Source organism: Callorhinus ursinus, unplaced genomic scaffold, assembly GCF_003265705.2.
Source record: "Callorhinus ursinus isolate GAN/ISIS: 27379988/994484 unplaced genomic scaffold, GSC_fseal_2.0 scaffold20, whole genome shotgun sequence".
Lineage (NCBI taxonomy): Eukaryota > Metazoa > Chordata > Mammalia > Carnivora > Otariidae > Callorhinus > Callorhinus ursinus.
Genome location: NW_027397082.1, coordinates 26,528,836 through 26,661,966, shown reverse-complemented (window position 1 = coordinate 26,661,966; position 133,131 = coordinate 26,528,836). Strand labels below are relative to the sequence as shown.

Genomic DNA, 133,131 nt, shown 5'->3' with positions numbered 1-133,131 from the left:
AAATAAATAAATAAATAAATAAATAAATAAATAAATAAATAAATAAAATCTTTTAAAAAAACTTTGCTTGTTTGAATTTCATGAATAAACTACTCTATGCTTTCTTTTTAAAGCTTTATTATTTAACCATTTATATTTAAAAATCTAATGCATCTGCAGTTGTTTTTTTTGTGAGGTATGAGGCAAGGGCAAAACTCATTTTATTTTTGTTAACACCAACACCATTTATTAAAAAAGACCATCAAAAAAAAAAAAAAAAGACCATCATGGGGCACCTGGCTGGCTGAGTCGGTAGAGCATGTGACTTGATCTCAGGGTTATAAGTTCGAGCTCCACTTTGGGTGTAGAGATCACTTAAAAATAATAAAAAATCTTTTGGAGCACCTGGCTGGCTCCGTCGGAGGAGTGTGCAACTCTTGATCTTAGGGTCATGAGTTCAAGTCCCACATGGGGTGCAGCGATTACTTAAATAAAAAACCTTAAAAATAATAATAATGGGGTGCCTGAGTGGCTCAGATGGTTAAACATCCACCTTCAGCTCAGGTCATGATCCCAGGGGCCTGGGATGGAGCCACATGTCAGGCTCCCTGCTCAGCAGGAAGTCTGCTTCTCTCCTCCCTCTCCCTCTGTGTGTGCTCTCTCTCTGTAGCTCTCACTGTCTCTCAAATAAATAAATACAATCTTTAAATAATAATAATAAATCTTCTAAAAAATAAATTAAAAGACCATCATTTCACTATTGTACTGCAGTTTTTATCTTTGTCATAAATGAGGTAACTATATGTGGGTTTCTTTCTGGAATTTTTGTTCTCTTTCATTGGTCTATTTGTCTTTCCCTGGCTCTTCATTATTATAACAACATAACAAGTCTTGACAACTGGTATTTCAAATCACCAGCCTTGTTCTTCTTCAATTATAGGATTGACTATTCTTGGTCCTTTGCGTTTTCAGATAAAGTTTAGATTCAACTTATCAATTTCTATGGGGCAATAAAAACAACTGCTAGGATTGCTCTTAGAGTTGAATTAAATCAATAAGTTAATTTGGGAAAAATTGATACCTGTGGTAGCTTTATAATGTGTCGATTTAGGTTGGCAAAACTACATCTTCCAGAATTCCCTTCCCTGATGGTTTTTTGTTAGAGTGGGCCACAGGAGATGTTTTCTTTTGGCATGAGATTTGAAGGGCAGAAGTGATGCAGCAGTCATAATTTTTATGTTTAGAATTCCGGAGCAGGCACTGTTATAGCTCACGCACATTGTCACTTACCTCATGGCTCACCTTGTTGGTATGGTAACAGCAGTGGGGCCTGCAGTCGCTCCAACTTCCTGTGGGTGCTCTTTCAACTTCTCTGACTTCTATTAATTTGGTCATCTTTAATTTATCTCAATAATTATTTGTAGTCTTTTGGTGTGATGGTCTTGCCCACCTTTTTTATATTTATTGCTAGATATTTGATGTTTTTGATGCAGTTGTAGATTTTATCTTTTTAAATTTTATTTGCTATTGTTTGTGGCTGGTAGACAAAAATACAAATTGATTTTTACGTTTTCATCATGTATCCTACAACCTTGCTTTTAAATTTAGTGTTAATAGTTCATGAACACTTTTGGATTTTCTACATACACAATCGTATCATCTGAGATTAATCTGTTTCCTTCTTCCTTTTCTTGCCTTTTTTGGACTGTCTGGGACCTCCAGTACTGTTGAGTAGAAGTGATGATAAAAGGTAACCTGTGGGGGCGCCTGGGTGGCTTAGTTGGTTAAGCATCTGTCTTCAGCTCAGGTCATGATCTCAGGGTCCTGGAATCGAGCCCTGCATCACGCTCCCTGCTCAGCGGGGGTCTGCTTCTCCCTCTGCCCCTCCCTCTGCTTGGTAAACAAGGTAAACTTGTTTCATTGCCCATCTCAAGGGGGTGTTTTTAAATAATTTACTTTTACGTATTATGTTTTCTCCAGGTTTTTTGTAGATATTCCATATCAGATAAAAGAAATTCCTTCTAGGGACACCTGGGTGGCTCGCTCAGTCGCTTAAATATCTGCCTTCAGCCCGGGTCATGATCCCAGGATCCTGGGCTGGAGTCCCACATTGGGCTCCTTGCTCAGCAGGGAACCTGCTTCTCCCTCTGCCTGCTGCTCCCCCTGCTTGTGCTCTCTCTCTCTGACAAATAAATAAATAAACCTTAAAAAAAAAAAAGTTCCTTTTACTCTAAATTTGCTAGGAGTTTTTATCATCAATGGTTTTTGCATGATCAAATGCTTTTTCTGCATCTACTGAGATGATCATGCATTTCCTCTTTTTTCCATTAATATGGTGAGTTACACTGATTAATTTTCAAATGCCAAACCAACCTCAACAAAAGCCAGTTTGGTCATGATATATCATTCTCTTTATACATTGATGGATTTAATTTGCTAATATTTTGTTTAGGATTTCTGCATATCTTGTCTTGTAAGAGATTGTAATGAAAATCATTTCATTTCTTAATGTCCTTTTCAAGCTTTGATACCAGAGGCTATGCTAACCTCTTAAAATGAGTTGGAAGTGCTTCATATTTTTCTATTCTCTGGAGGAGCTGTATAAAAGTAATGTTATTTCTTCCTGAAATATTTGTAAGAATTCACCCATAAGGCCATGTGGGCCTGAAAACATCATTATGGGAAAGTTTTTAATTACAGAATCAACTTATTTAGTAGATATGGGACCATACAATCTATGTTGTATATATCATCTTTTTTTTTTTAATGTCTATATGATCTGTAGAAATGGCCTCTTTTTATTCCTGCTTTGGAATTTTGTGCTTTCTTTCTCTCTTTTCCTTGATTTACCTTGCCACAGGTCTCTCAAATTTACTAGTCTTTTCAAAGACCCAACTTTTGGTTCTGTTGGTTTTCTCTATTGTGCATTTGTTTTCTATTTAATTAATTTCTGCTCATATCTTTAATTACTTCTTCCTACTTTTATAGATGTATTTGGCTGTTGTTTTTCTAAACTTTCAAAGTGCCTATTTAGATACTTCATTTTCAGTCTTTCTTCTTTTCCAATATATGAATTTATTTTATTTTTTTATTATGTTCAGTTAGCCAGCATATCGTACATCATTGGTTTTTGATGTAGTGTTCAGTGATTCATTAGTTGCGTATAACACCCAGTGCTCATCACATCATGTGCCCTCCTTAATACCCATCACCTGGTTACCCCATCCCTCTACCCCTTTCCCTTCTGTAACCCTCAGTTTGTTTCCCAGAGTCCAGAGTCTCTCATGGTTTGTCTCCCTCTCTGATTTCTTCCCATTCAGTTTTCCCTCCCTTCCCTTGTGGTTGTCTGCACTATTCCTTATGTTCCACATATGAGTGAAACCATATGATAATTGTCTTTCTGTGCTTGACTTATTTCACTTACCATAATCCCCTCCGGTTCCATCCATGTCAACGCAAATGATAGGTATTCATCTTTTCTGATGGCTGAGTAATAGTCCATTGTATGTATGAACCACATCTTTATCCATTCTTTTGTTGAAGGACATCTTGGGTCCTTCCCCAGTATATGCATTTAAAGCTACAAATTTCCCTGTATCTTTTTGGAGGAACACAATTTAACCCACTACACAGCCTTAAATTAATTGTTATTTTTACTACTTCCCTGACAATGCTAGTATTTTAGAACACTTTAACTCCATTTACCACCTCCTGCCTTTTGTGTTATTGTTATTGTACATTAATTCTATATATTTTAAATTACAAAGAACATTACTCTTATTTTATATAGTCAAAATCAATTTATATTTACACATATATTTAGCTTTTTCATTGCCCTTCATTGGTTTTCTGAATTGTATTTTTCCATCTTGAAGCATTTGCTTTCCCTTTTGCTCTTAGTCTGCTGGGACTCAAATTACATGTATGTCAGACCTGTTCACTATGTCCCATTTGTCTCTGCTGAGATTCTCTTAATCTATTTTCTCCCTTTTTTCTATTTTCTTGACTATCCTCATCATAGTTATATTTTTAAAAATTGGCTGATATCTATAATTCTAAATCACCTGTCTGATTTTTCTCTTGTGTTCATGGTCATTTTTCTTATTTCTTGGTATGCCTGATATTTTTGATTGATAGTCAGGTATTGTATTGAAAAACCATAGAAGCTCTTGGTCATGAGGGAATTTCCAGGGAGGGTTCATCATTTCCTCTGCTAGATAGGTAGAGTTAAGGCAATCACCTTAATCTAATCAGGACTGACGACTTAAGGTTAGGCTGCAGTTTTACTATAGGCTTTTTCTACCTCTTCATTATTCCCACCCCAGAGTACAGCCTGCAGATTTCCAACCAACAACTTGGGCAGTTACCCACAGTTCCCCCTTCATGACCTACCTTGAACTCTAATCTTTAACTCCTTGGTAGACTTAGATCACCAAAAACTCCACTCTGCTTTTCAGAAACTTTCTCCCTAGCTTCTTGCCTCCTATACTTTGTTACTTCAGGATTCAGCAAAATGGCTTGGAATAAACCTAATCAATGGGCCTCAGTTTTCTGCCCCTCCAGCCTCTAGTTTGTGTCTGTTTAGATCCACAGGACTGCCAAAAGCTTTGATGGTTTCTCTGCCTTCCAGCAGCAACCCTTTCCCCCAAGACTCTTATGGGTTTCTAGCCACATTCCTTGAGCCCATATTTGTGAAATTCCTCATGGAAAAACATGACTGCAGAATGTTAGTTCAGCTCTCCATGGTTTTCCCCGGTTCAGAACCTTGACCTCTCAAGTTCTAAGTTGCCTTTACAGCGTCCCCATACCCAAGATTTTTTTTAATCCAACTTCTCTAGTTATTCTTTTTTTTTTAAAGATTTTATTTATTTATTTGACAGAGAGATAGAGCGCACAAGCAGGCAGAGGGAGAGGGAGAAGCAGGCTCTCCGCTGAGCAGGGAGCTGGATGCGGGGCTTGACCCCAGGACCCCAGGATCACGACCTGAGGCAAAGGCAGCCACTTAACTGACTGAGCCACCCCGGCGCCCCTCTAGTTATTCTTAAAGGGTGCATTTTCCTGCCATAAGTTACTCTATTGTGCTAAAAGTAGAAGTTCTAACCACAGAGTTTCAGAGTTTCCCCTTCAGTAAAGCTATTGATTATGATTTGGGAAGTTAGACTGCTGAACAAGAGAGTTTATCTTTTTTTTTTTTTAAATCAGGTATATGATGGTGTCTAAATCCCAACTGTAATTAGGTGTCCTATAACAAAATATATATTTAAATTATAGAACTTGTCACTGGATACTTCTGTCTGTAAATGAATTTAGAAGAATAAATATACAGGGGTGCCTGGGTGGCTCAGTCGTTAAGCGTCTGCCTTCGGCTCAGGTCATGATCCCAGGGTCCTGGGATCAAGCCCCACATCAGGCTCCCTGCTCCTCGGGAAGCCTGCTTCTCCCTCTCCCACTCCCCCTGCTTGTGTTCCCTCTCTCGCTGTGTCTCTCTCTGTCAAATAAATAAAATCTTTAAGAAAAAAAAGAAATATACAAAATAAAAAACAAATCTTTCTCACAGTTCTGGATGCTGGGGCCGGCAGACTCATGTCTGATGAGAACCCTCTTTTTGGCTTGCAGATGGCCACCTTCTGGGTGCATCTTCACATGGTGGAGAGATCAACTTTCTCTGTTTCTTCTGAAGGCACTAATCCCGTTATAAAGATTCCACCCTCATGGCCTGATTACCTCCCAAAGGCCCCACATCCAGAAATCATTACACTGGGGGTTGGGGCTTCAACATACGAATTTTGGTGGGGACACAAACATTCAGTCCATAGCAGCCATGAATTGTGGTATATGATTAAATCAATTTTCTGTAGCTATATGTGGTGGATGCTGCATTTGCCACCCAGATCCCTCTCCAGAAATGGAGGACTTATCCCCTCAGCCCCTGGAAGTGCTGCCCTCAGCTCTCAGCCTTCTTTGGGGATTGTTTTGCCTGAAGAAAACTGGCCCAAGATCCTACTTCCTTCCAAGGGTAGCTCATACCAGTGACTGATGAGTGCAGGAGATGTAAGCACCTGTTCCCCTGGCCCAAACTTGGGACAATTTTGAAGGGCTGTCCCAGATGCAGAGTTTGTCATCAGGTTGGTTGATTGAGACGGCATCTCAGTTCAACTTGCTCCCTCTACCCAATCCTGTTTCTTTGCCCCCCTTCCCAAGACCACTCGCTAATAAATGTCGGGCACACTAATCTCCATTTCAGAGTCAGCTTCCCAAAGAACCCAAGTTATGACACAAACATTAATACAGGTACATGGTGTTAACCTTTGTTAACATAATTTTCCCTTTTGCTGACCTCTATTTTCCAAATTTTCAACAACAAACATTTGGGGAAAAGAAAAAATATGAAAGGTTCTTTTTTTGTTTTTTTTTCTTTTTTTACAAAATAAGATGAGGATATATTTCTATCAGCTTTAGCAATAACAAAACATGCCAAATTTTTGTCTTGAACATAAAATAGCTGAAAATACCGTAGAAATTGAAAAGCCAAAATACCATCCCTATTTATCTGGAGAAATTCGAAGGAATACACAGATTAAAGTAAGTAGGCCAAATAAAAAATGCATTTTTATGAAGCCTGTGCATTTAGGTAGGTTTGAAGCTAGGGGGATTTTCTTTAGAATGCTCATTTGCATGTAAAGCATAAACCATGTTTCAGTTTAAATTCATGTCTTCCCTTTAATTTTTATGGGGAAGACAAGTGAGTCACAAACATTCTGTTGAAGGGAAATCTAGTCAATTGCTTGAAAGAGCACAGCCCAAATAAAACAAGGACTGACTAGGTTGTAAAGAAATGACCTTGTGATTTAAAAGAAGAATTGCTGCTTTGACAGTGCTTATTTAAAGAAAAATACTGTTGGAAAATTTCCAGTTTCTATGTTCACCATCTCTCATGAGATCTGACATATGTTGAAGTTATGTTTTGATTTGACACACAGCATGTTCAGTGATGGTTACTCACCTAGTATAAGACATGGAGAAGAAACCTTTGGACACAGAGCAGGTGACACCTCCTTCTGTTTTGTACTGTATTCTGGTGTCATTTTCTCTGAATGTGGTCAGGTAGACTTGTTTTTGTTGTTGGGCTTTCTTTTTTCTTTTCTTTTCTTTTTTTTTTTTTTTGTCTCTTTTGGTGGGGTGGAGGTGAGCTAAAGCCACAGGAAGAAAAATGTGACGTATGTGTCCAGTATGTACTATATTGTTTCTGTTTTGCAAGAAGAGTTGAACTATTTTTGGTAACAAGAGTAAATGGTGGAAAATGAAAAAAAAGAAAAGAAAAATAAGAGGCATATAATCAGTTCCCATTAGGTCGTAAGTTAAATACCAAGCCAAAGCTTCCTCACTAAATCATTTTGCAGTGGCTGTCTCATTCCCCAGCTCCTGCAACATCACACTTGAGCCAAGATCACTTAGTAACACTTTTTCGTTCCCTCACCACTTGTTCATTTGATCCATCTGCCCAGTCTACTATGATCTTGTGAGCTTTCAGTCCCACACATATCTGTGTTTGACAAGCATTTCTTTTTTTTTTAAGATTTTATTTTATTTATTTGAGAGAGAGAGAGACAGAGAGCACAAGAGGGGGTAAGGTCCGAGGGAGAAGCAGACTCCCCGCTGAGCAGGGAGCCAGATGCGGGACTCTGTCCCAGGACCCTGGGATCATGACCTGAGCCGAAGGCAGTCGCTTAACCAATTGAGCCACCCAGGCATCCGACAAGCGTTTCTTAACAACCATCAGTGGCTCAGTGTATTAATTTCCCAGGGCTGCGTACCACGAACTGGGTGGCTTATAATAACAGAAATTTATTCTCTTGTAATTCTGGAAATCAAGGTGTCGGCAGGGCCATGCTTTCTCTGAAACTCTCTATGGAAGATCCTCCCACACTTCTTCTAGCTATTGGTGATTACCAGCAATCCTCACATAACATTTTCCCTATGTGTCTGTATCTATGTGTCCTTTTCTTTCTTATAAGGACTCCAGTGGTTGTATTTAGGGTCCATCTTAATCCAATATAACCTCAACTCAAAGACCCTATTTCCAAATAAGGTCACATATTGAGGTTCAAATTAGACATGATTTTAGAGGAGATACCATTCAATTCAGTATAGTCTGCCCTCTGCCTCCCCCAAACCCACATCCATCGCATGTGCAAAACACATTTTACCCCATCTCAAAATCCCCCCAAATCTTAACCCATTACAGCATTAAATCTAAATATCATCAACAATCAATTTGCTATCTATATGAAAAAAATAAAAGATATTGAAAACCTATCTTATGCCATACTCCAAAATCAAGGGCAGAAGGATTAAGGATATAAGTGTAAAGAAGCAAAAAATTTTCACTTTTAGAAGAAAATAAAAAATGTTTTCCATCTTGGGGTCATCTTTTCATTGGGAAAGTAAACAAGCAAACCATAATTGGGAGAAGATAGTTTCAATACTGATGAAGGATTAGTATCCAGAATATATAAAGAATGCCCATAAGTCAATAGTAAAAGGTAAACAACCCAATAGAAAAAATGGGCTAAAGATATAAATAAGCCTTTTACTGCAAAGGAAATACAAATAGACCATAAACATGTGAAAAGATACTCAACTTTATTTGCACTTTATATCATCTTAACTGTTTTTAAGTGTATGGTTCAGTAGTGGTAACCACATTCACATTGTCCTATCACCATTTATTAAAACTCCTTCCTTTCAGATGAGAGTTGCAGTGCCACTTCAAGCTTCCATATATTCATGAGTCTATTTCTGGACTGTATTTCATTCCATTGATTGATTTAGATATTCCCCCTCCAATACATCTTAACACATCCTCTAGGACTATCATAGTACAACTTGGTAATAAGTTTTAATATCAGGTGGGGCAAATCTCACACCTAACTCTTCCTTGTTTTTTTTTTGAGATTTGTTCTCCCATATAAATTTTGGAATATGTCCCAAGTTCCTTTAAAACCCCATTGGGAATTTGATGAGACTTGCATTGAATTTATAGATCAATTTGGGAAGAATTGCTATGTTCAGGATATCGAGTCCTTCCATCCTTGGACGTGGCATATCTCTCTGTTTATTTAGATCTTATTTAATGAATTTCAATAAAATTTTGTTGTTTCCTTCATATAGGTCTTGCACATTCTAGTTTTATTGCAATCATAAGTGGGTTGTTTTTTTTAAGTATGGCTTATCAAACTACTGTAAAAAGGCATTTTTGAAGCACTTGTTGACTTTTTAAAGATTTTATTTATTTATTTGACAGAGAGAGACACAGTGAGAGAGAAAGAACACGAGCAGGGGGAGTGGGAGAGGGAGAAGCAGGCTTCCTGAGGAGCAGGGAGCCCGATGCGGGGCTTGATCCCAGGACCCTGGGATCATGACCTGAGCTGAAGGCAGATGCTTAACAACTGAGCCACCCAGGCACCCTGCACTTGTAGACATTTTAAATGGACTGGATATTAGATGATATTAAGGTATTGATGTTAATTTGGTTAGGTTAATATGTTCAAATGGTATTCATTATGGTAAAAAAACAAGATCCTTGATTATTAGAAACTTATACCTAAATATTTACTAGTAAAGTGACATGATACTTTGTTTAAAAGTTAATAAAAATCATTTTACATAGTTTATTTTATAAATAATGGAAGAGATAAAAGAAGAATGGCAACATCGTGACAACTGTTGAAGCTGGGTAATGGTTACAGGGGAGTTCATTATACTATTCTCCTTATTTTTGTGTATGTTTGAAATTGTCCATAATAGACTTTAAAATATATTTTCTACTTATTTTTTGTTAAGGTATAGAAATGCACATACCCACTCTGTGGTATTTTATTATGGCAGCCCTAACAAACTAATACACTTCATATAAGTGGAATCATACAGCATTTGTCCTTTTTGCAACCGGCTTATTTCACTTCGCATATTGTTCTCAAGCTTCATCCATATCATACCATATGACAGGAATTCCTTCCTTTTTTAAAAGTGGAATAATATTCTTTTTTTAAAGATTTTATTTATTTGAGAGAGAGAGCTCAAGCACAAGCTGGGGGGTAGGGGCAGAGGGAGAGGGAGAAGCAGGCTCCCTGCTCCTCAGGGAGCCTGACTCCTGACTTGGGGCTAGATCGAAGGACCCCAGGACCCCAGGATCATGATCTAAGCGGAAGGCAGAAACTTAACCAACTGAGCCACCCAGGCACCCCTAAAAGTGGAATAATATTCTATTGTATATGTATACCACATTTCATTTATCCATTCATCTGCTTGTGGACATTTGAGTTGTTTCTGGCTATTGTGAATAATGCTATGAACACGGCTGTGCAAATATCTCTTAGAGATCCTGCTTTCAGTTCTTCTGTATATGTGCAAGAGGGATTACTGGATCATATGCTAGTCTGATTTTAAATTTCTTGAGGAAATGCCATAATGTTTTCCATGGTAGTTGCACCATTTTGTAGTCCCACCAAAAGTGCGCAAGAATTCCAGAATTTCTCCACATCCTCCCCACCAGCACTTATTATTTTCTGTTCTTTTGATAGTAGTCATCGTAATGGATGTGCAGTAGTATCACACTGTGGTTTCAATTTGCGTTTTCCTAATGATCATTTGGTATGTATAAAAATGCAAACTAAGACCTTTTTGAAATACCATTTACATCCACTATATTTATTGGAAAAATTAACCTGACAATACCAAGAACTGACAAGGACAGAGACTTAAAAAAAAAAAAACACACTGCTGGTGGGCATGCACATCATTAACAATCTCTTCGAAAATCAATTTGGCATTACCTTGTTAAATGAACATTCATTTTCCCTAAGATTCAGCAATTCTGTTCCTAGGTAGTCCATTCCTGTGGTGCTTTTCAAAGAGTCAACACTCATTTGTGAGTTCTGTAATCCATTCACTGCGAATCACAAATAGCATTTTTTAAGTACTGGGGAAGTGAATATTTTATTATTTTCTTAAACTTTTGTTCTATATATGTGAGTATGTTTACTGGTTGAAGACACCAATTGCATTTGTCTCTCAAATAAATAAAATCTTTATAAAAAATAAAATGATCATAATAAAACTTGGAAGCAAACCAAGTGGCCAGTAAAATTGTAAATTTGTGGTGAATTCATACAAAGCAACTCTATAAAGCAATGAAAATGAATTCATGAGACTTACAAATATCTCCTTAAGTGAAAAAAGACCACAAAGACTGACATTTTTATAAAGCTCCAAAACAAAACTGAACAATATGTTGTTGAGGGATACACACATGGGAAAGGATTAACAAGGACAAATTAGTATACACAATAATAAAACTGGGAACACATTTGGCAAGTGGATGAAATGGGAAAGAAAAGGGTAGATGCAATAGTATTGATGCTCTAGTTCTTACATGCATTCATGGATATTCATTTTATTAATATGCAATATAATTTAAATTACTAAATATATTATTATGTATATATGGTTATATATAATTTATATATGTATAAAAATGTTCCTTCCTAAAAGTGTACATCCTCTATCTTCTTACACAGTAGTGAGTCAACATTCCCAAACAGAAACTGAATTTCCTGAAAAACAGGTTAAGAAGTTAAAGACAAGGGGAAAAATGCTTGTCAGCATGCCAAAGGTCAACATCTATCATTTCATGTGAGCATACCTTACTTTCAAGCAGTTTCCTGAAGCCAGGGCATGGAGTAGGGAATGAAAACAGCTAGATCACCTTAAGCGTGACAGTTAACTGTGCTTTCCTTCCTTTGATTGTCTATATATATATATATATATATATATATATATATATATAGCAAATCATTAAACTTTGTCAGTGATGCGTATACCCAGTGTATCCACACCCCAACCAAGTACAATGATGATATCCCTCCTTGCGGGCACATTAGTAACTTCTGAGCTAACGACTTGGGAGGAGTAATTAATCAGAGCCATCCCTCTGAATTATTAATTTAGAATTGGAACAAACTTTCATCGCTTTCCTAATTTTAAATGAACTTGGGGCAGCTCATCCAAACGTCCCATTAAGTGGAAAGAAATTCATTTGTTTTTGAGATGTGACTCACAAGAAACAACAGAATAGCAGTTGCAGGGGAAAGGAAGAGACAGTAAAGAAAACGGAAAAGAAATCCCTCAGGGATTGTGAAAGCTGAAAAATGGAAAATTTCCACACTAAGAATTCCAAAATAATATGCAAGATTGGGGGGGAACTTTCAAACGGCTCTTTTCAGTGTAATAACAATAAGGAAATTCATCTCAGGAAATCCATGCCTTAAAAAAACACAAACCAAAACCATTCGACTTTAGCAAAACCCACTGCAAAGATGGCGGTGGGACGAAGCCCCTCTCATCCCGCGGCCAGAGGTTTTCGCCTCGCATTTCCCACAAGCCCCTCCGCAAGGCCCCGCTTGCCGAAACCTGCCGGGCCGGTCTCCCCCCACTGCGCACGCGCCGCACCAACCACGTCACGTGCCCTCCCAGGGCTCAGCGGAGCTGGCAGGAGGGGTCTCGCTTGCTTCCGCCGCCGCGTCGCTTTGGGGCCGGAACGGCGGGTTCGCGCTGCCTCCGCCGCGGAGGGGCAGCCCGGGGTCGCGGGGCCGAGCGAGGGGCGCGCGGCGGCGCGGCCATGGGACTGCGCCGACCCCGGTGACAGCAGGGAGCCCAGCGGCCCGGGCCCTGAGCGCGTCTCCTCCGGGGGGCCTCGCCCTCTTGCTCGCAGGGCCGGGGCTCCTGCTGCCGTTGCTGGCGCTGCTGCTGGCGGCGGCGGCGGCCAGGATCATGTCGGGCCGCCGCTGCGCCGGCGGGGGCGCGGCCTGCGCGGGTGCGGCGGCCGAGGCCGTGGAGCCAGCCGCCCGCGAGCTGTTCGAGGCGTGCCGCAACGGGGACGTGGAGCGAGTCAAGAGGCTAGTGACCCCCGAGAAAGTGAACAGCCGCGACACGGCAGGCAGGAAATCCACCCCGCTCCACTTTGCCGCAGGTAAGTGGGACCGACGTCGCCTCGCCTCGCCCTACACCCCACCTGCCCACCCTGGCTCCCAGGCCTGAAACCAAACACTGTGCTCCTCTGCCCCCAGCTGTTCCCCCTAGGACTCCGGTGCTGGTCGTCTCGTTCTCATCGATTGGGGACCGAGGCGAGAACATGGGGCTAGGGGGCGAGCGTGCCCCACTCACTGGATTTTTTTTTTTTTTTTTGCTTTGTTTTGTATCAACAATACCTGTACCAACTTCCGGTCTTGCTACTCCAAGAGCCTTCCATACACAAGAAAGGGTAGGGGACGCAGTAGACCTTGTGGTTTGAAAGGCCAGTTATCTCCAAAATTTATCGTTCTTGCAAGTTCCACTATAACTTTATTAATGCTTTGGGTTAAGGTCTTAAAGGCCTTTGTAAAATACAAGGATGTAATTTAGGAGGAGTAGCTTAATTAGCCATTGACACATTAGTGTTAATGGGTTTATCAGGGGAGTCAGTCATTATTAGCAAGTTTCTGGAGAGGCTAGAACTGGAAATAGTCAAGTTTGGGTAAACTGAGATCTGACTTAGGGTGGGTGGGGGCGGGTCGTGGCTGCCACATACACACAAGTTGGGTGGAAAGTGGTAGGATGAGAGGAAAAGATGGTGGAGGTACTTCAGGTTGGATCTAGAATTGAAATTGGGACGAACCTCACCTCATTCTGAGAGATCGTTTGAATTACATTTCCTTTAATATTTACTAGGTTGACTTTATGATATAAAGGTATTTAGTTTAATTGAAGAATTTAAAAGAACTAGGGATGAAATACTCAGTTTATTTCCATAAAGCATTTATACCTTTCACTTGGAGAAAAGATCATGACTGTATTCTCAGGTGAGCTATGCATGATTGAAAATGGGAGTAGGTTCTCATACTTAATGATAATCATGGTTTTTTATTTTGTATTACATGATTGTTTAAAGTAATTTTTTGAAAAAGCAGAAGGATACGTTTTAAAACGTTCCCTCCTTTTGGAGTAGGCATGATGAGCAGAGAGTGTAAGAAAAATTTCCATGTTCACAGGCATTGCCTTTACTTGATTTGTTTGCTTTAACTTGTCCCTGTTTTAAAATCTAAATCCTACTAGAAGGTATGCTTTCTTTATCAGTTCCAACTTTGTTGGGTTCCTATTTGGGGAGCCTTTTTAAGAGGAAGGTTTGATGGGAGAACTAGAAACAGCCTGTGGGCAGCAGAAAGGGAAAGGAGAAAAACACTGAAGTCAGATCTCACCGGTTTGCCATTTTGCCTAAAATTTTAGTGATCAGTGCTATCTTTTGTCAGCTAATTTGGATTGTCCTGTTGGCCATGTAGTCAACATTTAAACGACCGATTTGACAAATTGTCATAACCAGCTGATAAGTAATCCAAAGGGTAATATTACTTAGATTCTGTTCACTTGATCTGTGGGATAAAAATAGCCAAGCAAGATCTTAGTTGCTACCTTTCAAGAATTTGGTGTATTAATGAGTTCATATCTGAAAATAGTAATATTTAGAGGTTATGGGATTAGCTTCTTCCTGACCTGTTCCTCCTCCACCATCCCACCCTCAGTTCTTTCCCAGCATTTCAGAGTAGTTTTTTACAACGATTTCATGTGGCTCTGACTGAAATGGAAAATTTGTCTTGGGAACCAACCTGTCTCACTGTTTATCCAAATTATCTGGTACAGGTTATACAACTAAGAATTTAAGGTGTAAAAGGAGAGTAAGAAAATAAAAGTTGCTAATGGTGTACATTAAACCAGAGCATTAATAGCCCTGCATTTAAACCCAGGCATATAAGAAACTTTTTAAAAAATTAGCTTTTTTAGATTAGATTTTAGATTTAGATTATTCAATTAGATTGAATAAATTCAATCTTATTAATTAATGAGAGAACCTATTTTAATTTTTAAATAAATGTATCCAGCTGCATTTTCTTTTATATGTGGAAAATACATTTTATAATCTCTTGTAGACAGCTGTCACTCATGTTGGTGTGCATATAAACATGCCATTGGAAGTTCAGTGTAGGTGTGGGGACTGGAACTGCTTGACGAAGCAGTTCCTGGTGTTTGTACATTGTAGGGTAAGCTGTGGAGGGAAATTCTTTTTTTTTTTTAACCAATTAAAGTTTGGCGGTTTTATGGGGAACTGGACACATTTTTGTTTTTCTGTTTTGATTTCCAAGGAATAGGAATGAGATCTGTGAAGACTAAGGAAATGAATCATGATAGAACAGTTTAGGAAAAATTTGGTTTGTCTTCTGATCTAAAATATTGAGTTAAATTAAAAGAAGGGGCACCTGGGTGGCTTAGTCGTTAAGTGTCTGCTAAGTGTCTGCCTTCGGCTCAGGTCATGATCCCAGGGTTCTGGGATCGAGCTTGCTGCTCAGCGGGAATCCTGCTTCTCCCTCTTACACTCCCCCTGCCTGTGTTCCCTCTCTCGCTGTCTCTCTCTCTCTGTCAAATAAATAAAATCTTTTAAAAAAAAAAGAAGAAGAACAGGCACTTGCTCCCAGTAGTTAACTCCCAAGGAGTTAAGTTTTTCTGTTAATGAAAAATAATCGACATTAATAGGAACTTTTTTTCTAGTGGGTGCGTTTTACTCTTAAACTAGATGGCATTTCTTCTAGATAAATATGATTTAAGAAGCCATTTGGTTTGGGGTTTTTTTTAAGATTTATTTATTTATTTTAGAGAGAGTGAGAGAGCTCAGGGTGGGGGGCGGCAGAGGGAGAGGGAGAGAAAGAATCTCAAGCAGACTCTTCCCTGAGCTTGGATCCCGATGTGGGGCTCAATCTCGTGATCCTGAGATCATGACCTGAGCCAAAATCAAGAGTTGGACACTTAACGGACTGAGCCACCCAGGCGCCCCTTCAGAAGCCATTTCTTATGAGAAAAATTGTTTCCTCTTCAGTCCCCCACCACACACAGGATATGAATGATTTTTTTTTTTGTAATGCATCACAAAACTTGTAGAGGCAAGTTGATGGATAGGGAGGCTGCAAGTCTAATTTTGCCAAAAGCAATAGCATCTGAAATTCTTGACAGTATAATCCCCTAGAAAACAGCAGATTTCAGTAAAGGAGATTGGTTCTCTGAATTTATTTCTGAAAAATAAAGAAAGAGAGACAAAAACTTTGGGAGAAAGTCATGTTGTCTGTCATAGCCAAAGAAAGAAATACATAGCGTTCTCTAGAATCTTAGAATGGGGTTGGGGGTGGTGATAGAATTCCATGACTTCGGTCTTTGGGGTGTGCAGAGAGGTATCATTCAGTGAGAAATATGTAAAACATTTATTAGGTTTAAGGAATTCACATGTAGAGATGATGGAAAGAGATGAGGTACATATTTATATGTTATTAGACGATGACGAGTTGAAAAGAGCTTGTATTGTAGAGTTCTGGCTAAACAAGGTAACACTTGTTTTGTATTTATATGCTACCCATATCTACGTTGGACTAAAACTGAATTTCAGCTATTATATTCAGTTTTGTGTGAATTGCATGTAAAAGGGTTTTGGGGGGGTTGGTGTCTTTTTTTGTTTTTGTTTTAAAGATTATTTGAGAGGGAGATGGAAAGCATGCTAGCAGAGGGAAGGGGCAGAGGGGGAGAGAGAGAGAATCTCAAGCAGACTCCCCACTGGGTGCAGGGCTTGATCTCATGACCCTGCACTGAAATGAAGAGTCCAGCCGCCCAACCAGCTGGGCCACCCAGGCGCCCCTGGTTTTGTTTTTTATTCAGAGGAGGGAAGTAGAATTAGAGCATCTGGAATGTATTATAAAAGGAACAGATAGAAAACTAGAGTCACTTTAGAGATGAAAGAAGACTACGATTAGACAATGCGACTGTCATAACGTGTGTAAAAGACAAGTAGAAAAGTGAAGTGGATATTGGATATGAGTTGTGTGGCTTGGGCAATCAAAACCAGCACCAGTAGGTGAAAGGTTACAAGGAGTCAGACTGCCTTTAATAATCTGTTCAACTGTGGAATTGGCTGGAAGTGTCCAAACAGTGGTTGGAACATTGGCATCTTTCGGAGATGTAGAAAGAGTGGGCAGTTGGACCAAATGGTCAGAATCTGGACTGGTATAAGTGGAATGTTTACCCCAGTTGAATGTTCTAGCAAGTCAGCTACTGAAGATATAATAGCCTTTGTGATTGCCATTCATATCCTTTCCCAAAATGGTGCTGTTGAAGACCTCCAAAAACATCTCAATAACATTTCCTACTTTTGGCTATAGGCCAAAGCCATAATTATAGGAGATGCACAAAATGGATGCATATTCCTTACCTAGGACTAGAATTATAGATTGTTTCCAGGATTTGTTTTTGTTGTGGGAAATGATTAAATCCCACATCAGTAAAAAAAAACCAATATCAAGTAAAGACCAAAGAATTCAGAATCTTTCTTGACTTGCCAGATCTCCCAGTATATTACCAAGACTTGAGCTATACCTCTTTCTTCAGATCTTGTTGGACTTAGAGATTGACTTCAGTAATAACTAGTTTGGAGTATCTGTTTCAGTACTCCCCCATTCAAATTGTCAGGATTTGAACAACCCAGAGGCTATGGCATTCTTTTCCAGGTTTCTCCTAGTCTGACCAGAGAGGTGGTGTATCCCAGGTTGAGCTGAGCAAAACCCTATTCCTTGTATTCCTCATTCTAAAGAAATATGTATGGAAAATACCTTTTCTGGATCTTGGTAAACTAAAGTTAATAGTAAGTGAGAGGTTTAAAATGGCATCCTTCAGAAAAATCTGGTAAGAGTCCTGGCTGTCTAAGTCAAAGCTGAAGGCTTCTTGATTATACATTCCCAACTTCCAGACCACAAGAGCCTTCTCTGTCTCATGGTGTTTGTTGACGTTTTCTGTTTCTGAGCTTTTCCTTCTGACAAAACCTTGTGTGACAGCCCAGCCTGGACATCACTATCATTTCATATTGGACGGGTTATATCAATAGCCCATCCCACATTTGGACTGTAAAAAAAGGGGAGGTGGTGGCCCTCGGTGAAACTTCCTAAGAGTCTAAATTGGTTTTTCTGTTGTGACTTCCACTGCTCTTTGGAAGCCATTCAGATTAAATCATGTTTTAGTATAGTAGCAAAATAAGATGTTGTTAACAATAGTCGTGGTTGGCAATAGTCCTAAAACTGATGACACCGAGATAGTAGTGAAATTTGACAAGAAAAAAATTGAATAGACTCCTTAATGATCACAAATCATCAACTGCATATTCTCTTGTGAGGGTCATTTGCTTACTCTTACAACAAAGTATTAGTGTACTAAACAAATGTTTATCAAGTCCTGCTATATGCCAGGTACTGGCCTTGGCCAGTGAACAGAAATGAATAGGACATAATACCTACCATTAAGTGACACAGTTTATTGATCAGCAAATTTACTTTCCAAATAAGCCTGTTTTGTTTTCCTGCCGGTGCTTTTTAGTGAATTCAAACTCAGTATATGATTTCATCAGTATTTTCAAATGTGGAGCAGTATTTGAAGATGGGTCCTGTTCCATAATTATAAAATAGAGTGTACCTGAGCAGTGTACCTGAGCAGCCATGACTACTAACTTTAGGCTTCTGATACCTTTGTAAAGAGATCCTTAGGATTTGGAGATTGGCATTAACTCTAAGGATATGCCTTCTCATGTTTTACCTGGCCATGATTGGAATATATCCTGCAAAGCTTTTTTTTTTTCCTTTCTTTTTTTTTTTTTAATTTTTTAGAGTACTTACCAGAAGACTGAGCTGTTCTTGAGCCCATAAGAATGAGGATTTCATCAAGGATTAGCCCTCAGAGCTTGAGAAGCATCTTAAATCTAAAGGTTTTGGGCGCGTGGGTGGCTCGGTTGGTTAAGTGTCTGCCTTCTGCTCAGGTCATGATCTCACGGTCCTGAGATCGAGCCTTGCATCGGGCTCCCTGCTTAGCAGGGAGTCTCCTTCTCCCTCTCTGTCTGTCCTGCTAGTGCTCTCTCACTCTCTCTCAAATAAATAAAATCTTTTAAAAAAAAATCTAAAGGTTTTGCCAAACTCCTAAAAATAAAAGATTTTAAAATTTGAAATAGCTACTTACTGATCCCCTCTAAATAATTTTTTTTCATGCCAAGAAGTGGCTTCAGACCTTCAAAAGCTCCAACTCTTCATTTACTCTTTCAGGATAGCAACATGACCTCCACTCACATATTGTAGTCCTTACAATGCAACTTTAAAAACGTGCTGATTTTGAGGGCACCTGGGTGGCTCAGTCTGTCTTTGCCTCAGATCATGATCTCGGGGTCCTGGAATCGGGCTCCCTGCTCAGCGGGGAGTCTGCTTCTCCCTCTCCCTCCACACCCCCCCATTCTCTCCCTCTCTCTCTCAAATCTTTAAAACAAATAAAAAATAATTTTTAAAAAATAAAAAGGTTCTGGTTTCTGCTGTCAGTCTCCAGACAGGTTTCAGTAATCTTAATGGCTAGGGAATCATGTTGATACAAAGCTATTGAATTAGTCATCTGTGTCTTGGGACTATTGGTAACTATGTAGCTATAATAACTTGACCCTTTCCACCCATATCTTCTCCCCAGCTAAAACTTCAGTTTTAGTATTCTTTCATACATGTCAGTATTGAGTCTCTTTAACTCTGGTTTTAAGCAACCCTCTTCTCTTCCCAAATGATATTTTAACAAAAGGCTACTTCTGGGCACCGGGGTGGCTCAGTCGATTAAGTGTCAGCCTTCGGCTCGGTCATGATCCCAGGGTCCTGCTTCTCTCTCTCTCTCTCTCTCAAATAAATAAAATCTTTAAAAAAAAAAAAAAAAAGGCTACTACTTGACCTGTCTTCAGCTAGATCACCAATCATTCAGAACAGGTATCTTCCTAATTGACACTATCTGTTGCAACAACCACATGTTCAACTAAAGTTATTTCTGTGCCCACCTCACCTTTTTTGAGAAGTTAGCCTGTGAGTCTCCATTTTAATTACTTCAGATGTGTTGATTACCACTGAAAAATAGTGATCCTTCTAAAGGTTCTTCAGCACATCGAGTAACTTTCCAAAAGAAGGGGTACTTTTACTAATTTTTCTTTATTCTGATTACTTTTCTCTTACTCTCCAGATCAAGAATTCTTTTCCAAAAGTATTTCTTCGTCCATGTGGGTACTGAATGGCTGGGGTAGCAGAACCATTAATTGGGGCAACTGTGGATGACTTACTTGGAGAGGACAGTAAGATCAATGATGACCAGGCAGAGATAAGGGAAGACTCAAGTCAGAGCATAGTGGCAAGAGATTGGGCTTTTTCCTCCTTAACCTTTTCCTTCTTGGCTTCTGCAGTGTCATTCTTTCTTAATTTTACTTCGCAGTCTCCTTTTCTCATATTATGTATTAACTCAGCAAATATCAATAAATTGCTGTGTGCCACACAGTATGAAGGACACTGGGACAGTAATGATAAATTAAGAGAGACTAGTTCCTGCCTTTTATGGAACTTAAGAGTCCAGGAGATAAGTAAATAGTAAATTCACATTTTAGTAAATACCAACACACATTGCTGTGAACAACAAAGACAAAAATCTCCATTTTTCTGCAGCTTGCATTCTAGTGGAGAAGAGGGGGAGACCAAGTAAACAGAACGTTAAGATAGGAAGTAATACAGGTGGGTAGAATGGACTGCTTGGAGGATGGTCAAGGATAGTCTCCTTAAAGTGGAGACATTTAAACGGATTAAACAATAAGTAGAAGGAATGAATAGTGAGGGTTGACTACAGTGAGTAGTGAGAAGTGCAGAGAAGAACGGAGGAACAGCCCAAGCAGAAGGGCAGTATGTACCAAGTCCCTGAAGTAATGTTGGCATACTTGATAAGCTGAAAGAAAGCTGAGTCACAGCTTGGAAACTGAAGAGTGGCATGAAATGAAGTTAGAGAAGTAGGTAAGAGCTAGTTCATGCAGCATGCCTTGTAAGACACAGTAGAGTGATTGAATTTTATTCTGTGAGCAGTACTGGGAAGCCAGGGAACTATTTTAAAGAAATATTATATCACTGGGGCGCCTGGGTGGCTCAGTCATTAAGCGTTTGCATTCAGCTCAGGTCATGATCCTGGGGTCCTGGGATCGAGCCCCTCATCGGGCTCCCTGCTCAGCGGGGAGCCTGCTTCTCCCTCTCCCACTTCCCCTGCTTATGTTCCCTCTCTTGCTCTCTCTTTGTGTCAAATAAAGAAAATCTTTAAAAAAAAATTATATCATTGATAATATATAATACTGGTACATATTGTATCATGGTTTAAATAATTTAAATAACTTAATAATGATTGTTTATTTGTTTTTTTGGTAGGGTGTTTTGTTTTTTTTTTTTGGTTTTTTGTTTTGTTTTTTGTTTTTTATGTAGGCTCCATTCCCAGCGTGGGGCCCAACCTGGGGCCTGAACTCACGACCCCGAGATCAAGACCCGAGCTGAGATCAAAAGTCGGAGTCTTAACTAACTGAGCCACCTGGGCACTCCATGATGATTGGTTTTTTTGTGGTTTTTTTTTTTAAGATTTTATTCATTTATTTGACAGAGAGAGAGCACAAGTAGGCAGAGAGCCAAGCAGAGGGAGACGGAGAAGCAGGCTCTCCACTGAGCAGGGAGCCCGACGTGGGGCTCGATGCCAGGGCTCTGGGATCATGACCTGAGCCGAAGGCAGCCGCTTAACCGACTGAACCAGCCAGGCGCCCTATCCATGATGATTGTTTTTTAAAGGTCACTGGGAACAGAAGTGGAGAGGCCCAATTAGACTATTGAAATAGTTCAGGCTGGAGACAATAGTGGTTGGGTCTGAGCAAGGGTCATTGGAAATGAAGAGAAGTTTGGGAATATGTTGAATTTGAGATGCCTTTGAAATATCCAGGTGGAGATATGTCCAGTAAACTGTCTGGAATTCAGGTGAAGAGTCTAGCTAGACTGGAGATTTAAATTTGGAGGTTGTGTATCTAAATGGTACTTAATGCTATAGGAGTAGATGAGATCATCTAAGAAGGGAAAAACGGATAGAGAACTGAGTCTGGAAGAATGCTGACATTTAGAAGTTGGGTGGAGGAGGCAAGATGGCCTCAGGGAGCTAGGACTGCCCAAGACTTGAACTCTTCCTCTTCTGCCACAAACCTATTTTGTCTTCAGCCTTCCCATATAAGTTGATGCCAGCTCCACCCTTTTATCTCTCAGTCGAAAAATTTCTGTGTCCTCCATTAAATGTCATCCATCTCTCACTCTCACCTTTTCACCCCTACTCTCACCGCACATCCAGTCCATGAGAAACTATGCTGGCTCTGCCTTCAGAGTATCCAGAATCTGCCCTGTTATCCTGACAGTTGCCACCAGATTCTTAGAGTGGTCCTCGAGCCTATATATCTGGCCCTCATTACTTCTGACCTCATCTCCTACTTTGCTGCTGCTTTCTCACTCAGCTCCAGTCACTCTGGCCATACTGTTGGCAATTAGGCTAACTCCCTGTCTTTCAAGTCTTTGATCAAATGTTACCATCTCAACAACGCCTATGGTGATCTCCCTATTCAACTTTATAACCCACCTCCATACACACACCCTGATCACTCTCCGTATTCTGCTCTTTTTCCTATAACATTCTAGCATATTTATTTTTTGCATTTATTGCTCATCTCCCCCCATCTCCACAGAACAGAAGTTCCTCAAAGGCAGGGATTTGGTCTCTTGTTCACTAGCATGTCCCAGGCACCAAGAAAAGTGCCAAATATTCCCTGACCATTTGTTAAATGAATGGATGAGACAGGAGGAAAACCAGGAGTGTGTGATGAAATGGAAATTTTTGGAGAGGCTGTTTCAGCAAGGAAGGGAGTACTTAGTTGCCAAATGTTGATGAGGGGTCTGGTCAAATGAAGACAAACATGTCCCTTGGATTTGGTAACAAGGAGGTTTTAAATGACCTTGATGAAAGCAGTTATAAGGAAGAAGCAGAAGCCAGACTGGATTTGGAAGAAGTGTGACTAGGAGATAGAATTGGTGACAGCCTTTAGAGATTTGATTATTCAGGGGAGCAGAGAAATGGAAATTTGAGTTTAGGGAAAATATTGTTCATAAAATGAAAGATGTAGAACATGTTTACATACTGTCAAGAATGATCTAGTAGAAAGAGAGAGGTTGTTGGGAGTGGGGAGAGAACAGAGACCTTGAGAAGATAAGAGACTAAGGTGCAAGATGAAAAATGATGGATATTTGATAGAAAGTACACCTCTTTCAACAAAACGGATAGAAAACTAGTGCTTTGTCGTCAGCCTCATTTATTTTCACGCATGGCTTCAAATGCCATCTTGATGGTCACAGCTCTAGCTCATACTGGTTTCCTGAGTTCAAGATCTGCAGAACTTTCTACTTGGTATTTGATCCACAAGCACCTTACAAAGCATTTGCAAAACCAAATCATCTTAACCCGCAGAACCTGTTTTGTTTCTCAGAGATCTGATTGTCACCCCCATTCCTTCTCTGTCCCCAAATTAAAGAAGTTACCAGATGGTGTCAGTTTTCTCTTCTCTTTTTAGTTACTTCTGGCAACATTGTCTACAGTAGCAAAAAATTAGTAACTGTCCATGAGAAAGGAACTGCAGATCTCCAATTGATGATGGTTTGACTTATGATTGTACAGTTTTACAGTGGTGCAAAAGTGGTATGCATTCAGTAGAATCCATACTTCAGATTTTGAATTTTGATCTTTTCCTGGGCTGGCACTCTGCAGTACAATACTCATGATGCTGGGAAGGGGCATTGACCTGCAGCTCCAGTCAGCCATGCAATCACAAGGGTAAACAACCAATTCACTTAAAGCAATTCTGTGCAACCATTATGTTACTCTTTCAGTAACAGTATCCAATTACAGGAATACCCAACACTGTTATAAAATAGGCTTTGTGTTAAATGATTTAGCCCAGTTGTAGGCTAATTTAATATAAGTGTTCTGAGCACATTTAAGGTGGGCTAGGCTAAGCTATGATTGATGTTCAGTGGGTTAGGTGTATTAAGTGCATTTTTTACTTGAGTATTTTCATTTTAATGGGTTTATCAGGGTATAACCCCATCAGAAGTTGAGGAAGATCTGTAGTTAAATTATGATACGTCCAACAAATAGGTACTGATAGAAGTTGATTTCTGGGATATTATTAGATTTTTTTTAAAGAAAGATGCAGAGCAGTGCTTTGTTTTTTGTTGTTTTTAAACACTACTAGATATTTGCTTGTTCTTCAGTAACCGCTTAAAATGTATAGCAGTATTTTTCATACTATTTCTAAGAGATGCCTCAGCAATACAGGGATAATTTTCTTTGGGTCTTTGTGAGGGCTTTTGAAGAAGGAGGATTCACCCTGAATTGTATCATTACACTGAATTCAGTTAATTTGCAGCCCTGTAAGTACCAGTTATGTACCAGGCATTGGGTATTTTTGCAGTGATCATGCCATATATTGGAATTTTATAAGATTTCATTAGGAATTGTTAGCTCAAAAAGATATATGCACGGGCGCCTGGGTGGCTCAGTTGGTTAAGTGACTGCCTTTGGCTCAGGTCATGATCCTGGAGTCCCAGGATCGAGTCCCGCATCGGGCTCCCTGCTCACCAGGGAGTCTGCTTCTCCCTCTGACCCTCCCCCCATCTCATGTGCTTTCTCTCTCATTCTCTCTCCTCAAATAAATAAATAAAATCTTAAAAAAAAAAAAAAGATATATGCACACCCCTGTTCATTGCAGTGTTGTTTACAATAGTCAAGACCTGAAGCAGCCTAAGTGTCAATTGATGGATGAATGAAGGAAATGTGGTATATGTATATATTTATAACGGAATATTATTTAAACCACAAGAGTGGAATACTACCATTTGTGACATGGATTGACCTTGAGCGCATTATGCTAACTAAAAGAAAGAAATACTGTATGATTTCACTTATATGTGGAATCTTATAAAACAAAACAAAAACCCAAACTCATAGATAGATTGGTGGTTGCCAGAAGTAGGGGATGGGGAGGGTGCATGAGTAAAGGTGGTCCAAAGATACAAGCTTCCAATTACAAAAATAAGTAAGTGCTGTGGATGTAATGTACAGTATGGTGACTATAGTTAATCACTATATATTTGAAAGTTGCTAAGGGATGAGAGATTAGATCTTAAAAGTTCTCATCATAAGAAAATTTGTAATTATGCGTGGTGATGGATGTTAACTAGACTTACTGTGATCATTTGACAACATATATAAATATTGAATTATTATATTGTATGCCTGAAACTAATATGTTTTATGTCAATTATATCTCAGATTTTAAGGACAGAAAATGATTCTGTTAAAATCTGCCTGAAAACAGTTTTAAAAAACACTATTCACTATTCCATAGACAAAATCCAGATGCTACCTTAGCATGACATATAAAAGGTTCTTCCTCATCTGGCATCTGCCTAATTGGCATTCTGTATCCTATTAGGAATAATTTGCTCTTTCATGCTTCCATGCTTGTGTACATTTTGTCTCTTCGGCTTGTGCTCTTCCCTTATTCCGATCCTTCCCCTCATTTTCCCTCTCCCCATTCTCCTAATGACCCCTTAATTCTTCTGTAAGCCTTCAGCTCAGATGTCATTGCTGGAATCTCCTTGGGTAGTCCTTCTTAGTCTCTGCTTTCCCCCAATTTGGGTATTCCCTTCTTTGGACTCTAGTAACGTTTTATATATACCTCTATTATGGCAGTCATATTGTATTGAAATTCTTGGCTCTTGTTTCTCCCTGTCTTAAATTGTGAACTCTTTGAGAATAAGGAGAATCAGAGATACAAAGATACTCATTTTTGTGACATGGAGCCTAGAAATATTAAAACATAGAATCCAGTTAATCTTTGCAGCCATCTAATTCTTTCATTTCTTCCATCGGCTGCAACTAGGCCAGCCCTGGGCATACACCTTAAAAACATTCTACCACTGCTTTCTCATTCAGCTCCCACTCTGGTCTTAGAAGAACTAGTATTCAGCCTTGGTGGTTTTAAGAATATTGGGGTAAAACTTTAGATGAGTAAGAAGGGTCCTCTCTCTCTCCCAGCACACACGTATACCTGCCCATCTGCTTTAACATATGCCTGAAATTCTTTTCATTTCATTTTTTTAGCTGTAAAAAGGTTTTAAGTGCTGTTATGTGAGAATCAGAATGGTAAGAGATTGAAATTCATTGGTACTAAATCCATAAACCATTATAAATGAGTTGTAGGACTTTTTCATTTTGTTTGATATGGGGGCAGTTACAGCAGAACTGTGGGACGTGGTCTTTTAAAGGAGGCCTCCTACCTAGAAAGAAGTTGCTTGTGTTGTGCATGTGACAAAGTAGGGGCTCCTTTGAAGACACCTGACATCACACCTTTGCCTAGGATCACTTTTATCTTCACTGCATAGACAAATATAAACTGTAAGCAGATTTCTTTTGTTGCTATCTCATAGTCCCTCAATTTAGTGGAACCATTTTATGAGATAGATGTGGGAAAGGGATTCTGTAGCAAGAGTTATATACTTAGCACATCTAAAAATATATGCACTCTAAATATGCAGAACTCCATATTTGCAATTAGAAATGCTATTCTAGAGTGGAAAACATTTGAATATTGGGCTTTCGGTCACCTATTTCATAACCATTCTCTGAAGCTAGTAGTACAGTTGACCCTTGAACAACGTGAGGGTTGGGGTGTTGACCCCCTGTGCAGTCAGAAATCTGCATATGACTTTCGACTCTCCCAAAATTTAACCACTAACAGCCTATTGTTGACCATAGAAGCCTTACTGATAATATAAACGGTCAAGTAATACATATTTTGTATATTATATTTACTGTATACTGTATTCTTACAGTAATAACGAAGAGAAAATACATTTACAGTGCTGTAAAAAATCTGCTTATAAGTGGACCCATGCATTTCAGACCCATGTTGTTCAAGGATCAGCTGTATTACCTAAACTGTTAGAGAGACCCTTGGCTTTCTCGTTAAGATTAGTGATATATTCCAGATCCTCTTTTCATCAGTTATTTTTTGAATTGTTGAATCTTTTGTTATTCTTCATCCAAAGACATTTTAGCATGGCTAGTACATAGCGACACTAATTAATATATTTTCTTTGGCGAACTAAATGTGGATAATTTGCTTTCTTCTAGGTTTTGGGCGGAAAGATGTAGTTGAATATTTGCTTCAGAATGGTGCAAATGTCCAAGCACGTGATGATGGGGGGCTTATTCCTCTTCACAATGCATGTTCTTTTGGTCACGCTGAAGTAGTTAGTCTCCTTTTGCGACATGGTGCAGACCCAAATGCTCGTGATAATTGGAATTATACCCCCCTCCATGAAGCTGCAATTAAAGGAAAGATTGATGTTTGCATCGGTAAGACTATTTACTCTCCTGAATTTTCCTGAAACAGTTTGTTACTATTCTAAGTCTAAATTGAATTCATTTGTGAATATGATCAAGTTCTGCCAGGCTGAATTTAAATACTAAAGAACACTTTGTGATTTAATCTAACCATTATTTACTGAGTGTCTGTTTTTATATGGTACTAAGCTTAAGTTCTTTAAAGAAGAGCATACAAAATTCCTGTTCACTAGAAATTTAGATTCTTCTGAGAGAGTAAGACACATGAAGAACCAGGTAAAGTCATGGTGGACGTGAACAGGAAGTATTAGAGGGAACTGATTACTGTGACTTGGTTGGAGTCAAGTTGCTTCTTCCTGGAGTCTTTACAGGAAGTAGTGGGAGAAAGATTGGAAAGTTAGGTAGACTTCTTTAAAAGAGCATTGAATTCCAGGTTAGGGAGCTTGATATTTTTATGGAGGTAGTAGGGAATCATTGAAGACTTCTAAGGAAACAGTCTGATGAGAGTAGCATGTTTTCAAAAGAATGATCTGATGGGGGCTAGGTTGAATAGATGGCACCAGAGAGACCAGCTAGGAAGCTGTAGAATAACCCAGATGAGAAATGATGAGGGCTTGAAGTAGGGTTGTTGTAGAAAAAAATGGCAGGATAAGTACAGAAACATTTGAAGGACAAATTATCAGTCATTTAGAATGCTTTAACAAATGATAGAGAATTTCCTGACAGGTTGATCACTGACAAAATTATCATTGAAAAGGTTGCTTATTTGAGAGTTTTCATTAATCTGGTATTGACTTTTCTGAGCCTACTAGTCAGGGATTTTGGACTCTGCTTACCTTAGCTCTATTTCCTGATGCAAAACAGGGGCAGTTGAAATCCTGGAGACAGATAGAAAACCAGCTCTTTGCATTAGGAAAAATCCAGGTACTCTAAGCTGGACTTAACTGTTCTCCCCTCATCCCAAAGCCCCAAATCACTATTTATACTGGTCAAGTTAGTTCAGGTTAGGTCATTTATAAAGATACAAAACACATTACCTAGTAACCTCTGCCCAATTCTCCTTTCCTGTGTGTTATCTAAGTTGCTACTCCCTCTGCTCATAGTTCTTTTCTAGTTCCTGAGTCTCAGGCATATAAATAATCAGCTTTAATAATGTAGGGTTTTCCAAATATAGTTATAGGTCTTCACTGTCCAGTATGGTAGCTGAGGACTTGTAATATGGCTAATTTGAATTGAGATGTACTTTTTACAAACCAGATTTCGTAGATTTACTTTGAAAAAAAAAAAGAATGCAAAAATCTCAATTTTATATTGATTACAATATAAAAATACTGAAATGGTGGTACTTTGGGTATATTGGGCTAAGTAAAATGTGTTTAGAATAACTTAACCTGTTACTTTTTATTTTTTTTAATGTGGCTACTAGAAAATTTTAAATTACATATATGGCTCACATTTTATTTCTATTGGCCAGCCCTATTACAGGTAGTAGTAGAGTGGAGTGAATATAACCCTGTCAAAGAACAGGAGGTAGGCTCCCCTTCCTGCATGTATTTGCCTGTCTTTCCCCAGCACCTTACTTATGTAGAGTGTGCTAGAATATCCTTATATAACAAATAACAATACAGAATATAGCACAAGTCTTTTTATGTGCTTTAGGATGTAATGTAACGGTTTGACTTGGGGTTTGTTAACCCTACAGAGAGTATTTTTTTCTTTTTTAAAGAATTTACCTGTGTGATTTTATTTTTCTTTTTTAATTCTATAGATCCCTATTCCTGGGCTATCCATAGCTTTAGAAGTTCCATTTTTTTTATGATAGGACAGTCTAACATAGACAGTCATTCATTTGGAATGAGAGAACAAGCTTTCAAGCAAACTAGCCTTTTATTTCCTTCTATACTTTTATCTCCTTAGTCACAAAGCAAAGGAAACCTGACATTGAGCTTAGGGGACATTTATTTAACGTGTCTTATACATTAAATAATGCAATATTTTATACAATCTTATCTTTAAAATATAACATTTAGCATGCTATCAGGATATGAAAGGTCTTTAAATAACTCAGACTTCTGGACCAGAATTTTTGAGATGATTTACTAAAATCAGATTGTCATGATTATCATTTTGAAAGGTAATGTTGCTATGTTGCAGTGCTCTTACAGCATGGAGCTGAGCCAACCATCCGGAATACAGACGGAAGGACAGCATTAGATTTAGCAGACCCGTCTGCCAAAGCAGTGCTGACCGGTAAGTCTATGTACTCATTGGGTATTCTAGGAAGAATATACAGAATTGGGGCACCTGGGTGGCTCAGTCGGTTGGGCGTCTGCCTTCAGCTCGGGTCATGATCCCAGGGTCCTGGGATCGAGCCCCGCATCGGGCTCCTGCTTGGTGGGAAGCCTGCTTCTTCCTCTCCCGCTCCCCCTGCTTGTGTTCCCTCTCTCACTGTCTCTCTCTGTCAAATAAATAAATAAAAACTTTAAAAAAATTAAAAAAAAAAAGAATATACAGAATTGAGCTTGCTAGGTAGATGGTCTGCTTCCTGTAGTTAATGACTTCAACTAGATTTTCAAAATACTATCAATTCAGTTGTTACTCTTTTCTACATCTGGACAATTGGCATTTGATTCTTGTCTGAGAAAAGTAAAACTTCTCTTTTTTCTTTTTAGATTGGTGTTTAAATTTGTGCTTCCTGCCTTATTTCGGTCAGGGGTAATAGATAATTGTGTGTTACTATCATATATTCAGGATGTTCTTTGAATGTCCCTGACTTTTCTAAGCAAAAATAAACAGTTGGAACTACATCAAAATAAAAAGCTTTTGCACAGAGAAGGAAACAGGCAACAAACTAAAAGGCACCCTACAGAATGGGAGAAGATATTTGTAAATGACATCTCTAATAAAGGATTAGTATCCAAAATATATAAAGAACTTAGAAAAATCAACATCCAAAAAACAAATAATCCAATTAAAAAATGGGCCGAAGACATGCACAGATATTTCCCAAAAGACATATAGATGGCCAACAGACACATGAAAAGATGCTCAACATTGGGGCACCTGGGTGGCTCAGTTAGCCTCCAACTCTTGATTTCGGCTCAGGTCAGGATCTCAGGGTCATGAGATTGAGCCCTGCATCAGACTCCATGCCCAGCATTGATTCTCTCTCTCTACCTTTCCTTCTGTCCCTCCCCACCCCACTGCCATGCACACGCGTGTTCTCTCTCTCTCTCTCTCTCAAAAAAAAAAAGATGCTCAACATCGTTTATCATGAGGGAAATGCAAATCAAAACTACAATGAGCTATCCCCTTACACCTGACAGAATAGCTAAAATCAACACGAGAAACAACAGATGTTGGTGGGGATGTAGAGAAAAAGGAACCCTTGTGCACTGTTGGTGGGAATGCAAACTGGTGCAGCCACTCTGGAAAACAGTATGGAGGTTCCTCAAAAAGTTGAAAATAGAGCTACCATACGATCCAGCAATTGCACTACTGGGTATTTACCCAAAGGATACAAAAACACTCTCATTCAAAGGGATACGTGCACTCTGATGTTTATAAAAGCATTATTTACAGTAGCCAAGATACAGAAGCAGCCCAAGTGTCCATAGATAAATGGGTAAAAAAGATGTATATATACACAATGGAATATTACTCAGCCATAAAACGATGAATTCTTGCCATTTGCAACAACATGGATAGAGCTAGAGAGTATATGCTAAGTGAAAGAAGTCAGAGAAAGACAAATGCCATATGATTTCACTCTTGTGAGGAATTTAAGAAACAACAACAACAAAAAAAAAACAAGCAAAGAGGGGAAAAAAGAGAAACCAAGAAATAGACTCAACTATAGAGAACAAAACTGATGGTTAGCAGAGGGGAGGTGGGTGGGAAGATGGGTGAAATAGGTGATGAGGATTAAGGAGTGCACTTGGGATGAGCACCTGGTGATTAAAATAAAAAGAAAGTAGCTTAAAATATTTGAAATCTCAGAAATTAATGTGACCAGTGAGTAGGTTTATGAAACATCTCCTTTTGAAATCAAAGAATTGATATTTCCAAGCCAGAACTGCCTAAAAATGCTACTTTTCTATGCATTGCAGTTCTGATAAAAATTTTTTGTAATGTGGGCACCTGGGTGGCTCAGTCGGTTAAGCGACTGCCTTCGGCTCAGGTCATGATCCTGGAGTCCCAGGATCGAGTCCCGCATCGGGCTCCCTGCTCAGCGGGGAGTCTGCTTCTCCCTCTGACCCTCTTCCCTCTCGTGCTCTCTATCTCTCATTCTCTCTTTCTCAAATAAATAAATAAAATCTTTTAAAAAAATTTTTTTGTAATGTATATGGTTTTATGATAAGGTTTTATATAGGCTGTCAGTTTTAAAAAGTAAAATATTTTAAAATCTAAAAAAATGATAATAAATGTCCCTGAGTTTTCCAGATAACATGTTTTACCCCTTTATATACTATTTTTTTAATGTATTTTAATCTTTTTTTTTTTTTAATGAAAACCTTTCAAAAAGCTCTAACCATTATCTTTTCTAAACAGTGGATTCTGGTCATACCAGTTTCATTACCTTGAAGCATGTCAGTTAATGTTCTCTCATAACATATTCATGTCTTTGGAACCTATTAACGTGTATAAGGCTTAGTCTCAGGTTCATTTTAGACTCTCAAGCTTTTTTGAATGGTAGTATCCCCTTCATATGTTTCTTCCTCATCAGAGTGTTTCCTCTTAAAAAGCTCTCTGCCATATTGTTTTCTGTATTCTTATCTGTGTGATCACCATTAGAATCATGTCTGATCTAATAGTCAAGAGCCTGAGGTGTTCTGCTATGAGCTCTTATGCTAGGGCTTTGTGATATTTCTTCTGGTATTACCAGGAAAATTTAGACCAGTCGCCAAAGAGGTTCTAGAAAAGCAAGCTGTTATTGAAACTATCACTTCAGTGTTCATTTCCCCCTTCACTATACCATTTCTTACAAATGTATTTTACATTTGTAAAATACAAATGTATTTTACAAATACAAATATATTTGTATTGTGGACAGCAGTTTGGATTTTATTTCAGCAAATCAATAAACACTGTCCATTACATTAAATTATGTTAATTTAAGTTGTTTTCATTTTAAAGTTTTGTTTGTATGCATTTGTAAATATGGAAGCTAAGCTATGGGCATAAAGAGTTTACATTTAATCCTGTTCTTATTTGTATATATTTAAAGTAGCAATAATATAATTTTAGTGTTGAAAAATCTTCTGCATTGATAAAAATATTAAGGATTATATCCAGTTGGTGATGCCATAAGATTATCTTTTGTTATCTCTGTAATGTTGACATATTGGATTTTGTTTTGTGTTACTTTTGAATGAAGTTGTGGGTGCATTTTGTCCGTTGCACAAATAACATTAGTTTTAGGAAATTTGAGGAGGAAAAAGAAAAGGAAAAGCTCACAGTAACCTACCACCTAAGACAAACTTTGTTGAAATTTTGGTATATTTTCTTCTTGGCTATCTTTTTTTGGTGCATACTGTTTTCAAATAGCTTCATTATGTAATACTGGATTTTTTTTTTTTACTTTCATAACAAATGTATTCCATGTTCTTCACATAAATATTTTTAAACTGCACAATATTGTGTTAATCATTTTGTATTTATTGGAAATTTATTTCCAGATTTATCTACTTTAAATATAGTTCATGAGGATCTTTATGCATTAAGTTATTACTTTTGTGATTAATTTTTTTTTAATTTTTTCCCCCTAATTCACAGGTGAATATAAGAAAGATGAACTTTTGGAAAGTGCCAGGTGTGTACTGGTGTTATAAATATGTATCGTGAATAACTTCATCATTAATTTTTTTAAATAATAAGCAAACTTTAAAAGAGAATGAATTTTTGTTTGCTCACATATATGTCTCCAGATAGGATCTGATGAAGAATACAAATTGCTAATACGTTTTTTTGTGTGCTAGGAGTGGCAATGAAGAGAAAATGATGGCTCTGCTGACACCCTTAAATGTCAACTGCCATGCAAGTGATGGCAGAAAGGTACTTCCTTTTACAGCTAAGCTTGTGCATCCTCCTGGGAACATGGAAATGCGTTTGTCTTACTAAAAATTAAAACATTTGATGAGAATGCTGATACTTTCTTTTAAGCAGTAATTTGAATTAATTCTTAAACTTAGTAAAATTTTATTGATAAACATTTAGTTGTTTGCTTCTGCCTTATAATAATGAACTTACAAACTTTTATACTATGCCTTTGGTAAATGTGTTGGATTTTGTAAAACCAAAATGATAACTATGAAGATGGTGAGTTTTTTTCTGGAATTCTGGTATTATATTTGGTTTTTTACCTTTTCACATTTTTTTAGCTATTACTGTAATTTCATTCATTTGATTAATATTTCAGTCAACTCCATTGCACTTGGCAGCAGGATACAACAGAGTAAAAATTGTACAGCTGTTACTGCAACACGGAGCTGATGTCCATGCTAAAGATAAAGGGTAAGTAAGCATTGGGAAAAAATGAGGATTACTTAAATGTTACTGTCTTTATAATAATCTCTGTAACCATATAAAAATCTTCTTGCTAAATAGTATAAGCATTGAGCTTTTACAATATGCAGATTGCTCTAAGGACACAGGAATTATAAAACCTTAAAGCCACCACTTAGAGGGCTTACGCTACACCTTAGGAAGCATGACTAGGTACCTAACAATATAAGTTCTCTACTAAGTGTGAGGTGATAATAGAGATAGTACGGTAGGAGTTCCCAGGAGGGAACTCTCAGTGATGGCTGTACTGGATAGAAAATCCTTCAGGAGGAGGTGATACTCAACCTGGACTCAGCTCAAGAAAGCAGAGAGTTTAGGGAACATCATTGTGCAAGAGAATTTGTGTGAGAGGATGTGCTAAAGCAGATATTACAGCATATTTAAGAAACAATGACTAGACCAGTGTGGCTGAAGCAGATGATTTACACAGGGGAGAAATGAAGGTTAGGGTTGGAGAAATAGGTAAGAACCAGGTTTTAGAGGACTTGGTATTCTAGTCTAAGGAATTCACGCTGTGAGCCTTAAGATCTTCTTAAGAAAGATCTTAAGCAAGGGGAAAGATTTTTTCTAAAAGAGGAGTTTTAAGGAACACATTCTGGCTGCAATGTGTAAGGTAGTTCGGAGAGAAGGACCAGAGGTCAAAGAGCAGTGAGAGTAATCATTATAAGGGTTCAGGCATAATGAGGATCTATAATAATGTTGCAGAGGAATGGAAATAAAGACACAGGTGCAAGAGATACTATAGTGTAAGAATGGGTAAGATTTGTTGACTGGATGTGAGGAGAGAGAAAGGAATAAAAAGATAACTACATTTCAAATTCTGAAGCTGAGTGACTGATACCCAGTGATACACATACTAAAATCCAGGAGGGAAAATTATTTTGGAAGAATTATTTTGGAACCAGAACTCTTGGTTTCATGAGATGATGAAGGAAACTCAAGTAGAGGTAGCCAGTAGATAGTTGGGGAATGAAATTGGTGCTCGGGTTAGAAATCATACAATAAAAAATGGTGAGGGGTGCCTGGGTGGCTCAGTCGGTTGAGTATCTGACTCTTGATTTCCACTGAGGTCATGATCTTGGGCTTGTGAGATTGAACCCCGCATTGGGCTCCACACTCAGTGGGGAGCATGCTTGAGTGCTCTCTCTCTCTCTCTCTAAAATAAATAAATCTGGGACGCCTAGGTGGCTCAGGCGGTTAAGCGTTTGCCTTCGGCTCAGGTCATGATCCCGGGGTCCTGGGACTCGATCCAATACCAGAAATCCAGAAACCACATTGCGTTCCTTGCCCAGCGGGGAGCCTGCTTCTCCCTCTGCCTGTTGTTCCCCCTGCTTGTGCTCACTCTCTCTCTCTTTTATAAATAAATAAAATATTAAAAGAATAAAAAATAAATTTAAAAAAGGTGAGGAAAGCCATAAACCTTTAAAGAGAGGACAGATAGAATTAATGACTACATTGTCAGTGGCCATTACTCACCAGAGGCCATCATAGCAGTATCTGTGGTAATTAGTGAGTGATTCCCCAAGTAAGCAGCTTAAAGATACAAGTCAGGATTTTAAGGTTCCGCTGTACCTTCCTGTATAGAAAGTTCTTTCTCCATTACCGTCATGAAGGAATTGTGTTTAGTTTATTAATTTACTCTATAGAATCTGAAAAAAAGTTTCAAAGAAGAGCCAGTGTTTGAGCTCTGAGTTTGGGAAGGATTATAGGAGTAAGCCAAGAGGGAGGAAATCTGTTCTACACCAAGGGGACAATGTGCCCAGAGGCATGTGGGGAACTACATGTGGTTCAGCATACCATCACTAAAGGGTAAGGCTCCAGAGGGTCAGACCATTGCATGCCAGCCTAAGCAGTTGGAACCAGTTTTCAAAAGCAAGGAAGAACCAATGAAGGACATTAAAACAAGAAGTAACTAACTACATCGGGGCGCCTGGGTGGCTCAGTCGGTTAAGTGTCCGACTCCTGATTTGGCTCACAGTCGTGGGATCAAGCCCCACATGGTGCTCCACATTGGGCATGGAACCTGCTTGAGATTCTTTTCTGCCCCCCCACCCTCTGTCTCTGTCTCCCCCCTTAAAAAAAAAAAAAAAAGGAGTAGCTACATCAGATTTACTTTTAGAAAACTCTGGCTACAATTTGAAGGAGAAATTGAAATAGGGGCTGTTTGAGTAGTACAGGAAGAAATACTAAAGGCGTGGTGGTAGCCTTGGAGAAAAAAAAGATGGATGTGAAGGAGACTTGGAAGTTAGAATTGTTGGAACTTAGTGTTCAGATGGATGTTAAATTTTGTGCATTTCTATTAAAGATCACAAAAGCCGTTTGCTATTTAAATCTTTAAGTGTGAATTTAATTTAAATTAACTAACTGTAATAACACAAGCTTCTTTTCATCCCCCCGTCCTTATATTGTAGTGATCTGGTTCCCTTACACAATGCCTGTTCTTATGGTCATTATGAAGTAACTGAGCTTCTGGTCAAGGTTAGTTCTCTTCTGTTTTTCTTAGAATTATATAAAATCACTTGAAATACATCATATACCTGTTTACTTTTTGTTTTTAGTGCTTGGTGGATATAGAAGGAATACATATAATCATTCTAAGATGTAGATGATTGATAGGTCAACATTTGACTGCTTTGAGATTTTTTAAATACCTTAAGATTTTAAATATAAAGTAGCACTGTCATCTTGTGAAGAGCACCTTAAATGATTCTATAATTTGTGGCTAACGGTGAAGTTTCAAAATCCTTGAAAATACCAGAAAGCAATTTTTAGTGATTCATATATTATGAAAACCACCAGTTACATTTGCAAGATCTTCCCAGTTATACTTTGGGTTGCAGCAGGCTTATTTGGTAAGCTGCACTTCTTCCAATATTCTGGGTGGCTCTTTTTTAACAAGCAGCTTCCCAGGACCAAAAACAAACTTATTTTGCTCCTTGTTGGATGAAAATAGAAGATACATATTCTCCTTCAGAGTAGGCAGAAGGATGTTACCCACATCTATTTCCTTTTGTCCCCCAGTCTCTGCACATATATTTGACCACATTCTTTAGGCTTCTCTTACTCTGCACCATTCTGCCCCTTTTAATATTTTCCTCATTCTAGCAGCAGCCGTCATGGCAAAGATAATCTGTTCTCAATGCCTCCATGCTTTCTTTTCGGCATGTGCTACAACAGGATATTTTCCCACAGAAACAACTTCAATGATTAGATACTCTCTGAGTAACCCCTAAGCCTTTTTAAATGTTTAAGGCGGTGGCTGTAACATTATACATTTGTAGCAGTAATGCTTTTCTTATTGTAAAACTGAGTCCTGAATTCAGAACATTTGGAATATTATTACGGATAAAAGTGAAACATGAGACAGACTGCATTGGGACTTGCAGACAACTGAACTGTGTTTTCCTAAGACCTGATGTTCAATAAATAAGAATGGCAGGGCGCGTGGGTGGCTCAGTTGGTTAAGTGACTGCCTTCGGCTCGGGTCATGATCCCGGAGTCCCAGGATCGAGTCCCACATCGGGCTCCCTGCTCAGCAGGGAGTCTGCTTCTCCCTCTGACCCTCTCCCTTCTCATGCTCTCTGTCTCTCATTCTCTCTCTCAAATAAATAAATAAATAAAATCTTAAAAAAAAAAATAAGAATGGCAGGCTGACGAGAGGTCATATGTATAGAGGAGGTTAGCTGAGGTGAGGGTGCAGTTACCAGAGCACTCAAGCTCAGGAGTGTCTGGATTCGGCAAGTAGATACAGACAAGGGAATACAGGCAGAAGGTGTAGGCAACACTGAGTCAGTTGGCAACTCTTGCTAAACAGTTGGCTAGCAGAAGCTGGCATTTAACTGCAAACATTCACTTAACTGCTTTTCATGACCTGGACACTGTAGAAATTGTGATGTGATGTGATTGCTTAAGAAGCTAACATGATTTTATGCCAGTAGTAGAAGGATAGTGTCAAAAGCAAATGTAGCAATAGATTCAATGTACTTTTTCTCAGTCAGACCACATTGAGACTCTGTTGTTATTCTAGGCACTCAATAATTTCTTTAATGGGGGTGCCTGGGTGGCTCAGTTGGTTAAGCGACTGCCTTCGGCTCAGGTCATGATCTCAGGGTCCTGGGATCGAACCCCGCATCGGGCTCCCTGCTCAGCAGGAAGCCTGCTTCTCCCACTCCCCCTGCTTGTGTTCCCTCTCTCGCTGTCTCTATCTCTGTCAAATAAATAAAATCTTTAAAAAATAATAATAATAATTTCTTTAATGGAGCTTTTAAACTGAAGTCTATTTAGCCGAGGGCCATGAGGGTGAAAGGAAATCTAGAAACCATCTGATAAGAAAGATGAATGAAGGAGCTGAAGGTGTTTAAACTCAAAAACGTAAGAGTTGCTCTCATATTGCCAAGAATATGTATCTTTTGCTCCAAAGAAAACCAGTAGATCAAAGTTTAAAATACATATTTAACTTAATGTAGAAGAGAACTTCTAATAAGATGAGTTATCTGGTAATTATGAAGAGTCATATTAGTTGAGAATTAGTTTCCCATCATTGAAAGTACTAAAAGAGTGAGTAGCTCATTTGCCATCTGCAGGAATGGTGTAGAAGGGATTGTGAGAGATGAGAGATTGAACTAGAATGACTTCTGTGGTTTATCCAACTCCAGTACTTGGAAATGGCTGAAAATAAAAAGACTAACAATACCAAGTATTAACAAGGTTGGGGGAACACTAGAACTCAAATATTGCTGATGGCAATGCAGAAATAATACAGCCACTTTAGAAGACTGTTTGTCAGTTTCTAATAAAAGTATACCTGTATCTACTATATCATCCATCCAGCAATTCCGTTCCTAGGGACATAGCACGTGTCCATAAAGAGACTTAAAGATGAATGTTCATAACACCTTATTCAAAATAGTCAAAAACTAGAAATAGTCCAAATGCCCATCAACAGGATGATGGATAAGTAAATTATGGTCTGTCAGTACAATGGAATGCTACTCAGCAATGAAAACTATTGATACAACAACATGAATGAATCTCAGAAACATTGTGTGTGAAGGAAGGTAGACACAAAAGTACATATCGTGTTATTCTGTTTTTATGAAGTTCAAGAACATATAAATCTAATATATGGTGCCAACAGTCAGAATGGGGGCATGAATTATCTATAAAAGCATGAGGGAACATTCTGGGGTAATGTATAAGTGTCCTGTATCTTGAATTGGGTGATGGTATCATGGATATACACACACACACATATTTGTCACAATTCCTCAGACTATTCACTTAGGAACTGTGTTTTACTCTATGTAAATTATACCTCAAAAAAGGGGAAAACTTAGAGAAGATGCAAGTTAAATCTAAAGCTTCATTCTTTTTTTTATGTTAATCACCATTCATTACCTCATTAGTTTTTGATGTAGTGTTCCATGATTCATTGTTTGCATATAACAGCCAGTGCTCCATTCAATACTTGCCCTCTTTAATACCCATCACCAGGCTAACCCATCCCCCCACCCCTCTCCCCTCTAGAACCCTCAATTTGTTTCTCAGAGTCCATAGTCTCTCATGGTTCATCTCCCCCTCCAATTCCCCCCCCTTCATTTTTCCCTTCCTGCTATCTTCTTTTTTTTTTTTTTTTAACGTATAGTGTATTAATTTGCTTCAGAGGTACAGGTCTGTGATTCAGCAGTCTTACACAATTCACAGCACCCACCATAGCACATACCCTCCCCAATGTCTATCACCCAGCCACCCCATCCCTCCCACCCCACCCCCACTCCAGCAACCCTCAGTTTGTTTCCTGACATTAAGAATTCCTCATATCAGTGAGATCATTTGATACGTATCTTTCTCTGATTGACTTCTTTCGCTCAGCATAATACCCTCCAGTTCCATCCACAGCGTTGCAAATGGCAAGATTTCATTCTTTTTGATGGCTGCATAATATTCGTGTGTGTGTGTGTGTGTGTGTGTATGTGTGTACACACACCACATCTTCTTTGTCCATTCATCTGTTGATGGACATCTTAGCTCTTTCCACAGTTTGGCTATTGTGGACTGGACATTGCTGCTATAAACATCGGGATGCATGTACCCCTTTGGATCCCTACATTTGTATCTTAGGGGTAAATACCCAGTAGTGAAATTTAAAGCTTCATTCTTAACTGTTTTTAACTATAAAAGAGTTAAGTAAGGCTCCTTGTGCATACGCCTAGCAACTGGCTACTTGGTTTTCCATGGGGAAAAAATGTATTTCTGAAATAACAGGTTTAAAAAGTGAACTTTGAGGGTATAACCTGTTTAAGCTTGCATGATGTTAAATTATATAGTACTAATAATTCTAAAATCTCTTAAAAAATTGAACACTAAATATATGCTTTACTCTCCCCACCCCCCCCATCCGTCAGCATGGTGCCTGTGTAAATGCAATGGACTTGTGGCAATTCACTCCTCTTCATGAGGCAGCTTCAAAGAACAGGGTTGAAGTATGTTCTCTTCTCCTAAGTTATGGTGCAGATCCAACACTGCTGAATTGTCATAATAAAAGTGCTATAGACTTGGCTCCCACACCACAGTTAAAAGAAAGATTATCATGTGAGTATAAAATGATGAATGTTCAATGAGGATATTAAGATGCCAACAAACTAAAAATTTGTTCTTTCTCATTTGTTTTTAGAAATTTTTAAATAATGGAAAATTTTCCTTGCCATGGGTATCTATTGTTCATACTAGCATATTTAGTCATCTGGAGGTTTCTACTCATTTTACTCTTAAGATGCTATGAAAAGAAAATATACTTGTATTTTTTTTCTCAAGTCAAGTTAAATGAGATGGTAATGGTTTTGAAAAGAATTATTTGTTCCTATCTTTGGTGGGAGTGTCTTATTAATCTGCCATGTCATTTGTAGGATTTCTGTCTTGTAAACATGGTCCCCAGATCCTAACCATCTAATATTTTTGGTATCTGGCAGTTGTGTGGTTTTCTGTCTGTAACTGAAGTAAATGTAGTGAGAAACAGCCACCTAGTTCAGATATAGTATTGCTATACATAAACAGGAAACTCATATTAAATATGTATTATTCTGGAACAATAAAGGATAATGGGTGGTTTCACAAACCTGATGAATAAAAGAGGAATCTTGAGAAAATACTCTTTGATTTGTTCATCAGTAGGTGGCTCTTGGAAATATTCAATTTTCTGGTCATCAGTTCTCTGATGTTTGAGCAAAAAAATCATCTCCTACCGCCATGATGTTAGTGTACAAACCATGATCACTCTGTTTTATTTCTTTACTGAGAAAAGTTCTCTGCTTTAGGAAATGCTTAGTTAGAACTCTCTGGTCTGGTAATGTATTGCAGTACTCCAGATTCCTACAGACCAAAATAGACCCTGAGTTGGCCATGGGCTAAATCCGTGTGTACATTTAGGGATGAATTATGTCATAACTGAGGGAAACTGGTATAGCACTGTCTCTCTTTTGGGGGGTTATATTTGGAGAATATCTTTAGAGCTTCTATCTGACTATTTTGGTAGATAATTTTGAAAATAATTTCAAGAAAAATACTGAGTATCTTTTACTAGGTAAGTCCCATCAATTTGATAATTCTCATGCAGATTTACATGTTTTTCTCTTCATCTAGATGAGTTTAAAGGCCACTCACTGCTGCAGGCTGCACGGGAAGCTGATGTAACACGAATTAAAAAACATCTCTCTCTGGAAATGGTGAATTTTAAGCATCCTCAAACACATGAAACGGCATTGGTAATGTTTCACAAGTTTTTAAGATGCAGTAACCAAAAACATGGTGAACTGATCATAACGTCCTACTTCTTTTGATGATACAGAGTAACATAACGTCCTACTTCTAGTAAAAGAATTGTTTTCAAAAATCTGTGTTTTTTAAAAATTAATGCCTGAACATATATAAAGAAAAAATGTCAAACAGTACAGAAAAATAGACAACCCACCCCAAAAGGCAATACTATTATTCATTTGAGTATCCTTCCAGAAAAAAACTTTATTCATATACTGGCATATGTATGTAGCTTTTTTATTATTATTTTTTTTTTTAAAGATTTTATTTATTTATTTGAGAGAGAGAGAATGAGAGAGAGAGAACACGAGAGGGAAGAGGGTCAGAGGGAGAAGCAGACTCCCTGCCGAGCAGGGAGCCCGATGCGGGACTCGATCCCGGGACTCCAGGATCATGACCTGAGCCGAAGGCAGTCGCTTAACCAACTGAGCCACCCAGGCGCCCTGTAGCTTTTTTATTATTGTAATTGTAATAGTACATATCGTTTCCTTTTCTTATAAAAATTATAAATGCTTGTGATTGAGCATCTTAAACCCACTGAAAGTAATGAAAAAGAAAATAATTCTGTCATCCATAGAAAACCCACTTGGTTTTCCTTCCAGTATTACAATTTTTTTCAAAGTTAGATCTGAAGTCTGTGTATATCCCCTCTATACTATGTAAGTAAAGTGTCTGTGAGAATAGAGGCTACTTCCCTGGTAAAGGTAATAACACGTCTATGGAGCTGTAACAGTAGATGAAAATCGGACAGCCTGTGAAAAAGCAGTCAGAAGAGAATGAGAGCTAGTAGAGATAAAGTGGAAGATAGGAAGGCAGTGGTGTAATCAGAGACTACCTTAGAAATACCAATTTTTTTGGAAGATTTTTATTTATTTATGAGAGAGAGAGCGTGCATGAGCATGGGGAGGGGCAGAGGGGAGGAAGAGGCAGGCTCCCCACTGAGCAGGGAGCCCGATGCGGGGCTTGATCCAGGGCTCCATCCCAGGACCTCGGGATTGTGACCTGAGCCAAAGGCAGCACTTAACTGATTGAGCCACCCACATGCCCCAAATAACAATTTAGAAGGAACAAAACCAGTCCTGCTGTATGAATTGCAGAATGTGGTTTGGGGGAAGGAAGAGGACCCTAAATAAACCAATGTGTTTCAGGGCAAATTTAACGCATACTCTCACTTACCTAATATTTTGTAGGTAATTAATTTTCTTGGTTATTGGTTAATTTTCTTCCTTATGCCATGATGTACACTATGTGAAGGTTATGTAGAAACCTATCTATAAAACATATGAAGCCTTTTTGCTAACATAAGTTGTAAAAAAATCCAAGTAAAAAAATAACAAAGCTGCAGATTAATAAATGCTAGTGCAAATTTAAAATCATAATATTATCAAGATGGTGCAGAGAAATTTAGAAAAACTAACGGGAAAATTTTCTGATCTGAAAAGCTAATACTACCTATTATCTCCCCCTAAATATTCTGCTATTAAGCAACTTATTTTTGCTATTAACCTTAAAACATACTAGGAGTTAAGTATTGATGGACAGTTGCGGTGCAGGGGCAGTGTCTTCCAGGTTTCCAGAGGTTATAGGCACTGGCTCAGGATGGGCCAGAGGAGTAGGAGTGCTGTTTTGAAATGGACATGGTCAAGAATTCTTGGAAATAAACCGTTTCCATTCTGTGTGCTGTCCTGATAGCCTGGGATGATTACTCATAACATACCAAAGTAGCTATGTTTGCCAGTTAGAAATGGTTTTATTGAGGGCAAAGGAGTGATTTTGATAACAGCAACCACGACAAAGAATGAATCTGAAGCAAAGTCATGAAGATCAGATAAGCTTTATAATTACCAACAGGTTAAAATAAGAGAACAAATTTCACATGTACTGTGTATTTAGATGTATAGAACAACTTAGCAGTTATCCAGAACTTTTATTCCATGAATTCTCAAGCTTCAGTTTAACTTCATATTTTTACATTGATGTAGTCATTCATGCATCCAGACATTTATTGAACGCCTGTTGTAAATGAATATCATCCTCAGTATTGGGGATGCAAAGATTTGGGACATTGACCATGAGATACATTCTAGGTTTATAACTAGCAAATCCCTACCACCCATCTCCTTTCCTCTTTTTTTTTTTTTTTTTTAAGATTTTATTTATTTATTTGACAGAGGGAGACACAGCGAGAGAGGGAACACAAGCAGGGGGAGTGGGAGAGGGAGAAGCAGGCTTCCCGCGGAGCAGGGAGCCCGATGCGGGGCTCGATCCCAGGGCCCTGGGATCATGACCTGAGCTGAAGGCAGACACTTAACGACTGAGCCACCAGGGCACCCCTCCTTTCCTCTTTGATATATCATAGATATAGATGCTACAGACTCCAGTTTAGTGTATCATCTACACCTTGATTTTGACAAACAGGTAGTCCAAGCTCCTTATTCTGTTTGAGCAACTAATTGAGAAAGATGTAATCTTGTCAGCTGTTTGATCTGTGCTGTTACCAGGCAGCATCCAGAGCTGATGAGTGTCTTTTATTACTTGATGTAAAGAAACTCCAACCTTTGGAGTGTTTTCATTAATTAAACTTTAAAAAATAACATAGACACCATGCTATGTGGGAATAGCTTTAAAAGAAGTGTTGGTGACATTAATTTAAATTTCCATCACATCAGTAGTGGCTTTTTCAAAGATATAGGGCAACTATAAAACTTGATCAGAATATTTAGTAACATATCTGATAAATAGGATTTGCAGCCCTGGCCAGAATTTGGTAATTGTTATACATTCTTTCCAGTAGAAAGCCTTTGAGTAGCAAAGTCAGGTCAAAAATAAAGAAGTTAAATAACTTCTTAGTTGTTCTTGATTGTAAACACAAATGTTCTTAAGTAAAAATTAGTTCTGTATAGTCCTTGATTAATGCTGCAATTTAAATTATCTAGCATTGTGCTGCAGCATCTCCGTACCCCAAAAGAAAGCAAATATGTGAACTGTTGCTAAGGAAAGGAGCGAACATCAATGAAAAGACAAAAGAGTAAGTCTACTTTTAGTAATTAAAAATTACTGACATTTTTTTTTTGAAAATACATTGATTGTTGGCTGACTTTTTCTTTTTAAGATTCTTGACTCCTCTCCACGTGGCATCTGAGAAAGCTCATAATGACGTTGTCGAAGTAGTGGTGAAACATGAAGCAAAGGTATACTTCCTTTTTGGTAACCTTTGGTAATCGACTGAGTTATTTTCTGTTTAGCAGATGAAACTCCTGGCTTCCTAAACTGTTTACTCTCTCATAAGTATTACTTTTTTCCTCTTAATCTATACTTAAAAATAGTCCAGCAGATACTTTTCTTTATCTGATTTTTTTCTAGAAAGCCTAAGGATTTACTCAAAAATACATGCTTCCTAAATATCCTTCCTTCTCCATTCCTTTTACCCACACCGCACTGGTCAAATTATCCTTAAGGTCTTTTTTTTTTTTTCTTAAAGATTTTATTTATTTATTTGACAGAGAGAGACACAGCAAGAGAGGGAACACAAACAAGGGGAGTGGGAGAGGGAGAAGAGCAGGCTTCCCACTGAGCAGGGAGTCCGGTGCAGGGCTCGATCCCAGGACCCTGGGATCATGACCTGAGCTGAAGGCAGATGCTTAACGACTGAGCCATCCAGGCGCCCCTTTTAAGGTCTTTTTCTAACAGAATACTCTTCAGAATATCCTCAGCTAGAGACACACTGATTATGACCAATCATCTTCAGTCTTCTCTCACACGTATCTTCTGTTCCTTGGCTACCATGATAACTCTTGTTGTTTACACCAGCCACAGTCTTTCTTACTCTGTTATTTCTGTGACTAAACCAAAGGACTTGGAACAGAAAGAAATAAATTATTTAAATAATTTGACTGAAAACAGTTCCCCATATTGTGAAGTCAGTGTTCTTTAGTTGGCATTTGTATACAGAGCATTTTATTCTTGGAATAATTATGTTTTCATCAGGCTAGAAATCATCATTTCTTACCCAGGAATTTTAAAAAATACTACTCAGTAAAAGATACACTTGGCATCCCAGATTGGAAGAGATGACAGTTACCTAATTCAACAGTTTTCACAGTTTTTAACCACGGATCCTTGCCTTTTCCAAACAAAATCCTTAGTAGAAATTCACTATGTAACAAAGAATTGTGCTGCTCTGAATGAAGGGAAAAGAAAGGAGTAGAGACCCTTAGCCCTTGGGTGACCCCAAGGCTCTTCCCTAAATGTGCTTTGCAAAATAGTTTTCTGATCTGTCCTTTCTTGGGTTCCCACTGGAGAAACCACTTAGAATTCTTTCAAAAACTTCTTGTTTGTGTTTCCTTTCAGTGTCCTAATTTCTCTTTGATTTGGGGGAATTCTTGATAATGTATAATCTCAATCTTTCCTATTGTAAATTATTGAATAAAATAAAGTTTATTCTGCTTGACTGCTTGGCATAGCTCTTCTGTCTGTTCTATAATTTTTCATTGATTGCTTTTTTCATACATGTGGTACATTACTAGAATATCTGGATACATACTAAATGTGAGTTGTGAAACTCAGTGAACAGTCCTGACTAGTGGGGCCAACCATCCAGGTTTGTCCGGGAACTGAGGGATTTCCAGAAATACAGGACTGTCAGTACTAAAACCAGGGAGGTCCCAGGCAAACCAGAACAAGTTCGTCACCCTGATCTTAACACAAAGTGGTACCCAACTAAAGTTTTCAAGTGGATGTATTTCACATTTCAGGAGTTTTGGTATGTGAATAAGTAGATTAATTGCCCTGAGCATTTTAAATCAATTTTCAAGTTCCATAAGCATGGAGACTAGCAATTTATAATCCAGTTTTTTTGGTTTCATTGAGAAAGTCTTACTATATTCCTGTTCAAATATTCTCCAGCTCCATGGATATGAATTGGACTGTGTGTCAGATCACACTTGTGGCCACAGGGTTGATTACTTAGGAACTTAATTTCTCACTTGTGTTTTAAAAAATTATTTACCTGTTGGGTAAATAGTGCAGGTGCAGATGAGATGGGGGAATTAATGTTTTACTATATTGTCTTATTACATATCCATCAGTTTCTCCCTTTATCCATAAATGTATATATACATATTACACATTTCAAAGTAATTTGCAAATTGCTATGCACTTCTCCCAAAATATTTCCATGTAGGCATCATCTAGAGGTCAGTATTTATTTACAGGTTTTTTGGGGGTGCAAAATTTACATGCAGTGAAATGCACAAATCTTACATGAACATTTGCTGAATTTTCACTAATGTATACACCTGTGTTACCAAAACTCATCAAGGTACAGAACGTTATTTCATGGCCGAGGCAGGGCCCCATCCAAGGCAATCTCCACCCCTAGATGCAACAACCATTTCATTTATTTCCTGTGTAGATTAGATTTGCCTGTTCTAGGCCTTCATGTCTATGGAATTGTACAATGCACACTCTTCTCTAGGCTTTCTCCTCTGTATATTTTGGAGATTCATCCATGTACCGATCCTTTGTTCCTTTTATTGCTTGAAAGTATTCTGTTATGTGAATAGACTGTAATGTATTTATCTATACAGATTATATTTTACATGATAAAAAAGGTAGAAGATTAAGCCAGTAGGAATAAATATTTTAATGCTAATTTAGTCTCTGGCTTTGTTACTGTTGTCTATCTTGGGGTTAGTCTCCACATTTCTGGACCTCAGAGATCCATAAAAACATATGGATTAAACTTTGTTAGGCAATGTCTACCTCTAAGTGCAGTAAATATACTAACACTTTTTAATGGCAAACACGAATGTTATTCAACATTTCCTGCTTTTACCCCAAAACAGTCTTTTCTGATATCAGCCTTCATGAACTGGTGAATTTATGCTCTAAATTTGAGCAAAAACATCTGTTTTGGCCCTGGATAATAGGCTTCATGAGAGAATAATTGGGATTTTTAAATTAGTAATAAGCGTTAAACACGTGATTGGATGGTTTTAAATTTTGAGTTACAGGCTAATTTTAGCACTTTCTGCATTGTTAAGGTTAATGCTCTGGATAATCTTGGTCAGACTTCTCTGCATAGAGCTGCACACTGTGGTCATCTGCAAACCTGCCGCCTACTCCTGAGCTATGGGTGTGATCCGAACATCATATCCCTTCAGGGCTTTACTGCCTTACAGATGGGAAATGAAAACGTGCAGCAACTTCTTCAAGGTATTAAATGCTTTCATGAAATCAACTTTTTAAAATTAACCTTTAAATTTTTTCACATAGGGACGCCTGGCTGACTCATTCAGAAGAGCATGCAACTCTTGATTTCAGGGTCGTGAGTTTGAGCCCCACTTTGGGTGTAGAGATTACTTAAATAAATAAAACTTAAAAGTAAAAATAAAGTTTTTCACATACTATGTAGAAGTTGGTAATAAAAAGAAAATGTAGAATATTTGACTGTTAATTCAGTATACTCAAGGTTCCAAATGTCATTAAGTCTTACCATGATTTTGTTCCAGAAGCATCTGCTCAATTCTCTAATAGCTGGCTCTTAAGTTTTTATCTAGAAAGTATTTAAGGTGTAATAGTTGCTATTTTTTTAAAGACAGGCAAACATAAAAAAGTAAGTGTCTCTCAGTTGAGCATCCATAATGACAAATAATACTCTAAAAACTGGCCCTGCCTCTTCACTTTTTTTAGGTCTTTTATATATAAAGCATGTAGAATTTTTGTACAAGGTAACCAACTATTTGACTTATTAAAACATATTTAACTATTGAATACTTGTATATTCATTATATTTTTAAATATTTAGATCAAATATCTATACATTTTACATAGGTTATACATTTCACCCTAGAAGTCTGGTCCAGTAAATTTTAAAGTGACTTTGATGTCTGAAAGCTCAGTTGAGAAGAAATACAACAGATCAAGCCTCTTGTATCTTTAACAGTCATCTTCGATGATCTTTATGCCTGTGATCTGGAAACCACCTTTTGAGAAAAACACTGAATAGATGAAGGCAGGTTGACAAAACAACCTGGAAACTGCCCAAACTGAACTAACTATGAGACTCTTTCAGGATTCCCTTTAGTTCCTCATATAACACACATTTGTTTCAGTGTCAGTTTGGGGGTTATAACACCAGTCCTATTCAGTTGCCTTGTGATGGACATTTACAGTCTTACTAGTTTTGTGCTAAGTGCGATTTCTTACCTTTCCAGCTAGTTTTTTTTTTTTTTTTTTAAGATTTTCTTTATCTATTTAACAGAGCACAAGCAGGGGGAGCAGCAGAGGAAGAGGGAAAAGCAGGCTCCCCACTGAGCAGGGAGCCTGGTGCAGGACTTGATCTCAGGACCCTGGGATCATGACCTTAGCTGAAGGCAGACGCTTAACCAACTGAACTACCCAGGCGCCCCTCCAGCTAGTTACAAGTAAATTGTCAAGGTAGAGTTTTCAGGTCAAAGGATAATATGTAATTGTTAAATCATCTTCTAGAACAGTTGTTAAGTACTATATTATACTCCTAACAGCATATGACAGGACCTGTTTGTCAGCACTGGGTATTATGATTCTTAACCTTTTCATTTGGTGGACGTGTGTGTATGAACTTAAGAAGTAATAGATGCTTTTTTTTTTTAATACAAAGTATAGAAATATTGTCAGTGTAGTTCCCCCATTTCCCCTTTGCCCACTAATGGTTAAAAAAGAAAAACCCAGGATCTCTCATTTTAATTTGCATTTTTAAGATATATGTTGCAATATATTTTCCATTTTTTATTTGCCTTATAACTTTGTTTAATGTTATCAACATTGGTTCTGCCTTTAGTGTACTACTCTAAGATGCTTTTTTACTCCAAGTATAAAAATATTCACTTATATTTTCTTTTAGTATTTTTAAGGTTTAATTTTTTTATCTTAAGGTCTTTAATCCATTGGAGTTTATTTTGTTCTAAGATACAAAGGTACATGTTTTCTTCCTTTCCTGTGAGATTTTAAATGAGCTATAAAACAATTTCAGATCTGAAAGTGACTTTAGTTATCTTCTAGTCCATGTTTTCTCTTTTTAGAACTGAAAAAATCTGAGGCCCCTTGCCCCAGTTTAGATAGCTAGTTAAGGGCAGAACCATGGTTAGGTCTCTGGCCATTGGTCTCCTAATTTAAAGTTTTTCCACCATCCAGTGGCCTTGGTTATAGAACATGCCATCTTTCATCTGTTTTATATTCCATTACATTGTTTAAATCACATTTATTATTCATATTTACACACATTTTGCTTATTTATATGTATATACATGAAATGTTTCCCACAAAAAACTTTTTTTGTCTCACAAAAAAAATTTTTTTTTAAGATTTTATTTATTTGACAGAAAGAGACACAGCAAGAGAGGGAACACAAGCAGGGGGAGTGGGAGAGGGAGAAGCAGGCTTCCCGCAGAGCAGGGAGCCCAATGTGGGGCTCGATCCCAGGACCCTGGGGTCATGACCTGAGCCAAAGGCAGACGCTTAACGACTGAGCCACCCAGGCGCCCCTTGTCTCACAAAAATTATTAACAAAGTCGTTCTGGTTTTCCTCTGCTACCATGGAGATTTATTATATAATCTGCCAAACTGTAAAAGAACTTTACTTTGAGATAAGCTGCCTCTCTTAAAGCTTGGTCCTGCCTTTTCCATGGGAGTTAATCACTCTTTCTTTCTCTTTTCAGAGGGTATCCCGTTAGGTAATTCAGAGGCAGACAGACAATTGCTGGAAGCTGCAAAGGCTGGTGATGTAGAAACTGTAAAAGTAAGATATGATCTTATGTTTTTGTTAACTTTGGGTTTTTATTTTCCGTATTTAATGAATCTGTACTGTTGTAATGAAGAGCCTAGTTATTTATATGTGCCTTGTTTTAAAATATAAATAATGATAATCTAGTTCTCTGCAAGTAAGAATCATTGTTCAGTGTAAGAAACTTTTTAGTTTCACATGCATCTCAGTAAATACCTCACAATCACAAATTTAAATAAAGTGCATGTTACGACGTGGATAGAACTGGAGGGTGTTAGGCTGAGCGAAATAAGTCAATCAGAGAAAGACATGTATCATATGACCTCACTGATAAGAGGAATTCTTAATCTCAGGAAACAAACTGAGGGTTGCTGGAGTGGGGGTGGGGTGGGAGGGATGGGGTGGCTGGGTGATAGACATTGGGGAGGGTATGTGCTATGATGAGTGCTGTGAATTGTGCAAGACTGTTGAATCACAGATCTGTACCTCTGAAACAAATAATGCAATATATGTTAAGAAAAAAAAAAGAAGATGATGGCAGGAGGGGAAGAATGAAGGGGGGGAAACTGGAAGGGGAGATGAACCATGAGAGATGACGGACTCTGAAAAACAAACTGAGGGTTCTAGAGGGGAGGGGGTGGGGGATGGGTTAGCCTGGTGATGGGTATTAAAGAGGGCACGTTCTGCATGGAGCAATAGGTGTTATGCACAAACAATGAATCATGGAACACTACAACAAAAACTAAGGATGTAATGTATGGTGATTAACATAACAATAAAAAATTTAAAGAAAGAAAGTGCATGTTTATGGAAATAAATTTCATTTAAAGAGCCTATTCATTTGTCCCTTTATAAAAGAATAAGATATCAAATTATTGTCTATTGTTCACATTCGACACAACAGGAAAGGGATAAAGAGCTAAACAGTGTGTCACTGTGTTGATATATTTCTTCTGGTTTCATTTCTTTGCCCTCTCTACCACTGTTGCCACTGTCTCCTAATAATCTTCAGTTTATCGAGCCAGCTTCTGAAGCTCTTACATGGCCCATCTCCAGTGGTTGTCCTCTGTAGAATAACCCTTCCTCAGATTTTCCTTTACTTTTTACCATAGAGTCATATATAATGTCTTAATAAAACATATTTCTATTACCTACAGAAGTTGTATATCCCAGTAAATAACTCAGAAGCCTAACATTCTGAAAGAGCAAGACTACGTTTCCATTCAACTAATATGGATTAAAATTAACTCATGTTTTATGAATGAAATAATTCTTCAGTGATGGGATGGAGTTTTGGGATTTTTTTCCACTTTATTCTAATGTTATTTTAATTCCCAAAGCTAGCAGGGAGATAAAAGCTTTGTTATATTCACCCATCCCTACCCTCATTGCCCCTAGACTTTTTCAGAAATAGTGCTGGTCCCATTTGAGGGAACAATGACATGTAATAAGTTTTATGAAAATCTAAATTTATTGATTTGTGACGGAAGTAGCTATATGAAGCAATTCACTGTATTTCTGTTTGGTGTCCTCAATCCTGAACAGATCCACCACACAAAGTCAATTTTAGATTTTCTGAGAATGAAATATGTTGTCCCATCTGAACTTGAGCTCTGAGGAAACTTATTCACTGTCCTTTTAAGTACAGAGATTTCGGGAAGTTGATTTAAAAGTCCATGTTATCAAAAAAAAAAAAAAAGTCCATGTTCTCTTTTCCTACTGCTTTATCTGTGTAGATAGTACAATCATCTCCAAGTAACAAGATTTTATTTTTTAAATAATTTCATTTTTCAAAGAAAAAACACTGTTAAAATGGAATGTTACTCTTTGACATGTTTTATATTTACATTTTCATTCCCTTAGGTGGGAGGTTAATAAGATATTAGGAGGATTTGGTTTCTATTACTAAATACTGCTGACTTGTGGAAAAACAAGTCACTTGAGTTAAAAGTAGTAAGCTGATTTTTTTTTTTTTCTGGAAAATTGATTTAAAAATTAAAGGCAGGGCCGCCTGGGTGGCTCAGTCATTAAGCGTCTGCCTTCGGCTCAGGTCATGATCCCAGGGTCCTGGGATCGAGCTCTGCATCGGGCTCCCTGCTCCGCGGGAAGCCTGCTTCTCCCTCTGCCACTCCCCCTGCTTGTGTTCCCTCTCGCTGTCTCTCTCTCTGTCAAATAAATAAATAAAATCTTTTTAAAGAAAAAAAAAAGAAAACTTGTCTCAGAGTACACAAAACTAAACTGAGAAGTAGGGAGTAAAGTGGCTGGTAAAAACTACCCAACCTAGCAGCACTTGGCACATTTATTAAAAATACTCATTCCTAGAGCCCAACTTCAAAGCCATGAAATACTCTTTCAAATGGGACCCTGAATCTGTATATCTAACAGACTCTTCTTTGGGAAGCATAAAAAAGCTTTATCAGTCAGTAATTAAACCTCTTGAGGTTAAACCCACAGATAGCTACCTCCATTGAGTTATTAGCTTAGGTTATCCCTAAGGGATAGGGTAGAATAGTAAAAAGTAAGACTTTTTACTAATATTGATAGTCTTTAAACTTTTTTTGAGCACCACGATTTATTATTTATGTTGCTTTTCTTCCCTAAACATTTGTACTTTTCATACAAGCATGAATAAAAGTGTTATTCTTAAAGCTTTTCTCAGCCAGGATCTAAACCCAAGAACACAAAAAAGTACTTGAGTATTTTCTTAATTTTCCCAAGGATCATAAGTATAGTTCTTTGACTATAAGCATCACCTAGGAACTTGTTAGAAATGCAAGTTCTCAAAAAAAGAAAAAGAAATGCAAGTTCTTAGGCCCCACCCCAGATACACTAAATTAGAAAATCTGGAGGCAGGACCCAGTGCACATGAAAATTTGAGAACTGCTGGTGTAGAGCAGAACTTTTTAAACTTTAATGTGCTTACAGATCATCTATGGGTCTTGTTAAAATGCAGATTCTGACTCAGTAGATGAGGGTCTGAGATTCTGCATTCTTAACAAACCCCAGGATCCAGCGTACCTCTACTTATATTTGTCACAAAATGGAAGTTAGGATTGCTAATAATTGGTACTTTAGATTACATTTATGTTACTATTTGTAGTAGTGATAATGATAAAATTTACCCACTAGCTTCAGCAAAAGATGCTACAGACATAGATGAGAGGACCACAGGGATTCCCAGTAAATGACAAGGTGAAATAAGAATAAGTAGTTTCTGAGAATACTGGTTTAATGAGATAAGGAATTAAAATATGTCATGTTATGTGTATACTGTGTTTCATCCTGCAGAAACTGTGTACTGTTCAGAGTGTCAACTGCAGAGACATCGAAGGGCGTCAGTCGACGCCACTCCATTTTGCAGCTGGCTATAATAGGGTGTCTGTGGTGGAGTATCTGCTGCAACACGGAGCTGATGTGCATGCTAAAGATAAAGGGCGAGTACCAACAATTGCCATGGCCTCTTTTCCTTTATCTGACCTTTTTAGGAAAATCTGGAAAAACATTTTTTTAATAATTGTATGATAATTGGTAGCTCTTTTGTTTTCAGGGAAGTCTGTTACCTAATCCTGGCTTAAATGTAGCTTCTTAATTTTGGTTAAGATTTTATGATGATTAGCATTTATATATGTAAAGACGTATTTGCATAATGCCTTATAATCTTAGAATGACTAAGGAGATTAGTGTGATTGATTTTTAATATGGTAAATTTTTCAGTTTGCATTGAGGATATTTGAATTCTTCCAATTTATCTTAAAATTATATTTTTTAAATATACAATTCTTGGGGTGCCTGGGTGGCTTAGTTGGTTAAGGGTCTGACTCTTGGTTTCAGCTCAGGTCATGATCTTGGGGTTGGGGAATCAAGCCCCACTTGGAGTCTGCTTGAGATTTTCTGTCTCTCTCCCTGCCCCCTGCCAGTGTGTGCGCTCTCTAAATAAATAAATAAATAAATAAGTAAAATCTTTAAAATACACATACACATCTCAATTCTAGATTGAGTCTATAGGTGTTTGTTATATTCTCTACAATTTAATATATTTTTAGGGCAACCCTCTCGCATCCCCTCCCTCTTTCGGAGCTTTGTACTATCACTTTACTATTGCTCCCACCAAAAAGGAAAAATATATATATTTTTAAAATTTCCTCCCCACACCCTCCAAAAATAATTCCATTTCTGCTTTCAGTAAATTTAGGTTCTATAAAATATAAGCAGTGTGATCCCTTATGCAGTTCAAGAAATTTATCAGCTATATGCAATTATCTAAAACATATCTTTGTGTTGCATTGCTTATGTAATCTTTCATTTCAGAGGCCTTGTACCTTTGCACAATGCATGTTCATATGGACATTATGAAGTTGCAGAACTTCTTGTTAAGCATGGAGCAGTAGTTAATGTAGCTGATTTATGGAAATTTACACCTTTACATGAAGCTGCAGCAAAAGGAAAATACGAAATTTGCAAACTCCTGCTCCAGGTATATTTAAGTACTTACTGTGGACCTGGTTTATTACATAGATGTTTATATTTCTAATAACTTTCAGCATAAACTTAAACTGGTAAAGGGGTATGAAGCAAAGCTATCTAATTCTCTACCTAGGTTTCAGAATAAATGTCATGAACACTGTATTTTAACCTGCGAGGATGTTTACCACACACAGATTTATTATTGTATAAAGTCAGCTATCATCAAGTAACAGTTCTCTGATTATTATCCTGATTTTTCCTGTATAGTACTTTAACCTCAAAATATTTGATGGATTATGTAATTCATAAGCCAGATTTATTTGGCACTAATAAAATTGATAGTACTGGTTTAATACAGGTACCCATGTAGATATTTTACAGTAAAAGCACAAGTTAGGGCACTTGGCTGGCTTGGTAAGTAGGTCATGTAACTCTTCATCTTGGGGTTGTGAGTTCAAGCTGCATTTTGGGTGTAGCGCTTACTTAATAAATACCTTAAATTAAAAAAACGTTAAATTTATACTTTATTTCAGGGTTTGTGGAAACTAAAAATAACATACATGAAAATAAGTTATTTATGAAATTCTGCCCTATTTTGAATGTAGTTTAAAATTTTTACTAAATTACGTTATAGGGGCTCCTAGCTGGCTCAGTCAGTAGAACATGTGACTCCTGATCTCAGGGTCATGACTGAGTTCAAGCCCCATGATGGGAATGGAGCCTACTTGAAGAAACAATAATAATAAGTTGAATTATAAAAGCCCAATAATAGTTAACTGTCCCTGTATTCTTTTTATTATAATTTTCTGTGTACTGTATTAAATATAACAAACGTTAACCTTTAAGGTAGAGTCTCTCAGTATAGAATAGTTTTTTTTGCTATAGTTCCACTGACTATTTTCTCATAGACTAAGGGCAAACTTAAGCCAGTTCCTCTTTATCTGTCTTTCACATGCCCAGCATGGTGCAGACCCTACAAAGAAAAACAGGGATGGAAATACCCCTTTGGATCTTGTTAAAGATGGAGATACAGATATCCAAGATCTACTTCGGGGAGATGCAGCTTTGTTAGATGCTGCCAAGAAGGGTTGTTTAGCCAGAGTAAAGAAGTTGTCTTCTCCTGATAATGTAAATTGTCGTGATACCCAAGGCCGACATTCAACCCCATTACATTTAGCAGGTAAGTGAATGAAGTTTCACAGATTTAAGCTGGTGACATCTAAGGTTCATTTTACCAGAGTAAAATATTTCCTGAAAGTAAACTGAAAAGATGCAGCTCAAATATCTCCTAATGCCACCATTACACCTGAGTGTGTTTGTGCAGGCCAACTGTGTTTCGCATTCACTTTAGTACTGGTGCATTACCTGCAGTAAGAACAATGGAAGGAGACTCTGCCAGTCAGTATAGCGCTTTGGAATCTCTATTCCAGTCACCATAGTTTTAAATTGTCTTTGGTGAGTGAGTTTTGGCTATAGAAACTTGAAAAATCAGCCTGCTTAAACAGCCTTCCTCATGGGAAGTTAAAGCTTTCCATTCTTTTGAGGACAGCCGTTAAGCACAAGCAGAAAAAAATCTTAAGGCTTTCAAAAGTTATATAAACCTATTACCAAAGTTGTTATATTAATTCATTAGGCCTGCTGTCACAAGGTACCACAGACTGGGTGACTTAACAGAAATTTCTTTTCTCACAGTTGTGGAGATCAAGGCATTGGCAGCATTGGTTTCTCCTGATGCCTCTCTCCTCGGCCTGCAGGTGGCCACCTTCTCACTGTGTCGTCACTTGGCCTTTTGTCTGTTGTGTGCACATGCCTGGTGTCTCTCACTACCTGTCCTAATCTCCTTTTATAAGGACACCAGTCAGATGGGATTAGGGCCTTCCCTAACAGCCTCATTTTAACTTTTACTACCTCTTTAAAGACCTTACCTTCTAATACAGTCACATGCTAAGGCACAGATGGTTAGAGCCATTACAAGAATTTGGGAGACAGTTGAATACATAACATTTTTGTAAGTTTCACTCATGAAATTGAAACAGTCCACCTTTGTTTTTAGTGCAGGTGCACAACATTTCGGTTCAGCTTCTTTAGCTGCATTGAAAATGCTAAGGAGGGCGCCTGGGTGGCTCAGTTGGTTAAGCAACTGCCTTCGGCTCAGGTCATGATCCTGGAGTCCCGGGATCAAGCCCCACATCGGGCTCCCTGCTCAGCAGGGAGTCTGCTTCTCCCTCTGACCCTCTTCCCTCTTGTGCTCTCTGGCTCTCATTCTCTCTCTCTCAAATAAATAAATAAAATCTTTAAAAAAAAATATTAAGGAATGGGCCATTAAAATCACTGAGCTTACAGCTGATACTTCAGTGGTGTTACGTTGTAGGCATAATTTGACTCAGACAAGTTTATCTAAATATAGTTTAAAAAGAAAAAAGTAAATAGAGAAAAAAGTAATGTAGGTGTTTCTGCCACTTTGTGTAATATGGGAGATGGAAGTCTACCCTTCTCTTTTTTTTCCTCTGTTTATTTTAGTCTCATAGTGTGAATAACTGAGTGTGTTCCTAGTATTTAAAAGATAATTTTGCTTATATATGATTTTTACCTTTAAATTTTCACCCTCTGTAAGTTGGGACCCCACTGTCCAAGGAAAAGAATTATTCTATCTATATGTCTTTTAGAGAATTTTGGAAGTGATAAGCACAAATGCTAACATGGTGAGAAAAGGCTTTTATACTTCCACTGGCAATCAGAAGTTTCTCGTCCATGCAAGACAGGATGTGACCTGTGTGTATCTGAATTATGCTGTGTATATTTATTTAGATTAGCTTTTCTATATCTTTATGGTAGCTTATCTAGAACATTTAATAGTTACTATTTAAACCCATGTTGTTGGGTGCCTGGGTGGCTCAGTTGGTTAAGCATCTATCTTTAGCCCAGGTCATGATCCCAGGGTCCTGGAATTGAGCCCCATGTCGGACTCCCTGCTCAGTGTGGAGCCTGCTTCTCCCTCTCCTTCTGCTCTTCCCCTCTGCTCCCTCTCTCTCCTGCTCACTCTCTTTCTCTCTCTCTCAGATAAATAAAAATCTTTAAAAAAAATAAAAATAAACCTATGCTGTCTTTGTAAGTGGTAAATAGGTTGTATATACAAAACATTTTTGTCCACTTGTGCAGTACTATACCTTGAGACCTGGAAGGACTTTGGATTCATTGTAATACTTAGCTTATGGTAGTTCTGTGGTTGTGTTTTTCCCTCCTTGATCTTATTAAATTTTTTGGCTTTACATCCTTCAGCAAAAGAATAAAAACTACAAGAAAATAAATGTGAAAAATATTTTGACTGTTTTAAAGTTTCAGGTGATAGCTGGTTTTATGTTGGCAAAGTTAAGTTCCAGATTTGCTCTCGATCTATGATACTAAGATAGCTGACAGTTCCCAAGATGACAGCTAAGAGGTTATGGTATATTTATAAAATGCTAAGTTTTATTTCATGGCTTTAGCAACACTAGATTTTGCTGCCAGACTTGCAGAGATATATATCCCAAAGATCTCTCTCTACAAAATGTCTCTGTGTCCTTCTGGGAAAATAGGGTCCTGAGACCCATGCTGGTGTGCTGTCTCCTACTCTGCTGGCCTCTTGTGTTCCTAACTTGGCTTTTATATGCTTGAATGCCTCTTACTTGTAGCCCTTGAGACCATGTACCTGAGTTTAGGAAGTTGCATATAACAACCATAAAGGCAAGGACTTTGGTAGAAGATTTTAAAAGGAAAGATACAAGCAAATCCATCAGTATAACTTTTGAGAGTCTCTGAAATGAATGAGTGTCATCACTGAAAGCTTCCAACTTGAGACCAGTGGGCAGTTTTTTCCATAAGATAAACTTTTAATAGACTGCAATGGGGAATATCAGATTTCTATAAAATCGCTTTATTTTTTAAAGAATGTTTATACAGATATATACAGATACATAGATGTAATTAATTTTTATATTAACAAGTGAAAGTAATTTTACTTTTTTTCTAAATTAGCTGGTTATAATAATTTAGAAGTTGCAGAGTATTTGTTACAACATGGAGCTGATGTGAATGCCCAGGACAAAGGAGGACTTATTCCTTTACATAATGCGGCATCTTATGGGGTAAGTTCTTTCATATTACCTTTAAAAATCTCTGAAATTTTCTAAGTGAAAATCAGTATTGCAGTTCAAAGGGCATTTAGTTTGACTTTCTCATTTTATAGAGGAGTAAATATGAGAACTAAAGAGATTTAAATAATGTCCAGGTCTCAATTCTGAATCTGTTTTAAGTGAGCTCTGTGACATGCAGCACATTTGTCATTCATTGTATTACCTTTCTTAGCACCTCTTATTTTCAGTGGGATATTGATGGTTTTGTTTATTTGTTGGTGCCAGGAAACCCTCTAGGACTCCTAGGAATCTGTAGAGATTCAGATGCATTGTTCCTGAATTTATAACAACCCTAAATGTTATAATCAGTATTGACCATCTTCAGTAGTATAGTTGCAATAAGTGAAAAAGTTTGCTGGTTTATAAATTGATGTTCAGCAGTTATAACACTTGAATAAATGAGAAATTGTTTAAGTTATATTCATTTATTTAGTTCCCATCCTGTGTAGAATTCTTAAATATTTTCTAATTTCTCAAGTTATTAAAACATCTGTAATTTTTAATCAACTACCCATAAATTACGATGTTGGGGAGAAACATAATTTTTCATTTCCAGAGTAGGTTTGAAAATATGGAAAAATAGGTATATAGCTAGTTTCTTTTTAGGAACTAAAATGTGATAATATTTCAGAGTGTAACAGGAGTATTTTCTTTTACAGCATGTGGATGTTGCAGCTTTACTAATAAAGTATAATGCATGTGTCAATGCCACAGACAAATGGGCTTTCACACCTTTGCATGAAGCAGCCCAAAAGGGACGAACACAGCTTTGTGCTTTATTGTTGGCCCATGGAGCTGACCCTACTCTTAAAAATCAGGAAGGACAAACGCCTTTAGATTTAGTTTCAGTAAGTGATGGACTCTTTGAAAAATCTCAGTGCTTTTCTGACTTTTTAAAGTTCACTTGGTGTATATAAAATGTCTTCGTGGTGAATGTGGCAAAATTATTTTTTAGCCCAATTTAAACATACGACTTCTTTGGTGTTATAATATGTAAATAATAGGATTATCAGGCAGTTAACTATTGTATCCTGAGTGCTTTTGGAAATAGGAAAAGGAAGTACATGGTATAGCTGCTTACATTATTAGTTGGGAAACAAAACAGGTGCATGCCCTCAGTGAAGGCTGTTAACAGTGCATACTGTGCAAAGTCATACAGGACATACGGGTCTTGATGAACTTGCCCAGCCAGGGACATTGCCCTCAAGGTACAGCCACAGAGCCTGCTTCTAGTAGGGATTCCCTTCCCTCCCCACCACCTCTTCCCAAAGTTCCTCTTGCTTACCTGACCAGTAGTGTTCATGAAACAAGCTTGTTCCTCCAGTTTTCTATGATATTTTTGGTTTGGTTTTTTTTTTCCTTCTTCTCCCAAGGGAACTCGTGCAGGCATCTCCATTGTAGCCTTTACCTCTGCTTTGTCTGCTGTGACACTGGTGTCTCTCTGGCCTCGACCACTGAGGAAATTGACCAGCGTGGTGGAGGGAAAGGGAGAAGAAATTCTTGTTGCGATGGGATGGACGGGAAGTCTCCTCTGCAGATTGCTTTCTACTGAGAGAGAGTCCACTGTTACAAGTTACACTGAGAAGCTGATTGAATTCAGCTGCACTGGGGGTTAAATAGATTTTTCTCAGCAGGCTGACAACCCAACTTATCTGCAATATTTCTTCAGGGAAATGTCTTTCTGGTTCCAAACTACCTGGGAAGTGCACTTTTCTAATTCATTCCACGCATTTGTTAGTCGACCAGACATAAGTGATGTGAAACAAAGTGCTCTAGAGGACAGGTATGGGCTTTAGAGTCCAACAGACCTGCCGTAGAATTCCAGCTCTACCACTTGGAGTTGTACAGTCTTTCACCTTGCCTAATCTCTAAGCGTCTGTCACATCATCTCTAAATGGGGTTTAAATATGTCTGGTTAAGGGGCACCTGGCTGGCTCAGAAGAGCATGCTGCTCTTGATCTTGGGCTTGTGAGTTTGGGCTCCACGTGGGGTATAGAGATTACTTAAAAATAAAATCTTTAGGGGCGCCTGGGTGGCCCAGTCGTTAAGCATCTGCCTTCGGCTCAGGTCGTGATCCCCGGGTCCTGGGATCGAGCCCCGCATCGGGCTCCCTGCTCAACAGGGAGTCGGGTTCTCCCTCTGCCCCTCCCCCCTGCTTGTGCTCTCTCTCTCTCTCTCTCAAATAAATAAAATCTTTAAAATAAATAAAATTGATACTATTGTAACTCATTTCAGTGTTTTTCAGAAAATCATAGTATCGAAGTTAGATTTTTTTTATGCTTTGCTACATTTAGCAGGTTTTTTTTATTTTCTGTGTCTTGAAACTGTTCTGAATTGTTTTATATTTAATAACAGTTTGATGATATCACTTGTTCTACTTTTTAAAATAATTATTTTTATATAATATGCAGTTCTAGTGCAAATCTGCTGAATCTTTGTCATATTTTTAAATGCATTCTGTTGGGTATAAGAGAATTTTAAAACTTGCTTATCACAGATTTAATCTCTCTCTTACACGCACACTAGGCAGATGATGTTAGTGCTCTCCTCACGGCAGCCATGCCCCCTTCTGCTCTGCCTTCGTGTTATAAACCTCAAGTGCTCAATGGTGTGAGAAGCGCAGGAGCTACCGGAGATGCTCTGTCTTCAGGTCCATCCAGCCCATCAAGTCTTTCTGCAGCCAGCAGTCTCGACAACTTATCTGGGAGTTTTTCTGAACTGTCTTCGGTAGTTAGTTCAAGTGGAACAGAGGGTGCCTCTAGTTTGGAGAAAAAGGAGGGTGAGACATTCTGCAAAAATAACTTTGTCTTGTAGCCACATATTTGTCATTTAGAATGCTAACAAGTCATTTTTTAACCTTAAATACAACTGTTAGTATCAGATTAATTAGCATAGTCTTCAAGTTTTAGTCTTTTATTGTTTTCTTCATGTTAGTAGAATTCCTAATGAAACTTTCTCCTTCTGAGTTGAGAGTTAATGAGTCTTATGCCACTAACCTACTACTTAGATGTAAATATGCTTTTTGAAAGGTTTAGAAGTCTTGTGGTTGAATAGGTCTGCTTTTATTTACCTCTTCCAGTGCATTGTTACAGTTATGAAATACCTTTACTCCATGTCAGATACCCAATTGTGAAGATATTTTTTTTAAGAGAAAGAAAAAGACACACATAGTTACAGTCTGTAAAACTGTTCTCTTTACCTTTTACCTGTCAAAATTTATCTCACCTTATGCAGCATTGTGGAACTTGTTTGCATAAACTTTTTTGTGAAGTAGCTTACATTCTCAAAGATAAGGAATTTTTTTTTTTGAGCAGAAATAAAATTGACTTATTAGTTTCAGTATGGACACTTATTTTAAAGATACAGTTAAAAGTAAAAATTTTTTTAATGAAAAGATTTTTTTTTTTAACCTGAGAGTGCCCCATTGGCTCTTTCTTCTAATGATGTTGAAATTTTGTAGCTTTCTCTTTTTGCAATTTTTGATGCTATGTTCAGATATTCAGTATTATATCCCAAATGCCAATTAGTAATTTGCTTCATCTTTACATTCTTCATGTGTATAATAATACCACAAAACTTTGATGTTGTAATGTTGATATATGTTACTCTGTTCATTCCGGATTTTTATTTTCCAGTTCCAGCAGTAGATTTTAGCATAACTCAATTTGTAAGGAATCTTGGACTTGAGCACCTGATGGATATATTTGAGAGAGAACAGGTGAGTAGATGAATTATTTTGCTTGGTTTGGTTTTCTATGGGACCTCAAGGAAAAATCAAGACATACTTGAAATGCCATGGACCATTCAGCCTGTTTGTGGGGAGAGGAGAATAGTTTTTTAAGACTGGAAATCAGTCACTCTTCTAATTTGGCTATCTTGGAATTACTGTTTAGTTTTTTAGCACATAAAGGTGGACTCTCATGAAATTAAAAAAAAATACATGGAAACAAATGAAAGTACACATTTCTTTCAAGTGCACATGAGACATTCTTCAGAATAGATCACATTATTAAGTCACAAATCAGGCCTGAACAAATACAAAAAGATGAGGAGATCATAGCATGTGTATTTTCTGACCACAATGCTATGAAACTTGAAGTCTACCACAGGAAAAAGTTTGGAAAGACCATAAATATGTGGAGGTTATACAGCTTTGCTATTAAACAATGAATGGGTCAACAGGAAATCAAAGGAGAAATTTAAAAATGCATGGAACAATGGACTCTCATGTAGTAATAGTAAAATAGCTTTCTCCAGTGGAAAGCTTAGCTTATTTAGCCCTTAAAGTAGGTTATCTTTGAGCTCTTGTTTGTTCAGTTCAGTTGTGTCAGTCACTACCTGCTCTGACACTTTGCTGGCCACTATGGGAAGGCACATAGATACGCTAGGTATATATCTGGGCTTTTCTGGAACAGCCCCAGTTTAAAGTACACTGTCAGAATATACTTACTGATTTTTTTTGGTTCAGAGAATATGGTTAATGTAGACTTGTACCCCTAAGGAACTTTTGATCTACTTATGGAGCTCTAACAATATATGAAGAAATAACTTTGAGGCATGGATTTTAGAAATCCCAAGGAAAAAAAGGTTACTGCTTGCTGGATTATTCGGGGAAAGCTTCAGGATTTCTGAATGTCTTCAGTTTCATAGAGTGAGAATAATATATTTGAGGGAAAAGGAATAGTTTGAACCTTGAGGCAGAAGTACTAGTTAGCGTAGTCCGGAGGCTGGAGGAAGCAGTGAAGGCATTGTATAAATAGGTTGGTTGTAGAGTGATGGTAGATAAGTGCATTTTTATTTTGCAGTTTAAGTCAGCTCAGGTTCTTATGCTGAATGAAAATAATGATATTTTTGGTAGTTCATACCTGTAATTTAATTAGCTGCAACTTTTCAGCTTCAGTTTAATAACTGGTTTGCTTTCATTTCTAAGCTGTTCACAAAAATCCGAATATATAAATCTAATACATTATAAGAACACCAGTATATGAATGTCTACCAAATGTAAGCCTTCTGAACAGTTTCATCCTCTTTTATCAGATCACTTTGGATGTATTAGTTGAGATGGGGCACAAGGAGCTGAAGGAGATTGGAATCAATGCTTATGGACATAGACACAAACTAATTAAAGGAGTTGAGAGACTTATCTCTGGACAACAAGGTATTTCATTTTAAATTAATGCTATCGTCAGTTTAACAGTTGGCATAAAGACAACCCTCAACTTACTAAATGATAATATATAAATCTGTGAGAGCAAGTCCATTTAATAGGAAGAACACTAGGATTCGGGAAACCTGGAATCAAGTTGTAACGCTGCTATTGTTAAGTTTCCTGAGCTTCTGCTGGTAATTTTGTGAACCTAAGTAAAATTTCTGGGCCATTCAGAAGTTTGGGAATTGCTTTCGCTCTTAAGTTACTCTAGCTCTAAAATTTTATGATTCTAAAAGATCAGAAACTTGAATATCTCCTATCTTATGGTAATAGGCAATGCCTAGGCATTCAGGCTGCCTATAAAATGTTGTAAATCTTTCTTTTGTTGTAAATGGCTAAATTCTAAACACTTGTAGGGGAAGTACTGGGAAACAATGTTGTAACTGAGGAAATTTGGCAGAACAGCATTGAATAATATCTTTATTTCTTCTGAATGTTGGTACTTTAAAAAAATGCAAATTGCATTTGTTCAACAGATGTTAACATTTCCTATATACCAAGTCCTGGGTATGAAAAGGTGAATTGTTCTAAGTATCAAGACCACATTGTTAAACTGAGGGCATGATTTACCATGCCTGGGGTCAGACAGTTCCTGTCATTGAGGTCCTGGCTATACACCTGGAGTTCAAAAAAAACCTAGACTAGCAAAAATGAAGACATTTTCAGGGAAGGATGTATGATAGGATAGGGTCCATCTCTTGAAAAAGAAAAAATACCTCTAAAAATTAGGTGATTGAAGCTAAGGAATACTTCAAACTGGAGTTCTGGAATAGGATCAATTCAAGGTGGATGTACTTTACTTGCCTGGTAGGGTCTAAGGCAAAAATGTTTAAAATGTGAGGTAGTCTGGAATATGTCTTATAATGACAAAATTGTGTAAGATAAAAAGGAGGGGAACACCCATGGCTCCCTGGAATGTTAGAATACAATATAAAAAACATCAAAAATGAAGAGAAACCAGAACCCTCAGTTGTGGATGGCCATCATGACTCTACTAGAATAATAGTAGGTAGATCTGGTTAGGATAGAAATTACAGTGGAGTACTGGAATAAGAGGGATCATTTAGGATAAAGGGGCAGGTTAAAAAAGAAATTAGGCAGTGTTCATTAAACATACAGTGTCTAGGATACAGTTATTAAGACTGCATTGAAAGGCTCAGGAAACAATGGCAGAAACAAGATATACTGCCTCCAAGTGGCAGAGATATGTAACTCAACGCCACTTCTGGTCTGTAGTCATTCTGTTACATCCAGCTGCAATTGCAAAGGAACGTTCATTCCTACATGAAGAATTGTCGTGACACAGAATGACTCTTTCTGCTCTAGCATATCAAGGTCACTTGCCTGCATAAAGTTACCACCTTTCTTGTCTTCATTTGAAGCCAGGATTCTATACATTTGTTATACCTAATTTGCAAAGTGGAACCAGTGGTAGTCTTCTGACAGTGTCATTTTGCTGGCTTAGCCCTAGCTATCATTCAGTGCATCAAGTCAGTAGATTACTTGTCCTCATCTTTGAGCACTGATAAAAGATCTTGGGATGGTACACAGATGCTTTAGTCAAGCATGTGTTGTAGTCTTTATTCTGTTAAGTCTTTATTCTCTGAAATATTCCCCTTTATAAGTCCCCACACTTCTTGTAGATATTGTAATTCAGCTATAAGTCTTTATCAGAGTTTAGCATGTTGCTGGTAGTCTTGTTATTCAGACCAGTACTCAGAACTAGAATAGTGCTCTAACTCTCCAGGGCAAACTGCTGGGCGCTGATCTAGCAGTAATGGATTTGATCCCTACCTGGGAAAACAGCAGAGCTTTAGAGATCTTGTTGTGAGGACTGAAGGAGAGGTGTGTTACAAATATACCAAAGAAATTAGAAAATTCTTTTTAAGATTCCACTTAAACTTTTGTGAGAGTAAAGGTTCAAAATATATAGTTATCTTGACCATTGATGTTCAGAAAACACAACATTCATTGCTGAATTAAAAACTGTTATGGGTTAGAATAAGCATTCAGTAGTTAGTAAACTTTATGGAGTTATTCTGAGATGATTCAGAATTATCTGAGGCTATACAAGTTTCTGTCATAATTCATCCTCATATTTACAAAAATTAAAGACTAAACGCTGAAAGGGCTGTATAGTTAGTGAAGGAAATAATCCGAAGAAAAAAATGTGTGACAAGCTCCTTAAGAATAAGAGATAAAGAATAAAAAGATTTTCTGAACTATTCTCAGAAAACCCTTACAGCTTGTCGAGTCAAAATTAGTAGTCTAAATGCAGTGTGGTGTTTTGATTTGGATCCTAGAACAGAAAAAGGACATTAGTGGGAAAAACTGGTGAAATCCAAATAAAGTCTATAATTTACTTACTGAGTGTGACAGATGCACTGTGGCTATATAAAATGGTAACATTGGGGGAGCATTAATGTCCTTAATGGTAACATTAGGAAGTTGAGTGAAAGGTACACAGGAATTCTCTGTATGATCTCAGCCTTCCTGAAAGTCTAAATTCATCCAAAATTAAAAGTTTTTAAAAATCAGTAGTAAGCATCAGATAAATGAAGTGGCTGTTTTTGGTTGATGTTAATTGGGGTGGGTTTTTTTTTTTTTTTGGCAAATATTTTTTTACCTTCAAATTTCATTTGCTAGGTCTTAACCCATACTTAACTCTGAACACCTCTGGAAGTGGAACAGTTCTCATAGATCTGTCTCCTGATGATAAAGAGTTTCAGTCTGTGGAGGAAGAGGTATGTTCATATACCTTAAATGAATCTTGGTTCAGTAGCTAAACTTCCTAGAGGTTTCCAGATCTTAAAAACGTAGGGTTTTTTAATTGTCCCTAACTCTTTACCACCTGGAAAACATTCACAATCAGCATTTAAGATACACTCCCTCAATAAACGTTAATTCCAGTAATTTGGTTCAGTACTACAATTAATACTAACCCACAATTCTGTTGGAGAAGAGTTTACTGTCATTTGAAAAAAAAAAAAATGCCAATATTCCCTCCCTTCATGAAGGCAATTATAAAGCCCAGTATCTCAGACAAAACCCAGAGTATGTGGATGCTACTTATCTGGGAAATTTTTCTTCCAGCTTTCTTTCCACAAAACTCTTGGATCCACTGAAATCTCTGAATAGTGCCTTACACTTTGAAGAACATATGTGGGAGGAACACAGATAAAAAGTTGAGTAGGACTGAGTTCTAAAATTCAGGAAACTCCAATTCTCAATGAAGTACAAATTGTGCTTTATTATAAGGGCAACATGAATGGAAACAGATAAATAATTGTTTTTTAGCATGTCAGGTGGTTAGCTTTGTATGTTTAACTCACCTGTGCATCTGTTTCTTTTTTCTTTAGTTTGCATTATATAATTTTCAGCTGTAGTTCTCAGATTAACTAGCTAATTAGCTAATAGCTATCTCTAGAAAATAATACTTGTGAACTTATAGAATTCATTCCTTAACAAAAATATTAAAATCTCATTTTGTATTCTCAAAAATAGAATCATAGGAGTCAAGAACCATGTTCCCCATATCAGAAAAAACAAAAGTTAATACACATATATTTGACATTTTTCCATCAGATGCAAAGTACAGTCCGAGAACACAGAGATGGAGGTCATGCAGGTGGGATCTTCAACAGATACAATATTCTCAAGGTAAGAAGTTAGTGAAAATAAAGTTTTCTGAGACCATAGTTTTTCAAAGCCTGAAACGATAATTAACTTTCATAAGAATATAATGGTCTTTCAAGTGGGATTTATCCCTGGGCTGCAAGGTTGGTTCAACATCCACAAATCAATCAACGTGATACAATACATTAACAAAAGAAAGAACAAGAATCATATGTTCCTCTCAGTAGATGCAGAAAAAGCATTTGACAAAGTACAGCAATCCTTTCTTGATCAAAACTCTTCAGAGTATAGGGATAGAGGGTACATACCTCAATATCCTAAAAGCCATCTATGAAAAACCTACAGCGAATATCATTCTCAGTGGGGAAAAGCTGAGAGCTTTTCCCCTAAGGTCAGGAACGCGGCAGGGATGTCCACTCTCACCACTGCTATTCAACATAGTATTAGAAGTCCTAAGCACAGCAATCAGACAACAAAAAGAAATCAAAGGCATCCAAATCGGCAAAGAGGAAGTCCAACTCTCACTCTTTGCAGATGATATGATACTGTATGTGGAAAACCCAAAAGACTCCACCCCAAAACTGCTAGAACTCATACAGGAATTCAGTCAAGAGGCAGGATATAAAATCAATGCACAGAAATCAGTGGCATTCCTATACACCAACAAGACAGAAGAGAGACAAATCAAGGAGTCTCTCCCATTTACAATTGCACCCAAAACCATAAGATACCTGGGAATAAATTTAACCAAAGAGGCAAAGGATCTGTACTCAGAAAACTATAAAATACTCATGAAAGAAATTGAAGAAGACACAAAGAAATGGAAAAACGTTCCATGCTCATGGATTGGGAGAACCAACATTGTGAAGATGTCCATGCTACCTGGAGCAATCTACACATTCAATGCAATCCCCATCAAAATACCATCCACTTTTTTCAAAGAAATGGAACAAATCATCCTAAAATTTGTATGGAACCAGAAGAGACCCCGAATAGCCAGAGGAATATTGAAAAAGAAAAGCAAACCTGGCGGCATCACAATTCCGGACTTCCAGCTCTATTACAAAGCTGTCATCATCAAGACAGTATGGTACTGGCACAAAAACAGACACATAGATCAATGGAACAGAACACAGAGCCCAGAAATGGACCCTCAACACTATGGTCAACTCATCTTTGACAAAGCAGGAAAGAATGTCCAATGGAAAAAAGACAGTCTCTTCAACAAATGGTGTTGGGAAAATTGGACAGCCGCATGCAGAAGAATCAAACTGGACCATTTCCTTACACCACACACAAAAATAGACTCCAAATGGTTGAAAGACCTAAACGTGAGACAGGAGTCCATCCAAATCCTAAAGGAGAACACAGGTAGCAACCTCTTCGACCTCAGCCGCAGCAACTTCTTCCTAGAAACATTGCCAAAGGCAAGGGAAGCCAGGGCAAAAATGAACTCTTGGGATTTCATCAAGATAAAAAGCTTTTGCACAGCAAAAGAAACAGTCCACAAAACCAAAAGACAACCGACAGAATGGGAGAAAATATTTGCAAATGACATATCAGATAAAGGGCTAGTATCCAAAATCTATAAAGAACTTATCAAACTCAACACCCAAAGAACAAATAATCCAATCAAGAAATGGGCAGAAGACATGAACAGACATTTTTCCAAAGAAGACATCCAAATGGCCAACAGACACATGAAAAAGTGCTCAACATCGCTCGGCATCAGGGACATCCAAATCAAAACCTCAATGAGATACCACCTCACACCAGTCAGAATGGCTAAAATTAACAAGTCGGGAAACGACAGATGTTGGCGGGGATGCGGAGAAAGGGGAATCCTCCTACACTGTTTGGTGGGAATACAAGCTGGTGCAGCCACTCTGGAAAACAGTATGGAGGTTCCTCAAACAGTTGAAAATAGAGCTCCCATACGATCCAGCAATTGCACTACTGGGTATTTACCACAAAGATACAAATGTAGGGATCCGAAGGGGTACGTGCACCCCAATGTTTATAGCAGCAATGTCCACGATAGCCAAACTGTGGAAAGAGCCAAGATGTCCATCGACAGATGAATGGATAAAGAAGATGTGGTATATATACACAATGGAATATTATGCAGCCATCAAAAGGAATGAGATCTTGCCATTTGCAACGACGTGGATGGAACTGGAGGGTGTTATGCTGAGTGAAATAAGTCAATCAGAGAAAGACATGTATCATATGACCTCACTGATATGAGGAATTCTTAATCTCAGGAAACTGAGTGTTGCTGGAGTGGGGGGGGGTGGGGGGGGGGGGGTGGCTGGGTGATAGACATTGGGTAGGGTATGTGCTATGGTGAGCTCTGTGAATTGTGCAAGACTTGAATTACAGATCTGTACTTGTGAAACAAATAATGCAACATGTTAAGAAAAAAGAAAAGAAGATAGCATGAGGGGAAGAATGAAGGAGTAAGTTGGAGGGGGAGATGAACCATGAGAGACGATGGACTCTGAAAAACAAACTGAGGGTTCTGGGGTGGGGGGGATGGGTTAGCCTGGTGATGGGTATTAAAGGGGGCACATTCTGCGTGGAGCACTGGGTGTTATGCACAAACAATGAATCATGGAACACTACATCAAAAACTAATGATGTAATATGTGGTGATTAACATAACAATAAATTTTTTAAAAAGAATATAATGGTCTTTCTAGCTTACTAAGTCTTTGACATAGCATTAGGGGCTATTTTAGGAAAGATTATATCCTTGGAAGGTTAAGATTCTCAAAATCCCTATACTATTTTCTTTTTTTTTTTATACTGTTTTCTTTTTGGTGTTGTTTTCATAATGAATAATTCAGCCCCTGCTGAACATACTCAGGTGTAGAGGATATGCTTTATCTTGGAATAATGATAAATCCTGTAGGTTTAGGACTTTAAATATATAAACTATTAAGGTACTCTGTTATAACAAAGCTGAATTTTTTTGTGGCTCAGGAAAGGCCTCCATCTTTATACCATGCTTCCTTTTATTTGTCTTGTGACTACTCTAGGTTTCTTTTTTTTTTTTACTCCAGGTTTCTGTGAGTCCCCAAACATACCACTTTTCTATAATTTTAATAGTACTCCCTCTATATCTACATCTTTTCCAAAAACAGTCTTTAAAAAATGTTTTAAGTCATTCAAATGAGAGTCCTTTTTCTTGACAGGACCTTCTCAGGTATTCTTCTCAGGGCCTTTTCCAGCTTTGCTATGTTTTTCTTGAACTCTACAGCAAGCAAAAATGCACACTCTACTTGAGATGCATAAGTATTTTTGTTAATTATGTTGATATATTTAATAATTCTAAAATAAGACAATTAAAATGTGGCAAGTGTCTTTATAATACCTAAATTTTTTTTTTAAAGATTTTATTTATTTATTCATGAGAGACAGAGAGAGAGAGAGGCAGAGGGAGAAGCAGGCTCCCAAGGAGCAGGGAGCCCGATGTAGGACTCGATCCCAGGACCCTGGGATCATGACCTGAGCCGAAGGCAGACGCTTAACCATCTGAGCCACCCAGGCGCCCTATAATACCTAAATTTTAAACTCAAAAGTAAATAGTATCAAATCTTTCATCTGTTTTATATTACTGTTTCAGAATAATAAACTATTATGAGTATAATATTAGATATCATATTTTAGAGTTAGTGAATACTAAAACTGTTTATTGAAATTGCTATGTTCATACTATTAGATGATTTAAAACAAAAGCACACATTATTCAGGTAAAGGAATCCTACTTCTGGAAGCTCCTTTTTATTTATATCATAGTATGACAAGAATAACGTCTTGAGATTTCCATTCATGAACATACATAATAATTTTTAATAAAACAGTTATGTCTATTACAGGCAGGTTTCAGTCAAGGCTGCATTATCTGCAAGCAGTAACAAAATGTATAGAGATTTGTTAAGGGTGAGGGCAGGAGAGAGAATATGTTTTTGATTTTCAAAATAGTTAAAAGTCGAGAAAAGATACACTGTTTTCTTCCTCTGTAAAGATATTTTAATGCAATATTTAATGAATTTTTCAGTGATAAAACTTATTTTCCTTTTTTTAACATGAATGAGATCTTTCAGTTGTGTTCGTTGATTACATCTGTAGCAGTATTTTGAGTGTTTTTTTTTTTTTAAGATTTTTATTTATTTATTTGACAGAGGAGAGACACAGTGAGAGAGGGAACACAAGCAGGGGGAGTGGGAGAGGGAGAAGCAGGCTTCCCGCGGAGCAAGGAGCCCGATGCGGGGCTCGATGCGGGGCTCGATCCCAGGACCCTGGGATTATGACCTGAGCCGAAGGCGGACGCTTAACAACTGAGCCACCCAGGCGCCCCTATTTTGAGTGTTTTTGAGCCAAGACTAAAACCACCATCTCCCAGATGTGCTCTAGGACCAGTAGGGGGTGTAACACCTTTAAACACAGCCAAGAAATAGCTCTAGGATTGTGAATTTTGATCCTAGAAATACTCCAAATGAGACCAGCATCCATCCATCTTTAACTCTTCTCCAAACAAAAATTTTAGGAATTGGAGGGATAGGGAAGATAGAGGGTGTGTCTCTGTGTCTGTGTACATATTTTTAAAATGGTGTTTGAGGGCGCCTGGGTGGCTCGGTTGGTTGGGCAACTGCCTTCGGCTCGGGTCATGATCCCAGAGTTCTGGGATCGAGTCCCACATCGGGTCCCGGCTCGGCGGGGAGCCTACTTCTCCCTCTGACCCTCTCCTCTCTCATGCTGTTTCTCTCTCTCTCTCTCTCTCTCAAATAAATAAATAAAATCTTCAAAAAAAAAATGGTGTTTGGGGCGCTTGGGTGGCTCAGTCGTTAAGCGTCTGCCTTCGGCTCAGGTCATGCAGAGTCCTGGGATCGAGCCCCTCATTGGGCTCCCTGCTCCACAGGAAGCCGGCTTCTCCCTCTCCCACTCCCCCTGCTTCTGTTCCGTCTCTCGCTGTGTCTCTCTCTGTCAAATAAATAAAATCTTTAAAATAAATAAATGGTATTTGGTGTGGCTATTCCAAATATTTTTAATTAATAACAGATAAAGGTCTTTATGTATGAGACCAAGTATTTTTAGTTGACTAAAATAAAACATAGTTTACATTTCAGAAAAAACTTTTGCCTCTCTACTGGCTATGTGGCCCATTTTGGTTAAGATGAACAAGTAGGTAAGTATGACCTAAAGATTTTGATTTTTCCGATTTCTTTTTTATAGATTCAGAAAGTTTGTAACAAGAAACTATGGGAAAGATACACTCACAGGAGAAAAGAAGTTTCTGAAGAAAACCACAACCATGCAAATGAAAGAATGCTATTTCATGGTAAGAGTCCTCTTCCCCGAGATGCCTGGCTGGCTCAGTAGGGAGAACATGCAACTCTTCATCTCAGGGTTGTCAGTTCAAACCTTACTTAAAAAAAGATTCTTCTTCTGCTACCCTGCCACCATCCTCTTCTACATTAGTTTTTTTGGTCACATAGGAAATAATGAGTCTATTTTTCTCATGCCACTTTTTAAAAATAAACATTATTTCTGTAAATACTACATTTATATTTGTATTTCCAACCTCTTTTGAGTTTGTATATTTTATAATGGATTGTTTATAAATAGGACTGCCATAAGGACAAAATATAGAAATGGAAATGTTAACTATTCATATTTTCCTATTCTCTTTATATTGATACTGCATATTATCACTCTGAGAAATGGTGTATTTTCCTTTTAACTAGTTGATTGAATTAAATTAAAATTAAAATAAGGTCTGAGGGGTGCCTGGGTGGCTCAGTCAGTTAAGCATCTGACTCTTGATTTTGGTTCATGTCATGATCTCAGGAGGTCGAGCCCCGAGTTGGGCTCTGTCTGCACTGAGTGTGGAGTCTGCTTAAGATTCTCTCTTTCCCTCTCCCTCCCCCACGCCCACCTCACACAAGCTCGCTCGCTGTCTTTCTCTCTCTCAAAAAAATAAAAATAAAATGAAATAAGATCTGAAAAGCGCCTCATAAGACCGTACACATCTATTCTGCCTTTGATTCTAAGTGTCAAAACTACATTTAACTTCATTGTGTTAGAAGAGCCATTGTCAGGGGTGCCTGGCTAGCTCAGTTGATAGAACATGCCACTCTTAATCTTGGTTTCCTGAGTTCAAGCCCCATTTTAGGGATGGAGATTACTTAAAAAAAATAAATAAAATCTAAAAAAAAAAAAAGCCATTGTCATTGAATTTAGGAAATTTTCTGAGAACTTCCGTAGAATTGAGAGCACCTTTATTCTTGAAATTTCTTGGGTTTTTTTATGTTGCAAACTAACAGATGTTCATTGGTCTTTCTTTTTTTTTTTTCTAAGCAGCGTGGAGCCCAACATGGGGCCTGAACCCACAACCCTGAGACCAAGACCTGAGCTGAGATGAAAGGTCAGACGTCCAACTTACTGAGCCACCCAGGCGCCCCTGGTCTTTCAAATTTATAGCAAAGATGAGTATAGATAGTAATGTAGTGTTTATCAAGTCTTCAAGCCCATAGTAGCTCCCATCTGTTTTTTCATTTGGCCTTAATCGCAGAAAATTTATTAGAGACCTATAAAGTTCTATAAAACACAGCATTTAAATTTCACAATCCCCTGGAAGAATGGCTATAGCAGACTGAATTGGTGCATAATATCTAAATAGTATTTCTCATTCTGAAACCCTAAAAATCATTATGATAATGATTTGGCACAGAATATAATATTTATGTACTGACTTGATTATAATGAATGATTTTTCTATTTTATAGTATAAATGATTTTGGTTTTTCCAATTCAAATAAGTGATTCTATTCTTCAGTGTATTTGTAAAGTGGAATTCAGCATATTTTCCTGTCCCTTTATGAACAGGGACACTAATCTTGATGAATCAGTTAACTGTTATATTGGCTTTTCCCAACGCCCACCCCTCACCCTACTCTACAGCCTGGTTGCCATGGCTACCTCCTTCCCTTTGGCTAAGTTCTCCTTGGCACACATGCAAGGAAGGGAGAGAAAGTAGTATGCAGAGAATGAAGGAACACACCACATATGCAGATAGAATCTGGTGTAACAGGATGAAAAGCAGAGAAGTGGAAGGATGTGAGAGAAGAGGTATAAAGAAGAGAATGAGTTAAGTGTCCAACTCTGGTGTTTGGCTCAGGTCATGATCTCAGGGTCGTGAGATCGAGCCCCATGTAGGGCTCCACGCAGTCTGCTTAACACTCTCTCTTTACCTTGCCCCTCCCTCATGCCCCCCCCACACACACATACACATGCATGCGTGCTCATGCTCACTTCCTCTCTCTCTCTCCCTGTCAAATAAATAAATCTTTGAAAAAAAAACATGAACATGAGAAGACCACTTTGGGGATGGCTGGGTGGCTCAGTTGGTTATCTCCCCCTTTGGCTCAGGTCATCATCCCAGGGTCCTGGGATCGAGCCCCACATTGGGCTCCCTGCTCAGCGGGGAGCCTGCTTCTCCCTCTGCCTTTGGAGCTCCTCCTGCTTGTGCTCATGCGTGCTCTCTGTCAAATAAATAAAATCTTCTAAAAAAAAAAAAAAAGACCACTTTGGCCACTTTTGATACCTAGAAAATGTACACAGATGTGAGTGTCAGTGTGAGACCTAATTGCATTCAGCGTTGCTGTATGAGGTGAATTATAAAACTCTTTGTTCTGGATTTGTATGGATTTGGGGTCTAGAATTTGATAACTTTAGCACTGGTATTTCAAGTAATCTTTTTTCTACTTGAATCTATGTGTGTCTTTTTTTTTTTTTTTGACAACTCATCCACCACCTTATTAGGAACATCGAAACATCAATCAATGTTAGCAATTCTTCTAAAGTAGTTATTTATTTTGGGCGCCTGGGTGGCTTAGTTGGTTAAGCGACTGCCTTCGGCTCAGGTCATGATCCTGGAGTCCCGGGATCGAGTCCCGCATCGGGCTCCCTGCTCAGTGGGGAGTCTGCTTCTCCCTCTGACCCTCTCCCCTCTCATGCTCTCTCTCTATCTCATTCTCTCTCTCAAATAAATAAAATCTTTTAAAAAAAAAAAAGTAGTTATTTATTCTAAAGGCCTAAAGTAGCTGACAGTTAACTTGTTATCCTTGTTTTTTTATATTCTTTATTGTGGTGTTCATGTATGTATGTTTAAGAATTTAACTCCAAAGAGGATTTCATTTTATTTTTCTTCTAAGATAATTTTAAATTGTTACCCATCTACATGTATTTTAGGATCTCCCTTTGTGAATGCAATTATCCATAAAGGCTTCGATGAAAGGCACGCCTACATAGGTGGCATGTTTGGAGCTGGGATTTATTTTGCTGAAAACTCTTCCAAAAGCAATCAGTATGTCTATGGAATTGGAGGAGGTACTGGGTGTCCAGTTCACAAAGACAGATCTTGTTATGTTTGCCACAGGTAAGAGGTTACTTGTTCTCTTTTTTTTCTTTAAATTCAGTTAACATATGTTTTATTTGTTTCAGGGGTACAGGTCTGTGATTCATCAGTCTTATATAATACCTAGTCAGTGCTCATTACAACACATACCCTCCCCAGTGTCCATCACCCAGTTACCCCATCCCTCCACCCCCACTCCCCACCAGCAACCCTTAGTTTATTTCCTATGACTAAGAGTCTCTTCTGGTTTGTCTCCTTGTCTGGTTTCATCTTGTTTCTTTTTTTCCTCTCTTCCCGTATGATCTCAGTCTTATTTCTTAAATTCTCATTTATTTTGATAAGAATTTGATAAGAACTGGTTTCATATTTGAGAAATTTGGGGAGAAGGGCATCATCTTGGACAAGTTTAGGAATCCAGGCTAGGCATGTTTCAGGTTGCTTTTGGCCCTCTCACCAGTTGTAATAATAGCTAGTATTTATTAAATGATCTGTATAGGACAAGCATAGTTCTGAGCACTTGACCTATTTAACAAATTTAATCATTGGAACACCGAGTGTTTTAAAGAATATGGAGTAGGAAATACCTTTGGACTTGAGAGATTTTACTGTGTCCCTTAAATATTATAGGACTATAGATTTTTTTAAAATAGAGTATTCAGGGCGCCTGGGTGGCTCAGTTGTTAAGCGTCTGCCTTTGGCTCAGGTCATGGTCCCAGGGTCCTGGGATCGAGCCCCGCATCGGGCTCCCTGCTCCACAGGAAGCCTGCTTCTCCCTCTCCCACTCTCCCTGCTTGTGTTCCCTCTCTCACTGTGTCTCTCTCTGTCAAATAAATAAATAAAATCTTTTAAAAAAATAATTAAAAAAATATGTAGTATTCAAGGGGCGCCTGGATGGCTCAGTTATGCGTCTCACTCTTGATTTTGGCTCAAGTCATGATCTCAGGGTTGTGAAATCAAGCCCTATGTCAGGCTCCATTGCTGGGTGTGGAGCTGCATAAGATTCTCTCCCTCTCCCTCTGCCCCTCCCATCCCCCCTATTTAAAGTTTATGGAGGGTTTTTTTGGTTTTTTTGTTGGTTGTTTTGTTTTGTTTTTTTAATTTGAGAGAGAGTCAGAGTGAGAGAGATCACAAAGGGAGAGAGAGAAGCAGACCTGCGGCCTATCAGGGAGCCCTATGTGGGGCTCGATCCCAGGACTCCGAGCCAAAGGCAGACGCTTAACCAACCAAGCCACCCGGGCATCCGCCCCCAGCACCTCCTATTTTAAAAAAATATATATATGTATGTATATATAGTATTCGTGTGTGCATATATATATATATATATATATATATATATATATATATATATAGTATTCGCATGCTAAAATGGCATTACTTGCCAAGCCTAATTATTCCATAGAAATGCATGAGGGAGTGAGGGAGTCTGTCTTCCACTGAGATAGGATCCTAATTCTCTATTTATGATATTACTACTTGAAAAGTTATAGTGAAACATATCAATCCCTTTTAAAAAGCACATTATCATCAAATAACTACTTCGTACTTTCTCCACTTTTAGTTACCCTGGTCTAATAACTCAGTTGTTAAAATCGTTCAGATAACTTGCCCCTATTAAACTCCTCATAGGTAAGTATAAATTATCTTTTGCCATTTGAAAAATTGAGTAAAATTAATTGCTGAGATTTATTCTGTAGTTAGGACACTGCTTATAAAAATCTAGAACAATCTTCATCAAACATTAGCAAATAGGAGAATCATTTAGAGGGCTTGCTAAAACACAGGTTCCTAAGCGCTGCCTACTCAGTTACTGATTTAGTAGGTCTCAGATGAGGCGCAAGAACTTGAATTTCTACCAAGTTCCCAGGTGATGCTGATGTTTACTGATCACTAATCTAGAAGAAGGTCCATGAGCAGTAGTTCTCAGCCTTGGTGACACACTGGAATCACCTGGGGAGCTTTAAAAACTGATGCTGATATCTTTTCCGCCCCACCCTGCCAAGAGATTCTCTTAGAATTGATCTGGGCATTAGGAATTTTTGAAGTCTTCCCAGCTGATTTTTGAAAGGTTGCCAAGGTAACTGTAGTCCTGGAGGAAAACAAGGTCTGTTTTTATATTACTCTTGTTGGTTTCCCCTTAAATTTAGACTTGTGTAGGTGCCTAAAGTCAGCCCTTCTGGGCATGAACTCCCATCCACTTCTGCTTTAGATCATAAATTAATTGGACAGGTTAAAAGGCATATAATTTCTTGAGATTCTATAAATTGAACTCTGCTGTCTTATTATCTGGAGGTAAAAGTTCTGAGCATTTAACCTATTTGACTTACATTTAAATAGTTCTGATTATAATAAGCAGTGTTTTAGTACCTCTTGTAAACTGTCTTTTGAATGGAATGGTTGGTTCTCTGCAAATAAGTTTATTAACTTAAGACTTCTGTATTTGGATTATCACAGGGCTGATTTAACTGTAATAGAAATCTATTAGAAATGCTAAGGTTTACAGCAGTCATATTTAGAATAAAAAGTATAGATAGCCTCTCTTCTTTGGAGAACAGAATCAACTAGTTCACCAAAATCTTTTCTCCTCTGAAAAACAAGAGAAACCAAAACAAGAGAAACCATGAAGTAATTAAAAAAAAAAAAGTTCATTGGAAATAAGGAAGGTCAATTATATGCCTGAGGGGATTGGGAGAGAATCTACTTAAACTTCTGGTAAGGGAAGACTATTTGAAGAACTAACATTTTAGCTGAAACCTAAAAAAATGAGTGTTAGCCAGTTGAAGAGTGGCAGAGTAGATACCATTTTTTGTGCTGGAGGAAACAGTGTGTATGATGGCTGTGGGGTTAAGAAAGTTGGCCTGTGTGAAGAAAGAAAATTAATGTTCCTGGTGCACAATGAACACAAAGCAAGATTTGAGAATCTGGAGCCATTGTAAGGAATTTGGATTTTCTTCAAGTACACTGAGTAGCCTCTACAAAGTTTTAAGCAGAAAAGTGATGTAATTTATTAATGTTTTATGTGTTGGGTTGTTTTTTTCTAAATAACTGGTTGCTTGGATGGAAAATAGTTTAGCTAGGAATTAGAGGAGAAATAGGAAGAGAAGTTCAGAGGCCATTGTTCCCAGTCCAAGTAAAAATTTTGGTGATTGGAACTTAACAGTAGCCATAGAATTAAGAGCATGAATTTCAAATACATTTTTTTTAAAGATTTTATTTATTTTTTTGAGAGAGAGAGAGAGAGAAACAGCATGAGAGGGGAGAAGGTCAGAGGGAGAAGCAGACTCGCTGCTGAGCAGAGAGCCCGATGCAGGACTCGATCCCGGGACTCCGGGATCATGACCTGAGCCGAAGGCAGTTGTTTAACCAACTGAGCCACCCAGGCGCCCTCAAATACATTTTGAAGGTGGAATCAATTAGACTTAGTTAAATGTCTTAGATAAATGTCCAACTTTGCAAGCTACTTCATGGGAGCCCCTTAAATCCTTCTCACTTGGGCTATGGTTTGTGCTTTTGATCTGGGTACAAGATAGAGCCTCCATCTCTATAAGGTCGTTACATTTTCAGTTTATATAGTTAAGAATTAAAGTGGCAAATTCATTAATGAGAGTAGTAGGAGACATTCTTACAAAGTTCTTTTTAAGGATGAAATGACAAAAACAACTCTGTTTATGTCTGAGTACGTTAAAAAACTTAGGTAGCATACAGAAATGAAACTGCCCTGTACTTCCTTGTTGTCACGGAGATCTTTTCCTTTTCCTGTTATAGGCAGCTGCTCTTTTGTCGGGTAACCTTGGGAAAGTCTTTCCTGCAGTTCAGCGCAATGAAAATGGCACATTCTCCTCCAGGACATCACTCAGTCACTGGTCGACCCAGCGTAAATGGTCTAGCATTAGCTGAATATGTTATTTACAGAGGAGAACAGGTAAATTCAGTTTTATTTGTTCATCTTCAGAAATGATTTAGAGCCATACTTCTTACTAGTCTCTTAAATTGACAAGGCATAATTGCCTTAAGAACTGGGTTGGGGTTTTTTTTTAACCTTTATTTGGAAATAATTTTAGATTCATGGAAAAGTAGCAAAAATAATAGAGAATTCCCGTATACCCTTTACCCAGATTTTCCCAATGTTAACATTTTATTCTCCCACGTACATGCAAATACAGATTTTTTTTTTTTCCCTGAACTGCTGGAGAGGAAGTTGTAGGCTTGCTGTGTAACTTAAAATGCTTCAGTGTGTATTTCCCCAAAACAAGGACATTCTCTTTTAAAATTATCAACATTGGGAAAATACCATTGATAGATTTTATAGACTTTATTCAGATTTTGCCAATTCTGGTGGATCTTTTTCTCTTTTTTTTTTTAACCTTCTGTAAAATATAATTAATCAGAATCCTGTATTTAGTAGTTAACCTGTCTGTAGCAAGGAAGCATACAATTCCTTCTTGCTGTTAGTGACACAGATCCAGTCAAAAGCATCTCTAGAGCAGTGTTCTGAACTAAGGATATGTAGCAGGATCACCTCAGTTACTAAAAACAAACACATGCTTAGGATTCATCCTGCTTATTCGGAACCTAAGTGGGACTGAAATCAAAGTAAGGATGTTTTTAAGAAAATGTCCTTAGATGATTCAGATCCACACACTAACTTAGAACCTCTTCTCTAAAGATTAGGAATCCTTATGGTAAAATCGCCTTTCAAAAAAATTTGTTGGGCGCCTGGGTGGCTCAGATGGTTGGGCGTCTGCCTTCGGCTCAGGTCATGAGCCCAGGGTTCTGGGATCGAGTCCTGCATCGGGCTCCTTGCTCGGTGGAGAGTCTGCTTCTCCCTCTCCCTCTGCCTCTCCCCCTGCTTGTTCTCTCTCTGTCTGTCTCGCAAGTGAATAAATAAAATCTTAAAAAAAAAAAAAAAAAATTTGTTTACCAACATTTAAATTAATCTTTCTCTTCCAGGCTTATCCTGAATATTTAATTACTTACCAGATTATGAGGCCTGAAGGTATGGTTGATGGATAAATAGTCGCTTTAGGAATCTAAATCCACTGAACCTAAAATCATCTAAGCAGCTGGTGGCCTCTTAAATTTTACTCCTTTGCTGAGAAATACCATCTTGTCCACAAGCCTGTGGCAAAAGAATAAAAAATGTGAAAGAAGTTTAACATTCTGACTTGATAAAGCTTTAATAATGTACAGTGTTTTCTAAATATTTCCTGTTTTTCAGCACTTTAACAGATGCCATTCCAGGTTAAACTGGGTTTGTCTGTACTAAATTATAAACAAAGTTAACTTGAATCTTTTATATGTTATGCATTGATTCTAACAAACTGTAATCCCCTCAACAGAACTCATTTTACTAATACAGTACTGTGTTCTTGAAAACACAGCATTTACACTGAATACAATTTCATTTGTAAAACTGTAAATAAGAGCTTTTGTACTAGCCCAATATTTATTTACATTGCTTTGTAATATAAATCTGTTTTAGAACTGCAGCGGTTTACACATTTTTTTCATATGTACTGCACATCTGTACTTCATCTTGCATCATCATGATTGAGTGAACTTTACATTTGATTCCAGAGGCTATGTTAAGCTGTTAGCAAAGACTTTGTCAGTTGGGAAAGATTGATTTATCAGATTTAATTTGCTGATGGAAGCATTTATCTCTCATTAGGAATCTTTCCCATTGAAGAACTTATTTCATGAATACTCTGGGGATTTAATTTGTGATAACTTTGTATGTATAAGACACATTCCAAAGAGCTCTATGAACCTCCTGATTATTAAAGACACTTCTTTTCTGGGTTTCACATGGGAAAATTTTCTCATTTCATTTTGTGAAAATTAGAGCAAGTGCTTCTTTGTTTTAGAGGCTAAATCCTGCCACTGAGCAATTATGTATTCTTTTTGTGGAGTGTAAATAGGAAGTTACATTTCAGAGGTAGGAAAGGTAATCCTGAATAATTTTCCAATCTGTTCTAATTACCCTAAATCTAAAGAGGGGGAAAAAAGCAAATGGGAGTGGGTCATTTTTTTTGTCCTAAGTATTTTTTTCTTCTTCTTCTTCCTTGGCCTCACTGTTACAGCCAATCTGTACACCATAAGAAGGCTGAACCCAGAATCATGAAATAAATGTGGGTGTCCCAGTTCTGTCCAGGTCATCTACATGGGCAGGTGCTGTGACACGGTGCTTCCTGGTCCTGGGTAGCCTCACTGTGACATTCACAGTCACTTAGAAATACGCTTTGTGCACTACATGGTGACAGGCTTGTTGGCAGCTGTAGAGGGGAATGCTGTCCCATAAAATGTCATTCCTGTTTTCTAATGGAAAACTATCTTTTCCATGAAATAGGCTTAAAGCTTCTTGGCACAGAGACATGAATTATATATAGCTTGGCAGTCTGTTGACTCTAGCTGCCTCAGGAGGCAAGGCAGGTTTTTACTGACTTAAGTCTCTGTAAGTGAGAATGTTCCCCTTCGCTCTATGTACCAGTTCACTTTTGTTTTATATTTTATTCCATCTCTAAATTATCTGGCTCTTTGCAGTAAATTGTACATAAAGTGCTAGAAAATCATGTTTCTTGTCCTAAGTAAGAGTTAATCAGAGTAAATGCATATCTGGAGTTGTTTCTATAATGTAAATTGTGATCAATATCTGAGAGGTCGATTCTTGACCTTGAAAGTGCTTTTATACAGTTCTCTAATAATTGCAGTTATGATCCTAAAGTAATTTCTTGGAACCCAAGTGGAGTCTGCCGAATTTTGTATAATTTTTCCAGATTCTGGAAGCTTCCAGATTTTATAATTAGAAGATAATGAGATGAGTTAATGGAGTTCATATTTACATATCTCTCAACAGTGAGCCCATACCACTCCCCCATAAGTGAATCTGGAATTGCTTATCACATAAAGTCATCAAGGTCTCTGAGGTTATATACTGCAGCCTGTGTTGTTTCATCTAATCCATTGCTTAATTACTGTGTTGTTTTCCTATGAATGATTACATTGTGGTTAATATGTTAGCATGGCAATATTTTCAGATAGCTTTTTGTTTGTTGGCAGTTTGGGGGTGGCTTAGGGGGTGGTTGGGAGGATTTTTTTGGAGTGTTTGCATGAAATATCTTACTTTATAATGATGGAATTGCTTTTTCTTTTGTCTTGTGATTTTGTTTTTTTTGAAATGAGATTTAACTTTGTGTGTGAGTAGTACTATTATATCCATCTTGTACTGTATCACATTCCATACCCTCATTTAATTCTTAATAAAGTGTTCATTTGTTTTTCTGGGTAGCATGGTAATTACTGGAATAGTATAAATATGTTGAATGGTCTTTGAGAATATGGATTAAGATTACAATAAACCACAATTGCAGGAAAACAATGTAGTTCTGAGTCTAACAGTGATAGAGTGCAGTTTAAAGTTTGAAATTTTGAATGTTGTGACCATAACTTATTCAGATGCTTTAAGATGGAAGTAACTATAAGATGCTTTCAGACATTTAATTGCTCCCCTTGAAGCTTATTCCTGGGAAATCTGTCTTCTAAAGAGGAATGAATTTTTTGTGTTTTTGTGTGTGTGTGTGTATGTGTGTTTTTTTTTTTAAGTAAGCTCTTGACCCAATGTGGGGCTTGAACTCATGACCCCGAGATCAAGAGTTGCTGTTCTACTGACTGAGCCACAGCCACACCTAAAAAAAAAACTTTATCAATTTTAAAATCTTAAAGTTAGTGGTATTTATTACTCTTAAAAGATAGTGATGTCTCTATTTTAGATTTCAGTATAAGTGTTTTTGTGTATGTGATCAGTTCTCTGCTTTCCATGATAAAATAATGGTGCAGATAACCCATGAGTCGTTTTGCTTTGAAAGATTTTTCAGCAGCTTTATCTTACTGCTTCAGTTAGGATAATATTAAAGTGTTTGCTTGCTAGTTCCTAAGCATGCTAGTGTCTGATATGATCCAGTTTTTGCTGGGTGGTGAGGAAAGAAAACATGTAAATTTCCATAAGCTTTTGTAATTAGTATTCCTGACTGGCCCTTTACCTGCTGTCCTACCCTGTTAGAGAACTAGAGTGACAGAGGAAGCAAGTAGTAGTAGCCAATCTTCACCAGGAAGATGGTCAGGTTTGGTTTTTTTTTTTTAAGATTTTTTATTTATTGGGCGCCTGGGTGGCTCAGATGGTTAAGCGTCTGCCTTCGGCTCAGGTCGTGATCCTGGAGTCCTGGGATCGAGTCCCGCATCGGGCTCCCTGCTCCTTGGGAGCCTGCTTCTCCCTCTGCCTCTCTCTCTCTCATGAATAAATAAATAAAATCTTTAAAAAAAAAAAAAAAAAAGATTTTTTATTTATTTATTTGACAGAGATACAGCGAGAGAAGGAACACAAGCAGGGAAAGTGGGTAAGGGAGAAGCAGGCTTCCCGCGGAGCAGGGAGCCCGATGCGGGGCTCGATCCCAGGACCCCGGGATCATGACCTGAGCCGAAGGCAGACGCTTAACAACTGAGCCACCCAGGCGCCCCATGGTCAGATTTTTATAAAGTTAGACCATAATGTGGCCTTTTCACTATCTGCTCAATCTACACCCCCCACCCTGCCACCTCCTTTTCATGCATACTCCTTAGGAGGACTGTGACCTAAAATACTTAATTATACCCCCCTTTTTTTTTTCAAATTTTTATTTAAATTCTAGTTAGTTAACATATAGTACAGTATTGGTTTCAATTATATGCTTTTAGAAGGTTTTTGCTCCCCACAGAGAAGCCACCATTGTCCGAAGTATCTTTCTAAAAAAAAATTAAGATAAATTAAAAAAAAAAAAAGTATCTTTCTACTTCATCATCCACCCACAGTTGTCATCCTCAGAAACCCCCCGCCAGGTGGTCTTCCAGTAGACCGGTGCCGCAGAGAAGTTCCCGCAGCGGGAGTTGGTCTGCACACTGTTTGGTACCAGCCCATGGAGAGATGAAAACAAAATTGAGAGGAATTTTTTTTTTAAGATTTTATTTATTTGTCAGAGAGAGAGGGAGAGCACAAGCAGCGGGGAGCATCAGGCAGAGGGAGAAGCAGGTTCCCCACTGAGCAGGAAGCCCGATGCGGGACTCTATCCCAGGACACAGATCATGACCTGAACAGAAGGGAGATGCTTAACCATCTGAGCCACCCACATGTCCTGAGGGGAAATTTTTATAGCAATTGCAATTTGACATTGCTACAATGTTTTTAATTTCTTTAACAAAAACATTGGTCTGCAACAAATTGGAAGTTAAGAGGAAATAAAAATTGGCCCCTCACATCATTTGAAATAGGAAAAATACCTTTTGTTAACCTCATACCACTTCGCACATCTTGGCACATAGTAGTTCCTCGGTAGGGGCGCCTAGGTGGCTGAGTCATTAGGCGTCTGCCTTCGGCTCAGGTCATGATCCCAGGGTCCTGGGATCGAGCCCCGCATTGGGCTCCCTGCTCGGCGGGAAGCCTGCTTCTCCCTCTCCCACTCCCCCTGCTTGTGTTCCCTCTCTCGCTGTCTGTCAAATAAATAAAAAAAATCTTAAAAAAAAAAAATGGTTCCTCGGTAAATTTTGTTGCGTGAATAAATTAATAGTGATTAAGTGGTTGGGTTAGTGATTGGGTTCTAGTGTCAGATAGGTCTAGATTTGAATTTTGCCCTGTCCCTCACCAACTGTGCAACCTTAAATTATATAACCTTTATAGTACTCATCTCCTAGGGTTGTTGAGAGAATTGAATGATGTTCTGTATGTGCCACTAAGTAGTTGGCAATAACTGGTTATTGTAACTAATATTACTGTTTACTAGAATGCTCCAGGGCTAGTGGTTGAGTGTTCTCAGTTGTCATGGAAACATAGAACATAGAATTTTAAAACAGCAAGAATTATTAGCCACTGATCCCTTCAGTGTTCAAATGAAATCTTTAAAAGCTCAAAATGTAAAGTATATAAATCTTTAGATGCCTGAGAATCTTAGTTTGAAAACTGCTGATAAAAGCACATAGACCTTCTGGCAACCTGGTTGGAGAACCCACAGCCCAAGCTGCATCGTATTCCTACAGTACAGAAAAAACAAGTGGACTCATCAAAAACCATTGTGAGCACAAGTCAGCAGACATAATCTTGGAGGATTAGCACCCCCACAAACTTAAAATAGAGGGCGCCTGGGTGACTCAGTTGGTTAAGTGACTGCCTTCGGCTCAGGTCATGATCCTGGAGTCCCGGGATTTGAGTCCCCACATCGGGCTCCCTGCTCAGCAGGGAGTCTGCCTCTCCCTCCGACCCTCCCCCTCTCATGCTCTCTGTCTCATTCATTCTCTCTCACATAAATAAATAAAATATTTTTTTCAAAAAACTTAGTAGAAAAACTGTGAAATAAAAATGGTTGTAATGATTGGAGCAAGGGAAGAAAGCATAAAAATATTAGAAAAGACACTATGAAAAAGGTAAAACAGGTACAGAAAGCTGAGTCTCTTGGAAATTCTCTGGAGGGAATTGGTGAACTAGAAGATAAGTCAGGAAAAGTCAGGAAAATACCTATATTGTAACAGAGGAAGAAATGGGAAATAGAAGAGGGCTAAGAGACAGGGAGTATAGAAGATCCAACTTAAAAAGAAGAGGGGAGGGGGCGCCTGGGTGGCTCAGTTGGTTAAACCGCTGCTTTCAGCTCAGGTCATGATCCCAGGGTCCTGGGATCGAGCCCCACATCGGGCTCCCTGCTCATGCAGGAAGCCTGCTTCTCCCTCTGCCTGCCGCTCCCCCTGCTTGTGCTCTCTCCCTCTCTCTCTCTCTCGCTCTCTCTGTGTGTCAAATAAATAAATAAAATCTTAAAAAAAAAAGAGGGGAGGGAAGACATTTGAGGGTTTTTCCACAATATTAAGGACATGAAATTGAAAAAAAAACATAACAAATATCTAGGAGGGCAAATGAAAACAAGTCTACTTCTAGCAGGTAGTAGAATTGCAAAAGCCAAGAGAAAAATCTAAAAGCAACCAAAGAAAAAAGACATCACCTGCAAAGGAAAAATTACACTAACAGCAGGCTTTCCAGTGGCAGCAGTGCAGGCCTGGAGATGTAAAATAAGTGCTGAGGTTGTTGGCTATGAACTCTACATACAGATAAATTAGTATTTAAAAGGGAGGTTGGGGGACACCTGGGTGGCTCAGTCAGTTAAGCGTCTGCCTTCAGCCCAGGTCATGATCCCAGGGTCCTGGGATTGAGCCCCACGTTGGGCTCCTTGCTCATCAGGGAGCCTGCTTCTCCCTCTGCCTGCCGCTCTCCCTGCATGTTCTCTCTAAATAAATAATAAATAAAAATCTTTTTTAAGAAAGAAAAGGAAGGATGGAAAAAACATTTTCAGATTTTGCTGAAAGAACATAGGGTTGTTCTTTAGGAAAGAAGGCAGTTGAGTCCAGAAAGAAGGAGATGCAAGCAGGATGAATGAAGACATTGGTAAACAAATGCTTCTGTAAAAAACAGAATAAGTGTTTTACTAACTGGTAGGGAATAATCTTCAAGACATAACATGAAAAAGGCATGAAAAGAAAAAAAGAGGTTAACCAATACCTATGATTGGCTACTATTCTATAAAAGGAAAAAGTAAAATATGCATTTGCTTCTTTATTCATAAAATACCTCCAGGATACATATGAACTGTTGGACACCTGAGGTACCAGGGGGACAGAGGTGTTAAAGACTTTTCACTGTATATCCTTTTTTTTTTTAAGATTTTGAGAGCGAGAGCAAGCATTAGGTTGGGAGGGGCAGAGGGAGAGGGAGACTCCCCACTGAGCAGGGAGCCTGACATGGGGCTCAGTCCCAGGACCCTGTGATCATGACCTGAGCCAAAGGCAGATGCTTAACAGACTGAGCCACCCAGGTGCCCCTTAAGGCACTGTATATCCTTTTATTCTTTTTGATTTGTGTATCAGGGCTATTTTATCTATTTAAATGAAACACTGTAATAAGTATCTATAAAAATACTGTAGAAGTAAAAAATAGATTTGATGTTTTAAAGACAAGGTGGAATGTACTACTTGACAATAATATAGAAGATGGGAGGAACTTTAAAATGTCAAACTTCAGAGTTTGTTAAGTGTGCATATTAAATTTTTAAGGATAAGTGGAAATAGAATTGTAAAAGTAAAAAAGGGTTAAAAAATGGGGCGCCTGGGTGGCTCAGTCGTTAAGCGTCTGCCTTCAGCTCAGGTTGTGATCCCAGGGTCCTGGGATCGAGCCCCGCATCGGGCTCCCTGCTCCACGGGAAGCCTGCTTCTCCCTCTCCCACTCCCCCTGCTTGTGTTCCCTCTCTCGCTGTCTCTCTCTGTCAAATAAATAAAATCTTTAAAAAAAAAAAAAAAGAGGTTAAAAAAATGAATACTCACATAGAAATGGAAATAACAGACAAGTCCTGCACTTTTTTCCCATAAAAGAACCTAGGGTAAGTGGGAAATACCTGTAAAGGGCTAAGAATAGGCTAGACACATTCCAGGGGAGAAAGGGGGTGGAGATTAAGAATAGAATTAATGCTTTAGCAACTAAGTGTAATATTGGTGCAGGAATAAGCTCATTTAACCATTTGAGCAGAGTATATATGGGATTTTATATACACCAGAGATAGCATTACAGATAATGTGGAAAGGAGGACCTTATGGAACAACTGGTTATCCACATGAAAAAATCTATTTGGATACATTACACAAAAATTGTAAATGTATTTTATGTAGTACTTATATATGAAAAGCAAAGTATGTTAAATGTTTAGGAGAAACTATGGAAGACTTTCTGATTTGGAGAGACGGGAACTTTTAACTGAGCTTTAAAGAATGCTAGCCCTAAAAGAAAAGACTGATAAATTTAACCATATTAAAATTAAGAACATCTGTTCATCTAATAACCTCTAGTTATTAGTAGAGAAAGTAAAGGGGCAAGTCGCAAAGTAGGAGAAAATATTTGCAACACGTATAAAGGGCAAAGGACTCAGGCTATATTAAAAACTGCATATAATGTGTGTATTTAAATCAATTTTATGTATAAGCCAAAAGCCAGCCTCCTGCTTATGGGAGAAACGTAAGAACCGGATGAAGGCTGTCCATTATCACTACTTAGCAGCCTTCTAGAGGAGCTAGCTGATACTATTAGTCAAGAGAGGGAAGACGTTAAAAATGATAAAGGAGACAGTAAAACTGTTTACTTACAGTTGGTAGTATATGAAAAACGCAAGAAAACTGAAAAACTGTTATAGTAAGAAAATTCAACAAGATGAGTAGGTACAAAATAAGCAGAAAGTAGTAGACTTCCTATTTATGCATAAAAAGCAGTTGTGAGATGAAATGGAAGGAAAGATCCCATTTATAATAACAAAATATATATAATACCTAAAAACTATGTAATGCTAGAGACAAAATAAGACAGGACAAATAGAAAACCATATATGCTATTCCTAGAAAGATTCAGTATGATAAAGATTTTGTTTCTCCCTAGATTAATATATAAATTTGCCATGACCTAATAACATATTGAGCCTTTTCTTTTTTAATTGAAATACAGTTGACACACAATGTTAACATTGGTTTCAGGTGTACAACACAGTGATTCCACAAATCTGCTTACACCTGCTCACCACATGCGTAGCTCCCATGGGTCGCCTCCAACACCGTCACAGTACCATTGACTACGTTCCCCATGCCGCACCTTTTATCCTGGTGCCCTGCTCATTCCATCACCAGAGCCAGTGTCTCCCACTCCCCTTCACCCATTTGGCCCATCCCCCCACCTCCTGCAACCATCAGTTTGTGCTCTATTTATGGATCTGTTTCTGCTTTTTATTTGTTTATTCACTTGTTTTTTAGATTCCCTGTGTAAGTGAAATCATACAGTATTTGTCTACATGCCAACATTTTTGATGGAAGGAGTGGAAAACCAAACTGATTCTAAAGCTCCCATGGAAAAATGAATATACAAGGACTCTTACTAAAAATTCCCTAAGGGGTACCTGGGTGGCTCAGTGGGTTGAGCGTCTGACTCCTAAATTTGGCTCAGGTCATGATTTCAAGGTCCTGAGATCGAGTCCCGAGTCGGGCTCCATGTGGAATCTGCTTCCTTCTCTCTCTCTCTCTCCCTGTGCCCCCCTCAAATAAATTTTAAAAATCTTTTTTAAAAAATCTTAAGAAGGGGCGTCTGGGTGGCTCAGTTGGTTAAGCGACTGCCTTCGGCTCAGGTCATGATCCTGGAGTCCCGGGATCGAGTTCCGCAGCGGGCTCCCTGCTCGGCAGGGAGTCTGCTTCTCCCTCTGACCCTCCCCTCTCTCATGTGCTCTCTCTCTCTCTCATTCTTTCTCTCAAATAAATAAATAAAATCTTAAAAAAAAAATCTTAAGAAAAAAGTACTGAAGGACTATTAGTCATATCATATGTTAAAAATAGTTTTAAACTATTATTAAAACAGTAATCCTGATACATGAGCTAATCAGTGGAATGGAAGAGGGAGCCCAAAAGTGTGTGATAAGGGAGCCCAGTATGTGATAAAGGTGTAGTATATTACGAAATTGTGGGAAACATAATGGTCTTGCAACAACTGAGCGTTCATCTGGACCCAAGCCTTATTCCTTACATCAGAATATTGCAGGTGAGTCAAATGTGTAATGATAGGAAATGAAAAAACAAAATTATAAGAAAAAAGGCAGAACAATGTTACTCATCTAGGCATAGTGAGGATCTTTCTGATGTAACACAAAACCCAGAAGCTATGAATGAAAGGATCTATAAATCCAACTTAAGAAAAATGTTACATCTGCAAACAAAAAGGTAAATGGCAGATTGACAAATATTTGCAACACAGACAAGGAATTGATTCTCTTTAACAAAAAGCTCCTGAAAAATCAAGAAGTAAAACAACCCAAAAAAAAATGAATATACAGAAAAGGAAATTGTTATTTAAATGGCATTTAAAAAAGAGAAAGGCAACTTAACCCCATGTACTGCAATACCATTTTCCACCTCTATTAGCAAAGATCAAAGAATGGTATTCAAAATATTTAACACCCTGGCCCTGGTCAATCAGAACAGACTCTGAAGACTCCTTCTTCAGCCTGTTGTCAATCCTTCAATTGGTGGATTGTGGGAAGGGTGTTGGAACTAGAGCAGAGATACCCCAGTGGAGCACTCAGGGGCTTGGGGCAGCAGCTTGTTGCTGGTGGGTATGGAAGTATGCTGATATTTAACTACCAGTACAGTCCCACCAGTACAATACCAGTGCGGTATAGTTACCTACCACACCTGGTGGAGGAGAGTACCGGTCTTGCACTGTTGACAAACAGCCTCGAAAAGGAAAACAGTATTATTTGCCCAAATTTTAAATGAGTCCTTTGAGTGAAAGGACCCATGATTAGAAAATACATCACAGCCTTATTTGAAAAGACAAAGTGGTACGTAGCACATCTATCAATAGGAAACTGGTTAAATAAATTATAGCACATTCATACACCGGAAAGTGTGGAGTTATGAAAAGAATGAGCCAGTCCTGTGTGTACTCATCAAGACAGATTATTGGAGAAGGGAGTGGGGAGCAAGACTCTTGATCTCAGGGTTCTAAATTCGAGCCCCACGTTGGGTGTAGAGATTACTTAAAATATTTAAAAAACAAAAAATATATATTCTGTTTTCGTTTTGTTTTAAGATGAGATTAAGTTAGGGAATGTCTAAGGGGTTCTCTTAAGCTCTAAGTCTGCAAAAGGGTAACTGAAACTGAACTGAGAAGATCCCCAAACCTGCTCTATCTTCAGTCTTCCTCTTCCTGGTTCCTGGCCTCTCCGTTCTTCCGGTTGTTGAAAACAGAAACCTTGGAGTCTTCATCATCTTTCCCTTATGGCCCACGTTCACCCTTGTCCACCACTGCCCCCCATTCCCAGATCCCATAGTTTTGGGGTTTTTTTATTTTTTAATTAAACTCTAGTCTACTTTCAATTCAGGAACCAGAGTAATCCTGTTGAAGCATAAGTCAAACTATGTCCTGCCTCTCGCTCAGAATTCTGCAGTGACTCCCCACTTCGCTTAAAAAGATGAAGTCCTTCAAATGCACAGCTTGACATGCATGACCTGCCTGTGCCACCCTTCTGTCACTACTGCCCCACTCGACCCCTGGCCACTTCAGCCTTCGGAACAGGCAGGCATCTTCCCCCCAGTATTCCCCATCACTTACCCCCCCCCCACTTCCTTATTGTTCAAATGTCACCTTCTCTGGGAAGCCACCTTGTTTTAAATTTCATTGCATCCTCCCTCTCCCCCAGCTCACTCCAATCCTCCTTAACCTGCTCTATTTGTCCTACTACACTAAACAGGTTCTAAATTCAATATAGTGGGCGCCTGGGTGGCTCAGATGGTTAAGCATCTGCCTTCGGCTCAGGTCATGATCCCAGGGTCCTGGGATCGAGTCCCGCATCGGGCTCCCTGCTCCTTGGGAGCCTGCTTCTTCCTCTGCTTCTCCCTCTCCCTCTCTCTCTCTCTCTCCTCCTCTGTCTCTCATGAATAAATAAATAAAAATCTTTGAAATAAATTCAATATAGTGTATTGATTATATTTATTGCCCATCTCCCCCCACTGAAAGATAAAACTTCACAAGGACGGATTATGGTGATGTAGCCCGGTGCCTGGAACAGTGCCTGGCACATAGATGACACTCAATAAATACTTGGTGAGGGAGTGGGCTTATATTTTCTTCATTCAGTTCCTGTAAAGTCTACTTAACCATTCTATGGAGAGAGTAATAGCTAATAGTGGCATTACCAGTAGTAACAATCATAAAGACAGTCATTTATCTAATTCACTGCCAGCAATAATGTACTGTCAATACTTAATAGTTATTTTTAAAGTTCACCCCCTGTAACTATAATAGCAGCAATCCCCGTCACCATGTATTAAATCCTTACACCAGGAACCAGATAATCCCACATTGATTATCTTTCAGATAAGGGAACTAGAGCCAAGAGTTAATGCCCATGGCCAAGGCTGATAAATCTTTTCAGATTCCCTTTCTTCTGTGTTCCTCAACCTTGTAAGTGCTCTTGGCAAGCTATAGTCTTTTCTCGAGACTGTGGGGATGCCATTTGTTGCCTGAACCACACAGAGATGCAGGATGGGTCAGTCTGAGGTTTCTGTTACTTCCCAGTTTCAAATCATGCGCCATGATCGCTGTGTTTCTCTCCTGGAGCCAGCACTTCTCCCCACCTCAGTCAGCTCGCAGATGCCGTCAGAGGAGCTTTATGTCTCTAAAGCAGAAAACTAGTCCACCGTGCCTGCAGTGCCTCCCCTCTTCAAACATGTTGGGAAGGATGTTTTTACTTAGGATCTCTAATCAACGGAATTTTAAACTGACCAATTGGAAGAACAGATGGATTCTGGATGAAGCTGTAATCCGGAGGTTGAAACTGATTTCTGTTGGCAGTTTCAACCCTATTTGTCAGGAGGGGAGAGTGGGAACTCTTCTGGGGGAGTGTTCTGTCCCAGAAAGAAAAGAATGTTTTCTGTTCTGACCACTGAATAAAGGGAGAATGAATCTAGGCAGAAATGACCTGGCTGAAGTTTAATAGATTTTAATATAAAAAGGCTAGCAGATTCCAGTGGAAGCGAATATAGTCAATTTGTATTTATAGACAGGGATTAAATAAACTAATCCGACAGGAGTCTTTGCAGGCAATTGTTTGGGAGCAAGATAGATCCATCTGCGTGCAAAGAATCGTGAATGAATGAGGATCCATGGCTCAGTGGGCAGGCGGAGCCTGGAGGAGACCACCAGTCCAGATAATCAGACATTCACATTTCCCACTGTTTTGTTCTATTGTATCCAAATGTGAGAAGCTGCTTTCCAGTCCCCCGCATACAAAGCTCTTTATTGGACTTTACTGAGGCATGAACCCCACTGCTTTACTGAAGCTGCCAGCCTCAGAAGGAGTTTTGCTTGATGGCGTCTGGCAGCTTGGCTGTGCCCCCAAGTAGATTTATGAGCTGTGAAAGATGGTCAAATTCACACCCTAAGCATTCCTGATAGGATTAGAGGGTCCGAGACATGCCTGCATTTGCATACCGCCCCGATACAGGGCACAGCTTTGTGCCTTCCCAGCCCTTCTGGATGGGGTGCGGAGAGGGGCGCAGGAGGTGACACCACGCTCCCCTCTTGCAGCTGGCAACACAAAGGGTCACCAGGAGACTCCAGATGATGTTATTTGGCATTTAACATCTTCGAATGGCAGCATCTCCCAATGAAAAGGACTGAACTGAAGTGGTAAATGCATCCCCTTTCAGGGCTAGCTACCCATCCAGGACTCCCCATGGAGAGAAAGATCATCTCTTCTCTGGGGGTGGGATTGACTCTTCCAACCACCCAGACAAGCCCTGAGGGTGGGCCTTAAAAACATCCATTTACATCATACTCATTACCGATTGTTCTGATGGTAACAGTAAAGCATAGTGATTGTAGAAAATCTGGAAAAGGCTGAAAAATACAGCAAAGTGAAAATCACCCATTATCCCATTTCTTAGAAATAGCTAACCATTACCATTTTGGTTATATTTATTTACAGTCTGCTTTCTAGGCACATAGGCAAGTAATTGGTGGTTTTTGTTTTAACAAAGCCGGATCTTATTGTTTAACAATCTTTTAATATTCTATCTGAAGCATTTTCCCATGCTATTAAGTAAGAGAAAAGCTTATTTTTAGTGACTGCATAGTGTTCTATCATAAAGAATAAAATGTCTCAGCTTAGGCTGCATTAGCCCAAGTAATGTGTTTACTTCAGGGGACAACGTGCATGAACAACATGTTGTTGTGTGCCACACAAACAAGATGAAGTATTAAGACTCTCCCCCTGAGTTTAGCCTGACACTAAAAGGCTATAGGAAATTATATTAGGCTAAAAGATATTCTAAGTCTATAATAATTAATTAAAATATGGGCTATCAGTGCAAGAAGAGACTGAAAACTATTAAAACAATAGAAATTTCAAATCAATGAGGGAAGAATGAATTATATAATGGTTCTAATACAAGTGATTAGGGGAAAATTTAAATTAAATGCTTACTTCAGGGGCTCCTGGGTGGCTCAGTCAGTTAAGCATCTGCCTTCGGCTCAGGTCATGATCTCAGGTTCCTGGCTGGGATCGAGCCCGCCATCCGGCTCGCTGCTCAGCAGAGAGCCTGCTTCTCCCTCTCCCTGCCGCTCCCCCTGCCTGTGCTCGCTCTGTCAAATGAATAAATAAAATCTTTAAAAATAAATGCTTACTGGTGGAGCTGGTTCCTGAGGGAGTTGGGTCCTGCAGAGTGAAGATTTAAATTCCAAGGTCATGGCAAAACATCTGAAGTTCATTGCCAGGACTGTGATGGTACAGGAAGGGAACACAGAAGGTGCATACAGGACCCTAAACAGAATCCTCACCATGGATGGGCTCATCGAGGACATTAAGCGACAGCGGTACTATGAAAAGCCTTGTTGCCAAGGACAACGGGAAAGCTACGAAACCTGTCGGCAGATCTACAACATGGAAATGGCTCGCAAGATCAACTTCTTGATGCAAAAGAATCGGCCGGATCCATGGCAGGGCTGCTGAGGCCTGTGGATAGTAGGCCCAGTATGAAAATCCCTATCCAGCTGTCTCCTTTCTTTCTACAATCCCATTTTCTCTTACGTTTCTTATAATAAATTCAATCACATATGTGCAAGAAGGCCTGCATATGTAGAAGCAATCCTATAGTCAGCAGTGGACCCTCTCTTTTATTATGCGAAGGAGAAACTAAGTCAAAAAGTAGTCTAGGAGTAGAATGGTGGTTGCCAAGGGCTGGTTGGGAATGGGGATTTAGTGTTTAATGGGTACGGAATTTCAGTTAGGGAAGCTGAAAAAGTTCTAGAGACAGATGGTGGTGATACTTGCACAACAATGTGAATGTACTTAGTGCCACTGAACTGTACACTTGCATGGTGAAAGTGGCAAATTCCATGTATATTTAGCTATAATAAATTTTTTTTTAAGTAGTCTAGGAGAGGTGAGGAACTTTTCTAAAATGTAGTGGAATATATCTACCATTTCCTACTCAATTCTTATGAAACCCAAAGCAAGGCATTATTGGAAGAGCATCTATTACTCTTTACTGAATTGTCCCCTCCTACCAACTGTTAGATAAAAGGAGAGGAGAGGAGGCATCTACGTATTTGGAATAAATTTTGCTACTGAAACACCCTTCAAAAAAGTAAATAAATAAATAAATAAATGCTTACTTCACATCATATTCTAAAATAAGTTCCAAGTGGGGCTCCTAGCTGGCTCAGTCTAAAGAGCATGTGACTCAATCTCCAGGTTGTGAATTCTAACCCCACATTGGTGTAGAGATTACTTAAAAAAATAAAATCTTATAGGGCGCCTGGATGGCTCATCGGTTAAGCATTTGACTCTTGATTTTGGCTCAGGTCATGATCTCAGGGTCGTGAGATCGAGTCCTATGTTGGGCCCTCTCTATATATATAAAATAAATAAACAAAGGGCCCCTGAGTGGTACAGTTGGTTAAGCACCCAACTCTTGATTTCGGCTCAGATCATGATCTTGTGGTCGTGGGATTGAGCCCCATGGCAGCTCTGCACTCAGCTCGGAGTCTGCTTGAGATCCTCTCTCCTTCCCACTCATTCTCTCTCATTCTCTCTCTCTCTCTCAAATAAATAAATCTTTTTAAAAAATTAAATCAAATCTTTAAAAATAATATAAATATTCTCTACCTTCCCTCTACCCCTCGTCCCCCCGCAAAGAAAATGAAATAAAATCTTGGGGTGCCTGGCTGGCTCAATAGGTGGAGTGTGCAACTTGATCTCGGGGTTGTGAGTTTGAGCCCCACGCTGGGTGTAGAGATTACTTAAAGAGTAAAATCCAAATAAAAATAAAATAAAATCTTTTTAAAAAATAAAATAAATCCCAAGTAGATTAAAAGTCAAATATTCTTTGTAAAGATCTAATTTTTTTATTTGACAAAGAGCACAAGCAAGGGGAGTGGCAAGGAGAGGGAGAAGCAGGCTCTCGGCTGAGCAGCGAGCCCGACAAGGGGCTCAATGCCAGGACCCTGGGATCATGACCTGAGCCGAAGGCAGACGCTTAACGATTTGAGGAGTCCCTCAAATGGCAATTTTTTTTTAAAGAATAACACTCTGTAGTGAAGGTGCTAAAAATGGGTACGCTCATATGGCAGGTGGGAGTGTAAATTGGTGGAACCCCTCTGGAGATCAATCTGTTATATATAACACCACACAGTAGATGATACTTGTTACTATTTCTTTTAATATCTAAAAAGGGGGGCTGGGAAATGCTATTTGAGGATTTCCAGATTGTACAGCAGTTAAAACATCTAACGCCCTTCTATTTCGTAATACTGCTTTACGCATTTGTGGGTTAGCGAGTGGTGGGAGAATATGAAAAGGTCTGATTGTGGCCTGGGAGATTCCAGGTGGTATTGACCACAGGCCAGAGAGTAATATTGTACTTTGTCACAGAACAGTCATGAGATATTTGAGTCCTAGATCCCAAGACATAGTTATATAAGGAATGCCAGTGGGGAAGACCAATACAGGCAGAATCCCACATATCCAGCAGGCTGTTTGGTTTTGAAGTACAGCATAACACCGTGCCCATTGTAAGAAGGAACTATCAGTATAAATTGGGGAAAAAGAGAATGAGAAAGAGAGGTACAACCTTCATTGTCATTTGAAGAGAAGTCTGAGGTCTTCCACAGTTCAGAGGAATAAGAAGGCATGTTCACTGGCACGTGGATCCCTGCGAGGAAGATACAGGTTTAATGCTTGATATGTGAATCCATGAGGAATGTCCTTCTAATTTTATGGCTGTGGGAGTGCAGAAAATGACCCAGTAGGGCCTCTTCCATTTTGGAGTTAAATCCCCTGCTGTATTAGACTTCCAATCCTTTAAGTAAACCATGTCTCCTGGGTTTATGTGAGGTAGGTTGTTAATAACAGTTAAACCAGGTGTGGGGAGGATATGGTCTGTGTGTTCGTGTAGAGATTAATGAATTAGCCCAGCCTCAAATGAATAATTTAACAGAGCATTATAGTCTTCATCTATTGGTAGGTCTACAGTGACGAAAGGCTTCCCATATAATAATTCAAAGGAGCTTAGCCCTATTGGTTGTTTTTGGGCAACTCTCATTCTGAGAAGGCCTACTGGTAAAAGAGTAATCCAATTTTCTTGAGTCTCAACGCTGAGTATAAAGACTTTTCCTCCATCATTTATAAACCAGTCTTGGGCACTTTTTTTTTTTTTTTTTAATCCCTGTTCCTGGGCTGCTTGGATTTCTTGATGTAAATAGACCAGGGATATATCTTTTATTGGTATTAGGACTGGTCTGAGACTCAGTATTTGCAGACATTATGAGGCTTGCTTGGCTGCATGGTCTGCCAAGTTACTTCTTTTAGATTCCATAGACATGTCCTTTTGATGTCCCCTGAGGTGAGTTACAGCCACATCTTTAGGGTAGTGTGCAGCCTCTAAAAGGGCTATTATTTTAGGTCCATATTTGATGGGACAGTCATGATTTGTTAATAATCCTCTCTCTTTCCAAATTGCCCCATGCGGGTGAGTGCTATTAGCTCTGCTTTCTGGACACATGTATGTGCTGGGAGGCCTTTGGCCTCAAGGGTCTGGGTTAGACTGACTAAAGCATTACCCAACTTTTCTTATCCCCTTTTCCATGAAACCACTGCCATCAGGAAACCAATTGTCATCTGCATTATCAATAGGAGAGTCTTCTAAGTCTGATCCGCTAGCATAAACAAGACCAATAACTTCTAGACAGTTATGTTCTCTAGAAGTACCATAGTCAGGTCCAAGCATAAGGGCAGCTGGGTTTGAAGCCTGACAGGTCTTAACAATCACGTCAGGTGCGTCTAAGAGCACAGCCTGGGATTTAGTCAGTCAGCCCCACTCCCCACCCCCTTTCATTCATTGGTGGCCTTTAGTGTCTAAAACCCTTTCAACCTGACGTGAAGTCATCAGTCAGGGACTGTCCCATAGAAAGTTCCGGAGGCTTCCTCTGGCAGGAGGGCTGGTGCAGCCACTGCTCGAAGACAAGCCGGCCACCCTTGTGCTAAATTGCCAAGCGGCTTTGAGAAATAGCTGGTCTTGTTTCATTTCCTAATTTCTGGGTAAGAACTCCCAAAGCTTGACCCTATTTCTCGGCTACATATAAAGTGCAAGGTTTTTCTAAATTTGGTAGAGCCAAGGCTGGGGCTGATAAAAGCTTAGCTCTTAATGTTTGAAGGCCATCTGCTGGGCTTTAGTCCAGAGTAAAGGCTCTTCATCAGGGCCTTTCACTGAATCATAGCATGGCTGGGCTAAGGGCCCAAATCCAGGAATCCACAGGCGGCAGAAGCCTGCCTAGGAAAGTATGGAGTTGCTTCTTTGTAGTTGGGGGCTCAAGACATAATATAGCTTTTTTTCCTGTCAGTAGGTAGAGTACAGTGACCTGGTGTTATTAGCTCATATTCTAAATATTGTACTTTCTGTTTGGATATTTGTGCCTTTTTAGGGGAGATGTGATACCCTCTGTCTGCCAAGAAATCAAGGTTATAGAATTACTGTCAGACATTTCCTTGGTGGGACTACAGATTAAAATATCATTCACATATTGAATTATAGTCCCTTAAGGCAAGGATATATCAGGTCTTTACTAAGTGCAGTCGCAAATAGGGGAGGACAGTCTCTAAATCCCTGGGGCAAGACTGTCCAGGTGGACTTGAAGGTGAGGTCCATTCAAAGGCAAATAGTGGCTAAATCTCTTCACTTAGAGGGATGCAAAAGAAGGGGTCTTTTAAACCAAGTGCTGTAAACCAGTTAGCTTCACCTGGGTGAGAAGAGAATATGGATTTGGCGCGATGGGATGAATAGGCACCACTGCCTCATTTATAGCTCTTAAATCTTACACCATACGACATTCTCCACTTGGCTTTTTCCCGTTGGAGTGTTATAAGGAGATTGACAAGGCCTTAAAATACCATGTTTAAGAATCTTATCAATATGTGGTTGTATCCCAGGCATTGCCGCAGGTTTTAAAGGGTATTGTCTTTTATGAGGTATAGTAGTTGGGTCCTTTAAGGTCACTTTAAGTGGGTGGACTTTAAAAGCCCATCCTGGGACATCACAATCCCAGACCTGTGGATTTACTTCCTCCCAGATATTAGAAGGGCTATCAGGGGAAGGTCTTGTTTCCCCAAGTGTTAAAGAGAACAAGCGGTGGGCACCTGGGTGGCTCAGTCGTTAAGCGTCTGCCTTCGGCTCGGGTCATGATCCCGGGGTCCTGGGATCGAGCCCCGCATCGGGCTCCCTGCTCCGTGGGAAGCCTGCTTCTCCCTCACCCACTCCCCCTGCTTGTGTTCCCTCTCTCGCTGTGTCTGTCTGTCAAATAAATAAATAAAATCTTTAAAAAAAAAAAAATAAAGAGAACAAGCGGTCCTTTTCTTTAGTAAGAGCAAATCTCCCTAGGGGGGAGGGGGATGGGTTATCCTGGTGATGGGTATTGAGGAGGGCACGTTCTGCATGGAGCACTGGGTGTTATGAACAAACAATGAATCATGGAACACTGCACCAAAAACTAATGATGTAATATATGGTGATTAACATAACAATAAAAAATTAAAAAAAAAGAGCAAATCTCCCTAGTTTATACATCTAGTCTCATCCAAGTAATGGAGTGGGACAAGATGGAAGGACCAGAAAAACAGGAGGAACCAATTGACTTTTTGTATTTACAAGTTAAAGGCATTGTCTGATGGCACATTTTAGTTTCCCCTTCTATGTCAAGTTTTACCGTTAGAAAGACAAGTAGGACCAGCAGTGCTGAACAAAGGGCGGAGGAAGTAGCTCCTGTATCAGTGAGAAAATTCACGAACTCACCTCCCCCCTCCAGGGGGACCTGGGGTGCAGTGATTTTGCTGTCAAAGGGAGCCAGACCAGCCTCAGGGGCCCTTCATGCCAGATCCTCTGGTTCCCGCTCTCAGGTGGGGAAGTGGGTGCCTGACTTTCTCTCTGGAGACAAGGACAGTCTTTCTTCCAATGTCCTTCTTGTTTCCATGCAGGACATGGCCCCGGGAGAGAGCCTTTGTCGGGACATTTTCCGCTCCATCTGAAACATGGGTCTTACCTGACTTCCCGTCTGCAGTCGGCCATTGCCCCTGCTCAGTCTGGTTTGGGGGGGGGGGTCCCCAGTAGGGGTAGCCAATACTCCAGCCTGTGTCTTACCCTCTAACTATGCCTTGCGCTCCTTTCCCTGTCTGAATATAATGTCTCTATTATTAAAAACTCCCGTAGCCACCTCCAGGAAGGACCGGACAGGAATTTGAGGGCCTAAAGCCATTTTATTTTTTTATTTTTTTATTTTTTTAAAAAGATTTTATTTATTTATTTGCTAGAGAGCGAGAGCGAGAAATACAAGTAGGAGGAGTGGGAGAGGGAGAAGCAGGCTTCCCGCGGAGCGGGGAGCCCGACGCGGGGCTCGATCCCAGGACCCCGGGATCATGACCCGAGCCGAAGGCAGACGCCTAACGACTGAGCCACCCAGGCGCCCCCTAAAGCCGTTTTAATTACCTTTCGGCCGATGTCAGGTGCCAACGGATTCACAGAATGCATGTTTAAAATAGTTATTCCCTGGGAGCTGGCTCGGTAGGAGGAGCGTGCGGCTCTTGCTCTCGGGGCCGCGAGTTTGAGCCCCACAATGGCTGTAGAGATTACTTAAAATAAATAAAAAAATTTTTTAAATGAATCAAATAAAAGAGTTATTCCCTCAGGCATAGTAGGGTCCAGGTTTGTATATTTACGGATAGCCTCTCTGAAGTGATCCTGAAATAGAACAGGATTTTCATCAGCTCCTTGAGTGACTTCCCAAATCTTGTCAAAGTTTACAGGTTTCATAAATCATTTTTTCATTCCTTCTATCAGACAGGTGATGGATCGTAACGGTTTCCTCCCTGACTATCCTCTCGATGGTTCCCCTGTGATTCAATAATTGGGACAGCAGTGCCCCCTACTGGATAACATTCCCTATCAATCGTCACCAGTTCATCAGAGAACCCTTGAGGCCCCCCCACCCCCCGCCCAGATCCGGCTTTTCTTCAGGGGTGCGGCAAAGAGCTGCTATGATTATATATATATATATATACACACATCTTGCCGGGTCAAGTCAAACATATTGGGCATTTGTTGAAAAACCTCAAAAAACTGAGAAGAGTTTTCGGAATGTCATCCTAACTTTTTATTTGAGCCAAGTCTGCCGTGGAGAACAGGACATGGACTCTGATAGTGCCCATTTCTCCATTAGCAACCTCCCTTCAAGGACCAAATCCTGATTTAGGGTGTATTCCGGGAAGATAAAGAGTCCCGTTCCTAGAGTGCCCTGCCAGGCTATGTGCAGAAGACTCTGGGGGCTTATAAAGAGGAGGAAAAGTGACAGAATCAATGTCCCCTTTATTTGGAGAGGAGGCCTGTGATTCCTCCAGTAAGCTGAGTTCATTAGGAGGAGGAGCAGTGACAGGGTCAGCGTCCCCTTCACGAGGGATGGCCTGTGATTCCTCTGGCAATCTGGGTTTATCAGGGGGAGGAAGAGGCCTGTTTAGACAATCATCCAATATATCAGGAGGGGGCTTGTTAGCCTGGTTAGCAGCCAAACACATTCTGCAAGAGGCCTTAAGGTCAGGGTCCTGATTTAGGGCCACAAAGGCCTAGACATAGGATCTCACGCATGCAATTTTCCCTTGCCCTGTTTCTACAGAAGAGATCTAACTAATAGGTGGTATTGAAGTTTAGTGTCCCATTAATGGGCCTTTTTTTCTTGTCTCCTAAGGGGTACTGAGGCCATGCAGCAGTACAGAAGATCAGTTTTTTTCTTTCTTAAATCTTGCAATCTGAATTGTTTCCATTGGGTTAAAAGGCATCCCAAGGGAGAGTCCTTGGGAACTGAAGAAGACCCCATGCTCCTAGAAAAGTAGAGAAGGTCCATTACTAAGAAAATCCCACCCCACCCCCAACTCCCAGGTGGCGTCCCACGCAGGATACACCAGAGGTTCCTGGTATCAAAGCAACCTGAGGCATCCCTTAAACAAAGCCGCTTTAACAACTGCCCTACCCAGGAGGAGGGATGCCAGCATCCCCCCACTTCCCCATTGCATCCTAGGCTACAAATGCGTGCCAGTGAATGGACCAAAGAAGAACCCACTGTTCTGGGGCGCCTGGGTGGCTCAGTCGTTAAGCGTCTGCCTTCGGCTCAGGTCAGGATCCCAGGGTCCTGGGATCGAGCCCTGCATCGGGCTCTCCGCTCCGCGGGAAGCCTGCTTCTCCCTCTCCCACTTTCCCAGCTTGTGTTCCCTCTCTCGCTGTGTCTCTCTCTGTCAAATAAATAAATAAAATCTTAAAAAAAAAAAAAAGAAGAAGAACCCACTGTTCTAACCCATGGAGAACACTAGGAAAACTTTACAAGGCGAAATTACCCAATATTGTAATTTAAGTAGTCAGTAGGGGTCATTGATGAAAAACAGTAAAGATAGAAATCCATCATGATCTCAGTAACAGTCCAACGCACGTAGTCTTTTCAGCCAGCTTTCCTAGAAAACGGTCCCCAGTTGGTTTTAATTCAGCCGGGTACTGGTTTCAGCCAGCTCTGAGTGGAGGACTCTTGGCCCAAAGTGATGAGCCCAGAGATGCGGAGGCGATCACAATTAGACCAATGAGGAGACCTTACCCGGGAGTCAAGATCAGCAGCCGTCCTAGTGACATAAGTGGCTGTCCCGTTCCCCAAAAAGACAATTTGTATAAGAATAGGGATAAAGAAGGGGCACCAAGTTTCGGGTCTGGTTACCATTCGGGCCAGGGTGCTAGCTTCCAGCCAAAAGGCAGGCTTTCTCCTCCCCATAGAGTAGCCAGAGGCTAGAGGATTGCAGCCTGAGCGATGGACAGGAAAGTGTTCCAGTAAGACCACACTCCTTGAAAAGCCCCTGGAATGGAAGTAGAAGAAGAGAAGACGGAGTACTCACCAAGTTGGCACCGAGGCTCAGACTCCAGTTGAGAAGACTCAGGCCCCACATTCGGGTGCCAAAAGGATGTGATGTGGGCCAGGAGCGAATGGTCGAGAAAGAATTCTTGGGAAGTTTTCAGTGCAAAAAGGTTCCCTTATCACATTATACGCGGACAGGACCCGTGGGCAGAAAAAGCTGCCCCTGTCTGTGAGAAGTGACTGATTAAATACCTTCTAGTTAGTAGGGGACTGAGGAGAGCCTAAGGCTCTAAGGAATTTGGAAGTGAAGCTGTCAGGACCATGAGGGGCTAGCTGCTGCTAAGATAAGGTTACTGACTCCTGCCTAGCAACACAGCCGACTTGCGACCCTTTGGATGTATGTCAGCGGGCCACAGGTTTGAAGGATGATTGCTAACATATATCTTGGCGAGTGTTTACGGCTTTCAGGGAAAGCGGCACTAACGAGAGCAAAGCTATGGTGGGAAAGCGATGAAGAAAGTCCTGGAGAGAGCTGTGGAAGCATGACGATCTGCACACCTCAAGAGTTCTGCCCGGAGACTGTGGGCTGAAACCAAATCTTGGCTTCGCTTCTTTTTCTCCCACCATTACCACAAGGGGGGCCATCCTGTCTCATGGATAAGCCACAATCACTCTGTGGCATGTTAGAATATTGTATGATATGACTGGCATTGGATATTTTTTAAAGCCTGTGTTTGGGCCTCTTGTCTTTTATTTTCAGGATTAAATTGTTTGTGGTGTGACATGGGTTTTCAGAGGAGTACCCTAGTTCCTAGCCTTGTGTCTATAGAAAATAAATTCAAATTCTATTATTCAAATAAGGACTATCATCTAGGAGTCATTTAGATTGTGTTATTAGGTAGGAGGTTGTGTAAATCCATCGTGCTAGAGAGGGGTTCCCCATGCTGGCTGTCGGTAGAATCACCTGGAAAGTTTAAAAAATACGGCTGTTTGGGCCTCACCTCCAGAGATTCTGATTCAGTTGGGCGCAAATGGACTTACTGGTTTTTTTTTTTTTTTTTTTTAATCCCCAAATGTCAGGGGCGCCTGGCTGACTTGGTCAAGAGAGCATGGGACTCTGGATCTCAGGGTCGTGAGTTCGAGCCCCATGTTGAGAGTAGGGGTTACATACATGCATAAATACATACATCCCCAAAAGTTCTAACGTGCACCCAGAGTTGAGAGATGCAGTATTTGATTCCTTGTTCAATTGCCTCTCCAACAGGGCTGCTGGCTTCATGTAGACAGGGACTGCTTCCAGTCTTGACATGACTATCTGCCCAGCATCCAGCACAATGCCAGGGACATGTGTATTAAATGAATGTAATGATGCCCTTGGGAGTTCATTGATTTGAAGCTTGAATGGCAGCTTGTTTAGACCCAGCACTGGCTTTGGGCAGGGGTGGGGGGTGGTAGAGGAGTTGTAGGCTCTAAGAACTAGTTTGAGCAAAGTTTGGAGGTAACTGAAGGAAACAGGTGAAGAAGATAAGCCTATGATAGGTGACCAGGGTATGCAGGGGTTTCAGCAAGGGTTGGGGAAAGGCTCAGCTGGCCCTGAGTGTGAGAAGACTGATTCGGTGTGAAAGGCTGAATTTACTTACTCCTTGAAGAACCCTGGGATATCAGTCGTATGAGAAAAGTGAGATGTGGGGCCAGCTAAGAGTTTGCAGTAGAGGCAGGGGCTGGCCAAGCCCAGGGGGCTGCAGAGACCCCCATGATCAGAGGCCCCCATGGTGAGAGGCATGCCCCTGCCTTCCTGTAATTCCTAAGCCTGAAGTTATGCTATACATCAGAGCTCTAGAGGCTAGAGCAGTGATCAGAGGGAAAGACTGATGAAACTTGAGTAAGGGGGATGGGTGGGGAAAGAAGGATTAAAAAGCTGGTATAGAACAGTTCCGAAACTAGAAAGCCAGAGGGAAGAGATTCGGCTTTGGATTTTCTGCAAGTGACTATTTGAAAGGATGAGGGGAGGCCCAAGGCCTGGCTTCTTTAGAAGAGTGTTGTGTTGTGTTGTGTTGTGTTGTGTTGTGTTGTGTTGTGTTTCTGGCCCTGAAACAAAACCGTAATGGTAGTGCTTGGTGTAAAGGAGGGGGAAGCCAAAGTGTAATTTTTATATATTGGCTTGTTTTGAAATATTATTTCATTTTGAATAGGTATTATATTTACCATGATTCAAAATTATTAAAGGACAAAAAGGTATTTACTAATGCCTCTCTCCTCTCCTCATTCCCCAGTCACCGGATTCTCCCACATTTGATAAATGCCATTATGGTTCTAGTGTACCCTATCAGAGATTGTAACATATACACAAGCAAATAGAATGTCTATCTATGAATATGTCTTAACCCCCCCTTTAAAATTTGTATTATACACACTCTTCTGCTTTTTCTTGTTTTCACTCAATGACTATCTTGCAGATCTTTCCACATTAGTATATGGAGAGTGTCCCCAGCTTCTTTACAGTTGCACAACATTTCCTTCTGTGGATGGGCCACAGTCCATATTACCAGTCTTGTATTGCTAGACATTGACAATGTTTCCAATATTTGTCATTAGAGAAAGAAAGAAAGAGACAGAGAGGGAGGGAGGGAGGGAGGGAGGAAGGAAGGAAGGAAGAAGAATGGGGGGTGCCGGGGTACCTCCAACTCTTGATTTCAGGTCAGGTCATGATCTCAGGGTCGTGGGATGGAGCCCCATGTCGGGCTCCGTGCTCAGCAGGGAGTCTGCTTGAGAGTCTCTCTCCCTCTCCTTCTACCCCTCCCTTCCCCCCACCCTATGCTCTTGCTCTCTCTCTAAAATAATCTTTTTTTAAAAAGATTTTATTTATTTTTTGACAGAGAGAGAGCACAAGTAGGCAGAGGGGCAGGCAGAGGGAGAGGGAGAAGCAGGCTCCCCACCGAGCAGGGAACCCGACGTGGGTCTTGCTCGATCCCAAGACCCTGAGATCATGACCTGAGCTGAAGGCAGACGTTTAACCGACTGAGCCACCCAGGCGCCCCTATCTCTAAAATAACCTTAAAAAAAAAAAAAAAGAATGCTTCAGAACAACTATATGGTCACATTTCGCCTGTGTGAGTATATCTGTGGGATCAATTCCCAGAAGTGGAATTGCTGATCAAAGGGTCAGAGGGAATGTGGGGGAAACCAAAGTGCAATTTTAAAAAATAAATGCATATAGTGCAAAATTCAAAAGATATGAGTGTAGAGTGAAAAGCAAGCCTCCCTCCCACAGCATCCCCTGCCACTCAGTTCCCTTCATCGAAACAGCCAGAATTATTCATTTCCTGTGTACTTCCCCAGAGATTATGTGCATGATCATATATATATATATAGTGGTTTCTTCTTTTCTTATTTTTTAACCCAAATAGTAGTACACAAAACACCTTGCTTTTTTTTTTCTCTACACTAAATCTCCAAGATACTTCCACGTTGGTGTAATGTCGCCTCTGTACAAAGGGGGATTTTCTAACCATACTCAGTGTGATGCAGTTGCACACACTCCTTTTCACTGTGTTTCTCATCCAGCTAGAAAGCACGTTAGCTCAAGCCTGAGATTCTCATAGAGTTGGAAAAATTTAGAGGTTACTTGTTTTTAAGATGTGTGTGATGTGATGGGGGGTGTTATTATTTAAATATCCTACTTGCATTTCCATCTCTGAACCATAATGTGGGAAGAAGAAGGATTCAGGAGGGCAAACCTGAAATGAAGCCTCACGAACGTTCTGTAGTGTCTGACTTGCCCAGTCCTGGAGACTCCTGGAATCTGTCACTTCAAACTCCTGCAAATCTCCTATTCCGCTCAGCCTTCACCTGCTTTACGCATTGGTGTTCAGCATAAGATTTTGTTAGAAGCAAGGATTTGTGTCTTGATACACCCCCGTGGATTTCAGAAGAGGGTAGTGAAGCCAAGAAAGACTGAGCAACTCATTCAAGGTCACTCCGCTAGTATGAGCAGGACCAGAACCTGGAGCTCCCAAGCACTGCTTACAACCTTCTCTCCTGTCTCCTCCTCATCCACAGATTACATCCTCAGTGGGCAGCAGGGCTTCTAACCAGCTCTTCTACATGGCATGTGCGCCTGTTATCATTCACGACCTGAGTGAAAATAACTGCTTGCGCAGCGGATGTTCTGGGCATCCCAGCAGCACCACTGGGGGAACATCAGGGGAAGAAGGCAGTAGGCAGATCCCTCCCGCAGCACTCAGTCATCAGTGCAAGGCCAAGGAAACGGCAGACCCAAGAACTCACCAAAGAACCATGAATCAAAATGAGACACTCCTGGGTCTTGTCCAGATGATTTGCATGGTAGTTACCAACCGTGGTATTCTTATCAGAAGCATCTGGGCAATCCGCAGGTTAAAAATAGTTTTGCAGGTGCTGCCGCCCGGGGTCACTCTTGGAAGAGCAGAATGGGTTCCTGAAATCTGTATGTTTCCCAGGCTCCCCGAGTGGTTCAAATAGAGCTAATGCTGAGCCCAGGTTTGAAGAAATCCCAGTGACTAGAAGGAGCACGTTAGAGTCAGATATGGGTTCAGGGGCAGCTCTTTCCCTCAAGACACCTGCTCTGAGCCTCAACTGAGGCTCCCACAATGTTAAATGTAGGGAAAGATCATGCATGCCTCGCAGGGCGGCTGTGAGGTTCAGACGAGGTAATGTCTGTGAAAATATTTGGCAAATTATTCGCGGCATAGAAATGTGAGGAGGCGCTACCTCGCTGTGGCCAAGAGGAAGATATTTGGAGGAGCCTGATTTATTTTCAGAGCTCAGCAGCAGCTCCCAGGGAAGTCTGCTTCAAACTCCACGCTTCTTTTTCTACTGAACATCCTCTCCTTCCCTTGCCAGCGGGCTTGGCTTGTGACTTCATTTGAGGTCAGCTTCCCCTTTTCGGGGCTTTGCGCATTGATTGGTTTCAGAGGCTCGGACTCCTGGCATCAGGCATGGGACAATGAACAGTCCTCTCCCCACAGACCCATTCCTGGCCCTGCCCCTCAGGGTACGCTGGATTTAGGAGCTCCCTTGTGGTTTGAATCTGGGTCACAAAATTGCCCTTGGTGATCCCCGCGGGGTCACGGTTGCAGCCAGCGCGTCAGGGGAGGGCCGCTGAAACGGAATAGACGGAATAGAAGCCTTACGTTTGCCTCCCCGCTTTCCTACAGAGAGATGCAAAGGTGTCTCAAGGTTAATCAGGTAGAGCCCGAGTGAGGTTGGCTTCCCTGGGGCTCTCCCTGAGGGCTGTGATGTTGATTCACAGGGTGTTTAGTGAGGCCTTCAGTAGGTCTCTTAGAAAGGCAGAAAATAGCAGCCCCTCCTCCCAAAAAAAGGAGTTCCCACTCTCTGGTCTCTGGTCTCATGAGAATGCAGCCTGCCTCAGCCTGGATTAAAGGAGGTTTTCTTTTCTCTCTCCCTTTTAAAGTGTCTGTAGGCTTGGAACTACCATTTAAAACAAGAGATAAATGGCAAGAGGCCATTTCATTCCGAGGTGGAGTAAAATCTCAGAGAAGGTTAGCTAGCAGAGAGGGATGGGCAAATCCTTCCCCTCCTCCCCCCTCCCCCCGCGCGGGCATAGAGCGTCGCCCGGGGCAGAGAGAGCTGGAGATTCCCACCTGCACAGCTGACCTCAACTGACACGAAGGACTATTCCTTCCTGTGGCCTCCTCCTTAGGCTGGCTGTTCTTGACATTCCATGGCTAATGTACACGGACTCATCGTTTTGGCAGGCCTTGTGATTTTTTTAATAGAAAAGGGAAGCCATTTGAAGATAGGAACCATAGTTCATTAACTGTTGTCTATGAATGGACAATTACAGCACACAGCTGAAGATGAAGCAGGAAAATCGAGAGAGGAGTACATTTTTTTTTTCCAATTGCCAAAATGCTGCATTTTGCCTTCTCTTTAGGTGAGGACCTGCCAATGCAAGATTTACACCCGAATTCGTCCACAGGGAGTGTGAAGGACATTTTTTAGGAAGACCTGGGTTTTTGTTGTTTTGTTTGCTTGTTTGTTTTAAAAGATTGATTTATTGGGGTATCTGGGTGGCTCAGTCGGTTGAGCATCTGCCTTTGGCTCAGGTCGTGATTCTGGAGTGCAGGGATCGAGCCCCGCATTGGGCTCCCTGCTCAGTGGGGAGCCTGCTTCTCCCTGTGCCCCTCAACCCGCTCGTGTGCTCTCTCTCAAATAAATAAATAAAAATATTTATTTATTTATTTATTTGAGAGACAGCAGGGGGAGGGGCAGGAGAGGGAGAGGGAATCTCAAGCAGACTTCCCATTGAATGCAGCCTGATGAGGGGCTCCATCCCACAACCCTGAGATCACGACCTGACCCAAAACCAAGAGTTGGACCTGGTTTTCTCATACATCTAGATTTTAATTAGCTTTTGCTCCAACCTCAGTAAACATTTCCTGAATGCTTTTAGGGACAAGGCAGTACAAAGGAGGAGGGAGCAAAGAACAATTCCTAGCACTTATTACGTGCCTTCCAGCAAATGTTGTCCTTCAGAAAACGAAAAACTATCAGCTTCCCTCCCTTTGCCTTAGTAATTGCCCCGACTTTGCTCTATGTTGGAATTACCTGGGAACTTAAAAAAAAAAAAAAGTACTGACTTCACATTCTCACCCCCATTTTGATTTAATAGGGCTGTGACATAAGCCAACAGGATTTTTAAAAGCTCCCCAGGTGATTCTAATGTCCACAAAGTTAGGGAACCACTGGCTTAACTTCTATCTCTTCTTTCAGGAAAACTTCCCTGATTTTCCCCCTCTCCTATCATCACACACATTCATGACCCTGACCCTGTGGGGTGGCCCGCCCATGGGCTCCTGAGGGACCAGCTACTTAGCCTTTCACAATACTGGTTACTTTACTCAACTCTCGTCCTTGGGAATACTGGGAGATTCTTGAGGGCAGGACCAGCGTGAATCCCCACAGCTGGGCACATCCTGGGCTCTCTAAATTCCAGTTGAAGGAGTGAATTAATTTTCTATTTTACTCATTGTGACCATGCCAATTTACTTTCTCTGGTCATAGATAATAAATGTAATTGTGTATTGCCCACTTAATCACACTTCCTCCAATTTTCATGGTCATTGGATCATGTAATAAAAATGAAGCTTTTACAGTATTTTATCTTTAAGGTATTTTATAAATTATTTGAGGAAATACTGCCAGCTCAAGCTATCAAATAAAACTTCCAAAAATGTGGTTTTTCACAAGAGAAGGTTAAATGATTAGACTTGGTGCAGGAGCGTTACATGTGAAAAGACGTATTTTCATTTAGGTTTCTGTAGACTTGAAACTCGGTTTTCCGCTTTATTTAAAAAAAAAAGTTTGTAAGATACGCTTTGCAAAATTAGGCAAAGGCAAATCAGTAAAAATGTCCATTTTGCTCGGTTTATATGGATTTAATGAAAGGGCGCGCGCACACACACACACACACACACACACACATACTTCTGAAGTTGAACCACGCTTTATTTCCAAAATCAGACAAAGACACAGATCTGCAAACACAGGCCCCCTGTAACATCACGGAAGGGGTCAGATTACACGGCGGGATGGCGGGGGCCCTCAGAACGTCGGTAATTGTCTTCACGTTCCCAGCCCCGCATTTCCAGCTCCGGCGACGCCCGCAGACTCCTCAATGCCCCGCTTTGTAACCCCGCGGGGCCGCGTGAATGGCGGCGAAGGTAACGTGACGGCGCCGCGCGGGGCCGCCCCGGGAGGGGCGCGGGCCTGGCCAGTGGGAAGGTCGGACGCGGAGCAGCGACATCACCCCACCGGCATCAGGCCACCGCCTCCATTCAGCGGCGGAATGTGGGCGGGCGGGGGGCGCGGGCCCCTCGGCCTGCCGTTAACCCTGTGCGCGCCCCAGGCCGGGCCCCGCCCGCGCCCCGAGCCCCGGCCCAGGGTCCTCGGCCCCACGTGGGCTCGCGGCTCTTTCGCTGTTGTCCTTTTTGGTTTTAATCTCGCCATTTAATCACTGTGATCACGTCCCCCACAACCATATATTCTCGCTGCAATTCAGATGCTTTAGAAAGCGTTTTAAGGTAATCGGGGGCCCGGGAAGCCAATGCAATGTTGGTGACTTCTCTTCACTGAAAGTCCTAGCACAAGCGCCCCGAAGGGGAGCCGGCGGCCCGGCAAGCTCTTAAACAGCTGCCTCCTCCACACTTTGCACCTGGGAGCACCGAGGCAGAAGCCCTGTCTCTCTCTGCTCTCCCCGTCTCTGTAACTTAATTATATTCCTAAGTAAAGGCGTGATCAGTTTCCAGTTAGTTTTTCTTCAAACTTTTTTAAAGGATTTTATTTATTTATTTGAGAGAGAAAGAATGAGACAGAGAGAGCATGAGGTGGGGAGGGTCAGAGGGAGAAGCAGACTCCTCCCCGCGGGGAGTCGGGGGAGTCCGATGCGGGACTCGATCTCAGGGCTCCAGGATCAGGACCTGAGCAGAAGGCAGTGGCTTAACCAACTGGGCCACCCAGGCGCCCTCTTTAAACTTTTTATTCAGGAAATAGTCTAACTTACAGAAGAGCTGACAGTGGAGTGCCATAATATAAATGAACTCCATCTAGATTCACCGCTTGATAGCATTTTGCCTTATTAGCTTTATCATCCATCTGTATAGAGAGATTTCTTGCTCCTGCATCTTTTTGAAAGTAAACGGCTGATCTCATGACTTTTTGCCCTGAAATAATTTGCATGCAGCAACTAGGAATAAGGACGGTCTCCTTCATAACCACAATTATCACACTTAAGGAAATTAACCGTAATTAAATAGTACCACTTAAAATATAGGCCACACTTAAATTTTCTCAGTTCAAAAACAAAAAACAAGAACAAAAAACTTTTTTTAAATATTTTATTTATTTATTCATGAGAGACAGAGGGAGAGAGAGAGAGAAGCAGGCTCCCAAGGAGCAGGGAGCCCGATGCGGGACTCGATCCCAGGACCCGGGGATCATGACCTGAGCCAAAGGCAGACGCTTAACCATCTGAGCCACCCAGGCGGCCAAGAACAAAAAACTTTTAACTAATTTTTTAAAATCCAGAATGTAGGGATGCCTGGGTGGCTCCGTCGGTTAAGCATCTGCCTTCGGCTCAGGTCATGATCCAGGGTCCTGGGGTCGAGCCCCGCATTGGGTTCTTTGCCCACCAGGGAGCCTGCCTCTCCCTCTGCCTGCAGCTCCCCCTGCTTGCATGTGCTCTCTCTGACAAATAAAATCTTAAAAAAAATCATAAAATTAAAAAAAACAAAAACAACAAGGGGGTGCCTGGGTGGCTCAGTTGGTTGAGCATCAGATTCTTGATTTCCACTCAGGTCATGATCTCAGGGTTGCAAGCTAGAGTCCCATTTCCAGCTCGGAAGCAAGGTGGAGTCGGCTTGTCCTCCCTCTGCTCCTCTCCCTGCTCCCTGTCTGTCTCAAATAAAATATGTTTAAATAAATAAATAAAAATGAAACAACAACAACAAACAAATAAACCAAGCTTTTGACAGAAATCCTTTGTTACTAAGCTTCTGGTACAAATCTTGGGTTTCACATGCAGACCAATGGACCTGTCTGCCCTGGGGTCTCACCCGATGCTTATGCAATAAAACTCCCTTTCCCAGACCCTTTTCTCCAGAGCCAAGTGTCCCGTGGTGGCTCTTAGTCTTTGCATTTTCTCTTCTCCTTTGAATCCCAGTGATTTACTTGCTGCTTTACAACAATTCTGATGAAACCCAAATTAAAGCATTCTGTTTTCTCTTTTTACGTTGACCTTTAAAAACATTTTTGAACTTCCTCAAAGTCCTATCACTCTTGTCCCATGTGTGGACCTCAGAATTCTTTTCCTACAGTCCTTATTGCCTTTTTCTCTTGGCTTAGTTACAATGAGTGTGTATTGAGTGCTTGCTATATGGCAGATACTATATTAAGTGCTTTCTATATACCTCACTTAATCCTCAGAGCAGTCTTAGAAAGTTGGCACCATTAATGTTCCTTCCATTGTCTTAACTTTTTTTTTTTTTTTAAGCAAGCTCTATGCCTAACTTGGAGCTTGAACTCACCACCCCGAGACCAAGAGTCTCATGCTCTACTGACTGAGCCAACCAGGTGCCCCAATGTTACCTCCACTTTATTTGTATTTATTTATTTATTTTTCAAGTAGGCTCCATGCCCAGCATGGAGGAGCCCAACGTGGGGCCTGAATTCACGCCCCCAAGATCAAGACCTCAGCTGAGATCAAGAGTCAGATGCTTAACCAACTGAGCCACCCAGGTACCCCCATTACCTCCATTTTAAAGATGAGGATGTTAAGTCTTAAGATCAGTAATTTGTCTAGTGGGTGTGATATGGGAAGACATAGAGCAGGGACTCACCCCTTGGTTATCTAATTCCTGACTCCATGTTCCCAGTGCTACCTACTACCTCAAAGACATTAGCATGTCTGGAGCCCTCCTTTTATTCAACATGTAAACAGCCTATACAATTCGTTCAGCAGGTGACTTTGCTGTGTCACTATTTTCAGAAGTCATTTGGTAGAAATTGGTGATACTCATGTACGAGAGCTGTGTATTGAACACAAGGCTAACATTTTAACAAATGACAATTAGAGAGTCCTTATCAGCTAGCTTTTGGCTCACTGAGGCCATAGAACACCACTGTGATATTCCTGGGTGTCAGAGAATGTTAGATCACCCCCTAAACCAGTGCCTTCCCAATTTCTGGAATTCGAAGACCATTAAAATGGCCTAACACTTTTGGGGGAAAGACATAAGATTGCCACTTCGTTACTTTGCCAAGTGAGGGCATTATTTTTTTTAATTACCATCTATGATACTAGTATCACCATTTTATAAAAGAACGGTTATTTTAAACCTATTCCCCTCCACTCCTACAAAAAAATTTGCAGTCACTGAATATTATTACATGTTATTTAGTTATTATTATTTTAAAGGGGTTATTTATTTATTTTTAGAGAGAGAGAGGGCAAGCTGGGGAGGGGGACAGAGGGAAAGAGAGAGGATCCTAAGCAAGCTCCACACTAAGCTCCAAGCCTCGCATGGGGCTCGATCTCACCACCCTGAGATCACCACCTGAGCCGAAATCAAGAGTCAGACCCTTAACTGACTGAGACACCCAGGTGCCCCCAAAGATTTTATTTTTAAATAATCTCTATACCCAACGTGGGACTTGAACTCACAACCCTGAGATCAAGAGTTACATGCCCCGTGGAGTGAGCCAGACAGGCACCCTACATTTTTTTTTCTAAGAGAGGGGGTGAAGGGGGCGCCTGGGTGGCTCAGTTGGTTGAGTGACCAACTCATGATTTTGGCTCAGGCCATGATCTCAGGGTCTTGAGATCAAGCCCCCTGTCGTGTTCTGTGCTCAGCCAGGAGTCTGCTTGAGATTCTCTGTCTCCCTCTGCCCCTCACACTCTTTCTCTCTCTCTCAAATAACATAAGTAAATAAATAAAGTCTTAAAAATAAATAAATAAATGCTCCTAACACAGTAAGGCTTAATTTAGACAATATAGAAGATGTGTGGGGCGCCTGGCTGGCTCGGGAGGTGGAGCGTGTGACTCTTGATTTCAGGGTTGTGGGTTAGAGCCCCACATTGGGTGTAGGATTGCTTAAAAATAAAAAATAAAAAATAATCTTTAAAAAAGATAGAAGGGGCACCTAGGTGGCACAGTCCATTGAATGTCTGACTCTTGATTTCAGCTCAGGTCATGATCTCAGGGCCGTGAGCCTGAGCCTAGTCGGGCTCCAGGCTCAGGGGAGCCTGCTTAAGATTTCTCTCCCCCGGGCGCCTGGGTGGCTCAGATGGTTGGGCTCGGGTCATGATCCCGGAGTCCTGGGATCGAGTCCCACATCGGGCTCCCTGCTCCTTGGGAGCCTGCTTCTCCCTCTGCCTCTCTCTCTCTCTCTCTCTCTCTCTCTCTCTGTCTCTCATGAATAAATAAATAAAATCTTAAAAAAAAAAAAAGATTTCTCTCCCTCTCCCTCTGTCCCTCGGCTCCCCCCCCCAATTGCACTCTCTCTCCTTCCCTCTCTTATTCTCTAATAAAATTTTGTAATAAATAAATAAATAAATAAAAATTAAAAAAAGAAGAGCATACAATTCCTGATCTCTGGGTTGTGAGTTTGAGCCCCATGTTGGGTATAGAGGTTACTAAAAAAAAAAAAAAAAAAAAAAAAAAAAAAAAAAAAAGTTTATTTAAAAAAAAGAAATATTGTATGGTTCTAGATATTGCTTTAAGAAATGAAACATTGGGTGTGTTTGGGTAGCTCAGTTGGTGAGGAGGAGCCTGCTTCTCTCTCTGCCCACCACTCCCCCTGCTTGTGCCCTCTCTCTCTCTGACAAATAAATAAATAAAATATTAAAAATAAAAAATAAATAGGGACACCTGAGTGGCTCGGTCAGTTGAGTGCCTGCCTTTGACTCAGATCATGTTCCCAGGGTCCTGGGCTGGAGCCCCGCATCGGGGAGCCTGCTTCTCCCTCCCCTGCTCCCCCTGCTTATGTTCCCTCTCTTGCTGTGCCTCTCTCTGCCAAATAAATAAATAAAAAGAAAAATCTTTAAAAAGAAAGAAAGAGCGCTCCTGGGTGGCTCAGATGGTTAAGCATCTGCCTTCGGCTCAGGTCATGATCCCAGGGTCCTGGGATCGAGTCCTGCATCGGGCTCCCTGCTCCTTGGGAGCCTGCTTCTCCCTCTGCTTCTCTCTCTCCCTCTCTGTCTCTCACAAATAAATAAATAAAATCTTAAAAAAAAAAAGAAAGAAAGAAAACACTGCAGTATAAGTGATAACAATTTATATGATGAAATTAAATTATTTAAGAATACTTTCTGCAATGTCAATTTATCATATACAATTCCAATATAATTCTTGAGTATAATATGTAAAACTTAGGGTTCATTTCTGAATTGAAGAAATTTATTGACAAATCCAGTTGCTACTGCCTCAGCAGAATGAAGTATCTCAAAATTGAATTGAATAAAAACCATCTAAGAACTATACAGACTCAAAAATTATTCTCTAATTTGGCATTTCTGGCAATAGACCACAAATTATGCTGTTATAATCCCAACAGCGTAATTAACAATTCTGCTGAAATGAAGACAAAAAATATACAATAACTTGTGAATTATACTTTGCTTTTACTCATCCTACATTCACTGCCCTATCAACAGAACACCAGACATGCACCATAATCATTAAATTCCATTGTCTTGGACATTTTGCCAATTTTCATTCATATAAAATCATAGTTTTCATATGTAGATATTTAAAATTTTGTTATTTAAAGATATTGTGAAGATAGGATAGAATATATTATAAGCTTTTGTTATGATTATTTAATATTTATTTTTTTATTTTTTTAAGATTTTATTTATTTGAGACAGAGAGAATGAGAGAGAGAGCACATGAGAGGGGGGAGGGTCAGAGGGAAAAGCAGACTCCCCGCTGAGCAGGGAGCCCAATACGAGACTGGATCCCGGGACTCCAGGATCATGACCTGAGCCGAAGGCAGTGGCTTAACCAACTGAGCCACCCAGGCGCCCTGATTATTTAATATTTAGACATATAACTGAACTTCCCTCCATTGGAACTCTCGCCCCAGGGCCTGCAAATGTTGGAGAGAGACCTAAAGAGACAAGCGCTATTTGGTGTGAGGTTTCTGCGTAGTACTGGGGCACCTGGGAGGCTCAGTTGTTGAAGCATCTGACTTTTGACTTCAGCTCAGGTCCTCATGGGATCAAGCCCTGCTGTCAGTGGTGAGTCTGCTTGGGATTCTCTCCCTCTCCCTCTGCCCCTCCTCCTGTACTTTCTCTCTCTCTCCCTCTCTAAAAATAAACAAATATTTAAAAAAAAAATCTCAGTATTTTCCACTCCTATTTCCACAGCTCTGGGACCCTTACCTCCATGACCTCTCCTGGTGTCTTACCCTCTCCCTCTTGGGTTTCCAAAGAGACATAAGTGGGACAGAGCTTCTATGACACGTACTCCTCAGTTCAGTGCAGCCCACCCCTCCCCGAGGACCCGGCACAATTTACTGGGGTTTGGACCCCCGTCTGTCGGAGCAACACCACGCAGTATAAGGTGCCTTTGACTCCCACGAGCTCTTATACCTGGGAGGTTAATAGGCAGCAGTAGTTGCCCAACCACATGCAGGGTTCAGATTTGGGAACGGCCCCCCGGCTCAAGCCCACAAGCTCACAGAGCGCTCATATTAAGTCCCCTCCCACACTCAGATCTGAGCTCTCCGTTTCAATATTTAGCAAGTACTGGGAGGTCTGTGAATTTCAATTCAGAACTAATGGCAAACATTGAGATAAACAATAAAATGACAAACAAAGGAACTTTTGTGTCATTGATACTTAATTTTGTAAAACTGCACTACCAAAATAAAACCCCGGTCATGCAAATTATTTTCAAAGTTCAAAGAAGATACTTTAGACACTAAACAATAGTTGTGGTGGTTCAAATGGCAAATGGAACTGCGTGGCTATTAAAAGAGACCATCTCTTCTGCTATTTTATTGTATTTTTAAAAAAGATTTTATTTATTTATTTGACAGAGAGAGAGAGAGCAAAAACAGTGGGAGCAACAAAGGGAGAGGGAGAAGCAGGCTCCCCGTCGAGCGGCTCTGATCCCAGGACCCCGGGACCATGACCTGAGCTGAAGGCAGACGCTTAACCCACCGAGCCACCCAGGCGCCCCATCTTCTGCTATTTTAAACAAATTTACCACTAAGTAGTTGTCAAATTTTAGGGCTGCTAGGAACTTAAGGCTGCAGCCAAATGCCCCTGCTGGCCACTTCCGGCCCCTCCCCTCTTACATCCTACCAACCTGGCTCATTATCCACCCCCACCCCCACCCCCGCCCCGGCAAAGAACGTCAGCTCACCAGCCTTCACTCCGCCCCAGCCTTCCTCCTCAGGCAGCCTACTTGCTTTTAGGCACACGTGTAAGCACACATGCTTGCGGTGAGGTCCCCCTTCATTCTGGGTGACTCACTCGAAGTTTTTATAACACTGTAGGCGCTAGCCATTCAGTTGCTCAAAGTGGCTTCACCCTCCAGATTTTCCCAAGGGTTTATGTTGCGGACTTTACAGGGCTTTGCGGGAACATCCAAACCCATCTAAGGAACCAGTTGCATACCCACGGGTTGAGGCTGCAGGTGTGAGCTAAGGAATTAAAGATAGGACTGTCCTAAATATCTTTCCTCTAGGCACACTGCTGCTGGTAAGTTTTCAAAATATTCCCACCCTCGCTCCCTGCTTGGCGGGAGGCCTGCTTCTCCCTCTCCCACTCCCCCTGCTTGTGTTGTGTCTCTCTCTGTCAAATAAATAAAATAAAAATCTAAAAAAAAAAAAATTCCCACCCTCTTTGTGTGTGTGTGTGCGCGCGCGCGTGCGTGCACGCGCATGTGTGTGCTGTTGTGTTGGGTATTGTTTTGCTTTGCTTTGCCTTTTTTTTTTTTTTTTTTAAATTGAGAGCATTCCCTAGCCTTGGGGCAGGGAATGGAAGGGATGAGAAGAGAGAAGGATAAGTAAGTCCTGTAAATGAAGGTAAATATTTCACCCCGGGGCATTGCGAAGGAGTACTTATTCATGGTTGAACATAAACTGTGACATTCTCCCCCCCCCCGCCCCCCAGGGATCCCACATGGGCCATCTTCCCTTCACCCCTAGCCCCATGTCTTCAAGTCGAAGCACAAGGGCCCTATCCCTGTCTTGATTTGGAGAAGAATCGTTCTCAGTGTGATCATTGTACGTGGGAACAAAAGAACATATGGATCAAAGGTTTAGGGTCTTCAGCCCCACCACGATCACATGACCACCCAGCTCAAAGGAGGCAACTGTCAACTGAAGTATTGGTTGGAAGCTTCTGGCCTTTCACGGAGAGCCGCGGTGGTTACCTAGAAACAGTCCCCTCACGTCATTTACATTGTTTTGCAATGTGCTGCCAACAGTCCTTGGGGGAGATTCTGTATTTAGCCATTTCTAGTTGTATGCTTAATGAAAGCATCCTTTTTTTTCTTTTGGGGTCTCTCTGAAGCATAGAGTCCTGCTGCCTCCAGCCCCCCAGATTAATTTTGGGTTTCCTTGAGAACTTTGGACTCAGTGACCTCACACTCCAAAATCCTGGTGGAGGTTTTATTGTCATCATTTTTACATGAGTAAATATTTTACATGATGTAAATGTAAATATTGTTTTAATTGAATAGATTATTTACTGGTTGACATTTTTTAAATGTTAGGACTTCTTATCTAATAATAGCATTAAATGCATCTATGTCTTCCTTTATTCAGGTCTTTCTTTTCTGGCCTCAGAAGTGTTTCTGTGTTCCTCATATGGCTAGTGCAAAAGTCCCGAGTTTGTTCTTAAGAATTTTACCTTGTGTTGCTATTATTAATGGCACTTTCCATGATCTTTTCTAACTGCTGTTGTCTGTATATGATGACCACCCATAATATTGCTGAAATGGCCTTCTTGTTTTAAAGGAGAGAGGAGGGCTTTGCTCTGCTGTTACACCTGCTTCTAAAAACTGAAACAGGGAAGAGTTTGAATGTGGTGAGCTGGAGGTCACAGGAGGGACACACTTGGGGTAAGTTCATCAAAGCCCTGCAGCTGTAAGCATCGGTCAAGGAGTAAGGAGAGTAGCTCTTTGAAGCTTTAAGGAAGCTGTGGAGCTGGGAGGTCAGCTGTGGTCTCCAAGCCCACAGACGTTCTTGTCTCTCTTCAAGTCTTTCTCATCAAAGGAGGTCTCACATACCTCCTTGCTTCCACATCAGGGTTGTGAGCACTAGATCTCATACTCATCAGATACTTCTCTCAGCTACACGTTTCTTGCATATTTCTTTTCATGCTGTTCTTAGCTAAGGTGGAGGGTTGCTGATCACCATCTTGTGTAAGCGCCCTTTAAGGCTGCAGGTTCCCCTTCGATGCTTGCACTGGAAATGGGGGCACTTACAGCATGTTTGCAGTGTGCCAGGAACTGTGCTTTCCCTGAGCATCCCACTTAATCCCCCCAACAACCCCATGGGAAATTCCTAGTATCTTCCTCCCTAATTCTACATAGGAGAAAATTGAGGCTCAGAGAGATGAACACATTGTCTGAGGTCACACAGCTGGTTAGTGGGAACCCCAAGACTTGGACCCATGCATATTGGTCTCCGTCACCTAGTAGCCTTTTGTGGTAGTGGAAGAAAAAAAGACCTAAATTATACCTCAACCAAATGGAAATTGTTTCTTTTATTAAATGTGTGCAGGGTGCCTGGGTGGCTCAGTTGGTTAAGCGACTGCCTTCAGCTCAGGTCATGATCCTGGAGTCCCGGGATCGAGTCCCACATCGGGCTCCCTGCTCAGCGGGGAGTCTGCTTCTCCCTCTGACCCTCTTCCCTCTCATGCTCTCTCTCTCTCATTCTCTCTCTCTCTCAAATAAATAAATAAAATCTTAAAAAAAAAAAAAAAACGTGTGCAGCAGCCACGGGGGTGCCCTGCTCAGATCTCCCCTTAAGTGAGAGCCCATTGTGAGCAGCGTAGTTAGCTGACCGTGTCCAGCAGCGGCGCCTTCAGAATCTACCACAGTGTTTACACGGAAAGCGTGTTCTTCCCAGGCCACTCCCAGCCCATGGCTGTGCCAGCAGGAGAGCTAGAACCAGGTCATTCCTGTCCACTGTGGGACTCCTCCAGTCTCTGTGCTGGGGCTCCACACCGGCCTGGCTGAGGTCTCCTCAGCGCTGCAAGGGCCAGTCCTCTTTCCTACCACTCTCCCTGCGTCGGACTCAGAGGTTCTTCCCAACATGAGGCCCAAACTCACAACCCCCCGAGCTCAAGAGTAACATGTTCTACCGACTGAGACAGCCAGGCGCCCCTGTAATGTCACTCTTTCTCCTTTTTCTTTGTGTTGGAGTTGCCTTTGTTGGATATTAACCTAGCCCCTTGTGGTAGGCAGAATAATGGCCCCCAAAGATGTCCGTGTCTGAATCCCCAGAATCTGTGACTAAGTTGCATTAGATGGCTATTGGGTGGTAAGGTTGCAGACAGAATTGAGGTTGCTAATCTACTGGCCTTGAGATGAGACGACTATTCTGGCCTATTTGGGCAGGTCCAACACAGTCACAAGGGTCCTTTTATGTAAGAGATGGAGGCTGGAAAGTGAGAGAGCAGGAGATTTGGTAATGAAAGCAGAGGTCACTGATGGCTGACTTTGAAGATTGAAGGCAGCCATGAGCCAAGCCATGTGGGCAGCCTCCAGAAACTGGAAAGGCCAAGGAAATGGATTCTTCATTGTGTTTCTTTTTTCTCAGGTTGGCCTGACTGCCTACTGCTTCTAGCTTGACCTTTTCAAGGAATCTTGTTTTGTCTTTGAACCTTGTCCTGTTGAAGTTTCTTTCAGTCATCAATTTTCTTTCTGTCATCAGAATGCAGAAAATTAAGACAGATTTTTCAGGTGACAGTCGGCCCAGGCAATGAGATATGGTTGAAAGTTGGCATCTTATAGGCCCAGTAATATTCCTGTACATATTTATTTGCTTTCTGGATTGAAAATGCAGGGCAGACTGACAGCATGCCAAGTATATTGTGACTAGCCATTTCCCGTGAGTGCCAAGCAAATTTATAGTCAAATTGGATGGGTCTCTAAATATCTCTTTCTAGTTAAATAAAATTGAGAGAGGAAAAAAATTAATGAAAACTATATCCATAGCAAAAGGGAATATTTTTGTGTGTAATAACAAAAGGACTAATTTTTTGTGTGTGACAATTGAGGGAGGCAGAGAGGTTTATTACTATATATAATGGGTTGAATTGTGTCCCCGACAAAATTCAGTTAAAGTCCTAATCCCAGTGCCTCAGAATGTGACCTTATTTGGAAATAGAATCATGGCAGATGCAGTTAATTAAGATGAGGTCCTATTACAGGGGAATGGGCTCCTTTTCTGGTGTCCTTTTGTAAGCTCTGTGATCTTTATAAGAAGGGGACATTTAAAAAAAAAGAAAGAAGAAGAAGGGGACATTTAGAGACAGACACTTACAGGGAAAATACCATGTGAGGAAGGCAGGAATCTAAAAGCAAAGGAGGGGTGACTGGGTGGCTTAGTCGGTTAAGCATCTGCCTTCGGCTCAGGTCATGATCCTGGGGTCCTGGGATCGAGCCCTGCATCGGATCTCTGCTCAGCAAGAGCCTGCTTCTCCCTCTCCCTCTGCTGCTCCCCCTGCTTGTGTGCTCTCTCTCTCTCTGTCCAATAAATAAATAAAATCTTAAAAAAAAAATAAAAGCAAAGGAATGTCAAATCTTACCAACAAAATGACCAGAAGCTAGGAGAGAGAGATGGAACAGATTATGTCTCATAGTCTTGAGAAGGAACCAACCTTGCTGATACCTTAATCTGGACTTCTAGACTCCAGAATTATGAAACAATACATTTCTATTGTTTAAGCCACCCTGTTTGTGGTACTCTGTTATGGCAGCCCGAGAAAACGAATACAATTACTATTTAAAGAAGTATAAGTGTAGAATAAAACTTTATGGAAGTACTCAGGTGATTTCAACTTTGTGATCATTTCCTATGCAGCTAAAGAGATTTTTGTTTATTTACTCAAATAACAAATTTTTAAGAGATTTTCTTTTTCTTTTAAGTAATCTCTACACCCACGGTGGGGCTCGAACCCACAACCTGAAGATCAAGCGTTGCACACTCCACTGACAGTTCTAGCCAGGTGCCCCAAGAGATTTAGTTTTGTTCATCAAGAGGGAAGTGGTTCCTGTGGAAAACAGTGTGGAGATTCCTCAAAAAATTAAAAATAGAAATACTATACAATCCAGTAATTCCATTACTGGATATTTACCCAAAGAAAACAAGAACACTAATATAAGAAGACATATGCACCCCTATGTTTACTGCAGCATTATGGAAGCAGTCCAAGTGTCCGTGGATAGATAAATGGATAAAGAAGATGTGATGTACACATACAATGGAATAGTACTCGGCCATAAAAAGAATGAGATCTTGACATTTATGACAACATGGATGGACCTAGAGAGTATTATGCTAAGTGAATTAAGTCGGAAAGAGAAAGACAAATAGCATATGATTTCATTTATATGTAGAATCTAAAAAACAAAACAAAAGAACAAGGCAGAAACAGACTCATAAATACAGAGAACAAACTGGTGGTTGCCTGAGCGGAAGTGTGGGGGGAGGGGCAAAATGGGTGAAGGAGCCTGGGAAACACAGGTTCCCAGGTACGGAATGAATAAGTCACAGGAATAAAAAGCACAGCATAGGGAATATAGTCAGTGGTACTGTAATAGTGTTGTATGGTGACACATGGTAGCCACACTTATGGTGAGCACAGCATAACAGAGTTGTTGAATCACTATGTTGTACGCATGAAACTAATGTAACATTGTGTGTCAGTTATACTCCAATAAAAAAGAGGGGAGTATTAAGTACAACTATACTTATTTTATGTTCATACTTTGTGTTATGTATCAATGAAAAAGCCTGAAGTCTAATTATATTCACATGCACTAATTTGGAAACATCTTGAAAATATATTATGTGAAAAGTAAATTGTAGCATAATACATACAGCATGATTCCATACAAAACCCAGTATATTTGTAAATACATATATGCACTGGTACTGAACAAGGCCTGAAACTTTACATATACCTTAGGTTAAGAACCTCACACCACTTCACAGTGGTCTTGGTATCTATCATATCCAGAGGGGAAAAACAAAACCCTAGTGGTTCCCACCAAATTATAGCAGTCAGTGCTTACTGCTATGAAGAGGAAAGGGAGGAGAGAGAGAAAAGCTGAATCGAGATTTTCACATTTTACTCTTTATACATCCATATTTTATTTTTTTTAAAGATTTTCATTTATTTCAGAGAGAGAGAGAGAGAGAGGGAGAGCAGAAGCAGGGAGAGCAGGAGAGGGAGAAGCAGGCTCCCCGCTGATTGGGGAGCCCAATGCGGGGCTCGATTCCAGGATTCTGGGATCATGACCTGAGCCAAAGGCAGACACTTGACTGACTGAGCCACCCAGGCGCCCCAATTATTATTATTTTTTTAAGTAGGCTCCATGCCCAATGTGGGGCTTGAACTCACAACCCTGAGATCAAGAGTTGCATGCTCCACTGACTAAGCCATCCAGGAACCCTTACACATTTATATTTTAGAAAATTTCAATGAAAATGTCTTTATCAGAATTTTGTTGGTACAATGTTATGGAAGGCCTTTTAAACACCTCAATACCTTTTAAAGTCCTAAGGGCAAGGCTCCTGGGTGGCTCAGTTAGTTGAGCATCCAACTCTTGGTTTAGGCTAGGTCATGATCTCTGGGTCATGCCCAGCTCTACACTCTGTGCTCAATGCGGAGTCCGCTTGGGATTCTCTCTCCTCTCCCTCTGTGCCTCCCCATGCTCATATGCTCTCTCTTTCTCTATAAATAAATAAATAAATAAATAAATCTATAAATCTTTAAAAAATAAAGTCCTAAGGGCTCATGTCCTCATGTCTTTAAGCCACAGATTCCATGTATAAGAATTTATCTTACAGATACAGTTGCACGTGTGCACAATAAAATAATTTCAAATGTACTTTTATGTATTTATATTAGTTATCTCTACATAACAAATTGCCACGGACTTAGCAGCTTAAAAAACACACATTAATTATCTCACACTCTTTGGGTCAGAGACAGCTCAACTAGATCTTCAAGTTCAGAATCTTTCATGAGGCTTCAGTCAAAGTATCAACCTGGGCTTCAGTCTCATCTAGGTTCAGCTGGGGCAGGATCTGCTTCCCACTTCAGAGTTGTTAGCAGGATTTACTTTCCTGCAGATGTCAGATTGAGGGCTTCAGCTCCTTGCCCGTTGTCAGCTAGAGTCTGTTTTCAGTTCCTTGCCATGTGGACTTTTCTGTATGGTGGCTTACTTCATCAAATTCAGCGAAAGAGAAAATCAATAGAGAGTCTACTAGCAAGAAAGAAGTTGCAATATTATGCGATGTAGTTATGGAAGTGACATTTCATGTCCTTTGTTGCATTCTATTGAGGTTGGAAGCAAGCCACAGGTTCTGCCTATACTCAAGGACAAGGAGAAGGGATTACACAGGGGTGTGACTACTAGCAAGTGGGATAAATATAAGTAATTCTATATACTTCTATACTCGTATATACAGTCTGCCACAGTATATAACTCATAGAGTTGCTAAAATCAAATAATATAAATATTTATTCTTATTTGAAGGATTTGGATTTAACTTGATTTCTTTTAGATAGATTTTGTTGCTCGAGGTCATAGATGTTTAGGTTGCAAGGACCAAGAACTTATTGTTTTAACGTAATATGCAACTGTATGTTCCAAATGGAGGATCAAAATGTTCTGGATAAAACTACCCCCCTTGTTAAGAAGAAAATTAAAACTGAACTTCAAGATTGGGAGTAAGTAGTTGTCACATGGGATCATTGCGTTCTGCCAAGTTTTCGCTAACAATCATTAACTGGTATTCTGACTCTCCCCACCCCTCACCCTGATCATATTTATATATATACAAATATATATATAACAACAATATATATACTTGTTGTTATTTGTTTTGTTTTATTTAACAGTATACCTTATATAGTGTTGGATATCAGTTTATGGAGAGATCTTTTGTTTTTTAAGTGGCCACATAGTATTGTATTAAGTTGCACCATATAAAATTGTCATTTTTTTGAGGTCAAAATGGTCAAATGATAGTTTCATATGTATTCTGTGAAAGGGAAGTATATGCAAAATGACCTCCAAAGGCTGAAGGACCATAAGAGGTAAGAAAAAAGCCAAGAAATCCAGCTTGACAAGAAATGGCTTATTAAGGGGACTTAGAGAAGCATGTCTTGGGCTCTGCAAAACCAGTAGACCTCCTTGACCCCACCTCCCTTAACACCTACTCTTTTAGCCCTGGAGGCTGGAAGTACCTGTTGGGGGACACCCAGGAGGAAAATGCATAAGAATATGTGTGTGTCATAGTCATACCTCCAGGGTAGATCAAGCATGTTATGCCCCTAGGGTGTGCTTAAGGGTGTGGTTAAACAAAAGGAAAGAATGTGGGAGGGAAGGGGCCTGTGCTCGAGGAGGTTTCAGGTCACAGCACAGTCATCATGGTGGATTTGTCCAAAATGGCCTTAGTTTGGTTCACACAATATGGTTCAATCTAACATAAATGAATTTCAATTTACTTAATCAATTTCCCATTGATTGAAGTTGTTTCTAATTTTTTGCCAATATAAACAATGTTGCTATTAATAACTTTGTATGTGTTTCTATGTATCCTTGTACTAATAAGCCTTAGGATAAAAATAGAGAACTCCCAGGTTAAAGGGTATGGATATTTTAAATTTTGCTAAAATAAACTGCCAACTTGTCTTCCATTGAGGTTATACCAATTTACACTCCCACCGATGTTACTTGAGAGTTCTTGTTTTCTGGAGCCTTCTGCAGCATAGTATACATTTTTTCCTTATGCTATAATGAGGCACAAACATCTTTATGACTTGTCCAGAATTAGATCTAGAGGCAGAGCTGGGAGTTGGCCCAAGAATTTTAGATTTACATCGTTTCTTTTCATCATTTCATTTAGGGTTTCACTCATTTCCCACACCTGTTTTTTGAGTTACACCAAAGTTTACCTCAAGCTAACATCTTCCAGGTGGGTTTCCCAGATAACCAGACCTACACTCACCTTTCATCTTTCTAATCTCCTACATGTAGAAGCCTAATTTCTTTGGTTGTTGCTCTCATTGTTTTCTAAGTGTTTCACGGTGTAATCCTAAATTCCAGCTGGTTGAAGCCTGGTACTCTGTCGGGGTATCCCCACCCCGCTTCCTGAGCCCCAAAGTCCAGGGCATCTGGCACATTATCAACAATTATATGTTTATTGTTTAATTAAGTCATTTTAAAATGTATCATTCTGTAAGGGAAGAAGATGTAATAATATTTATTGGGTACCTATTACGTGGCAAATATTGCATGGTGCTGGGCGGTATCCAATATGTCACATAATTTATTCTTCATGGTAACCCTGGAAGTAGGTAACCCTTCTTCAACAAGAGAAGAGAAAGAAACATGAAGAGATTAAGCGACCTTCTCAAAGTAACCCAGAGTAGGAGGTGGGCAGAACTAGTATTCAAACTGGTCATCCCTGACTCCAATAACAGTGCTTGCCCACAGCACAGGGGCTGCCTCCTAGGGCCAGGACTAGGAGGCAAGCGGGACAGGAGGCTCTTTGCCTCGGGTGCAAAATATAATGGAGTACCAACAAACTCACTAGTCAAGATAAAAAATGTTTTAATGCAATATATTTTTTTAAGATTTTATTTATTTATTTGAGAGAGAGAGAGAGAATGAGAGATAGAGAGCACGAGAGGGAAGAGGGTCAGAGAGAGAAGCAGACTCCCCACTGAGCAAGGAGCCCGATACGGGACTCGATCCTGGGACTCCAGGATCATGACCTGAGCCGAAGGCAGTCGCTTAACCAACTGAGCCACCCAGGCGCCCTTAATGCAATATTTTTTTAAAAATATTTTATTTATTTATTTGACATAGAGAGAGACAGAGTGAGCACAAACAGGGGGAGTGGAAGGCAGAGGCAGAGGGAGAAGCAGGCTTCCCACAGAGAAGGGGGAGCCCGATGCGGGAGTCGATCCCGGGACTCCGGGATCATGACCTGAGCCGAAGGCAGTCGCTTAACCAACTGAGCCACCCAGGCGCCCTTAATGCAATATTTTTTAAAAAAATCAAAATTAATGCAAAACAATCCCTGATAAACAAAACATCAAAATTTTCAATAAAGACAGTATCATTCTTCACTGATTTTCCTTTCTCGCCTCAGGCTCCAGTATAGCTTCCCATAGTACTGTTGCTGATCCTGTCTTTATTTAAAATCGTAAGTGGGGTGCCTGGCTGGATCAGTTGGTAGAGCATGTGACTCTTAATCTTGGGATCATGAGTTCGAGCCCCATATTGGGTGTAGAGATTACTTAAAAATAAAATCTTAAAACAAATAAACAAACCACAGCTAAGTCATTGGGTGAAAATGTTGTTTTAAAGGATCAAAATGTTGGTGGTATGTCAGGGCAAACTGAAACAGAGACTGAAGGACTTTGAAGGTTGAAAAGACTTTGCCTGGGGGGCACCTGGCTGGCTCAGGCAGTAAAGCATGTGACTCTTAATCTCAGGGTCCCAAGTTCAAGCCCCACATTGGATGTGGAGCCTACTTAGAATTAATAATAACAGTAATAATAATAAAGACATAAAAAAAGAAAAGATTTGCCTAGTAGAGATGAGTTCAGAAAAGCAAACTGGGAGGGGCACCTGGGTAGCTCAGTCTGTTAAGCATCTAACTTTGGCTTGGGTCATGATCTCGGTGTCCTGGGATAGGGCCCCGGGTCAGGCTCCCCACTCAGCAGGGAGTCTGCTTCTCCTTCTCCCTTTGCCCCTCCTCCTGCTCATGTTGTCTCTCTCTGAAATACATGAATGAAATGTTTAAAAATAAAGACAAGCAAACTGGGTATAGAGTACATGGGTATACTTCCACTTTTCCCTGCTATCTCTGTGCTAAATAATTTGGGAAGTACAAGAGAATAAGATGGTTCAACACTTTTAATAAATTCTCTGTCTCCAATAGACTGAGTGACAGATGTCTTGCTACATCTGATGTCCATGATGATCCCAGGTCTGACAGTAAACTCGGAGGTGCCCTGGCAACTTTCCCTTCTCTTTAAAAAAAAAAAAAAAAAAGATTTTATTTTTAAGTAATCATTACACTCCATGTGGGGCCCTAACTCAAGACTCCAAGATCAAGAGCCATACACTCCACTCCAACTGAGCCAGCCAGGTGCCCCTCACCCTCTTGATGGCACCTGCCGGGGGAGAATACCCAAGTTCTCCCTGTCCATCCTCCTCATTATTTTAGACATTTGATCCTGTCTTCTCCCACCTACAGATTCGTCCTTCTGGCCCAGCCTTCCAAATCTTTCTGGATGCTCCAGATACAGAAGCCTTTTCTACTTCCCTGGCTATTTCAGTTGTCTTTCTCTGGAGCTTTTCCAACTCCATAATCTTTCTTGGGGTATAACATGTGGTACTGTACACAGAGTAGTTGTTGACTTTCACGTGTTATTATCACTATGCAAAACGATGTATAGGATTCTGGAGTGCGAGTAGTGTGCCATAGGGACCTCAGATTTAACCTAGCCTAACTCCCCTCAGTGTACATATTGGGGACATTGGGACTTAGTCAAGTCAAAGTCACTCCAGAAGCTGAGGGCAGTATGTGTCCATTTCCCTTTCACTGCAAAAAAAGAATATCAGTCCTTATTCTGTTCTTGAGATGAAGTCCTGGTATAGTTCTTCTTAAAGAGTAAAGGATCAAAAGCAGTAGCAATCTGCATTGTGTACTTGGGCCTAGAATTTGGCCTGTCCTTCTTTCGTAGAAGTAAGTTTATCAGACTGTCAAAGGGCACACAAGAAGGATTGGCATTTGTCTTGTATGGAGAGGTAAAACTATCATTCTAGCTATGGTTCTAGACAGTGGTGTTTCATTTCTTTCTTTTTTTTTTTTTAAAGATTTTTTTTTTTTTTTAGAGAGAGAGAGTGTGGGAGAGAGAGAGAGAGAGAGAGAGAGCAAGGGTACAAGCAGGGGGAGCTGCAGGCAGAGGGAGAAGCAGGCTCCCTGCTGAGCAAGGAGCCTGATGCGGGACTCGATCCCAGGGCACTGGGATCATGACCTGAGCCGAAGGCAGACGCTTAACCGACTGAGCCACCCAGGTGTCCCAGTGGTGTTTCATTTCTAATACCCTCTTTGATGACACCCAAATTTTGCCAAACTTTTTAGAGAAAGTGTACATTGGTCCCTATCTTAAGGGAGTGGTCTCTAGCTACTCTGAACTTCCTTTCTCTGGCCAAGATGAATTTTATCTAATGGTCAATGTTACTCAGAATGTGACCTCACAAACCTGGCCTGGAACAATGTGCAATCTGAATATTTTGCCAATTGTATGAATATAAGAATCTACAGAATAGATAAGAGATAGTTAACATTTCCTAGAGGCTGGTCAAAGAGGAAAGAGTTCAGGAGATGTTTACTATCTGTAAGATTGTTACCTTTACCACTATTTTGAAGGGAAGGGTGTGAGAAGAACAGATGGTCAGCAAAAAGGTAAAAGCCTTATATCTATCAGGGGCTTAAATGTCTTATGGGCTCAGGCTTGTAATATAAATGAATAAAGTTTATTGATAAGATTTGTAGGAGCAGTGCAGAGAACTCTAGAAAACATGCCTAATCTAAAGGGGGCAGCCAATATTTAGTGTCAGCCAATTGTTGCCATATGGGAAGGGAGGTCCAAATGTTTGCAGATCTAATTTTTTTAAAGATTTTTTTTATTTATTTGATGCAGAGAGAGAGAGAGAGATAGTGAGAGAGAGAGAGAGAGAGCACAAGCAGGGGGAGGGGCAGACAGAGGAAGAGGGAGAAGCAGGCTTCCCGCTGAGCGGGGAGCCCAGCGCGGGGCTCCATCCCAGGACCCCGGGATCATGACCTGAACCAAAGCCAGCCGCTTAACCGACTGAGCCACCCAGGCACCCCTGCAGATCTAGTTTTTTAAGAGAATTCGGAAATCTGAATTTTTATATGAAATTTTAAAATTTTTAAATGCTGGCAACAAATCTAAATTGGGAGGGAAGAAGAGGAAAAATGAAAGAGAACCACATGCAGGCCAAGCAGAGCAATGATACACTCCAGGGTTTGCCAGTTTGTCACTCTTGCTTTATGCAGACTTCTTGTCTTTTCCTAACAATTCAGGAGATGTTTGGGAACTTACTTCAAGGTATACTCAGAACTATGTTATATGCGGTCAGAATTTCCATTGCCCTGCCAGTTCTTTAAATCAAGTCATACAGTTTTTATTGAGCACCTAACATGTGCAAAGTTATCATTACATCTTACTTAAAATGAAATATGTTAACAATTAATTACATGAAACAAAGATATAACTTCCATAATGGCCCAAATGACTCTGAGATACATGCTTAATTTCAGCTATTTTTTTAAAAAATGATAAAATATAAAGAATTCTTTTTAGAAACCTACGTGAGCACAATTCACCTCTGAATTTAAAAGGTTAATGGGAAAGTTTCAAAAGAACGTAAGGCATTCCTGTGTTTAAAAGTAACACTTCTAAAAGAATCCAAGGGCAACCATCCTGAAAACCTTCTCATTAGAGGCAATTTGGACCTCTGAATGGCTTCTATCCGAACAGAGGTCATCTATGACACCAAGCAGTACCCAAGTTCATACTAATTCCAAAAGGAAAAAAAAAGTTGGGAATCTTGTCATCTGATTGGGTGAGAAGTCACTAAACAATTCAACCCGGCTCAGGTTACCAATTGCTCGTGATGACATTTTAAAATAAATGTGTTAAACAATATACATAGTATCCTGCTTCCCACATGAGATTTACATCGCTTTCGTCACTTTTCCACCTTATTTTTTTTCCAGCCTTCCTCTGTGCTCGTCTCTCTCCCAGTCTACAGTTTTTGTACATTTAAGGTATGCCTACTTGTGTTTCCACTATTTCTTCTGCTCTTC

The 133,131-nt window shown here is 39.9% G+C and overlaps 2 protein-coding genes and 1 pseudogene across 3 annotated transcripts in view; 2 read left to right on the top strand and 1 right to left on the bottom strand.

Moving 5' to 3' along the window:
• Window positions 1-12,527: 12,527 nt before the first annotated feature.
• Window positions 12,528-83,716, top strand: TNKS2 (tankyrase 2). 2 transcript variants are annotated; one of them, XM_025880541.2, is made up of 27 exons: window positions 12,532-13,009; window positions 27,187-27,411; window positions 29,554-29,649; window positions 33,175-33,211; window positions 33,378-33,453; window positions 33,818-33,912; window positions 36,375-36,441; window positions 40,368-40,554; window positions 41,602-41,723; window positions 44,712-44,803; window positions 44,888-44,966; window positions 47,820-47,991; window positions 50,475-50,554; window positions 53,828-53,973; window positions 54,848-55,013; window positions 55,964-56,183; window positions 59,018-59,127; window positions 59,835-60,023; window positions 61,702-61,954; window positions 62,811-62,893; window positions 64,213-64,333; window positions 67,031-67,128; window positions 67,970-68,044; window positions 73,259-73,364; window positions 76,277-76,463; window positions 80,205-80,361; window positions 81,390-83,716. In XM_025880541.2, the coding sequence occupies exons 1-27, from the start codon at window positions 12,811-12,813 to the stop codon at window positions 81,450-81,452; spliced, it is 3,501 nt and encodes a 1,166-aa protein (XP_025736326.1). In that variant the 5' UTR covers window positions 12,532-12,810; the 3' UTR covers window positions 81,453-83,716. The 2 variants fall into 2 exon arrangements, 1 of the variants encoding a protein (XP_025736326.1); XR_012381714.1 differs by lacking the exons at window positions 67,031-67,128; window positions 80,205-80,361; window positions 81,390-83,716 and having other exon boundaries at window positions 12,528-13,009; window positions 76,277-76,415.
• Window positions 83,717-95,720: 12,004 nt separating this feature from the next.
• LOC112830767 (small ribosomal subunit protein bS21m pseudogene) lies at window positions 95,721-96,152 on the top strand (annotated as a pseudogene).
• Window positions 96,153-132,191: 36,039 nt separating this feature from the next.
• The window catches only part of FGFBP3 (fibroblast growth factor binding protein 3), a 2,500-nt gene continuing 1,560 nt past the window's right edge, over window positions 132,192-133,131 (bottom strand). Inside the window, exon 2 of the mRNA XM_073904548.1 lies at window positions 132,192-133,131. This exon is cut by the window's right edge and continues 1,092 nt beyond it. The gene's annotated coding sequence lies outside the window, so the exon portion shown is untranslated.

What these genes read in the sequence shown, in the direction of transcription:
- TNKS2 (XM_025880541.2), top strand. Translation starts at nt 12,811, where the DNA reads ATGTCGGGCCGCCGCTGCGCCGGCGGGGGCGCGGCCTGCGCGGGTGCG. An exon ending in GAACTTTTGGAAAGTGCCAG is followed by an intron (nt 33,212 to 33,377) that starts GTGTGTACTGGT and finishes TTTGTGTGCTAG; the next exon opens with GAGTGGCAATGAAGAGAAAA. An exon ending in ACAGATACAATATTCTCAAG is followed by an intron (nt 68,045 to 73,258) that starts GTAAGAAGTTAG and finishes TCTTTTTTATAG; the next exon opens with ATTCAGAAAGTTTGTAACAA.